Source organism: Indicator indicator, chromosome 4, assembly GCF_027791375.1.
Source record: "Indicator indicator isolate 239-I01 chromosome 4, UM_Iind_1.1, whole genome shotgun sequence".
Lineage (NCBI taxonomy): Eukaryota > Metazoa > Chordata > Aves > Piciformes > Indicatoridae > Indicator > Indicator indicator.
In genome coordinates this window covers 10904924-11045531 of record NC_072013.1, presented here as the reverse complement: position 1 = coordinate 11045531, position 140608 = coordinate 10904924, and the positions used below count along the sequence as shown (strand labels likewise).

The window sequence follows — 140608 nt, the reverse complement described above, 5'->3', positions numbered from 1 at the left end:
CTGCCTTCCCCCTCAGTTCGGCTGGGAGCCATCCTGCCCAGCACGGCACCACTCAGCCCTCTTCCCACTCAGCTGCCTTCAAAAGGGCAAGAGCTTGGCCCAGACGGGCTGGTTACAGATGGCTGAGTTGGGGCTGTGCTGAGTTATAAGCACTGCTGTCCCACTTTCTGCAGCAGATCATCTTGGGCATCAGACACCCACACTGTTCACACATCCCCCTGATCTCTGTAAACTTCTTCCATCCTTTTCTGGAGAGCATTTCCATGTGTTTCTTCACTGGCCTCCCAGCCCAGTGTCTGCAGCTCAGGTCCTGCAGACACAGCCTCTGAGCACCCAGGGCAGACACCCCAAGCTACTCTGGTCACCCCTGGCTCACCTTCAGGCATGGACACCCTCTGCTCCCAAGGCATGGGTACCATGGGGCCCTGCCCATGACTACACAGGACTGTAAGAGGGGCAAGTTCTGAGACGCAGCCCAGCTACAGCCCCAAGGGATTCCTGAATCTACTCCCAGGCTCTGCCCAGCACATCATGTGCCCCTTGCAAAGGCCTGCGGGGACCCTCAGCTGTGGCTCATCCTAAAACATTCATAAGGGAAAGGGAGTGCAATTTTCCAACTGGTTTTCCTGGCAGCCTGGTCCCTTCTTTGCCAGCCAAACAAGAGCTGTTCCTGGTAGGGTTGCCACTGCCTTCAGCTGTATTCACACAGGCCAGCTTCTCCCCCTTCCCTGTGGGGCCCTGGCTTCTCTCCTCTCAGATCCCAGCTGGTTCTCACACCATGCCAGTCTCTCTCAGGAGTGGGCTGCATGACCAGAGAAGTTTGGAGCCTGCCCACACCACTGTAGTCCCCATTTGTCTTTCCTTCCCTCCACTAGTTTCCCTGGCTTTGAATAATTTATGATCAGCTCTATAAAAATAATAAAAGAGGCCTGGTGATGCTGAAGCAGAGCCCAGATACTCACCACTGCAATGGGAGAGCATAGAGCCCTCTCCAGAGCCCGCTCAGGGTCAAGCACAGACATTGGCAACTGCCTCTCCAAACGCTGACCACACAATCCCTCCTAACTCCTGTCTCCTGATGCTGCCCTGATGGTCTCTTCTCCCAAGTGACTAGTGATAGAAGAGGAGGAAATGGCCTCAAGTTGTATCAAGGGAGGTTTAGATTGGGTACTAGGGGGAAAAAATATTTATTGAAAAAGTGTTCTAACACTGGAACAGGCTGCCCAGGGAGGTGGTGGAGTCACCATCCCTGGAGTCATTCCAAAAAAATGTGGACTTCAGGACACGGTTTAGTGGGCATGGTGGTGTTGGGTTGACAGCTGGACTCAAAGATCTTTTCCAATCAAACTGACTCTATGATTCTCTCGAGGGAGCAGGGACCCCTGGACTGTGAGCCCCTTCTCAGCCCCTCTTTCAACATTGGTACCTCCTGCTTCGGCTCAAATCGCAGCTGGCTCTTGCAGAGCTGAGCGCAAGGCTGCTGTCCTCCCTTCGGCGGCTGAGCTGCTTCCCAAGCTCCGGGCAAGGAGCCCAATGCCCGGGGAGCCCATGGCTCGGGTACCCAGTACCTCCCCGCCCCTCAGCAGGAATTTCCCTGCTGCCAGGAGAGAGGAGACTGAGCTTTTCCATCAGCCAAGGCATGGCCCCCATAGGCATGACCAGGAGGCTCTGCCGGAGGTACCTAAGAAGGGCAGAGCCGCGGGAGGCTGGCTGCAGGGCTTCCCAGCAGACGGCCTCACCGTCCCCTCGCAGAGAGGAGAAGGTGCTCCGGGATAAAAGGGGTTGCTGTGCCTTCTGTGGGTCAGAGCAGGCAGCGCCTGTCCACGCTTCCACTCTCTGCTCCCTCCCCGTGACCCCAGCACGGCCCCTTTCCCTCCGTCCGATCCCCCCGGAAAAGCTGGAGGTCGCCGAGCCCCACTCCACGGCAGCTCCGGACGGAGTATCTCCCACCACCTGAGCCGTCCCCGTACCGTTGTGGGTGTGCTTCCGTCCAGACAAGGGGGTTTGACTCACATCCCGGGCCACTATCTCGCCCCCTGCTTGCTCTCCAGGAGTCCTGACTCCCCCCCAAACTCCTCCAGGCACATTCTTGTGTCTTCACAGGCGTCCCTAGAACCCCTGCCCCACACCTGCTTCTTGCTGCAGCTTCTCTCCTGCCAGGGCCGTGTCTCCCACCCCGCCAAACCCCTTTCCCCCACCGGGAAGCCCCCAGCCTGAGTTACCGCCGCCTCCCCGGTGAGGCCAGGGGTAGGTCATGGCTCGCCTATTCCCGCGGCGGCTGGGGCTCGGAAAGCGGGGTCCGACCTTGCGTACCGCGGAGAGCCCACACTCACCTGCGGTGCGAAGCGGGGTGCGGGATGCGGTGCGGAGAGGAGTGGAGCTGCTGCCTTTGTGTGGCGGCCGCGTGCGGAGCCCCCGCGCAGCGCACAGCGGCCCCTGACGTCGGGCTCGGCTGGCAGCAAAAAAGGTGGTTTTTTAACCCAAAACTTTTCACAAGCTCCTCCTCTGCCCCTCCAAGCCCTCCCCTCCCCGTGCAGGCACAAAGGCACCTTCCTCTGGGCTCTGCCTCTCAGTGAGGCTCCTCAGGCTCCTCAGCCGGGGGGGTTCGGCTGGCCTCCCCCAAATTAATGAGCGGCTGAAAGGGTGCAAGCTGGGCAGGACTCCCCTCGGGCTTGCCCCTCTGGGACCCACTGGAGTTGAACAGAGTGAAGGGAAACACCCTGTGTCTCCAACAGCTCCGTGGATACTGCCACTGAGGGACCGACCTTTCATGGTCTCTGCCCTTCCCACCCTTCTCCATTTCTTTGTTGGGAGTACCAGGAAAGGGGGTACCTGGTCAGCACTGAAGCAGCACCACATCATTTTATGCTGGCCCAGGTGTTTCCCTAGCCCCATCCTTCATGAGGTGCCTGCCCCAGCACAGCCAAGCTGCTGCCCATCTCCTTGGATTAAGCAGTGATGTAAAATTGGATTGGGGATGAAAGGGCATTGCAGACATAACTGTTCCCTTCCCCCATCCACCTCCTTTTCTTAGGAGATGCAGGGGCCAAGCCAACTCCCTTCTGGAGTTACCAGTCAGAAAGACGATCGTCGTGCCAGAAGAATGGGGCTTATCCATTACCTTGAAGGAAGGCTGAGAGCAGGGCTGCCACAGGTGGGGCTAGAGGGGGCTGTTTTTTATGAGCTGCTTCACAACCGGGAATCGCTTTCCGAGAGATTCCTGCATTTAACTCACACCCTGCCGGCAGTTTCCTGGACATCTGCAGAGGTTTTGGGGAGGGAACATGCCATCTTCCCTCCTTCACAGTCGTAAAGAAGAGGAAGGGCTTAAGTGTGCTGCTTTTGGCTAGGGCTCAGTGGCATCAGGTTTGCAAGTCTGAATTACGGGACTGTGATGAGCTAACCAGGGCCTGATGGAGCTGTGAGAGCTAGGTATGGGGTGAGTGCTGCTGCTTTTCTTCATCTAGCTCCAGCCAGGAGCCAGAGACCTCATTGGAGTCCCCAGAGCAGAGCAGCCTAAAGTATGGTGAAGCAAATTTTCACTCCTTCCTCTGTTTCCAGTAGTTCCCACTTCCCTCCTGTGGCTTGCTTGGTCTGGGGGCTCTGTGGAAGCAGTGTTGGTGCACATCCTCTCAGCAGTGGCTGTGCTTGATCCCTTCGGGCCCTTTCTGAAGGATGCAGAGGAGGAGGGGAACAGCTCCTTCCCCAGGTCAAACAAGCAGCAGAAGGCTGTTTGCAGAAAGGGGCCTCATGCTGAGGGAAGGAGGACGGAGACGAGCGTGACCAACCCAGGTGTGTTTCTCTGCAGTGGTTTAACTCAAGCTTTTTACCTCTAAAAGCATCACAAGATAACTCACAGCATGTCGGCTCCACATTTTTCATCTCCAGTCAAAGCCTGGTCCTTGGGGCACTGTTAGTGAACGGTGGGCAATGCCAGTGCAGGGGACACAGCTCAGCACGAGGGGGATGTTTCCCTAATTCAGGGTTGCAGAGCAGAGCACGTGGCAGGTAATCATTCACAGGGCCATCTGCTGTCACCCCACCACTGTTTATTTGGGGCTGTGCTTGCATGACGTCCCCTAGCCTGCACACATGCACCCCATTTAGACACTGCCAGGGGTGTTTCTATGCCACAGGAGGCCAGACAGATCTTCAGATCTCCCAGCTGAAAAAAAAAGGGGGCATGCTGAAGCCCTTCAGAGAGAAGGGCAGGGCTCTCCCCCAAACGGTAGGCTGCCCCTTTCCTAACACCCCTCATCATAGCAATCATGTTTTGGGATCACTGCTCTTCCCCACCATAATTCGACACTGGGGCAGCTGGAAAACTCATATTGCCATGGTTACTGATGGTCCTCTTCCCCTTCAGACATGGGCCAAGTGCCAATATGCCAGGGTCTGGGCACTGGAGTAGTGTAGGCCCCCTCCTCCTAGCTGCACATACACCTGGTCCCTGGGGTGTCTCAGGGTGGCTGGGACAGTTTGGTGTGGCTTACACCTTCTACAGACCCCCACTGTTAGCTCTGGGCATGAGCCGAAAGGCTGAATGCGATGAAAAGGATGTGTGGGGGGTGGTAGGGACAATCAGCTTGGGAAGGAGGCTGCTGCTGCGGGCCGGGAGGAGGCGGCGACAGGCTGGCTGCCAAGTCGAAGGTACAGCTCCCCATCACCCACAGTGCCCATCTCTGGCTCCCTCACCAGCATGCTGCTGGCCATAGCAATGATCCTTATTTTGCAAAGGAAAGTCTACAGGAGAGGTGGCATTGGCCTCAGTCATCCTCAGCATCTATAATCCCCTGCTTTTGTAATCGGAGAGCAGTCCTCCCACAGCACTGCTCAGCCCTGGAGGCAGGACCCCAAGGCTCTCCTCGGGAACAGGGAACGAACAGGAAGAGATGCCAAAATGGCTCATCCCCAGCAGAGCAGCATGGCTGGGGACAGCTCACCAGAAAACAAGGCCAACAGAAACATTTTGTGATCTGGAGGCTGGTGTAGTATCCACCAACAGCTGCACGGAGGAACCAGAGCAGGGCAGGAACAGCAGACTGTCAGCTCCTGACTTGTACTTCCAAGTCCTTCTGGATCACTTGGAATAGCAGTGTGCTTTCTCCCTCTTACATATTATGCTGAATGTCAATGTGTGCCACAGAATGGGGGAGAGAGTTCCTTGAGACAGAGATCCTGTATCCATCAACTGTCCCAGAGGGATGCTGTGCAGGAAAGCAGGCAACAATCTGGCACAGCAGGCAAGCCCCCAAGAGTACCTCCAGTCAGGAGAGGGGCAGAGGACTTGAGATACAACCTCACATGCATCATGGGTGCCAGGCCCATCCCATCTTGCAGATGCAGCAAGAAGACAGGAGCTAAAACATCCATCTCTTTATTTCAATGGCAAGAAACAACAACATACAAACAGTCCAAGTTGAAAAGCGATGGGAATGCAGGCTTGCACCAGGCCCTGGGCCTGCTGGAGCCAGCAGCCTGACGGAATTACAAAAACACAGTCCTACGACAGCGCCGAGGAAACACAGATCCAGGTATTGCACAGAACCCCAGCCCTCCACGGGCAGGGCAACCAACACCCCCTCCGCCTCTGCCCCAATACAAGCCAGGCTTGGAATTGCACAGCAACTCAGCTCACGTGTGCACCGAGGGGCCAGGCGGGCAGGGGGACAGTGTGTCTCTCAACTACCTGTACAAAAACGATCAGGGAAGATACAAACTAGGGAGAAAGGGCGAAGCTGGGGCTGTAAACGCCTCCAGGCCAGGCAGTGGGGGCAGCTGTTTGGACCTCTGAGAAGATGATGTGCACCTTGTCTGTCAGGGGCTTGCAAGCAGTGCTGATGGGAACTCCAGGCACTGCTGGAGCATCCCAGGTTTGAATGCACTGGGATGCTATCACTATTAACTGCCAGTATTGCTGCTGGCCCCTGGCACTGCCCTGTGCCTCTGCTCCCCACCAGAGTATCCCGTGTTCTCCAGGGAATCTCCACCCACTGGCCAAAAAGCCTGAAAGGTATTCTAGTTCTCTACACTATCCTCATACCCTTTTTTGGTATTGGTAGTAGGAGGGATTCAAATGGTGCCACCCAGCACTACCCAGTGGACACTGCTGGGTGTAAATGGAGGTGGGACCACATGGACCCCACATGGCAGCAGGACGCTCTCCTGGGACCCAAGCTGCAATCTGCTTTGCAACCACAGCCCATCCAAATGCGCCAAGCAGATCTGCAAGGCCTGGAGCCATCAGCTCTCCTCTTCTGCTGGCACCTCCTGGTCCCAGACACAGTCAGTTCCGCAAAACCCTTGCTGAGGGGCTTGCTTGATGCTTCTGTGGATGCTCAACACCCACAGCATCAGCAGAAATAGTGGTTGTGGTGCCTTATGCCCCAGAGCAGGTGATGGGTGAAATGCCACCCCACTGCATGCACGACTCAGGGCTGGGAGCCCTGATGGCTCCTATGCATCAAAATCCCTCTTTCTGCCAAAACTGGAGAGGGCAAGTTGGTGGCCTGCCCAGGGCGCTTGTGTGTGGGCTGTGCAAGCTCCCAGCTTTGCCCCGCAAAGCCCTGCCCCCCGTTTGCGGGATGGCAAGAGTCGGACTCAGAGGACAGATGCTGACACGTTGTGGGGGCATGGAGGGAATCCCCTGAGGGCAGCACTGACCTCAGCAGTGCCCCTCCCACCCAGTGCAACATCTCGCCTTGGGGTAGGGAGGTGAAGCAGGGAGGGCAACCAGATACAAGTCAGTGTTTGGGAAATGGGCCTACCACAGCAGCTGCCCAGGCCAAGTACAGCTCTCCACCCTGGCTATGTGATGCAGAGGGCTCACAAAGAGATGCCCAGGAGACACTGGGCACGCAGGCTGCCCCACCTAGGCCTGCAGAGAGAAGGATGGTGGGAGGGCTCGGTAGCCTTCCTCCATGCCATCCCTGTTCTGGGCCAGACTTCTGACTAGCTGAACACTAAGGGCAGTGGCTGCCCTGCTTCCAGATGCAGCAGCTCCCCGTCTCCAAGGAAAGGCTGGATGCGCCAGGGACTTCCCTCCTGCAGAAGACCCTGGTAGGGCAACAGAGAACTGGGGCAGCCCCAAATCAACAGGAGAGGAAGAGGCAGAGGCAGTAAGTCATGGTGCTTCCTTTGGGGCAAAGTCTGAGGCTCGCAGCCTCTGCTGTCTACTCACACAGCCTGTGCCTCCTGCAGCTGTGCCAGACAGGAGAGGAGGAACAGGACATGAACCTAGCCAAACATCTAAAGAAGGGGCACTGCTCATAGGGAGGGGGCAAGCAACAATATCCCACAAGGATCATAGGTAGGAGCATCACTCCTGTGCACAAGGGTAACTGGGGACTTCAGCTTGGCCTGGCCCAACAAGGCTGCAGAATGGAGTCCATCCAGGTCAGGGAACTTGGTAGATGAGGTGCAAAGAGGGGGGACACACAAAGAGCCAGGCTTCAGGCCCCAAATACCCACTGTCCTCATAAACAGAGCCCCAACTCAGCCTGGGGCAGAACTCTGCTGTCTCCATCTGCTCTGGGAACCAGGTTGAGAAGTAGGGAGGGCTGGGCCAGATTCACAGCTCTGCCAGTTGGCCATTGTCCTCGTCCTGCCCGAGCTGGCCCCGGGCTAAGGCACGCCAAGCGCTACACAGCAGTCTCCTGGTCCTCGCGCTGGATCATCTGGTAGTGCTGTCGGGTCTCGAGGTAGGCAGCTAGGTCAGGGTCATTGGCTTTCTCAGCCCGGTGCTTGGGGGTATCTCCCTGCACAGGGGAGGCAAAAGAGGTCAGAGCTGAGCGCTGTCTAAACGCTGCCTCAGCACCCAAAGGTGCCCCCATTCCCCCACTGGAAAGGTGGCTGCAGCTGGGTCCAGCAAAGCCCACAGTCAAGCCCCAGTGCAGGCAGCAGTTGAATGTCCACATACTTGGAGCTAAAGCAGACTCCCAAAGAGTCTGACTTTGCTGCAGTGCTGGAAGCTATCCCCTGAAGAGCCATCATTCCCATGCACGGGCCAGGACAGACACCGGCCCGACCATCACCAGCTCCCCAAGAGGAGACAAAGGTTAGTGTCCACGACCTGCCCTCACCAGCCCCTCATGAGGAGACAAAGGTTGGTCCCCATGACTTGCTGTCAGAGAGCCCCCTGAGAGGAGATGAAGGTTGGTCCCCACGACTTGCCATCACCAGCCCTCCGAGAAGAGACAAAGGCTGGTTCTGATGACCTGCTCTTCCCCGCTGCTGGGGAGGCAGGCAGGAGAGGGTGAGGAATGAGGGGTATGTCTGGGGAATGCCCTGGAATACCAACCCCCTCCTTCCCTCTAACAGCCTGGCTAGTGCTCCGGCTCCCGGAGGAGGATCACATTTCACCAGCTTATTGCAGCCATCTGGACTGTGTCCACTAATGAACTCCCGCACTCCATAAAAAGCAAATCTGTTAACAGCTCCCAGCTCTGTCTCCTCTCCCCCGTCCCTCCCCCTGCTCCTCATTTCTCCTCACGGAGCGCCAAGGCTCTGCCATGCTGCTAAGAAAGGCCACGGAAACCTGGCACTCTGCCTCTGCCATTGAAAACTGGCCCTGGAAGGGACGCCCGTGCCCAGCTTGTCCCCTGGCAAATAGCGGGGCATGAGTGGCTGTGGTGGGGTGCCAGGGCCTCGAGGGCAACCCTCCAGCAGCAACAATGGTCAGACATGCTGCATCTCTGCCAGGCCTGGATGTGACTGTGGACAAAAATGCCTCCCCGTGCATGGCTATGGAGAGGTGCAATGCATCAAGAAAGGCCCTCTTTTGCATGGGCACCCCAAAACTGGGCATGTCCCACAGCCCCACACACCTCCCCCTGAAGGCACAGAAGCAGGGGGTTGGAGACCGCTCCATGTTTCTGTGCCAGCTCTCCTTGGGGGCCTCTTCCTTGCAGCCCCTGAAAGCATCATTTAACCAAGGGGGGGAAACACCGGAGGAGGAATTGAGTTTCTTTCCTGCTTCCCTGCAGCAGCCCCACTGCAGTGCTGCCTGCCCACAGCCTGAAACTGGAGCTGCCCGGGCCCCTCTGCCCAGCCAGGCTGAGACGCGCCAGTCGCTAAGGCTTGGCCTCTCTCACCGCTGCAAGATCAGCTTGCCCCAAGCTCTCCTGCAGGTCTCAGGCTGGGCTTGCCAGTGGGGTTGCCTCCTGCCTCTGCAGGCAGGCTGTGACCTGCAGACCAGGCACAGCCAGTGCAGAGGGGTCCCAGACAGCTTTGGGCCCAGGCAGGTGTTTGCACAAGCATGCACAAGCCCTGCTCCCCAGGGCACACATAAGGGTGGGCATCATGCCTGAGCAGGGCTCCTTTTTGTACTGGCAGGCTGGGGGCTGCTCCCCTCCTTCAGGCAGATGAATGAGATGGGGGCAGAGAGAGGCCGTGCCCTGAGAGATGCCCTCTCCCCCTGCCTCTGTCAGCTGAATCTCCAGCCAGGCCAGTCCCAGTGTGGAAACTGTGCATGGCCCAAGTCTTAACCAGGACCAAGGAGGAGCAATGGGGACCAGAGATTGCCTGTATGGCATTTCCCTGGCAGCTGGCAATGGGGCTGCACATTGTCTGAGGTGGCTCCCAACCTTCACTGGCCCCAGCAACTTTCTACTCCATGTCCCAGACCCACGATTGCACCTTCTTGGCTTGTTCTACATCTCTTCCACTACAGCCCATCACTTGCAAGCCTCCACCAGACAGATGTGACCACCTCCTGTACCAAAACTCAGCTTCAAGCCCTCTTGCCGTGACTCCTCTGCTGGGCCTGACAACTGCTCTGCACCAAGGCACGTCTCAGCTCAGCATTGGAGAGAAAGTGCTGCCCCTGCCTGCTCCCACTGCCTCCAGGTCAGCTTCACTCTCAGAGAGGAACTCCCAGCACACCCATCATGGCCACCTGAGGGGGAGAGCGGGGGTGGGGAGCCCTGCAGATGGGAGGGAACTCACAGCGAGGATGTCCTTGATCTGACCCCAGAGGGTGGGAAGGGGGAGATGGGGATGAGACATTCCAGCCCCTTGCTTCTAATTTAATAAAACAACAGGGAGAGAAGCACCAGGAAGAGAGCGATTTAACCCCTGTGCAGCTGGGCTCCACTAGGCAAGCATGGGTGCTTCGAGTCAGTTCCTCTGTGGCTGCCAAAGACCACAGCCAAAGTGTCCTTGCTCTGCTCTCCCGCTGGCCCCACTCTTGCCAGTCTTCATGTCCCCCTAACAGCCCCACTGCCAGCCCTTCTGCTGTCACCTGCAGGTCTGTCTTCATGAGGGATGCCCCGGCCTCCACGATGTAGTGGCAGATAGTGCGCTGGCGTAAGGCTGCAGCCTGGTGCAAGCTGGTTTCACCACTGAGGAGGAGAAAGCAAGAGATGTCAGATGTCCCCCCAGTAAATGGGGACAAGCAGCATGTGTGGGTGGTGGCAAGGGATGGCAATTCAGAGTGAGAAAGAACTGATCACAGAATCAGACAGGTTGGAAGACACCTCCAAGATCATCAACCCTATCTAATCAACTAGAGTATGGCATTTCTTATCCAGGCTTTTCTTAAACACCTCCAGGGATGTTGACCCCACCACCTCCCTGGACAGCCCATTCCAATGGCAAATCTCTCCTTCTGTGAAGGACTTCTTTCTAAGACCAAGCCTAAACTTCCCCCTGCACAGATTAAGACTGTGTCCTCTTGTTCTGTTGCTGGTTGCCTGGGAGAAGAGACCACCACCAGGCTACGACCACCCTGGTTGGTTGCATGCTTGTCCAGGCATTCCTGGCAGAGGTGAGTGTGCTACTTGGGGATGGTCAGTCCAGAGTGGACTGGGAACCATGGCTGGTAGCTAGAGCAAGGCCACCTGGTAAGTGCTCAGATGGCTGACCACCCCCCCCAAGACGTTCTGGCCAGCAAGTTAAGTCAGTCAACAACTTACTTCTCTTCCTCCGTGGCATCAAGGATTTCTGAAGGGGCTGTGGAGAGAAAGTAATGCAGGGTGAGTGAGACCTGGCTGCAGGGCAGAGACAGACCCACCTTCCACCTTCTCCTCAGCTGCTCTCTGCATCTTTCAACAGGAGCTGCTATTTCCATGCTGCCTACAAATGTGCTGGCTCTAAAAGCACTTGGGCCAGCAACAGCAGCTGAGCTCAGCTGAGCCCAGGGAAGGAGAGTTGTGGATTTATTACAGGGAAGTATCTAAACAGAAATAAAGCAGCCTGCATTTCTGTGGGGGCTGCCAAAAACAACAGGTCAGCTGCCCTGAAGGCAGAAGTAGGACACAGACAAATGTTTCCCAGAGCTGCGCTGGTGTCTGCTAGGATGCAGCGACTGCCATGGAGGCACCCCTGTACTGGCAGACAGATGCCAGGGAAAGCCCACATCCCAGAATCACAGAAACATTCAGGTTGGAAGAGACCCTCAGGACCAGCAAGGGCAACCATTAACCCAGCTCTGCAAGGGGCACCTCACAACCACATCCCCACATCCAAACCACCTTTACACACAGCCAGGGTTGGGGACTCAACCACCTTCCTGGGCAGCACATTCCAATGCCTGACCACTCTTGCTGGGAAAAAGTTTTTCCTGCTGTCCAGTCTAAACCTACCCACTCACAGCCTGAGGCCATTCCCTCTCGTTCTATCACTAATTACCTGTGAGAAGAGACCCACACCAGCCCCTCTACAATGTCCTTTCAGGTAGTTGTAGACAGTAATGAGGTCTCCCCTCAGCCTCCTCTTTTCCAAACTAACCAGCCCCAGCTCCCACAGTTGCTCTTCATCAGATTTATTCTCCAGGCCCTTCCCCAGCTTTGTTGCCTTCCTCTGCACTGGCTCCAGGTTCTCCACATCTCTCTCGCACTGAGGTGCCCAAAACTGAACACAATACTCAAGGTGTGGCCTCACCAGAGCTGAGTACAAGCAGACAATCACCTCCCTACTCCTGCTGGACACAGCATTTCTGATACAGGCCAGGATGCCATTGGCTTTCTTGGCTACCGGGGCATACTGCTGGCTCATATTCAGTTGCTTGTCCATTAGCACCCCCAGGTCCCTTTCTGCCAGACAGCTTTCCAGCCACACTTTCCCAAGCCTGTAGGGTTTCTTGGGGTTGTTGTGGATGATAAAGCAATCTCAGAGGGAGAGGATCTAAGCCCAGGAGCACCCACCCCAAGCTGAGGGCAGGGATTTTTTGGCTGCTGGGCTCCTTTGCTAAGGGTGGAGGCTGTGGCCCCAGCTTACCGTTCTCGATGATGTATTTGACGATGTCCTTGCTCCCTGCTTTGACAGCATGGTGGAGGACGGTCTGCCCCGAAGAGTCTCGCACCATCAGGTCTCTTCCAGCCCGGTGCAGCTCTTGGAACTACAGGATTGCCAAGTTGTTTGGGATGAGCTGCCTTCCCAGCTGCATGCCCCAAACTCCAATCACCAAGCCCCATCATCATGCCCCTGGAGTGCCCAGCAGGCTGTGTGGATATTTGCCTGGCAGGGAGCTTTGTCCAGCTCAGCCGTGCCACCAAGTCCCTTCTTTCCCTGTCTCGCAGGAGAGGAACAGGGCTTCTTTCCAGGAACATGCCTGGTTTCCAGCCACTACTCCTGGAGAAAGACCCTCAGCAGGAGCTGCTCCAAGGCAATCCTGGAGGGCAGCTGGCTGGGTCTCCCATAGCCCACGGAGGGGCACATGAACTGAGCAGGCTGTGGGGAGGCAGCCCAGAGACAGCATTGGCTGCTCATACACTGCACAACAGAAGCCCCTACCTTGCTGAAGTTGCCACTCTTGGCAGCTTCTATCAGAAGATCATCTGCAAAGAAGGGAGATGGGTTGGGGTCAGACAAGTCAAGCTGTAATGCTGTTTATCTAGTCCTGGAGCCAAGGGTTGGGTACCAGAGGCATGGAGCAGTCAGCTGAGGGTATAGCCTGAGCTCCCTGAGGTGCTAACCCCTTGGTCAGAACGGTTTAACATGGCTCCTCCACCTTCAGGCATGTGAGGGACAAGCCAGGGGAAGGAGTGAGACATCATGTAGCTGGGGTCACAGACAGACCTCTCAGACCCAGGGAGCTGCATGTGCAGGGGGAACAGTCTCTGCCCGTGGGCAGGATGACTCGTGATGGAAGTTGGGAGCAGATCTCCTGGGCGTCAGCCAGTGGCCGAGACGCCTCTCACCCATGACTCAGTCACACTTCCAGGCACTGGGCTCCACTCAAGCTCCAGGAAACTCTTTCCATTTGCTCAGCTTGGTGAGGCTCCTGACCTTGTGTTCTCACCTCCCCAGTTCCTGCCAGCCCTGGCAGAGACAGTCCCCTTAACCCAGCCCGCAGTGCTTGGCTCCAAAGGTGGGGGATTAATCCCTCACCACCTCATTTCCTGCACAGTGGAGCTGGGAAGGAACCTGGCCAGGCTGCTCCACAAATCACTGTCAGCCCTCTCCTGCCCACCTCTGGGGTCATTTGCCTGCAGGGCTCCATGCTCCCACCTCATGTGAAGCAGGGATCCTGCCTGCACACAGGGAAAGGACAGGCCTAAAAACTGTGGTGGAGACCCAAAGGAGTGGGACCTGAGAGGGGGTGTGACAGGGAGTGGGATGGGACTCACCCTTGTGTGGGAGGCAGCACTCAGGCTCAGTACTGAAAGAGAAGAAGAGGTGTAACTAATCCTGCCAGTCCTGGCAGCAGATCACCCCAAAAGACAAGCTGCAGGCAGAGGGATGGCTGTGGAAAAGCCTGCTTGTGGCACTCTTCCATCAGGCAGGAGGAGAAGTGGGCCAAGGGACTGCTGCTCTTTGGACATCTGCTTCCTCCCTAATCTGGGGTCTTCTCCATGCCCACTCCCATTTCTACCACTGGCCCCAGCTTTATTGCCCAATTGTAACCTCAGTTGAGCTGAAAGATACCCATGCCCCTTGCCTCACAGACCTGGCACTGGAGCTTGACCCCACAGTTGAGCCACCTGGTGATGCCCCAATGCTTCCAACAGCACTGGCAGAAGATCAGGGAGGACAAAGTGGCATCTCAACCCTTGGTCTAAGTCAGGACTGAATTCTTGCTTGCTTACAGGGAACTCCCCTGTAATCTGGCCCAGAGATCAATGTTGTGATGGCTTTCCCATCACTGCCCATCCTTCCTGAGCTCCAGCACTCCCAATTCCAGACTCACCTGGGGGCAGGAGAGGAGGAGGAAGAAGATGAGGGGAATGCAAAATGGTGCTCAGTGGGTGTGGCAGAAGAGTCAACCAGGTCAGGCATGGCAGGAGAGGTGCCCACAGTCTGGGTGATCACTAGCTCTGGGTCCAACACATAGAGCTCATCCTGAGAGATCTCTGTCACGTAGTTGAGGTGCTCCTGCAAAACACAGGTCAGGTCCCCTCAGAAGCAAGACCCACTTCTGCATAGCTCCATTCCCTCATATTCCATGCCTTGAAGCCCACTCACTTGCTCAGCAGAGTAATGGTGGCTCAAAGAGTTCTGGGACCTGTGCCTAGAAAGCCTTTGCATCTTCTTGTCCTTTTCAGGCTTGCTATCTCCTATCAACAGCAGATGACCTGCACCCCTTATCTCCATGTGTTCCTCTCCAAATCATTAGGGAAAGTATTTAATACTGAGTAAACCAACTTTAGTTGGTGGGTCCCCTGGCCAGCCTTGCTGTGTTGCTATTCCTCACCTGCTCTGCTGTCCACCCCAAGCCTCCCTTTTCTACAGGAAGCTGGAGGTGCTGGGGCTGGTCCTGTGCTAGGCTCACCATCCCTCAGAGGATGCCACATGACAGGGCAGCAGTGCAAGACCTGTGTGTCCCTGAGGCTAAGCCTGCCTGTCAGCCTGCAAGGACATGGGACATCCAGGCACTTTCCCACTAGGGTTATGGTGATGGAAAATGAGACTCCCCTCACCTGAGCACGGTCTATCCTGTAGAACCGATCAGCTGTGGTTGCTGTAAGACAGAGACAGAGCAAGACTCTTGCTGTGAGGTGAACCACACAGAATCACAGAAACGTTCAGGTTGGAAAACACCCTCAGGATCACCAAGCCCAACCGAGAACCCTACTCTACAAAGTTCTCCCCTAAAGCATATCCCCAAGCACCACACCTAAACGACCTTTAAACACATCCAGGCTTGGTGACTCAAACACCTCCCTGGGCAGCCCATCCCAATGCTTGACCACACTTGCTGTGAAAATTTTTTTCCTAATATCCAGAAACAGCCACTTTCTCCCACCAAGAGAACTGGAACTGGATTGGAAAGTGAACTATTCATCCACTTCGTGGCTTGCACAGAGGGCACAGCAAAGTGAACAGCACCCTCTGACCAAGAGCAGCCCCTTCCCTTCAGGAGGCAGACCCTTGGGCCTACAGACCATGCATGCAGCAAGTTTTCACTTGATACAGAATCATAGAATTGTCAGGGTTGGAAGGGACCTCAAGGATCATCTAGTTCCAACCCCCCTGCCATGAGCAGGGACACCTCACACTAGATCAGGTTGCTCAGAACCACATACAGCCTGTCTGTAAAACCCTCCAGGGATGAGGCTGCCACCACCTCCCTGGGCAACCTGTTCCAGTGTCTCACCACCCTCATGGGGAAGAACTTCTTCCTGACATCCAATCTCAATCTACCCATTTCTAGTTCTGCTCCATTCTCCCTAGTCCTATCACTACCTGACACCCTGAAAAGTCCTTCACCAGCTTTCTTGTAGCCCCCTTCAGATACTGGAAGGCCACAATAAGGTCTCCTTGGAACCTTCTCTTCTTCAGACTGAATAGCCCAAATTCTCAGTCTGTCTCCATATCTCCTCCCCAGTGACTCCTGGCAGGGAGATGAGAACATGCCTAGGTAATGCATAGCCTTTCTGGGGACTTTCAGATGTTCCAGTACTATCCTGAGCAGGCAAAGCTCAGAGCTGTGCATCTCAGCATCCATAGAGTCACAGATTCATAGAACGCTTTAGGTTGGAAGGGACCTCAAAGTTCCAACCCCCCCTGCACCTGGTGAGGAATTGATCCAATTTAATATGGTGCACTTTCTGCACAGCACTGAGAAATGGGAGCACCATGCAGGGCCAGGACAAGAGGGAGTTCAGCCCTCCAATGATTTGATTGAGTAAGGTGCCATAGATCATCACAAGACCACATGAGAGCTTGTGACTGCCAGGCACAGCAGAACATGCCACAATCAGCTGTAGGTCCAAGTCCCCATCTCCTAGGATGTCAGGAGACCTTCAAACAAGCCTCCAGCCTGTTGCTGGTAGCAGCCTGTCTGAATGCATTCCTTTTCTCTCCCTCTTTCTTAAGAGGAGAGATCAACACAATGGGAGAGAAGCTCCAAAATCAGTGCTGTGCTGGAGTCAGAATCTCACAGCTACCATCCCAGGGAAGGCTGGGGACTTACAGACTCACAAAAGGAGAGCAGGACAAGTAAGAACACAGTGCAGGGCAACTGGGTTTCAATGCAGGGCAGTGTTTTCCTTGTGTCCTACCATGCTGCTGGTGCCTACCAAGGTGAGGTTGCTGCGGTGGGACCCTTGGAGACTTGAGGAATTCTTTTCAGAGAGTGGGGAATGAAGCTCTGGCCTCTTTCCTGCCACATTTTCCTAAGCCCAGAACCTACTGCTGGGAGACTGGCAGGAGGAGAGAAAAGTGTCCTGGCACAGCAGCTCTGGTAGCAACACCTGGGAGCAGCAGCAGCCCTACATGCAGGGCTGCAACCCTGAAGGTAGAAGCTACATCCTCTCTGACCACCATGAGGCTTCTCAGGCTCACTCTGCAAATCATGGCCATGCTCTGCTGGGAAGTCAGGGAGGTGAAGTGTCACCAGTAGTCATTTCACTCAGCCAGCTTCCAGGTACAAAGGGAGAGCTCTGGAGCCTCTTGGACAGTGAAGGCAAAGGGAGAGGAGAAAGCTGCTTCCAGCCAGGGAAGGAGCAGCCTCTGGAGCCCGGGGCGGAGGAGGCTGCCCGCACTCCGCTTGGATGCTCACGGTGAGCTTCACTCCCAGTGTGCTGGAGCAGGGGTGCCCCCTGCTGGCAGGACACAGGAGCGCAGCCTCAGCAGTCCTGCAGTGCTGGCACAAAGGCAGCTAAGTTGCATTCAGCTCTGTAGCAAAAGACAAGCAGGTGTACTTTGCTCCACTCATGGTCAGCAGCCAGAGACGCAGCCTGGGGCAAAGCACTGCTGGAAAGCACTGAGTGCAAAGACCCCAACACCCACGAATCCCAACTTTCATGTGGCTCTGTGATTTGTCACTAAGGGTCTGTCCCCTCACCTCCCAAATTCATAGAATCACAGAATTGCTTTGGTTGGAAAAAACACTTAACTGTTAACCTGGCACTTCCAAATCCACCACTTAATTGTGTCCATAAGCACCACATCTACACATCTTTTAAACACCTCCAGGGATGGGGACTCCACCATTTCCTTGGGCAGCCTGCTCCACGGCTTAACACTTTCAGTGAAGAAACTTTTCCTAGTATCCAACCTAAACCTCCTCTGGCACAATTTGTGGTTGTTTCCTCTTGTCTAGTCACTTGTTACCTGGGAGAAGAGACCAACTCTCACCTCACTACAACCTCCTTTCAGGTAGTTGTAGAGAGCAAGGTCTCCCCTCGGCATCCTTTTCTCCAGACTGAACAACTCAGTTACTTTGGTCGCTCCCTGTAAGATTTGTGCTCTAGACCTTTTGCCATCTTTGTTGCCCTTCTCTAGACATACTCCAGAACCTGAATGTCCTTCCTGCAGTGAGGGGCCCAAAACTTAACCCAGTATTTCAGGTGTGACCTCAGCTGTGCTGAGCACAGGGGCACAATCACTTCCCTGCTCCTGCTGGCCACACTATTCCTGATACAGGCCAGGATTCTGTTGGCCTCTTTGTCCACCTGGGCACACTGCTGGCTCATCTTCAGCTGACTGCTGACCAATGCCCCCACCAAGTCCTTCTCCACCATACAGCTTTCCAGTCACTGTCCCCCAAGCCTATAGCACTACATGGGGCTGCTGTGATCCAAGCGAAAGACCTGGCACTTTGCCTTGTTGAATCTCATACAGTTGGCCTTGGCCCATCAATCCAGTCTGTAGAGATCCCTCTGTAGAGCCTTCTGTGCAGATGTATTTCAGTTGGGCTGTTGATCCCACCACCTTTTTGGGGTGAGAAGCCCTAGTTACTACATGACCACTCAGCCACTTCCATGGTTTCTAACACATCACTAACCCTTGTGTCTTTGATGCTGCTGCGTGGATCTCCATCCTCTACCTCCACCTAGATGGCAAACCAAAGGACCTTGCTAGCACACAGTCAGCAGCACTCCTACAGGAGAATGATACTCACAGTCCAGGAAGCACCACTTGGGTGACAGCTTCTGGGATGACAGTGTCTTCGGTTTGGCTCCATCTCCCTCCTGTAGTGAAAAAAAGAGAGGGTGAAATCATGTCTCTTGGCATCCCCATCCCTGTCCAGAGCATCCCTCCTGCTTTGGGAGGTCCTTGCAGACACTGAGAACCACAGGCACTTGGATGGAAAGGAGAACTTGAACACAGGCAGAGCACACACCGATGGGGACAGTGAGGGACACACTGGAGCTGAGACATGCCAGGTCACTGGAGAGAGAGGTGCTACAAGATGAGCCCACGAGACTGGCATGGTAGACATGACAGATGGGCCCAGGGGACAAATAGAGGCTGTACACACCTGAAAGAGCAGGAGCTCTAAAGCAGAGAGCTGTGGAGGGAAGTCCTGCAGAAAGGCAAGGTGTGCTGTTACAGCCGTTGTCTGGGTTTGCCACTCCCAGCCCCTCTCTCATCCCATTGCTGCTGCTTTTCACCTGGCCTTACACACTGCCTGCCCAAGGTCCCTGTCCTGCTTTGAGGCCAGAGCACAGTGGTTGTCCAAGGAGAGAGGAGAGGTAAACCATGAGGTGACTGAGGAAAACCTGCCTCAATACACAGCATTGGATGGAGGAAGTTGCAGAGACATCAGTGTGCCAGGCTGATGCCACAGGAAAGCATTACCCTCTGAGCCTGGGAACTACTAGCCATGTGTCTGCCTGTGTGCCCTCACTAGTGCCTGGGCACCAGGTGGGCAGAGGACAGGCACGTAGAGCAGGCAGGGCAAGGAGCAGATGTGCCAGCTTGGGCACACAGCTCTGCACCTCAGCACTGCAGGATGCTGCTGGATGGGATTCCCTCAGGCACAAGAGCTAACCGGGCACTGAGCCCTTTTGTATTCTAGCTGAGAATCAGACTGAGCAGTGTGGCACCAGGAGACAGGCTGCAGGCTCAGGAGGCACTTGCTCAGCAGGAGGGAGGGTTACACAGCCCCTGTGCAGGTCAGGGACATGCCTTAGCACCTTGGCAGGAGCACAGAAGTTAGCACTTGCAAATGAAAAGAGCTGGAGGGGGACAACTCTAATCCAGGCACCTGGGAGGTCAGAGCTCTGCTAGGAAACACAGAGCCTGCAGAGGGCCAAAGGAACACAGCACAGCAAACAAAGGGACAGAGGAAAGGCCTCCCCAAACACTGAGGGGGTGATAAGCCCCCACAGGATGTGTGCTGGCTTTTCCACCACCCCATAATTTTTCTCGGCCACTGGCACTCTGGGTCTGGAGAATAAGGTCAAAAGAGCAACACTGAGAAAGAAGCTGTCAGAGAACAGGCAGCAACAAGCCTCCAGCTTGGGATTCTGCCTCCATCATGTGGTGCAGGCAAGCTGTAAATTGCTACCAAAATCAGGAGCATGTGTTGGTGTATGCAGGTCACAGAGGCTTAGAAATCCCTCACAGTACCAAACTGGGAGGCTTGGCTCATAGGCCTGAGGGCTGTGTGGCCATTCAGTGAGACTTGGACAGACTGAGAGCTGGGCAGAGAGGAAACTAATGAGGTTCAACAAGGATAAGTGCAGAGTCCTGCATCTGGGAAGGAAGAATAAACTGCACCAGTACAGGTTAGGAGGTGATCTGCTAGAGAGCAGCCCCCTGGAGAAGGACCTGGGAGTCCTGGTGGATAACAAGTTCTCCATGGGACAGCAATGTGCCCTTGTGGCCAAGAGAGCCAAAGGGATCCTGGGGTGCATTAAGAGGAGTGTGTCCAGCAGATCAAGGGAGGTTCTCCTGCCCCTCTACTCTGCCCTGGTGAGGCCATACCTGGAATATTGTGCCCAGTTTTGGGCTCCCCAGGTCAAGAGGGACAGGGATCTGCTCAAGAGAGTCCAATGGAGAGCTACCAGGGTGATGAAGGGACTGGAGCACTGCCCTGAGGAGAGGCTGAGAGCCCTGGGGTTGTTCAGTCTGGAGAAGAGAAGACTGAGAGGGGATTTCATCAATGTTTATAAATATCTGAGGGCTGAGTGTCAAGAGGGAGGGGACAGGCTCTGTTCAATTGCACCCTGGGATAGAACAAGGGGTAATGGCTCTAAACTGCAGCACACAGGAGGTTCCACCACAACATGAGGAGGAACTTCTTCACTGTGAGGGTCACAGAGCACTGGAACAGGCTGCCCAGAGAGGTTGTGGAGTCTCCTTCTCTGGAGACTTTCAAGACCCATCTGGATGCATTGCTGTGCGACTTGTGCTAGATTCTGTGGTCCTGCTCTGGCAGAGGGGTTGGACTCGATGGGAGGTCCCTTCCAACCCTATGATCCTGTGATTCTTCCCAGAACCCCTCCATCCATGGCATCCATGGTGAGACTCACCTCCTGCAGCCTCTCAATTTGTGTCCGGCACAGCTCCAGGTCACTGTCTCCTGGAACCACGATGATCCCCAGCGGCACAGCTGTGTGACAGGGCACAGACACCATTCAGGGAGCAGCCCGCGCACAACCCCCACCTCACAGAGCTTAGTGAGGGCAAGGCCAGGCTCAGGGAGTGGGGCTGACTCAGCTGGTCACTCACAGGCTTCCTTGAGCTTCTCCTTGTCGTAGTGCAGTGCCTCGTAGTCCCGCATGCTGATCCGGCTCACCCGGATCCGCAGCCGCTCCGGCACCGGCTGCTGGCTGCGTGCAGCGGGGAAGGGAAAGGGAAAGGATCAGAAAGTGAGTGCTTAAGGTTTCTGTATAAACCAAACTAAGTATATTGCTGACCCTCCCGAGACACAGCAAAGTGCAAAGCTTCAGAGAAAGAGAGAAAACAAACAACTTCATGTTGGAGATTTGCAAGAAAATGACTGAAGTTGGGCACTGGGTCTAGTGAGACTTCAGGGCAACAGCAGCATCCTTGATGTCTACATATTGCAGTGACACTGAGAGTGACACTTAAGGGACTTGAACGGGATGAAGATGTCTGCCTTGCTACCTATAAAGTTTGGCAGTTGTTACAGCAGTCTGCATGGTTTCACACTGGGGGAGTAATGTTGTGGTTAGAGGAAAGTGATGTTGCTTCTGACTTTAAGAGGTGAGGCTTGAACACCAAGAGATTAGAGGAGAGCAGATTTAGATTGGATGTTAGGAACAGGTTCTTTGCTATGAGGGTGGTGGAACATTGGAAGACGTTGTCCAGGGAGGTAGTTGGGGCTCCATCCCTGGAGATACTCAAAGTGAGGCTTAAGAGGGCTGTGGGCAACCTGATCTAGTTGAGGATGCCCCTGCTGACTGCAGGGGAGGTTGGACTAGATGACCTTTGGAGGTCCCGTCCAACCCAGACCAGTCTGTGATTCTAAAGAGTACACATAAAGGTACACACAGAACTAAAAGGATTTTTGAATATTCAAGTGGGAAAATTGGAAGGGAAAATTGGTAGAAGTGGTAAAATTGGAATTATTAGGAAGAAATTCTTTCCAGTGAAGGTGGTGAGACATTGGAACAGGTTGCTCAGTAAAGCTGTGGATGTCCCCTCCCTGAAGGTATTCAAGGCCAGGTTAGATGAGGCCTTGAGCAACCTCATCTAATGGGAGGTACCCCTGCCCATGGCAGGGAAGTTGGAACTGGATGATCTTTAAGGTCCCTTCCAACCCAAACCGTTCTATGAATCTATGAGCCTGCTTTCTCCTTAACCCACTCACCCCTCCACCTCCAAACCAGGCAAGAGCACAGTCTAGGGTGGGGAGCTTGGCACCAGCAGCTTCTCCAGCATCAGTATGGCCATACTTCTGTGACCCTTCCCAGTCCTCCTTGAGGGAGGCTGAAATGCCTTTGGGAGTGATGGATCAGTCCTGTCCCTTCCCCCCCCATCTCTCCTGCCCTTGAGTGGGAAGTGTCAGACTCCTCTCAGGGACCTACTCATTAAGCAGAGGCATGGAGTTGCGCCGCTTGGTCTTCTGCACCATGTTGGCTTGGTTGCGCAGGGAGATGTGGATGCAGGAAGCTGCCAGCTTGCAGGGCTCTCCATCTACCTGCATGGGGATGGCTTTGGAGGTGGTGAGAACCACCTGTCGACACTGGCACAGCCGCTCCCCGTGGCCACCGACCTGCAAGGCAGCCTGTGAAAGGGTCCAAAGTGAGAGAAGAGCACAGACCAAGGGGTGGATGGAGGAGCACTGTCAGTCAGATGGTGCAAGTGAACCACATTCTGAGGGTCTCAGGCCTGATCTCAGTGTGAAGGGACGCACAGAGACCAGGGCATGAGAGCATCTTGCAGACACTGTCATGCCAGCACCACCATTCCTCAGGAGAGAATCTGTGGAGCCAGTGGGCTGGCTGACACCCACTCAATGGGACTGGTTGCTCTCCTGGATGATAGCTACAGTCAGCAACACCATCAACTCACCAGGGACGTCATGGTGAAGCCAATAACTTCAATGCAGCCATCGTCGTGGCGCTGTGGCTCAAAGTCGTGGTGCTCCCCAGGGTTGCCCCAGGGCATGGTGCCTGCACAGTACCTGTGAAGGGGTGGTGAGGGATGCATGGGCGGACTTGGAAGGGCTTGGAATGGGGGTGAGCAGCTCAACACATGAGGGCAAGTGCTGGGGCTCACCTGGGGATGTTGAGGAAGACCAGGCACTGAGGCTTCAGGTCCTGGATCTTGGAAGTCAGGTCTGTCCCATCGCACTGCAGACAACACAGAGGCGTTCAGGCTGCTGTAAGGGGATGCCTGGCCCACCCTGCCCACTTGGGAGGAAAAGGCCTCCTGCAGTGGCTGCCCTCCAAGCCAGGGGAAGTTATGTTCCTAGAATACATCCTCTCCCCAGCCCTGAGATACTCAGTGTGCCAAGGAAGCACCCCATGACTCCACACCTGACCCCCTCCCTGGCCCAGAGCATCCCTGCACACTCACAACCAGCCTGACGTGCTTTGCCAAGTCTTTGGAGCTGCCGGTGAGGAAGTCAGAGAAGGCTGTCTGCCAAGGTAAGAGACAGTGTTAGTGCCCAGATCTTCACCAAAACAGGTATCCAGGAACCCTGACAGCAATCTTCAGACCTCAGCTGCTGAAAGGTGCAAATGGCCTCCCTGTTCATTCACTGGCAGGATCTGCCCTCTCCTCTCCCCCTCCCAAAACAACTTGATGCATTCCTCTTGCTATTTTACCTACCAAAACCATCAAGGCCCTTCAGTGCCCTGGTATTCCCTTGCCAGCCTAGTCCTGGTAAGGTAAGAGCTGGCAAAGTGGGCCTCCTCCAGCAAAAACCTTGACACATAAGACAAATTAAGTCTCAAGCTGCCATGAAGCACCATAAACCAGAGCTGATGTGACCCCATCTAGAGATGTGACCCCATCCAGAGAGACCAGGAGAGACAATATGGCCTTTGTTACCCAGACTCTAGGGTCCCCTTTGGGTTTAACAGTATGGAGATGGATTAAGACACAAACGAGAGTGATGTGAGATGGTACAGAACAGCACTGAGCCTTTAGCACTGCTCATATACTGGTCCCTCAGTCACTTGGGTAGAGAGGTGTACTGAGGATGAGGGAATGGATGAACCATGCTGGCATATGGTGGCATAATTAGTGAGGGAATTGTAACTGGCCCAAGGTATAAAATAAAAGACCAAAGTAGTGTGGGGACTCCATAGAAAGGCTTCTTGATCCTCTGCAGGGGAGGGCAGCCTGCCTCTTTACAGCTCCAGGGAGGTCATGCCTGGGTGACCACCCGTGAGCCAGAGAACAAGAACAATAGTGGCAGGAGATCAACACTGCAACCATAGGGCAGGCCAGAGAGCAAGCTGTACCACCAGCCCCACTGCCAGCCAAAGAGGAGCTGCGACTCCCAGGGCTGCAGCCTTGCTCCAGCAGCTCTCCAGCTTTGGGGAGGCTCAACTTGGCCCACAGAACTCGGATACTAAACTCAGGGTGCAGACAGGAGGCAGGGCCATGCCTGTGCTCCAGCTGATGCTAAGGCTGCCATGAAGGCATGCTCACATATCCTGCACACACTCACCCCAGCATAGAACATTTTATTCCGAAACCGGCTGTTGAACTTCTCTGGGTTGGCCTCTAGGGAAAGGCAAAAAAAAGTCCAGGTCATTGGTCTGCACATGGAAATACTTCACTTGCTAGCTCTTCCCAGACACATCTCCCCAGCCAGCCTCAGCCAGGAGGCAGCCCCCAGCTGTCTTCCCATGCAGGCACCCCTCTTGCCCCTCTGCAGCCTCCACTTGGCTCCTCGGTTTTCACCTGGGGCATTCCTCGTTTCATTGCCTGAGGAACGTTTTACAGGCCTACATCTGGAGCACTCCATCACCACAGACCCTGCCCCAGCCCTGCCAAACCCCTGTACCTCGGGATTCATGGAACTCCAGTGTCACCCGTGCGTCAAAGCCAAGGCTGAAGTAGTTATTAAAGACATCCAAGGGGAGCTGAAACAGAAAGGAGGAATAAGGATGAGACCGCCAGCATGTGGCCACAGCAAAGATGAGGTCAGGCTATGGCTGAGCCGTGCGTGGTACTCACAAGGTTGAGAGAGCCTGCTTGCCTCCCACCCAGGAAAATATAGAGGTCACCAGCCTGAGATGATGGATTGGTCCCTGGCTACTAGAGTAAGGGATGTGGTCCAAGAGGACACACTCTGCTCTTTGAGATACTTGCCAGCACCCATATTTCTGCTAAAGAAAAGTCTCAGAAGGACTTAGACCTCTTGCAAGCTGTGGACATCTGTGGACACAACTAAAGGTGGACACTTGGTTTTGATCTCTGCATGAGCCACCATGAGCGCTGTGGGTCACAGCCATGAGGAGAGGAACTGAAAGCGGGAGAGGGAATCACCAATCCAGGTGCTGGGGCCACCTGAGCTAGTGGGAGAAAGAATGCAGACCCGCAGTGCACAGAACAAAGACAGAGAGGAGGTGTCCCACCTTGTCAGTGGCTGCCTCATCCTTTTCCTCAGGGTTCACATCAGGGTTTGGCTCCACATGGAGGTTCCAGCGATCGAGCTGCACAATATTCCCATCTTCCACGTGTGACAGGATCTTGGACAGAGGCTCATCCGTGTAACCCTGGTGAAGAGCAGGACTTGGTGAGTCTCTGAGCTGCCTACCACAGAGATGTTCCAGAGACAGTGGGCCTTGGGAAGACATCCCAGGGCAAAAGATGTGGAAAACATCAATTCTACTTGAATGCACAACAAAGTAGGACTTTAATAATAACAATACACCTTCCTTCTAAAAACCTCCCAAAGTCTGAAATAATAATGGCTTTTCAGTCTGGAGAGAAGACTGAGAGAGTCTAATAAATGTATATAAATATCTGAGGGCTGGGTGTCAAAAAGGAAGGGACAGCCTCTGCTCACTTGTACCCTGTGATAGGACAAGGAACAATGGATGGAAACTGCAGCACAGGAAGTTCCACCTCAACATGAAAAAGAACTTCTTTGCTCTAAGGGTCACAGAGCACTGGAACAGGCTTCCAAGGGAGGCTGTGGGGTCTCCTTCTCTGGAGACTTTCAAGCCCTGTTTGGATGCATTCCTGTGTGACCTGCACTAGGTTCTGTGGTCCTGCTCCGGCAGGGGGGTTGGACTCAAAGATCTCCAGCGTCCTTTCCAACCCCTAACATCCTGTGATCCTGTTAATGTCCTAGTAGATTTTAATCCAATACAGAAAAATTCAAATGTCATTAAAACAGAACATCCAAACAGCACTCATTTGTTGGTCTTTATTTAGGGAGAGTCAAAACACCCAGCCCATGCATATCCCCATCCATGGATCTGGAAATGGAGCCAAAATGCTCAGTCCCCCTCTGTCAGCAGTGGGCTCTCGTGCTCATTACTTACCCCACCCCAGTTCAGGGTCCTGGCCAAGTCGTTCCCTGTCCCCAGAGGTAGGATGGCCACAGGAGGAGGTGGGTTGAGGCGTAACTGGTCCAGGATGGAGAGTATCCAGCCCACCTGCTCGACAGGAGAGCACAAACAAAGAGGTGGTTATTTCAGGGACTATTTTCAGTGACTTGGAGCACTAGTGATGGCAGAGGAGCAGAGATGAGGTCCCCTTAGCCACCACCAAGGCTCTTTACAGTCCTTAATGCCAATTAAAGTCTTTAATCCAGGAGACAGCAGAGAGGACACTGGTCCCCAAAAAAGCTACAAATCCAGACATGCCATGGACTGATGTTTCCTGGAGCAGTGCTTGAGGGGACCCACAGCATCCAGTGCCACCAGCTGTACCACAGATGCAGTGCACACATTCTGCCCTGTTCTGGATTACAGTGAGAGGAGCTGCTGCTGGTGCTGGAAGGGCCTGGGGTGGAGGGCACTGCAGGCATGAAGGGGCTGCGGAACTCACCGTGCCATCCCCCCCGCATGCCAGGATCCGGAGGTTGTGGACCTTGCGGTACAGCTCCAGCCTGCAGGGAACAGGAATGGTGAGGAGGGGAGGGCAGAGGCACTGAAAGGGCGACGCAGCAGCTGCAGGAGGTCTCTGCCCTCACAGAGCCTCTGGCATTCATGTGTGTGTCTCCCTCCCTGTTGCCCCAGCAGTTCTCAGCAGTGGGCAAAGCCACAGGAACTTTGGCTTCAGCAGCTCTTGCAGAGGAAGAGCTGGGTGTCCACATGGATAAAATGAAATGCAGCAAGCAGGCAAGACTCACACAGTGTTAACTGAACATAATCAACTAGGTCTGGGAACCTCACCCCACAGCTGGTCTCTTCACCACCAACCTTCAGATTAGACCAGCCCTCTGGCGGGAAACACTGACTGACCACAAGGTATCCTACACAGCCTTCTCAAAGCATGAACTTGTTGGAGGTCTTTGCACAAGGGAGCTATGGAGCATTCTGGCAGATGTGTAAAGAGCTCTGGGGAGGGATGAGGGAGAGAAGGGTGCTGCTCCCCATCAGCACTCACGCCTCCTTGGGTCCACCCTGGCTGAGGTCGAAAACTTGCCGTGGGTTGAGATACCACATGAAGGATTGGATGATCTTGGCTCCCTATGGGGAGGAAAAAAGACTTCAGGTAACAGGGAGTTCCCAGTGGATGGCAGAAGGTGGCCATCTACTGGGTTCTGGGGCCAGGTCAAGACAACATTGTTCTGAGAAGACTCAGGCAAAGCCTGACCTAGGTGGGAATTGCTGGGCAATTCTCTGGAATGTGTCCAGAGAAGGGCCACAAGGATGATCAGAGGGCTGGAGCACCTCTCCTGTGAAGACAGACTGAGAGAGTTGGGGCATTTCAGTCTGGAGAAGAGAAGGCTCCAAGGAGACCTTATTGTGGCCTTCCAGTATCTTAAGGGGGCTACAAGAAAGCTGGGGAGGGACTTTTTAGGATATTAGGTAGTGATAGGACTGGGGGGAATGGAACAAAACTAGAAACAGGTAGATTGAGATTGGATGTTAGGAAGAAGTTTTTCACCATGAGAGTGGTGAGACACTGGAACAGGTTGCCCAGGAGGTGGTGGCAGCCTCATCCCTGGATGTTTTTAAGGCCAGGATAGATGTGGCTCTGAGCAGCCTGATCTAGTGTGAGGTGTCCCTGCCCATGGCAGGGGGGTTGGAACCAGATGATCCTTGAGGTCCCTTCCAACCCTGACAATTCTGTGACTCTATGAAACTGGCATTGCAGGAGTTGTCTTGCCTCTTCTGCAGCTGAGACATCACCTAAGCTCTGACAAGACCTCAGCAGCAAAATGACAATGCCCTTACAGAACTGGCTTCTCACAGGGATGTAGGACAAGGCCATACCTGATTGCCACCACTCTTGGGGTTCACAAACACCAGCAAAGGCTTCATAAGAGGAGCTGGCATAGGCTTGATGACAAAGGGTTTCCACCTCCCCTCCTGCAAGAGACACTGCACATCCTTCAACAAACCCAGGGAAACACAAGCTCCCACCTCCAGCTGAACCCTAACATCACAGAGGTCAGGAGTGGGAGGAGGGTGACACCCCAGCCACCTTATAAGCCTTATAGTTGGGCTGTGCCCTGCTCCCTACTCCTCACCCTCCTTAACCACAGCACAGACCCAGTAAAGCCCCTTTGTTTCCCAGCCCTGCTTCCTCACTGCCCACCCACCCCGACCTCCCTACCCAAGTTCATTCCCTCTTGCCTCATTCCTTACCTCGGCCCCCTTTTTGCTGGATTTCCTCTTGAACGATGTCCTCTTCTTCTTCTTACTAGATTTCAGTGGATTCTGGAAAGAAAAGAAACAAACCCAAAAACTTGGTGAGGAGCTGCTGGGCAAGCAGGAGTCATGACAGAGCCACAAGAGCTGAGGTGACTTACCTGGGGCCGCCGGACTCGTAGAATCCAAGTGGGAGGAACAACAACAGCAGCGTGAGCCCCTAGTGAGCAGGGCTCTTCGATGTGTTGCAGCATGAAACATGACACTTTGCTGTGATACTGAGGAAGGAGAAGACAGAGAGAAAACTCAGTTGCTCACTTTGCTCAGGACAGCCACCTTCTCTACCTCTCAGCTTCCCCATGCCAGTGCAGGAAGTGCTGGAGGAAACCATGCAGGAACTTTGTAATGGGAAGATGATGAGGAGAAAGCTTCCCACAGGAGCTGGCAGCTACCACAGTACAACCTCTCCCAGCAAGAGGAGCTGTTAAAGGCAGGCTACAAAGAAGCAGCCTGGGGAATACCAGGAGAAAGCAAGGGTCAACAGGTGTAGAACAGCCTGGTAAGATGTTCAGTGGGGGCTTTGCTTACTGCTTGCTTGCACCAGGAACAACTGATGGCTACAATCTCTTTACTGTGGAAGGCAAACTTTTGTTGGAAACCCTGTGGAGAGAAAGAGAAGCGGTTTAGGGAATTCCCTCACAGCTTTCTGCCATCCCACTGGACTTTCCCACCCCTAAGAAAGACATTAACAAAGACCGAGCCCTTCAGATTCCTGTCAGGTAGCTCTAACCATCACTGTGGCACCACATAGGATCACAGATCACAGGATGTTAGGGGTTGGAAGGGACCTCCAGAGATCATCAAGTCCAACCCCTCTGCCAGAGCAGGACCACAGAATCTAGCACAGGTCACACAGGAACACATCCAGATGGGTCTTGAAAGTCTCCAGAGAAGGAGACTCCACAACCTCTCTGGGAAGCCTGTTCCTGTGCTCTGTGACCCTCACAGTGAAGAAGTTCCTCCTCATGTTGAGGTAGAACCTCCTGTGTGGTAGTTTCTATCCACTACCTCTTGTCCTATCCCAGGGTGCAACTAAGCAGAGCCTGTCCCCTCCCTTGACACTCAGCCCTCAGATATTTATAAACATTTATTAAATCCCCTCTCAGTCTTCTCTTCTCCAGACTGAACAGCCCCAGGGCTCTCAGCCCCTCCTCAGGGCAGTGCTCCAGTCCCTTCATCATCCTGGTAGCTCTCCATTGGACTCTCTCAAGTAGATCCCTGTCCCTCTTGAACTGGGGAGCCCAGAACTGGATGCAATATTCCAGGTGCGGCCTCACCAGGGCAGAGCAGAACCTCCTTCAATCCAGGAGGCCACCAGACTCTGCAGGGGCATCCTATTGCTCAAGGAAAGCATCTCAGGAAGACTGTCCCCATCAGGATTGACTGGGCCAGGGGGAGGACCTGTCTGTATGGGAAGCACTTATGAAGTGCTCCACTGTGCAAAACAGGGCACACGCCTTGGTTTTCCTGTAGGATGCTGCTGCTGCTGCTGCCAGCTGGGAATGGTGGGATGTCCCTGTTCCCCAGACCTCTAGTTTGACCTTAGTTTTCCTTCAGGCTGAGAAAAAAAATAAGATGCTCTCTCACCTTGCCACACTGACGGCACTTCCCCTCCTGCCGCCTCCGGTGTACCCAGTGGTGCCGGACAATGATGGGCTGTGGGGGAGGGGGGAAAAAAGTAATGGAAAAAAGGTGAATGAAGGGCCCAGTGTGTGATGGAACACAGGAACAGGCAGCAGGAGGAATGAAGCCAGGCCAGCCAGCACCTCTGCTCTTGCAACAAGCCCACTGAATCACAGAATCAATCAGGTTGAAAGAGACCTCCAAGATCATCAAGTCCACCTGGTCACCCAACCCTAACTCATCAACTAGACCATGGCACTAAGTGCCTCATCCAGGCTTTTCTTAAACACCTCCAGGGATGTTGACCCTACCACCTCCCTGGACAGCCCATCCCAATGGGCAATCTCTCTTTCTGTGAAGAATTTCTTTCTAAGATCAAGCCTAAACTTCCTCCCTGCATAGCTTGAAACCACGTCCTCTTGTTCTGTTGCTGGTTGTCTGGGAGAAGAGACCAATCCCCACCTGGCTGCAACCTCCCTTCAGGTAGTTGTAACATCAATAAGGTCTCCCCTGAGCCTCCTCTTCTCCAGGTTACACAACCCCAGCTCCCTCATCTGCTCCTCATAGGGCTTGTTTGTTGCTCCTCATAGGGCAGCTTTGTTGCCCTTCTCTGGACACGTTTGAGCAACTCAGCATCTTTCTTTTTCTTCCACTGCTCACATGCACCAGCCCCACTCTCCGGGAGAAGGCTAATCAAGGGCAAGATGACAAATTAAGGTCTTCAGAGAAGATGGACTTAAAACCAGCAAAAATAGGGAGAAGTGGAGTGAAAGAATTGCTAAGACTAAGAAGACCAAGAATCACACAGAGGAAACACAGCAGGGAGCAGGCAAGCAGCAGCACAAAGCTCCACTTTGGCCATAAATCACAACTCCATCCCTTAACATCTCTTCCCAGACACCCCCAGCACCAGGTGAAAAACGTGCAGGTGGAAGGTGGGAAAATCCCCAGGGAGGCACAGTTTGTGCAAGAAGATGGAAGTGCTTTCAGCAGAGCAGCTCCTCAAGGACAGTGTCAGCCCCAAGCCCCCTACACCCACATCACTCCGCTCTTCATCCCAGGGCAAGCCCTGCCAGCCTGCCCTAGTTGCTGCCTGCTCTGCCCACAGGGAGAGGGAGCAAGGCTGCTCACAGCTACCTTCTCCCTCCCACAGGCTTATGGTGGGTGAGGGCTGGGGCTTGCAGAAGCATTTGAAAGGAGGTCAGAAGTTTTATAACAAAGTACCACATTTCCTAAATCCCAGCCTCCTCTTGCAGCCCTGGATTTGGAACAGCATTGCAGGTAGGACAGCTAAGAGAGAAGAAGGAGTGCAGGTTCACAGGCCAGCACAGCTGGGCCAAACACCCTGCTCTTGGCAGCTTTGGGGATCACAATAACACAGGCAGAAACTGACAGGGGCTTTGAATCTGTTTCTGTATTGCCACAAAGATCTGAAGTGATGCTGAAAGCTTCTCCTCAGCAGGTCACATTGGCATTTTCTAGCTGCCCATCCCAATGGGCAATCTCCCTTTCTGTGGAGAACTTCTTTCTAAGATCAAGCCTAAACTTCCTCCTGCACAGCTTGAGACTGTGTCCTCTTGTTCTGTTGCTGGTTGTCTGGGAGAAGAGACCAACCCCCACCTGGCTACAACCTCCCTTCAGGTAGTTGTAGAGAGCAATAAGGTCCCCCCTTGAGCCTCCTCTGCTCCAGGCTAAACAACCCCAGCTCCCTCAGCCTCTCCTCGTAGGGCTTGTGCTCCAGACCAGCTTTGTTGCCCTTCTCTGGACATGTTTGAGCAACTCAACATCTTTCTTGAGCAGACATGTTCCAGGCCACTGTTTATGCCCAGTACATTAAAACACAGGTTAAAAGGGTCCCACAGCACCACTGTGGGCATCTTCCACTGCTACCTGGAGTACAGGTGGCATGCAGGTCAGGGATGAGTGATAAAAGCAGATGTGAGCCCATACTGCTTATTCCAAACTGGGAGACTTGGGGCCTTGTTCTTTGCCACAGTCTCCTCCATGTGCTTAGAGACCAGCACAAGGAGGAAAAAACCTCTTCAGCAAACATTGTTGGCAGGATCCCCCCATGCACATGCAGAAGCTTTAGAACATGCAAACCAGCAGATGCTCTGCATTTGCTATCTGTAAGCTTCTCACTCCTCACACCCAGTCTGCACTGCTGCCTCATAAAGAAACATCCCTTTTACCATGCCACCTCCCTGAGCCAGGAGGCAGCACGATGCCTGCACTCTGATGGGCAGTTTCCTGGCAGCATCTAAGGTTTTGCCACCAAACTGGGAAGCAGGGGGCAGATGTGGGGCAGGATCCAAGGCACATCTCTCACCTCCCGTACGTTCCGGGATCCTGACTCCCTGAAGGAAGGTTTGCAGCGGAAATTTATCTGCAGATTGAACAAACAAGAGGGATCAGTATCTGAAAGAAACCTACTACAGAGCCTCTGGAGATGCTTGGTGCTTGCCACAAAACTCCTTACACATACTGAACAAAATGGGCCTGGGGTCCCAATCACATCGCTAGATGCTCCTTTTGGGACCGACCCCTCAGAAGATTCCTCTTTACAGTTCCCCAGTCCTCCTGTGTTTCACTACCCAAAAGGAAGGGCTGCCCAGCAAAAGGCTGTTACAGCTTGGTGAGGCACAGATAGGGCTTAGCAGGCTCTACTCACTTTCTCCAGCTGCTCGATGCAGGGTGTGTGCACCACGATCTTGCAGGCTGCACATTTACGCCTGGAGAGAGGTTTTTGCTGGAGAATGAGAAAAGAGGAAACATGCATGTGAAGAGCAGTATTCAGAGGCTGGCAAGCTCTGCCTCCCATCACACCTCCTTCATATACTTCAGGGTACAGAACAAGTCCTGTAGAAAAGTTAGACACAGCATAGAGTCCTTGAAGTGATCTAAGCATGTGTCCAGAGCAGATGCTCTCGAATCTGGGATGAAGCAGGGAAGTGCTCTCCCACTGTTCTGTCATGCAGTGCTTGGCCTCTTCTGACACTACCTGAGGGCACCATGGAAGCTGGTCTGGAAGGCAGATGCAGAGATCCCACGGTAAGCCCCACAGGCAGGCACAGGGTGGCATCAGTGCTACATGTCCTGCACCACAACCAGGACTGAGCATGCAAGCTGGGAGAGAGGACTTTAGCAACCCTGTAAGATCAATGCTGCCCACAAGGTCAGGAAGCACCAGGCTGGGTCTCTAGTGATCACTTTTCTCCTCTACAGAAAGATCTTGGATTCAGATTTTTCCTCTAAGGAAGTGGGATCCCAACAGCCTCTCCCTGGAATATCATTGTATCATCTCCAGGCAAGCAGCAGCCCTGAGTTAGGTTCCCATTGTAAACTCAGCACTGGCACAAGTTGAAGATACAGCCCTCCAGCACACAAAGGTAGGAGGGACACACTCCCCACTGTGGCAGCCCACTAGACTCCCACATGTCAGAAGCAGTGGAGCCTTCATGGTCTCCTGGCCAGGTGACACCACAGCCCACATCTGTGGCCCTTGCTGGGGAGGTGGTGACCCCAGGTGACTCACCAGCAATTTTGCCATACAGTTCTGCTCCCCAACGTAGCAGAAGTCCCCAGAAACATTGGTCTCAAACCAGATGTGCTCCCCATAGACTGCAGTCTCCTGAAAGGCACAAGGCAGTGTGTTTCTCTGAGAGCAAGCCCAGACAGGCATCCGAGTCCCCAAAACGCTTTGGGTGAGAGATGAGGTAACGGACAATGCTGGGCTGTAGGAGGTTGGAGCTAGGTGTAGGCCAGAAAACAAGATGCATAAAACAACCAGGGCAAACACCTGGACAGAGGAAACCTCGGGAAGTTGCTGCCATGTCCCACCTGCTGGAAACAAGAAGGCTACAGGGAACAGCTCCAAGACTTACAGCCCAGTTACAGTGTCCTGCACAAGGGTGCTGCTTTCATCACCTTCTGAGAAGAGGCATGGGGGCAAATTCAATGCAAGGGACTCTCCTGCCACAGCTTCTGTTCTATGGCCTTATGGTGCAGCTTAAAACCTGCCAGACTTTGCCTGCGAAGGAGCAGGGGCTTGCTCCTGTTGCTTAGCCCCAGCCACCTTGGCTTCCAGGAGCAGAAGAGCTGGCAGTGGAGCAACCATGTCATCCTCCCAGGAACCACCTGTGTGTGCACAGCCTCTCCTTGCAGCATCAAGGAACGCTGCCAGCAGCACAGACGCTATAACCAGCTGGTGGCAATGGCAGAGGCCATAATGTGTCAAAGCCAAAGTCACTCGGGAAGTCTCAGCCTGGGAAGAGCCTGCTGTCTCTTGGCCAGGAGCCCAATCCATGCAATGTCCAGCACAACACACTACAACTTACAGTCCAGTCCACAGTGCTGCGTATCTGCCTCTCCGAGTCACTCCTCAGGGCTAGTGCAGGGTTTGGCTGGGCTACCATGTGCTGGAGGCTGGACTTGGCAATAGCTTTCCTGGAAGACACCAGAGGACTGGCTGTTAGATCAGGGAAGGAGAAATTTGTACAAAGCACAACCTGCTTCTGGGATGGATGATGAGGCTGGAACAGAAAAGCATCCACTGGTTGGAAATGAGACAAATCTTCAGCACCACTGGCCAAGGAATGCTCACTCCAGCAAGGCAACACCACAGGAGGAGGATGTGTTGGCCACACTGCTGATGGCTCAGCTGAAGATACCCCACACCCAGCAAAAGGCACAGCCTGGGCCTGCGGGGTGAGAGCCCTCAGGGATGACATATCCATTGCAAAACAGCCTGGGATGGTACACCAAGCTGTGCTGGTAGGGCTGCCTTTGCAGGAACAACCCAGAGCCTTTGGCCCACAGAGGTTCCCCACAGCTCTCCTATGCTAAGGCATCACAGAGCCTGGGGTGTTTTCAGGAGCCAGCTTGTCTCCCCAAAATGCAACTGTTTGTTTGGGGCTACTGACTTTCTTACAGATGCACTGGGTTGGAAGAAATAAGCAGCAGAGCCAGCTAGATGGAGAAAGTGTGCATCTCCAGCCCACAACCAAGCTCGTCACCCCCTTCCAGCTCCAGGCTGGCAGCAGGGAATGCCCACAAGCCCTAGAGACTGCACCAAGAGCATCAGAGGCAGCGCTGGCCCAAGAGGGAGATGCTCAAGGGATGCACGAAGCACTGCAAGACACTGAGGGCAGCCAAAGCTCTTCCCTACTTCCCCCCAAGCCTGGGTCTGCACCCAGCCTCCCCTGCCCGAGGCATGGCCAGCTGACACGCTGCCGTTATACGTACAGCAGCCGGGGGCTCCAGCCGTCTGGGGCGGTGTGGCGAGTGGGTTCCGGTCCCAAGCACTCAGGGAGGGCAGCAGAGCGGCACTCGGCTGCAGCTGCCCCTGCACAGCGCTGGGCCCCCAGCCGCAGCTGTCCGGAAGGCAGCAGCCCGGGCCGGGGAGCATCGCTGGAGCGGCGGCGCTGGCTGAGGCGGCGGTAGCGGCCCTGTAAGCCCTGGGCGGCCCGGCTGTAAATGGACTCTGTGGGCAGGAGGCGGGAGGAGGCACGCCGCAGGCAACGGGGACCACGGGACAGCAGCCCCGTCTGGAGCGGCCGCAGCCGGGGCAGCATGGCCAGCCACCTCTCCTCGGCCCACCGCTCAGGCCCGCCCCGCTCGAAGCCACTATCCTCCGGAGAATCGGGTCTGGAGCTGTTGGTGTGGGGTGCCCTATCTGCCTGCTCGCCGGTGGGGATGAGGCTGGCCAAGAGGATGGAGGGACCCAGCAGGTGGGTGTCGATGGCTCCTGCCCGGCCACCGCGCTTGGTCTGCACGGCGAACCTGGGGCTGAGGCAGGGCGGAGCGGTGCTGGAGCGGCGGCGGCGGCGGCAGCCGGGGGGCCGGTGCTGGCCGAGGCAGGAGAGGGCTGGCGGCGGGGTGCCGGAGCCACGGCGGCGCTCGGCCAGCAAGGCGGAGGGCAGCCCGGCCTGGGAGCGTCGCCTGGCCTTGCCCGTGGGCACAGCCACCACGCTGGTGCGTCGCTGCCCCTTCCTCCCAAAATGCCTCTTAAAGGTTTCCATCACAGCTGGATGGTGGCTGTTAACACAGAGACCGGGAATTAAGTAGGCTCCCTCATGAATCCCCAAGGTCAGGTTGTGGGGCTCAGGGCAGGGGGAGGAGGGGACAGTGGGGGACAGGGTGACATGGCAAAGCCACCTGGGGTGCATAGCAGGTCTAGGACCTGCTCACTGGGTAGATGCATCGCTGGGGCTCCCACTCCCCACAGCTCCCCCACTCCCCACAGCTCCCCCACTCCTTGAATTTCACAGCTCAGCCCAGGGATGCTGCAATGGAAGGGCAGGTGTCGCTGCCTGGCCAGGACCCTCTGCAACCCCTGCTCATGGCTGTGGGACTGGCAGAGCTCCTGGCACTCTGAGGTGCCAATCAGTGCTGTTGACTATTTCGACCCTCCTCATGCTGGTCACAGAATCATAGAATTGCCTAGATTAGAAAAAAACTTTAAGATCTTTGAGTCCAAACATTAGCCTAACACTGACAAGTGCTCTACTAAACCATATCCCTCAGCACCACATTTACACAACTCTTAAATAACTCCAGGGATGGGGACTCCACCACTGCCCTGGGCAAGCCATTCCAACACCTGGTAACTCTTTTCAAGTGAAGAAACTCTTCCTACTATATGCACCATGTTAAATTGGAACAGTTCCTTGCCTGGTGCAGGGGGGTTGGAACTGGATGATCTTGGAAGTCCCTTCCAACTTAACCATTCTATGAATCTATATGAGACACTAGAACAGGTTGCCCAGGGAGGTGGTAGAAGCCCCATCCCTGGAGGTTTTTAAGGCCAGGCTGGATGTGGCTCTGAGCAACCTGATCTAGAGTGAGGTGTCCCTGCCCATGGCAGGTGGGTTGGAACTGGATGACCCTTGAGGTCCTTTCCAACCCTAACAATGCTATGATTTTAACTTGATGCCATTTCCTCTTGTTCTATCACTTGTTACTTGGTTGAACAGACCACCTGGTCCATGGGAACCACTCTGGCTAAGCATCAGCCCTAACAAGTTCATAGCAAATCGAAACTTAGCCCTGACGAGTCCTCAAGAAGAAAACCAACCAGGCAGTTTAAAGCAGGGCAGACAGATTTGGTAGAAGCTGGCTGAGAGAGCTGGAGTAGCATGGAGGAAAGCTAGGAAAATCATCCCATTTGGCCTGCACAAAACTTCCCTCTCTTTATGGAAAGAGCTTTACTGGGGAGTCTTGACCTTTCCCTGCCCAGCCCTCAAAGCTTGACAGGCTGCCCGGACATTGTGGCAGCCTGTGGAAAGCCCCAGCCACAGGTGGAAGATCTTGCAGCGCTTTCAGCACTGGTGGCTTGGCATGCAGAGGCTGGAGTGGAAAGGGCTGAATCTGCCTAGCTCCAGCATTCCCCTCCTCCAGAGCTAGTGCTTCACTTCCCACCCTCCAGCCACTACCTCTTCAGCTGCTAAATAGGATTTATTTAAGGACAACTAAAAAAACCCAAACCACCAAGACCCACAGTTTGGTAGAAGCAAACTTCTCTTCCTTCGGTTGTTCCCAAGGCAGGGAACTCCAGATCAGGGGAGCCTGCAGGCACACACAAGCCACCACTGTCACTCTCAACAATTTCTATGCTGTACAAAGCATCTCCTCTATCCACCATGAGAGTACAGACATGCTGCCCACCACTGCACTAAGACTGGCATCTGCTCCACTTGCTTCTACCTTCCTCCCTTCTCGTGCTCCTTCATGCACTTGCCTACAGGTCAGCAATACCAGAGGACCTTCAGGAGAACACCCTGACCCAAACCTCCTTTGACCCAAAGTCCACACAAACAGGGAAATGTGTCAGAAACTTCCCTTTCTGTTTGGAAATTAGATGTAAGATAGGACATGTGTCTTATTTTCTGGACCACAATCTGGAGCTTTTGCTTAGTGTTTGTGGCACAAGAAACCCACTGGGTTGCACCTATGTTTCTTTTAGATAAGCACAAAGCTGATTTTGTATTTCTGGAGAAGACCAGGCTTGGTTTGGTTTCCTTCAGGCTAGTAGCCAAGGAAGCCAGCTTTTTAGTTTCTACAGTCTCAGTGCCAGGCCTGTACTCAAATAACTTAGCACAGGGAGAAAGGACAGCAATTCCCTCCAGAGAGCACCACCAGGGCAGCTTAAGTCTGGCTGAACTGAAAGCAAAAACAAAAGTGCCATCTCCTCAGAGGGTCTCAAATCCCACCAGAGTGAGCAATGCAAGTTCTTGGTCACCAGCTGGTTAAATACTACCCCACCGAGACCCATGCAGCTTTGCAGAGGCCAAAAGCACATTTTTCTGATCACCCTGCTCCCAGCCTGTCCCCAATACTACAGTGCTCCACTCCTGCCCCTTCTCCCCATCGTCTGCAGGATGATGCACAGTAGATTGCATCATCAACAGTGGGGGTTGAAAATTGTCTGAGCAAATAAAATGGGATTAAAAACCCCAAGGAAGAACACTGCCTGGGTGTGGCATGCTGCAGCAGACCCTTTTTGGCCAGCTTTAGCTGCTGAGGGAGATGTACTGACCACTTACATTCCAAGCCAGCTGAATGCATGCTCCCTCCTGCATGAGGCTGCTCTACTGCTTGCTGAGCTGCTGCTATGGGCAGGAAGATCTCTCAACACAGCTTCCTTCCTTTTTGCACCACAGTCTCGTGAGGAAATCTGCTAGAACAACCTTGGCTTGACATTTATGTTTGGGTAATAGCTGATTACAGCCATTTTTATCTTCATTGCTCTCTGCAAGTGGCACATGGACGCATGCTCTGGCCACCAGTGGTGAAGGTTATTAGCAGGAAATCATCTGACAGCCCACAACAGCAGCACGTGGCAGCTCAGATATGATGGGTGAAGACATCCCCATCTCTTGCAACCTACTTCGAATATGAGCTCCAAATGGTGTATCACAAGTGTTGAGAGCTGCCACTGGTGGAGCAGATGGACAAACTGCTGGGGGTACCCAGGGTTGATGTGCATCAGCAGAGCTGAGTGCAGAGCAGCTGGGGAACCACAAACCAGGCAGAGAGGAGCATGAGTGGAGCTAAGACCTGGAAGCCCTTGGGCTTCTCTGGGTGATCCTATCACATCTCTGGGATCTCCACTCTTTGTTGCTGGGATGAGAAGGAGAAGAGCCAGCACCTGTAGCTGGTTGCAGACTGCCTTGCTCAGCTCAGGTAGGGAAGCTGGGTGGACGCAGCCTGGCATGTGCACAGTGGAAGGAAAGGAAGTTCTGCTGCAAGCACTAGGATATCAACTCTACACTTATGAGCAGCTGTGCACTATCTTTTCAATCTCCTATGAATGAGGAAGGAGCTCTGGTCTGCTTATGATCTGCAATCAGAGCTCTTTGGAGGTTTTTTTTCCTAACAAGATCCCTCAGAGCTCCTCAGCCTCCTGCATTCCTTGCCTGGTATTGGTGGGCAGAGATGCTCTTGATGCAGGAATGTGTCCTGGAGCACAGGCAGGCAACACTGCTGTCCTCAGGAGCTGAGGGGGGAGGAGACAACTGCAGGAAGCTCTATGGGCACTCAGAGCAAGCTTGCAATCTCTTACTCTGAAGACAGAGCTAACCTCAGTGGCAGGATCTATGTATGCCCTTGGAAAGCCAAGCAGGGATTGAAGAGGAAGAATTTGCATCTTGTAACTTCAGTGGACACAGCTGGTGGATCAGCTGATCTGGAGATCCTGCTCTCTGGGCAGGTAGCAGCCATCCCTCCTGCAGTGGTGGTAGCTCCAAAACCAAACAGGCTGACTCCTAGAGCTAAACACAGAGTGTTCCCCAGGTCATAGGCACTGCCCCCATTAGGAAGAGCTTCCTGATATTCTGCTCTATTTTTCTGCTTTGCTTTACTAGCCTCAGGTAAACTCCCAGGTACCACCACTGACCAAGCCCTCTGCACCCTTAGATACATAGAGGAATGCTGTGCCACATGTCTGCTCAGCCTTTCCTCTATGTTATTATTCCCTCTGTGCCTCCAGCAGCCTGGTCTATTTCTGCCAGTGCCCAGAAGCAAGAGAGATCTCAGGTTACCTTCATAGAGTGCCAAATCTGGCATCCTGCTCCTGGCACCAAGGGTGGCAAGAGGAACCTGCTGCAGGGCACTAATGACAGCAAAACACACAAGCCTTGAGCAGTCTGACTTAAAAAACACCATCAGTTCCTCCTGACCTTTTAGCAAACCTCCAGTTAGTTGACTGGAAAGCATTTTTTCCAACCACGGGGCTACAGCAAAGGAAAGAAGTTGAAGAGGTTTGCCCTGTTCCGTGACGAGTGCCCATCCTGATGGCAGCTAGCTGTGTCCCTGCATCCCAGCTTGCTGGTGGTGCTGGGGAGCTGCTGTGGCACTGGAGTTGGCAGCAGGCAATCAGGAGCCCATTTCAGTTTACAATCTGTCTTTCCCTGGAAAGGACACTTGCCTTATGCAGCTCAATCCCAGGGAAAGTGTAAGTGTTATTAATAGCCATCCCTGAACAACACCAAGATCTCCTGGCCTTTTGCCTCTGTCTCCACTCTGCCAGGACACTGCAGGGACCAAAGGACAAGAGCCTTGGAGCCCATCCAGGGAGCTGCTGCTCATCCTTGCTCTGCTGACATACCACTGCTTGCTTTCAGCCTCAGTTTCCATCACAAGCTCACACCAACCCCTCATTTCAGTGCTCTGATACTCAATCTTCCCACCATCCCTGCTGAGACCCTGTACCCTGCTCCCAAGCATCAGTCACTGACCCTGCCTCACCCTCAGGTTCCCCGGCCAGCCCTCTCCAACATGCCATGAATTGCAGCCTGCACAGATGAGGTCTGCTGAGGAAGGGAGAACACTGGTCATGCTCTGGTGCAGACCTCAGGCTTTGCTTTCAGCGAGGTGAGCAGTGATCAGCAAGTTCCCAAACTGCACAGTTTGCTTCTACCCCAAATCTCCCCTCCAGCTGTAATCTCTTCTACATCACACAAAGAAAAGAGTCAGGAGCTCTCCTGTGCTGGGTCCAGCACAAGCAAGGAGATGTGGCTCCCCCCACAGCACGGGGGTAGGGAGGCTCAGTCTAAACCAAGAGCCTTTCAAAGCATCATGAGGGGCGAGCTGTGGGCTGTGCTCACCTTCTATTTTAGGATGCATTCATCTGATCTACTGCAACAAGTGCCACCACCAACACTGCCTACATGGGCCACAGCACCTCACTCCCAGACTCCCAGGCTGGAAGAGTAAGGCATTCCCAAGGCAAACCACAGCCAAGGACATCCTCAGTTGTACTGTCACCTCATACTGCGGAGGAGGAGATTACTGCTGTAACCTTAAGGTTGCCCTTCCAAGCTGCAGAAAGCAGTTTCAGGTCTTTGCAGGGCACTCAGAGGGGAACAGGTTCCCACCAGTCTCCCAGCAAGACCTGGGGCTGCTCCAGAAGACTTCGCACCTTCCTCCTAGTGAGAAGGCAAAGCAAAGGCTTAGAAATTGGGTGGTGGTCACATGCATGCAGCTACAGAGGACCTTCTCCCAGCCCTGAGGTCTTTGCAGCTTGTCACAGAAAACTTCTCCAGGGGGCAAAGCCACGTTGAAGGAACTGCCCAAGACCACAGAGTGACCTGAATGCTGTCCCCAGTGTCTGGCCCTGCCTGGATCAAGGCAAGACCAAAGGGGTCTGCCACCTGACCCTCCTGCCCAGCCCTCCACAGGAAAATGCTCTCAAATTCTGTTTGCTGTGGTGAGCAGGGGCTTGGAGTAGAAGGGCCTTAGAATTTGTTTACCAGTTCTTAGCACAACCCCCACACCCTTCTGGTGGAAGCTCTATCCTGCCTTTCCCAAGCTCTGCATAATGCCCTGGTGCCACCACCCCTTCATCACCTTTCCAGGGTGAACCTGAGTTTTGCTTTAAGGCACATCTGCCAGACTTGCTCAGACCCTCCACTTATGCTTCATAAAGTCAAAGCTGTGCCAGCCCTAAGGCTCAGAGTCATGTTCCCATTACAACAATGTGATTTCCTTCCCAAAATCCATGGAAGACAGTGTTTTGTCTTAATTTAAACCAAAGCAGTCTCCTTGGAGGCTCCTGGGCTGACTCTGGGCATTCATATCCCTTGACAACTTTCCACCACCATAACATTATGAAGTTTATTTGCCACTACAGTAAATAATCTGCCTCCTGGTTATCAAGAAACCCAACAGCCCTGATTTAAACAATCTGCTGCTGTGTTTGGCAAGCCTGATGGCCTCAGGCAGTGAATTAATCCAGGATGAAACACAGGGGGTGAGCAACCACCTCCAGTGCACTGGGGGTGAGGCAGAGCAGGGTCGAGGGAGAGGCTGGCCACGCAGTTTCTATTTTGGTCCCATCAGCAGGACCAGCAACACAGGCTGGGAGGGACTTTGGGATTTTCTTCTCTCTCTCTCTCTGATCTCCCTTTGCAGAGTGACATGCATAAAGCAAAGTGGTGGGGAGCTAAGCAGGACCTCCAGGCAGTTTGGACGCCCAGTCAATGGTTTCTTTAGCAGATTCCCACCATCCTCCCCAGGGCTGGCTTCTTCCTTCAGCATGCACAGTTCTGTGCCTCCCGTAGAGGAGGGACACAAGGGACATGCTATTTAAAGGGAGGCTGGTCCCACAGCCCAGCTGTCTGATCCAAACTCCATAAGCAACCCCAGAGTTTTCCCCCAGCCAGTGGGGACAAAAATCCCAGTGTGGTGCTATCCTGAGCTGGTCAATATGCATAACCTGTTTGGGGCAGCAGCCCCAGGGAGGAGATGATGAACCTGGTGTAAAGACAAAGCTGCAGCATGACAGGTGCAGAGCACAGGCAGCGATTCCCAGGGCTGGTTAAGTCTTCGGACCTCCAAAAAGCAGGTAAAGACCTTTGCACCTCCCAAAGCAAAGCCAAGAGAGCCCCAGGCACACAACTGCAGGCACTGACAACAGAAAGATGGGAGCTGCATGCCCCCCTCCGCCCCATGGCAGGGACTGGGAAAGGCATTCCACTGGTCCCAGCAGAAGCAGGGCATCTCACTTCCACCAGCACCAGAGGAGGTGCCAGGAGCCCACAAGTCTGTACTGCTTCCCTAAACTATCCCAGGGCAAAGTGGCCAGGGCCCGGGGGACCCAGCACAGATTGGCTCCCCACACTGCTTGTCTTCTGCCACCTGCAGATGTCCCACAGCCATACCTGTGCCACACAGACTGGCAGGATGCAGCCAGTGCTGTAACAGGCAGGACACTGGGTGGCTGGAAACACAGCCCTGGCCGAAAAATCCCATGCCCTGTATCCAAAGGGGAAACGATAGCCAGATGCCACTGAGTGCCACGGCAGCTGTGTCCCGTGGAGCCGTCAGCTCAGCCAAGGGGCTCGCTTCAGCCCCAGGAGCAAACAGCTCAGCAGGAGTAAGGTTGAGTGTCTCGGAGGTGACTCTGGGGTCTGCTCCCCCCGCCCTTCCCCAGCAGGACGAGATTCAGCACCTTCCCAAGCAGCACCCACGAACCCAGGGCTGGCTTCCCCGCCCCCCTCCCATCCCCCGCCCGGCACAAACAAAAGCAGCAAAAAGAGGAGGACGAGGAGAGAAGAGGAGAGCGTGGGGAGAAGCCCCCATGACCTGCTCCGGAGCGGCAGAGGGGGTCCCTTCCAGGCGCCGAGCGGGTGGGTGGCGACCGCGCAGCAGCGGCGGGGACCAGCCCTCCCCGGCCAAGTCCTAGTTTGGAGAGCGAGTGCTGGGCTGCTCCCCGCCTCTTCCCGCGTCGCTCGAACCCCGACAGGGCTCGTTAAAGTCACCGACCGCACTTCCTCCCGCCTGCCCGTGCCCGGAGGGGCCCACAAACAGAAACGGGTGTCCTGCCCCGGCACCCGGCTGCCCTGCGACCGCCCGACTGCACCGAGGGGATGCCACCGCTCCCCTCCAGCGGCAAGAGCAAAACCGAAGAGGCCAATGAAGGAGGAACTCGCCGAGGAGGTGATTCGCTCCTACCTCGTTGGGACCTCGGTTAAGGGGTTTGCGGGGCTGACAGGAGCCGAGCCACCTGCCATGTTCATGCAGAAGGAGGTAACTTGGTCCTGAGTTATGGACAGTGTCCGGTCTGGGTGGGCTCCACAGATGTCTCAGGAGCTTTTTACCTCCCCTTGGTGCTGCAAACCCCCACATGAGACCTCTCACAGCCAGGCTGGGGACTTCCCCGTTGCGCTTCACTGTTATCCAGGTCCCCCCACAGCTGCCCCTAGAGACCTGCTGCTGGCCAAAGGCAAACCCAGCTCCCTTTTGGGACCATGAAACCCATCTTGACTTTGGCCTTTGCAGAGCAGGGGGTCGTCATGTCGAAGGCCAGCTCATTCCAGAAGCCTGCAAGGTGTGAGTCACCAGCTGCTGTTATTTCAGTCATTTACCCCTGGATGGGAGCCCGATAGCCATGCACGTGGCCGTATTGAGCACTGGTGGCCACAGCTGGGACCTCATCCTTTCACACCCTGTCTCCTCCTGCCTGCCCCTTCCCCTTGCCTGCTGTCATGGGTAAAATTAGACAGTGAGCTCTTTTTTGTTTGTAGGAGCTTGCATGGATTTGGACCACGTCCAGTGCTCCTTGGGGCCTGAAGAGAGAGTACAGTAAAGCAATCATAACAAAACATCAGGGGAGGTTGTTGCCAACGCAATGAAGGAGGACAGCTGCCTTGAAAGTGGTTCACAGGAAACCATTAACCAGAGTGGAGCCAGGCCTGAAGGCTGAGCTCCCACCACTGCCGCTGTTTGTGTCACAGCAGAAAGACCAAATGGCCTCTGCTGAGTGGTGGGGGCTCGGGGCAGGCAAGGACACGTGAGCAAACCTCTCCACACCAAAGCTGCTGTTGTGTTCAACTCTTTTCTCACAGTGCCAAAAGGGAAGGGGACATGATGCCCAGAGCAGGCAGGAGGTGTTCACCCCTTCTCAGTTCTCTCTTCCTTCAAACCTGGCAGCTGCTGAAGGATGTAGGGCTCTGCCCCATTTCCTACACAGGGTATGTGTCCTTCAGATTTCCCTTACCAGTGCCAGGAAAGAGTGAGCTGCCACTAGCAGTTGAGTAGGTCCCAGCATCCTCACAGCTCTAGGGTGACCACAGTGCCAGCTGTGGAGGAGAGGCTGCAGAAGGGTCCCTAGGAACAGTTCCCAGTTCATTGCTGTTGATACCCACTTACTGGGATAGAACATCCTGTCAGTCCCAGGAACAGTTCCCAGTCCATTGCTGTTGATACCCACTTACTGGGACTGGCAGGGTGTTCTATCCCAGGAACAGTTCCCAATCCATTGCTGTTGATACCCACTTACTGGGACTGGGAGGATGTTCTATCAGAGGAAATTAAAATCATGGTATTAACAGCCACCTGTTCAGAGAAAAAAAAAACTTCTAAGAGATGAGATAATCCAAGGGCTGGAGCACCTCTGCTATGAGGATAGGTTGAGGGAGCTGGGGTTGTTCAGCCTAGAGAAGAAGTCTCCAGAGTCTTCCAATGCCTTCCAATACCTGAAGGGATCCTACAGGAAGGCTGCAGAGGGACTTTTCATAAGGGTGTCTAGTGATAGGGCAAGAGGGAATGGTTTGAAGCTGAGGAAGAGTAGGTTATACTGGATCTTACAAAGAAGTTCTTCAGTATGAGGGTGGTGGCACTCTGGAATAGGTTGCCCAGGGAGGTTGTGGATGTCTCCTCCATGGGGGTATTCAAGGCCGGGTTGGATGAGGCCTTGAGCAGCCAAGTCTAGTTGAGAGGCATCCCTGCCCACGGCCGGCAGGTTGGAGTAGATGATCTCTAGGATCCCTTCCAACCTAGGCCATTCCATGAATCTATGATATGTGTGGCTTGTCTCCAGTCAAGGAAGCTTCTCTCCAGCCATCTCATGCCTGCCCTACTCACCCTGTCCTCCACAGCCTACATGCACATCAGAACCACCCCCCACTGACACTGCCTGCTGGTCCTCGCCCCCTGCCACAGTCCCACCTCCCTCCTGGAGGTCCTAGCCGGCAGGACCCAAACTTGCAAATGGTAACAGCCCAAAAGGATGCCCAGGGTAGACTGTACCTGGCCCCAAAATCCCTCCCAAGTCAAGCAGACCAGTGAGCAAGAAAGTGTTTTTTCTTTGGTTTTGGTTTGGTTTGGCTTGGTTTTTTTGTTGTTGTTGGTTGGTTGGTTTGTTTTGGGTTTTTTGTTGGTTGTTTGGTTTTGTTTGTTTTAAGAATCAACCAGGTTGGAAAAGACCTCAGAGATCATCAAGTCCAACCTATTACCTAATACCTAACACCTCCTGACAACCAAACCATGGCTCCAAGTGCCACATCCAATCTTTTTTTGAACACCTGCAGGGATGGTGTCTCTACCACCTCCCTGGGCAGTACATTCCACTGGTCAATTACTCTTTCTGTGAAGAACTTTCTCCTCACCTCCAGCCTCAACTTCCCCTCGCACAGCTTGAGATTGTGTCCTCTTGTTCTGGTGCTGGTTGCCTGAGAGAGGAGACCAACCCCACCTGTCTACAACCTCCCTTCAGGTAGTTGTAGAGAGCAATAAGGTCTCCCCTGACCCTCCTCTTCTCTAGGCTAAACACCCCCAAGCTCCCTCAACCTCACCTCACAGACCTCTCACCAGCCTCGTTGCTCTTCTCTGGACACATTCAAGTATCTCAATGTCCTTCTTAAATTGAGGAGTGCAGAACTGGACACAGCTTCTCCCAACCATTTTCCATGGAGGCAGCGAGAGTGGGAAGGCCAAGAGCCAGCCAGGCAACCCTTCCTGCTGTCGTTCTCCTCCTTCCTCCAGTGACTTACTAAGATCTCCTCCTGTAGGGTCCCATAAACCTGAAACCTGCAGGTGGCAATCCCTGCAGGTGTCTGAAAGGAGGTGGGGGAACTGCCCAGCACCCTTGAGAAACCCAGTCCCCAGTAATCTTCACTCCCCCACAAGTCTGAGGCTAAGACAGGAAAGACCCCTCCTATTTCTGCACCCCAAGCCTTCATTGTGACCCTGTGACTAAGCCAGGCACATGCTGACTTACCACCCAAAACACAGATGTTGGTTTGACTGTGACTCTGCTACTGATACCAAGCCTAATCTTTGGTTTCACTTTCTCACCTCGTGGCAGTGAGCTACTGAATCTTTTTCTCCCCTGCCTCATGTCAAAATTAAAGTAATTCCTTTTATCAGTGTTAAATCTGTGACTTCTTGGGTTTGCTAAATACCAGCTTGACCCTCTGCTACAAATGGGAGGGCAGGAAAAGTTGATTCTTTTGCTCCTCCAACCTTTTTGTTCTAACTGCCCTCAGCATATCTGCTCTTCCATGCTTCCTTTTCTCCTCTCATCCTAACATCCCCACATCTGCCAGCTTCTGCAGCCTCACCAACAGGCTCTTCTCTCCAGCCATCCCAGAGAGGGGGAGAGGAGATCCCTGGGCAAGAGGTGCTGCCAGTGCAGGGAGGAAACCACTTCCCCCCTTCTTGGCATGGGCTAGTGCTTCATTGCAGTGTAGTTGCACAAGGGATGCCTCACTCTGCTCCTTGAGTTTCTCTGCTCCCACTCCCATGGAGTGACCCCACATGCTTTGAAGAAGACCACTGGAGCAGGGGGAGCAACCCAGGCTCCAGGTGCCATTGTGCCATTGTGTGTCTCCACACAAGTGCTACCAGGACATGCAAGCCTCTGCAGCAGGCTGTTTCTTCTGAGCATCAGCCAGCCCACAGCAGTGTCTGACAAGCTTAAGGCAGCGAGCTCACCAGCCACTGCACTCCTGGCAGCACACACACAAAAAGCTCCACACGGATGCTTTGCAAAGCCCTCCTTTGCAGAAGGACAAGAAGACAAGGCCAGCAGCCTTTCAGAGGGGACATGCCACAACACCCAGCTGAAGCAAACCCCAAGGAAAGTGCTGGAGCTGCACAGCTGAAGAGCTCCGAGGAGCAACTGTGCCCTCTGGTGTTCACACCATGGCTCTGGGCTTCTCCAAAGCCCATCCACTGCCTCTCCTCTGCAGAGCACTAACCACAGCCATACTGCCTCTCACTTCCAACACCTCCAAACACTGGACTCCCAAGCAGCACTGGGACACAAGGCTTTTATGTCTACAAGGTCAGGCAAGTTGGAGACCAATCAGGGAAGTCAGGAAGGCCCAGGATGCCATGCAGATGGAATGATACCCAGAGAAACTGCTGAGCAGAAGCCAGGAAGCAGCAGTCCTCGGAGGGGGTGTTCCACTTCAGCACTTCTGCCTGCCATTCACAGCAGCACAGCCAAATCCTGGCCAGACAGCTGTGCTGCTCCACAATGACCATGGCATAGGGAGCCTGGGAAGGAGGCCTGGGACTTATCCCAACTTCCACATCTTCTTGGAAGCACTTCTGAGCCCCCAACACCATGGCTAGCTTAGGCACTGACTTCCACACAGTGAGAGTGTCCCATTAGTCATAACTGCCTCCCAGGCCCTGTTTTCCCACCAAGTCTGGCAGCTCCAGCCCTATTGACCTTCAGGCTGCTTCATCCATTTGCCAAAGTCACCCCCTCAGTGTTGTCATCTTAGGTCTTCAAAGCACTCAGCATGCACAGGGTCTAGCTGCTACGGCCCTAACACCCATAATGGCTAGCACACAGAGAAGGAACACCCCAGCTGACCAAACACCACCAAAACAAGGCCTACCACGTTAGACAATGCAAGTCTGGCAGCGAGTTGCCCTCTAGAAGAAGGTTAGAGCCAGGGGCAGCAGGAAAGCAGCCTGGCTTCCAGTGGCCTTGGTTAGTGCGACACGAGAGGGTGAGGTGGGGTGAGACGTGGGCGAGAGGGAGGAGAGATCCGGAGCAGAAAGGTTGCAGCAGCTGCTGGGACTGCACAGCCTGTGCAAGGCAATAAAAACGCCACATACTTATACACCGCCGGCCGGTGCCTTATCCTCCTGGGTCCCCATCGGCCGGGCTGCCTGCCCTGCAGGCAAGAGAAGACACCTTTGTGGGGCAGGTGGAGTCTAGGGACACAAAGAGAGTGGTCAGCAAGCTCTCCCCACAAATATGCCTCGCTGCCCATGGCCCCATCCTCCCCCTCCATGGCTTTGCCACCCCTGGTGCCACCCCTCCAACCCACAAGGTCTCGCCACAGGGATTTGCAGACCCCTGGGGCCCCAGTGGCACCCACACTACTGACCCTGGTGGTCAATGCAGGCAACATGTCCATAGAGCTGGGGCCAGCAAGGCTGTGCCTCCCTTCAGAGTCAGTCACTAAACATCAAGTACCACATTCCAGCTTCTGGGATGACAACATAGCCCAGTCCAGAGTCACCCCCAGCCTGATGCAGCTGGCTGCAATAATGAAGCCCAGAGCCTGCATAACTGAGGAACCATGCCTGGTTGGCACAGAGAAGGGAATCCTGCTTCTCTTCCTCCTCCTCTGCGCCAGCCTGGCTCCTGGCAGCCCTAACCTCCACTGCTAAGTCCAGGCATGGATTTGAATTTCAAATAAATCATGAAGGCACTTGCCAAGCCTTGCATGGAGAAGCATTGTTTGGGCTGGGCTGGGCTGGGCAGGGCAGGCCACCTGCTCCCAACCCTCCAGCCCCTGTGCATGGGCACCAAACTCTGGCACCCCTGATCCATCATCAGCCAGCTCTTGGTGACACAGTACAGAGTTGGAGCACCTTTATTGGGATCCCTCTAAAACCTGTCCCTACCACATCTGCCTACTCCACCGTGCAGGCAAGGAAACCTGTGGGTGGGTAACGTTGTTGTTTGAGTCCGGGCGGGGAGTCCTTGCCAGCAGCCTGTCAGAGCATCTCCTGGCCCCAGGCCAACCCTCAGCCCAGCCAGACACTGGGCTGGAGAGTGAGGTGCCTCCAACCATGCATCCCAGCAGCTCTCACAGAGTAGAAGCTCTACCACCTCTTAATCCCACCATCTGCCAGCCTCTGACGGGTGTAAAATCCACAGAGAAATCATCCCCCAACTCCCTGCCACAGTTCAGCAGTGGCAGCTGCCAAGCACCTGCTGCCAGAGTGCCCTACGCCACGTCCGCTTGCGTGGTAACCTCAGGCTTGGGTGGTAAGAGGCTTAGTGCTGAATCTGAGTGGCTCCTGGCCAGGGCCAGGGCAGCAAGGCAGGATGAGATATGGATAATCTGCTTGAGAGGGAACTTTCACATGAAGGAGATGGCATGTGGCTGTCTACACAGAGCCCTGCTCCCTCTCTGGGCTGGCTAACAGGCTGTGCCTGGAGGTCAGGAGCTTGGAAGGAGGCTCCAAGCTGCCTTAGGTACTTCTGCCCCACGATTCTCCATCCTCATCATAGTGGTGAGCCCTGACCCAGAGAGGAGGTAGGACCCCCAGGCAGGGGGAAGTAGGTAGGAAGGACTCCCACCACCCTCTGGCTCTGGCCCAACACCTGGGCTGCCAACAGTAAGCAAGGGACAGGCCGTTCCAGCACCCACGTTTCCTGTGGGAGCCAAAGTGCACCGAAAGGAGGGGAAAACCCTCTGCAACAAGGCTCTTTGCTAGCTGCCCTGACTTCCTGGGACAGCCAGCCAGTGGGGACACGTGACCTTCTGCAAAGCCACAGCAGGTTTCCACGCTGCTCCAGTCCCACTGCGAGCAGAGCTGCAGCTGGCAGGGAGATGGGGGAAAGGGCAAAGAGCCAGCTCTTCCCTGCTGGTGCTGGGTAGGTTTTCACACCTCTCTGGCTGGAAGCCCCGCCTTGCAGCTGGGACCAGTCTGCTGTGCCATGAACTGGCATCCTGTGGTCTGCAAGGTGCACTGAAAGGCATCTCCCCACTGACACCAGGCATATGGACATCAGGGCAGCAAACAAAGGGTGAGATTACCTCTAGCCAGACCTCTGTCTGCCCCTAGAGAGGTTTCCCATACCGGTGCCACATACCTACCAACCAGCACCTGCATTTTGGGCAACATCCCCAAGTCATTCAGGGACAGGTTCCCAGCTCCCACTGGTCCCTGCCAGCTGGACAGGGCTTCTCCAAGACAGGGATGCTCAGCTTATTTCCCCAGGATCAGGAAAGACTGACAGCTGTGAGATGGGGCAAAGCTCAGGCAGGCTGTTCCCAGGCACAGAAGCAACGGCCACAGGTAGAAACTGGAACTGGCAGCCCAGACAGCACAACTTGCCTGGCAGGCAGGGCTGAGGCAGGAGGCCCATTAACTCCTACTGTCTAGAATGGCAGGAACTGGGAAGAGGTCCTCTCAGTTTCTCCCTCGTGCAAGGACAAAGAGTTTCCCCTGGGGGCAAAGCTCATGGTTAACTACAAAGTTAATGCCCTCAAGCATCAACCCCTAAACTGCAGGCAGGAGAAGAGCCAATGCTGGGTCTAACACAGGTTAGACAGCATGGACTGGAGGATTCTGTCCCTCCTGGGCACCAGTCTGGCCAGCAGAGCCTCATCACCTGCCTTGGCAGAACTTTCCCCTCTGCCTGATGTCCTGACAGGGAGAAGAAAGCCTCCCAGCTCCCCAGAGAGAGACTGCAGCTGCTGCTGGGCCTGCGAGTTGCATCAGAAACACAGAGTATTACTTTTGTAATACTGGACCAAGGGTCTGGACTTGGGATCACAGAGACAGAGCCACTTATTCCCTGGTGCCAGCTCAAGAACCAGCAGGACAAGTTTCCCCTATTTCCACGCCTTGTCCATGTCCCTGAGTCAGTCCTGCGTCAGAGTCCCTCTTTCCAAAACTCTCCAGCAGAAGTCATTCACCTCCTGCCAGTGCCCATCTTTTCCAAAAAGGATGGTTTGTGGGCTCAAGATTCAAGGAGCCCAAGCATCAGCCTGAAGCCCTAGCTCTGCTCCTGAGCTCAGCATCTCAGTCATCACCCATCTACAAGAGCTAGCGAGCAAGTGAACACATGGCTCAGAGCTAACTCAGGAGCTTCAGTTCACGGAGTCACCTGGGAGAAAGAAACCAGAGCTCCACTGAGAGCAGAGGTGGAAGTTATATTTAGAGGCTTTGCCAGGTCTCTGGGGAAATTATCTGCTCCCCAGGCACAGCACCACGATGAGTGAAGGAAATCCTACACTGCATCCCCCACCATCTGCTGGAGCTCAGGTTGCCTTTCACAAGAGCATCCCCCCCATGTTGTAGGCCTTGCTGTCCGAGCATCTGCTCCTAGTCTTCAAGAGGATCCATGCAATCAAACAGCCCCCAAACTCTCCCTCCTTGCACCACTCATGGCTCTGCCCCTCCCTTCTCAACACTGCCTCCTTGCAAAGACCTGTGCCTGCTCCCAGCGTCCCCCTACCCTTCCACTGCCCTTCTCTCTTCCCACTGTTTTTCTTCAAAGGATGGAGGAGGTATGTCATCCTCCCTCCTCTCAGCCCCTTGAGGAGATTACAGGGTTTCCTGGAAGGGATGCTCCAACTCCTAAGCAGATTAGAAGTCCTGTCACCTCCTCCAGCACAGGCACACAGAACTGTGGCTGCCCTGCGGTGATCTTAGGAGAGCAGCAGAGCTGCAGAGGGTGCCCAGGGCTGGAGAGACAAGGCAGGTGGCAGGCAAGAACCACAGCGTGGAGGACCCCAGCCTATGGAAGCAGCCAGGCCCTATCCCAAAAGTCCTCCAACAACCTGGAAGCTGCCCCAGCCCTACTCTGCTGAGAGGTCGTATTGGCTGCCAACAGATGTGGCTGCTCAGCATGCCCGGTGCTTTCCTTTTCTCCTTGGTGAGAACAACAGTCCCTGAGTCACTCCATGTGAGGTCAGACCTGGAGCAGAGAGCACAGAGCAAACATGGCAGCGAGAACAACTCTCCTGGCACATCTGACCTGCCCTGCAAAGAAGCCGTGGGGAACAGCTGGGGACTCCCACGAGTGTCACTGGCCCAGGCCCAGCTAACACCACCCCATCACCTGTGAGAGGGACAGGGAAGGGAGGCTGGAGGGTTTCAGAGTGAGAGGTGTGCAAAATCCGCATGCAGGGCGGCAGATTGCTCAACATCTCGCTGGCAGCAAAGTGTGTTGTGAAAAAGCCTGTCCTGAGGTAAGCGGTCTCTCCGCCTGCCAGCATGCGGATCACAAGGCTCCTCACTACTGCCTGGTCTTCCCCCAGGGCATCTGGGGTTCCCCTCACCCAACAGCCCCTCTTCCACACCCACACTAGGGCAAAGCGGAACACGAATCCCTGCACCCTGGCTGGCCTTGCTTGCCAGGCAGGGGCCGTGCAGGTTTGAGAGGCAGCCCTGACCCAGCAGGGATGGGGAAGGCTGGGCTGCCATCCTAGCAGCACATCTCCCCCAGTTTTTGCATGAGTGAGTGTCAAGCTGCAAGAAAGAGGGTGACAAGCGACGTCCCAGAGCCGTGGGCGGGTGCTTAGCTCAGTTTCTCAAGTGCCGTTTACCCACATGCCATGCCACCCACAGACCTTCCCTGGGGCAATGGCAGGTGCCTCCAGGCTTGTGTGCAGGCTCCAGCACCACGCCTGGCCTGATGAAAGGATCACAGACAAAAAATTCGTCCCATGCTCTCTGCAGGGCAGCTGCCCACTGGCTGCCCAGAGGTGGCTACCCTCATGCTGTTGCACAGGACTGAGCCATCAGGCTATCACACATACCTCCCCTGAAGGGGGATATGCTAAAGACCCTAAAGCCCGCAGGGAGGACCCATCCTGGCCCCTCTGGCTCCGGGGACAGCAAGAAAGGGACTTCATCCTCAGCACTTGCACTCCTTCCCCCAGGTCCCTCCTGGAAAGTGCAAACCATGCTGTTCAGCCACAGCACAAGAAACGGGGCACCTAGGAAGGAAATTTAATCCTAACCACCTATTATCTGATCAGCCCAAATCCCTTTATCAGCCCAATTAAAAGAATTACCCATCCGTGGCCCAGATGCACGTATTGTGCACTTGTCTCCGTCAGCTCTGGAGCCAATTACTCCACCCTCCTGTAAGGCAATTACAAGGTACAGAAATAAGCCCACTTGCAAAACACCAGGGACTAACATACCAAGAGGGGCCAGAGCTTGGGGGATCACCCCTCTTCTGATCAAGTTCTCTTGTCCTCGGGACAAGACAGCCCCTCTTGCTGTTTTGTGGACCTGTCCCTTGCCTGGCTGTACCTCTTGGTGTTGCTGCAGGCAGAGCCCAGCAGTGTGCACCCACCTTGAGAGACCTCTCCCTGTGAGAGATGCTGCTAGGGGGCAAGCTCCTGCCTCTTACCTAAGTTTCCTCTAGACCTACTTCCCAGCCACATATGGTCTGGCTAAAGCTTAGAAATGAAGGGGGTGCAAAATTCCTCACTGGTGGAAGCATCTGGCTGTACTTCTCACTAAGAGTGCAACGAAACCTTCCCCTGCAGTTCTCTTGGAGGAGGTGAAACTTCACGCCCTTCTCTGCTCCAGCACTTAGGTGGGCATGAATTTGGTGACGTGCAGTCAGTTATCCCACATGGCTTCCAACCAAGCTCACCTCCCACAGGCACATGTGGGAGCCTCTCCCTTCTTGAAGGCCCATGGAAATCTCTCCCTGCAGCTCTGGGTGCTGCATTTATCACTCTCAGCTGGAAGGAGCTTTCCATCAGCAGAAGAAGGGCAAGAGAAGCATCCATGCATCAAACCACCTGGCAGGCAATTCCTGCTGTCCTGGTGGGTTTGCTGACCCCCTCCAGCTCAGCACCTTCTGTATGCCCCATTTTGCTTCACCCCAAATGTCCATGCTGCAGAAGGTTGCTCATAGATGGAGAGCTTCCCGTCGGTTCTGCTACACGTGCCAGTAATGGCAGCCAGAACTTCTGGGAGCCAGAGAGAGATGCCATTCGGTACTGGAGGCAGGCCAGAGACTGCCAGGAGGTCCAGACATCCACTCTGCCACCAGCTCTGAAACTAGAGCAGAGGACAGCACCACTCCATGGTGGAGTGACCTTGCAAACTCTCCATTTCCAGCTCCAGCTTGGCTGTCGAGGTTCAGCTTGGGGCCTTTCCCCTCCATCTAGCACCTGTGACACCACCTGGGAGCACTGCATTCTGCTTTGGGCTTCCCTCTGTGCCAAAAATGCTAACAAGCTGTAGCAAGTTCAGCACAGGGCCATCAAGATGACTGTGGACAGAAGCTATCAGACACAAGGAGAAGCCAATAGGGGTGGTTTGGCCTCCAGAACAAAAGGTTAAGGAGGAATATTATTACTATCTTCAGCTACATGGTGGAAAGGTATAGACACAATCAAGCCAGATGCTGCCCAGAGGGCAGAGTGACAACCTAAACAGACAAGGGGCAAAGGTTGCAACTAGGGAAACTGAACAGATACTGGGAGTAAAAAATGCTCACGGAGCTAAAGCACAGGAGCAGGCACCCAAGCAACCAGTGCTGTCTCCAGCCTGGTGGCACTCAAAACTCAACATCAGCAGCCTGATCAAATTTGGTCCTGCTTCGAGGAGACCTCCAAAGGTCCCTTTGGATGTCAATTATCCCATGAATTTTTTTCACACCTCTGGAGGGAAGGGACATCCCTCTGCTCACATGGGAGGAGAAGCCCCCAGATGCCACCAAGGCCACGGGAAGTGCAGGGATCCTGGCTACCTCTGGGGAAGAAGTTGAGTAAAGGAGCGGCTGGGAGCTGGGATGCCATCAGGCAGCACAGGAGTGGCACAGCCATCAGTCCGGGGGTCTCACGGCTGACGGACAAGGACGGGTGAGTGGGGATGGAGACAGGTGGTTCCGAGCGGGTGGAAATGAACCCTCCAGAGAGAATAAGGCTCTGACCTCTCCGGGGAGCAGCACGGGGGATACTTCTCAACTTCCCGTTGCTCGTGTCAAGCGCTCCAAAGGCGCAAAACACAAATCCATCTCCCTCCAGCCCCACGCACCATGCCCTGCATCCCTCGGCGGCCGCGTTCGGCCGGTTGCCGACTCGATAACCGGCACCGACCGTCTCCGACAGGCCTGGCACGATGGGGTTGGGACGCAGCTGCTAAACGGCAGCTGCTAACCGGCAGTTGCCCGCCTGCGGAAGGCTCCCCTCGGGCGGAGGCGAGCCAGCGGCTCTGCAGCCTCCGACTGGGATGCTCCAGCCGCCCGTAGCCAGCCCCTGCTCCGGCAAACCGGCCTCCTTCCACCCCCTCTTCCACCCCCAGCGCCCCGACCCCCATCACCCCAGTTCCCGGGGGAGCCGCTGCCCGGAGCCCGTGGGCACAGCGCCCGCCCGGTGCTCACCTGCGCCCGAAGAGCTTGAGGCCGGTGAAGCGCTTGTTGCTGTGCCGGCGGCCCAGCGGAGGTGGCGGCGGCGGCGGACCCCGCTCGGGGTCGGCGCCGCCCGACGCCCCGGAGGAGGCGGCAGCGGAGAAGGAGCAGGAGGCAGAGGGCGAGCCGCCGGGCGGCGGGCTCCGCGCCGCCTCCATAGCCAGGCTCGGAGTTCGGCACCGCCGCTACCGCCGCCCCGCGCCAGGGGAGGGGAGAGGAGGGGAGCGGGCGGGCCGGGACGGCCGGAGGCGGCTCCCGCCCGGCAGGGCCGGCAGGAAGTGCGGGCAGGCACCGGCGCCCCGGAGGCCGCACCGTGCAGCGCCCCCTGCTGCCGCCCGTGCGGGAAGCGGGACTGGCGGCGGCAGCGGCTGCGGGCCCGGCCCCGTGGCTCGGCGCCTGTCGCTGTCGGCTCAGGAAGCCGAGTGTCAGCCCCGCCGCCGACACCCAGCGCTCGGGAAGAGGCTCGGCGGCAACAGCGGAGCCTCCCCCCGCCTCCTCCTCCTCCTTCTCCGCCTCCCATTGTTCACTGCCGGACGAGAGGGGATGGAGCCAACAGTCCCGCTGCCGCCACCGCCCTCTCCGGGGACCAGGAGCTACCAGCGAGGGGGACACTGCGACTCCCTGCCTGAGTTTTACCCGGCCCGGCGAACGGCCCGCCCCGCTTCTCCGTCTCCCGGGCGGGCTCGGAGGGTAGGGGCTTGGCTACTCTGCCTGGCCGGTGGTGCCGGGGCTGCCCTGCGGGGACGGAGCACTCTCCTCGCCGGGCAGGGGCCGCGGACAGTTCTCATTTGCGTGGAAAACAAGCCGGTCGTGGCGACTGCTACCCGCGTTGCCGAACCGGGGCTGGGGAGGCTGTCCGGGCAGGGTCCCAGCTGCCAACCCAGTGCAGCCGCTCTGCACTGATCCCCGCAGGGCAGGTCCTGCTCGCCACCTCCAGGACCAGCCGTGCCCAGGAGGGCTGGCAGTGATGGGACACAGGGACACACCTCCCAGCGCCCACCAAGTGCAGGAGGAGCCCGGTAGCCCAGGCAAACCCCGCCGACCCCTTGGACTCGCAGGCCGGGCCCTGTGACGTGCCCGCCGGGGGGGCTCTGCTGCGTAAGCTCGGCGCTAGCACCGGCAGAAAAGGAAGGGGTTGCCGGCGGGGCACCGGGAAGCCTTTCTCCCAAGTTCCTGTGAAGCACGGGCTGCCAGCGCCAGCCGCAGCGCCTCGGGCCCCCCCGCCCCCCAGGAGCAAGGGGAAGGTGGCAGAGCCCGGCTCGGCGGGTACCTCGTATCTCCGTCCCCCGGAGGGCTCTGGGGCACGTCCCAGGAGCGATGCCGCCACATCTGCCGCAGCGGGGCCGATGCGCTCAGCCGGCCCGGGGCTCACTCTCGCTCTTCCTGCCCCGGCCGCCGCTTTCCGGAGTCATCCCGAGGGCAGGTCCCTGCCAGTGCTCCGCCGCCCGGCCGCCCACCCGGGGCCCCGCTTTGTTTGCACCCTCCACCTGGTTCCTCTCTCTGCAACTTCCTGGAAGCTTGAGGGCGGCTGTCATCGCCCCGGCTGCGCGCCACTCTGCCCCGGCAGCCCACGGCGCCGGGCCACCGCTGCTGACCGCCGCGCTCCGAAGAAGCAGCAACACGCTTTGGCACGCCAGGCTGCACGCCCAGGAGCTGCATCTCCCTTCTTGGGTGGCTCTTTGAAAGTACCTGGGCTCGAAACAGCCCCTTCTCCGTGCTCGCCGCCGTGCAACCCGGGCGATGGCACAGGGGTCGCCCTGTCACTCACGCCATGCTATGCGCATCCTCACCTCACATGGCACCACAGTACCACAGCCCCCCGGCTGTGCAGGTGCTCTCTGTGTGGCAGGTCTCCAAAAATACCCTCCAAACACGAGTGTCTGCTTGCTCTGCACTAGAGTTCATTGAAAAACCACTGGGGTACAGGCACTGTGAGAAGCACAAGCATCTAAGGAGGCTCTGGTCCAGCCTCCAAAGAGTGGACAGACAGTCTGACATTCATCATCCATCACCTGGTCTAGATCTGCAGGGCACAGTGTCCACCTGCATGCTCAGCCTGTCCCAACTCCAAAACCCTCAGCTCTTTGCAGCCAGACACTGCTCAGTCTGCTCTGGCTCCAGGAGAGCTTCAGGTCAGCATGGGAGTCTGTGGGTGGCTTCTGTGGAGCCAGAGAAAAGCCAGCAAGCAAAGATGGTTCCTGCAGCCCACAAAGATGGCATTTTGAAAGGGGCACATATATTTGCTTTAGACTAAGTCATCAAAATGAAAAAAAAAAGTTAATTGATAGACCTTGATCTCATCAGGCGAGCTCTGAAACCCAACACAACCCACTGACTAATTACCATGCCAAAGGAGGAAAAGGCAAGTCCTAGACGCCAAAATCCAGCTCAGAGATCAGGGAGGGGAGAGGTTTTGTTACCACCAAAAGGGTTCATTGTCCCTTCTGCTTTGCATGTCATGATGGGTTGGTCCATTTGCTCCCTGCCTGCAGACATTTCCCTTTTACATTTTGTGCTCTGCCCCATGGCCTGGATGTTCAGGATTTGGTGAGGCTGTCAGAGTAACATGCCCTGCCCCGAGAGTTGTCATTCTCTGTGTGCTGTGTCTGTGTGTCCTTCTGCAGTCCTGTCCCTTGGGCTTGGTGAAAAGCCACAGAGGATCCCATAGGAAGTACAGTTTTCCTTGTTCTTGGTCAGGAGACCAGAGGGGACAGACCCTGCTGGCACTGGCTTCTCTGCAGGCGGCAAGGAAGAGGGACGAGGGTCACTGTGTTGGAGATTTTGTAGTCTGGCACCACTGTCTCTGTGCTGGTGTGTGCAGTCAGCTGGTAAGGAAAGGGTTACACTGCCTGCATCACCCAAACCTGGCAGGATAGCTGCCTGTGGTATCTGACCGTGTGCTGAGATCAGATAAGGGGGGAGAGGGGGTAGTCAGGGAAGAGCATGGACACTAAGGACAATTTCCAAGTTCAGTTCAGGGGTTCCAGCTCTCCCCACCCAGGAGCTCCCCATTGTCCCTAACACAACCTCCCCACTGGCCTGCTCTCAGGGACTCCCACTACATGGTCCCCTCACACATCCCCATCTTGTGCACAGCTGCAGCCATGGGGACAACCAGGGGAGGCTAATTGGGTGTCTTCTGCTGAGCAGGAGGGAGGACAGGAGCATTGCATCATCTTGGACCACTTAAACCAGGAAGTCTGGTTCACTGCTACCTTTCACACAGAAGGATCCAGGATGAGAGCCATAGAGTGAAGGCACTGCACTACAAGTACTGCAGGATGCTGACTCCAAACCAGTCCCACTCCTGAGTTCTCCACAGCCTGTGCCTGACAGTGGAGCCAATGGGCAGCAGTGGGATGGCCACGGCCCCTGTGAGCTCTCACAAACACCATGCCTGGCAAGCAGAGCCTGTCTCTGGCTCAGGAGGTGTTCAGGACAGGAGACAGCAAGAAACCTGTTGGTCATTCCCAAACCGAAGAACATGAGGAGCCATCCACTCATTAGGCCTTCCCAGTGCTGTAAGCTTCCCTCCAGCCATGCCAGTGTGTGCCAGCCACCTCTTTTCCCCACACAGGGATGCAGAGACAGATGTCTCTGTCAGAGAGGAGCAGGCTCAGCTTGCTGGGGATGAATGGGAATTCGATTATACTGCTCTGCACAGCTAGGCTAACATGATTAAAGGCTAGCAGGCAGGACTCACAGGAAGGAGGCCCCTTCCATGCCCCTCTCTCCTTACAGCTGCTGGAGGCTCTCCTTTCCTTCATCCCCAGCTCCTGCCCTGCCGGCTTGGAGGGAGTACCCACCCTCTCTGCCTTGGGGCTTCACAAATACCTAGAGCCCAGCAGATCTGAGGGATGAAGACATCTGAGATCTGAAGGATAAAGACAGCAGAGAACTCCAACCAGCTCCCCCAGGTCTCACAGGGCTCCCACCTCCCTCTCCCCAGCAGGCCCTGACAGCTCTCCCCTCTGCCCTGCCTGTGCCTTCACCCAAGCTCCTTTACTATTTACATTACAAAGCAGCCCCCTCTGCTCTGCTCCACTCTCTGTGTTATATTTAGCTCCCTGGCACAGAACACCCTGCGAGATGCATTAGCTGTGTCCTATCTGCCAGCCGGGACCACACCGAGCAGCTGAGGTGCTCTGCATCCTGCTAGCAGGGACAGCAGCTGCCAAGCACATGCCCTGCTTTGCTGGGGGGGAGAGGGGGGAGTTAATGCCAGCTAGGGGGCACAGGGGGTCACAGAATCACAGAATTTCAGGGGCTGGAAGGGACCTCGAAAGATCATCTAGTCCAGCCTCCTTGCCAGAGCAGGATCACCTACACCAGATCACACAGGAATGCGTCCAGGTGAGTTTTGAATATCTCCAGAGAGGGAGAGACTCCCCAACCTCCCTGGGCAGCCTGTTCCAGTGCTCCGTCACCCTCCCAGTGAAAACATTTTTCCTCATATTTACATGAAACTTCTTATGCCTCAACTTCCACCCATTGCCCCTTGTCCTGTCATTGGGCACCACTGAGAAGAGCCTGGCTCCATCCTCTTGGCACTCACCCTTTACATATTTATAAACATTGATGATGTCACCTCTCAATCTCCTCTAAGCTAAAGAGCCCCAGCTCCCACAGTCTCTCCTTGTACAGAAGGAGCCCCTCACAAGGACCCCTGTTCCTGCTGCTGCAATATGCCTGTGAGGAGCCCTGTGGTGCATGGGCTATGCTGGGGGCTGCCTCCAGAGGTGGCAGAAGGGGACTGCTCTGACAGCTGTGTGTCACTCACCCCAAAGATGCAGGCTGTGGGGAGCCCATGCAGTGAGCTTTTGTGTGCTTGTGGTTTCCTTTCTGGGTAAACAAACCTGTGGGCTGTGTTGCTGGGAACAGTAAGAGTGACAAAGGCCACCACTACAAGTGCCACACCGAAAGCAAGAGCAAAACTGTGAAAGATGAGATCCTGGAACTGTACAGGTCCCCCAGCGGTACTGCAGAAGCTGCAGAGTGCTGCTGTGGCCAGCTGGCTCCTGCCCCAGGCCTCTCCAGCTTCAGGTCACAGGGTTCTTCCTAGAGCAAAATTCCCCCAGACTCTTATCTCCCCTTGTTACCACTGGAGTTGCCCCACTTGGGGAGCTAGAGGTGCTCCTGTCCTGCCACAAAACCTTGGTGGAGACACCTGAAGCTAGTAGGAGCTGTCTTTGGACTCCCCTTTTCTGAAGCGACTCTCCAGGAGCAAGGCACAAAGGCCTGGCACTTGCTCAGGGTTTGCTGCGGTGACAGAGAGCACGGGGTCCTTCTGGCATTACAGATGCACCTCCCTACTGGGAAAATTGTCCCAGAATGTGCAAATCTGGTGCACAAGCCAGTATCATTAATAAGCTTGGCACAAAACTGCTACTCACAGCCCTAAATATAACCTGAGCACTGAGCTCTCTTCCACTTGCCCAAGGCACCCCCATACACCGTGGCAGTTATTTATGGAAGGAACTTTATTTTCATCAGCTTAATATCATTTCTGCTCATTTCAAAACCTTTATATGGCAGCTCATGCTGCCTGCCCTTGTGATGACTAATGGGGTCCCAGCAGGAACAGGCAGATTGGCAGCAGGGCAACAGGGGCCTCCAACCTTTGCTTGACATTGAGGACACCTGTGATGATGACAGCCCATGGAGGAGGTCCTCCAAACTCCATACCACGGTTCAGAAAGTGCCTCTAGAGCCAGGTAAGGGGATTTCTGTCAGCCACCCCAGGGTTTCTCACAGTGCAGAAGGGCACCTGGTGAAAGGTTAGCCCAGCTCTGTGCAATGGCTCCATCACCACCTGACCTGCCCTAGGGAGCTGCCAGACCCGACCCTACAGTGGCGTCACAGGATGGCACAAGCAGATTTCCACCTCCAGGAACTTCCTCTCGCGTTTCCCCTTCCCTTTGTTCTGCTGCCCGAAACGGAGGGTGGAGGAAGCAGCTCATCCCAAACACCAGCTCCTCCCTCACTGCTGGCCTGCAGGTAGCTGTGGCACCCATTCTGGCCCTGCCAGACTCCTCTCTTCTGCAAAGCCCAAGCTGGATGGAGTGAAGCCTCTTGCAAAGAGACCTTTTGTCAGGGTGGAGGAGGACAGAAGCACTTTGCAGAAGGGCAGCACGGGCTGGAGCGTGTCAGCAGAGCTGCCTGCCTGGGGTGGCCTGGCAGGATGAGCAGGATGTAAACAATCCCCAGCAACCTCGGACAATTTTGGAGCAAATTCAGCAGCCTGATTAAATTAGGTTGCAATATGGTCCCTTCCTCCCCACGGGAGGCTGGATAATTGCAGCTGGCTGATCTGTTTGCAAAATGCGCTGTGCACATCTGGAGGAAGAGAGCTCAAAGGGGAAAATCCTGCTCTACCCCTCTGCAATCCCTCCTCCTTCCAGTTCTGCCCAGCACCTCACAGAGCAGCCCAGGGTACCCACCGAGGGCAGGCAGGCTGTGCGTTGCCCTGGCTCCTGGCGAGGCTCAGGGGAGGACTCTGCCACCCCAGCTCCTGCTCGCCACCCACTGCAGGAATATCAAGTGCCGGGGATGAGTCAGCCCCGGGGCCCCTCCTGCTCTGCAGGTACTAAGAGTTTCCCATTAGTTCCCTTTACTGCGGTATTGGAGAGCAATTTGCTCACAGTTTGCACCGCAGCCCTTGCAAGTGGGGAGAAGGGCTGCTGTACATGAGGGAACACAGCTTGGGGGTGACTGATAGCCCCTGCCTGAAATCCACCCCCACAGCAGACCCCTCTGCATCCCATCTTCCAGGCTGGCAGCAGGAGAGCACATCCTGTTTCTGTCTGCTGTGGCAGCAGGCATGGCACCAAGATCCTCCATACTGGTTTTCCACCTGTCTGTAAACTATCTGCTGCTTGCTGAGCATGGCATGACATGGTGACACCGAGTCCAGGAGGATACAGATACATCTCTGGGCCAAGCCAGCTCAAGAGAAGGGTAAAGAGGCAACTCCTGCCTTCTCCACTCTGGCTGCAGGCCATCGCTGCAGCCCAGGCTCGGTCCTATGAGCACTCACTTCCACTCTGGGCAGGCACAGGGCTGAAGGATTTGTCCTTACTTATACCTGAGAGCCATTCTCCAAAGTTTGGGGTTAATAAATGATAGAAGGGATAAAATGATGAAAGAAAGGGGAGGGTGAGACATCAGACCTTACTTGCTGTTAGAGAAAGAATAGAGCTGAGCTCCTGGAGGTGATGACTGAAGCAGAATTTCAGACAGCTTAGTCAGGAACAGGATTTCACCTGAGCATCACCTGGCAGTGGCTCATGGGAGCTATGAAAACCAGTTTTTGCCTTCTCTGGCTTTTCTTGGCTGGCTCCACTCTTTTTCTTACTCTCCAAGGTGGGTAAGCAGAGAAGTCCTGGCAGAAGAGTTACAACAAAAGCCAGGACAGATACTCCTCTTTCTGCAAGGTGACTCAAAGGGCACTTTTCCAGCCTAAACCCCAATCTCAGCCCCTTTGTTTTTGCATCACTGTTTAATCTCCCCAGGTGGGATCAAGGTTTCTGGACCTGGGAATCAAGCAAAGGGACATTTGTTTGATGGAGCTTGAGGAGCAGAGGAGGAAGAGAAGAATGTTATCAGAAGTCCCTTGTGTCCAGTGAACAGCCATGAGACAGCACTGCAGAGAAAGAGGGAAACAGCTACCCTATGGCCTGTGCCAGAGCTTGGGGGAGGCTGTTAGGCACAGACATCCTGGAGAGGGTCCTGGGAAGCATGACAGCCCAGGACTGGAAAGGGGAGTTGGATAGAAGGAAAAGTAATGGAGGCTGCGAGGGTGACAATGGGACTGCCACAGTGGAGGGTATTGCTGCTTGGGTGGGGAGGGAAGGGGCTAAGTGGTTGCCTTGTCCCTATGCTGAGATGGTTTCTGCTAGGAAGGCACTGGTGGGTGGTAGGAAGAGCCAGCCCTGACTCCATAGGAGGGATATGCCCTCAGGACAGGGCTCTCCTCTGCCCCAGCCCAGCTCCAGTGCTTGGGGACCCAGGGACTCCTACCTGTAGGAGACTTGCTTCCTGATGGCCAAGTGCAGGAACTGCTCCTCCACCTCTGCCACTGCTCCTGTCATCTCCTCCCAAGCCGGATCCGTGCTGCGGAGGCCTGAGCATTGCTCTCGCCTGGTGCTCTCTGCATCTGCTGCTCCCCATAGGCTTGCTGTGTCCCCCTTGGCTGCTTTGCTGTCACTCTTGCCTGCTGACAAGTCTTTCCAGCTCCTGAGACCTTCAGCCATGCTGGAATGAGGTGTCTCTCCAGGCTCCCAAAACCTCTTGGGCAGCTCAGTCCCACAGTGCTGCTCCACTTCACCTCTCCAAGGCTGTGAGACGATCCCGGTGAGGCTCAACTCCCCGGAGGAGCACAAACACGGAGACAAAGCAGGGTCCAACTTTCTCCGGTGGTATTTATTGGCCTCTGGATAATGGTTTGAGCAGCTCAGCTGCAGCTCAGCCTCTGTCTGTCTCTGTCTCTGCAAAGGGCTGGAAGAGATGACAGAAACCCGGAGATGCTGGTGCTGCTCCTCAGAGATTCCAGCACTGCGAGGGCAGTGGGGAGGGAACAGGAGACACAGCGCTTGCCAGTGAAGGGGGTTCAGGACAGAGCACTTCCAGGGATGGTGAATGCTCCCAGCGAGCAAAGGAGAGCTCCAAGTGCCTTCTGTGAAATACCCCCAGGGCCAAGCACGTCCCTCAGTCCCTGACAGCAGCAGCTGAGCAGGAGAGGCAGGCAGAGGTAGGCAGCGAGGAAGGTGCCTATGTGCTGATCCTGCTGCAGCTCTCTAAAGACAAAGCAGAATGAGAATGAGTGACTGAGTGTGTGGGGAGGGAGAGCTGCATGGATCGAGGCAGCCTGGAGTCACCTTAGAGATTTTCAGAAACTGGCACTTAACCCTTCAGAGGCTGGGAAAGCAGAAGGAGGTGACAGCTCAGCTGCCCCTCGCTGCTCACGGCCCAGCTGCTGCCTGCTTGCCTGCAAGGTCTGCTCAGGCAGCTGGGTCTCAGACTCTCACCTTAACCAGATGTGCAGTCAGGTAAAGTCAGGCAGCCTGGAAACCGTGTGACAGCAGCTCCAGCAGAGCCAAATACCTGCTGCTCCTGCTGAGCACCCAACAAAGATGAGGTCTGTGTAGGGATGGGGGCCCCAGCTTTAGGCAGTGGTACCCAAGGACAGGTACAGCTGTAAAGTGGCTTCCCTCCTTCCAGCAGGTTCACTCAGCTCCTTGCCATTTGAGAAGCCACATTATCCCTGCTTTTTTAACTAATTCATGACATTTTTCTCTCCAGATCTGGCATCCAGAGGGTAGAAAGGTTCTTTTGTCCTCTGCCCACATCTGTCAGGAAAGTTGCATCACCTGTCTGTCCTGGGCTGGATCTGGACTTTTGTGACCCCAGTGCTGCTTTGGCCTACTTTAGCCTTGCCCACCCTGGTGCTGTGGGTGCCAGTTGGGGTGAGAGATCCCCACAAAGCTCCCATATGAGGTTGGATGCTTGTTTTGGATTTGTTCTGCCCCCATATTCACACACTGAGGCTTTTTACGCTGGGCACTAGGAAATTTGAGCTTCAGGTCTCTATGAGCCAGCCCCTGAACCAGTTGCCCATGGTAAGGCCCTACAGACGTGAACACTGAGAACATGTTGCCATCACCCCTGATCCTAGTGCCTTCCCATAAAGGGCTGGTACAACAGGAGCTGGAACATGTCCTCTACCTGCTCTGGCTGTTTTACCACCTCAGGTGTCATTGCTGCCCATCAGCTCCATGCAATCCTGTGGCACCTCTGCTGCAGGGTCCCAGGGCAGGGACTGTGCCCATGCCACTCCTGACCCCAACCTGGAAAGCAGCAAGAGCCAGAGAATGGCTGTGCCTCTGCCTGGGAACCACAGCCCACCAGTGCTTCCAGCTCAAGTTACCGAGCCTTTGTCTGGCCCCAGGTGTCACAGTGACATCTCTGCCTGCGACTGCAGGAGGATTTGTGCCTCCCGGGGCAGGCAGCCCCCGAGCCTGCTCCTCCACACAGTCGTGACTTGCAGGGAGCCCCACACCCTCCTCCCGTGTGACTCAGCCCCTCCAGCCCCCACAGGGGCTTTGTTCCCCTTGAAAGCCGGAGTGCTCCTGGATGTGCAGAGCTGGCCCTGGAGAGGCAACTCCACTCCCTCTTGCTGGGATGGAGACCTGTCCGGGAGCTTGCCGGCACTGCTTGCACCCATGCACAGCTTTGCTCTCTGTCCTCCTGCTGCCCACAGGCACTGTGGACACTGGGTGTGGGCTGTGGGAAGGAGAAGCAGAGGGTCTCTGGCTGATCCAGAGGGACCTGAGGCACCTTGCTGCTTCTCACGACTCACTGGGTGATGCCTTTCTGCCTGCATTCTGGGGCTCACCTGGGCCTGGGGGTGCCCCCATTGGCCATGCACTATGAGAGCCATTTTCACCCACACTGCCAGGGATGCCAGGGCAGGGCAGAGCTGAGCTGCATAGAGGAGCTATGGGGGGATTCAGGATGCAGGTCCACTCACACTCCCAGGAGATTTTGGCAAACATCTGCCTTATCTCTCACAGCTGAAGGAGTCAGTGGCTGCCATGCTGAGGAAGGTGATGGCCAAGCTGGGGTGGATGTGAGTTGGAGGAGGGAGGAGCCGCAGGGTCTGGGTGCAGGAAGGAGGGAAGAGCCTCCTGGTGGGGGAGGGAGGGGGGTGTGCGCTTCTTACTGATGTCTGCATCCCTGCCATAGGAAGGGAGGTCCGTGGAAGAAACCAAAGACCCTTATTGCAGGGAACCTCCCAAAACCCAGGCACAGCAGAGCCCTGGGGTCACAGTGGCTCCGTTTGAGGTGGAGAGAGGGGCAGAACAGTGGCTGCTTCCTGCCTGCCCGGAGGGGCTTATCTTGTGCTACAGAAAGGCTCTCTGAGGGTGGAGCAGCTAGCAGAAGACTTTGCCCCTTTCTACCTGTGTGCCAAATTGTACAGCTGTCACTCAGGCAATGTGTCCAGTTTTTGTGTGTCTAGAGAAGAAGAGGCGTCATGAGATGTGCCTGCAGGAGGAGAGGTAAAGGATTTCTGCATCTCTCTGCCCACCTCTCTCTGCAGGACATCTCATGTGTTCGTCACTAATGGGGTCACCTTCCCTTGGAGGATGCCAACAGAGCTTCCTGAGGACATGGGAAGAGCAGGCAGGCATTGGCTGGGGACAGTGGGGTTGGGTCAGTCCTGTCCTCCTGGCACCTAAGGCACTCTTCAGCTGAGCCAGGTCACCCACTTGCCTGGGGCTCACTTGCTTACTTGGGGCACAGGCAGGGGAGGGCCTCTCCTGTGCCCTAGGTAGGGACTTCCCTAGGGGACTGTGCAAGGGCAGCTCAGTGTTACCACACAGACCCTGTCCCTGCTTTTGCAGGCACAGGCAGGGCACAAGCTGCCTAGGAAGCAGCATTTCCAGTGAGTAAAGTTATTGGAGGGTCCAGTCTCCTTCCTGGGCACAAAAAGAGGAACCTCCACCCTGCTCACCTGTAAGCCCCATTTCAGACACCACATTACAAAACCAAGATGGTTTTTGTCAAGGCTGAGGTGGGCTGGGTCAGCATCCAGCCAGACACCATCACTGTTTAGGAGCCCTCAGGAATGTCAGGAGGCACTACTACCCCCTTGTCCCTAGAAGGTGTCCAAAAGCCAGTCAGGACCAAAGGGATCAGTACTGGGTCCAGTCCCGTTCAACATCTTCATCAATGACATTGATGAAGGCACAGAGTGTCTGCTCAACAAGTTTGCTGACAATACCAAACTGGGAGGGTTCGCTGATACACCTGAAGGCTGTGTGGCCATTCAGCAAGACCTGGACAGACTGGGAGCTGGGCAGAGAGGAACCTAATGAGGTTCAACAAGGGTAAGTGCAGAGTCCTGCATCTGGGAAGGAAGAATAAACTGCAGCAGTACAGGTTAGGAGGTGATCTGCTAGAGAACAGCCCTGTGGAGAAGGACCTGGGAGTCCACCAGGACTCTTTGCAGCAGATCCCTGTCCCTCTTGACCTGGGGAGCCCAAAACTGGACACAATATTCCAGGTGTGGCCTCACCAGGGCAGAGTAGAGGAGGAGGAGAACCTCCCTCAACCTGCTGGACACCATCCTCTTAATGCATCCCAGGATCCCATTGGCCTTCTTGGCCACAAGAGTCCCATGGAGAGCTACCAGGATGATTAAGCACTGCCCTATGAGGAGAGGCTGAGAGCCCTGGGGCTTCTTAGCCTGGAGAAGACTGAGAAGGGATTTAATAAGTATTTATAAATATCTGAGGGCTGGGTGTCAAGAGGGAGGGGACAGGCTCTGCTCAGTTGCACCCTGGGATAGGACAAAGGGCAATGGATAGAAACTGCAGCACAGGAGGTTCCACCTCAACATGAGGAGGAACTTCTTCATTGTGAGGGTCACAGAGCACTGGAACAGGCTGCCCAGAGAGGTTGTGGAGTCTCCTTCTCGAGACTTTCAAGACCTATCTGGATGAATTGCTGTGTGACCTGTGCTAGATTCTGGCAGGGGTCTTGGACTTGATCTTCGGAGGTCCCTTCCAACCCCTAACATCCCATGATCTGTGATCCTGTGCCTGAAGCCTGCCAATCCCTTGATAGCTCTGTGTGAGAACTGATAGCATGGCTCCAGACAGTGACAGCAAGAGGGGCCAGGGGGTGGGAATGCTCTCCTGAGTGCACTATGTCCTTCTATAACAAATTCAGCCTACCTGGCAGCTTGCTGCCATGCACCACCAGCGGTCTGCTCGGTGGTGGCCAGCCACAAAAGCCAATTCTGTTCTCTTATTATTTATATATATATATATATATATATATACACACATATATGTATCACAGTATCACAGTATATCAGAGGTTGGAAGGGACTTCAAGAGATCGTCAGGTCCAGCCCCGCTTCCAGACCAGGATCACTTAGGATAGTCCACACAGGAACGGATCCAGGTGGGTTTTGAAACTCTCCAGAGAAAGAGACTCTACAACCTCCCTGGGCAGCCTGTTCCAGTGCTCTGTCACCCTCAGTGTAAAGAAGTTTCCTCTCGTGTTGAGGTGAAATCTTCTCTGTTCTAGTTTGAACCCATTGTTCCTTGTCCTATCACTGTGAACCACCGAAAAGAGCCTGGCCCCCTCCACTTGACACCCACCCCTCAGCTATTGATAGACATTGATCAGATCCCCTCTCAGTCTTCTCTTCTCAAGACTAAACAGCCGCAGGCATCTCAGTCTCTCTTATATGTGTTTGTTTATTTTCCCTCAAGTTGACCTGGTAGCAGAGAACAGTTGGGAATGATTTGTCTCTGGAAAATGAAGCCCGTGTTCTGTTCGTGTTCTTTTGTTCAGGGCTTGTACCTATTGACAGTGCAGTGGCTTGTTAGAAATGTGACCCTACCTGGGCAAAAGCCCAGCTTGGCATGGTGGAGCTTGGCTGGGGGCATTTGGAGCAGACCCAGCGTAACTGAGTGAGGCTGAAGGTGACTTGTGAAGAAGGTGTCCTCTGGCTTTGCTAATTCTCTTGTTCTGCTCTAATTAATCACTGTAGCCACACTGGTAGGTGTGATTGGTTGGCTGTGCTGCAGAAGGCATAGCGGGGATCAAGAGATCCTGATGTGCCTGTTTTGAGCAGCTCAGAATTATTCAGCAGACTGCAGAATTAGAAGGATTTGTCAAGATGAAGGGAAACTTGCTTTTGATGCACAAGCATTCTGCTTGCTCCAGCTGCATTAGTGTTAAAGGAGCCGCAGCCTGAAAGCTTGTTCTTTTAAGAGCTCCCCCACTTTCCCCATTTCCCTTGACATATGAAGCTTGCATCAAGGGTGTAGGCCTGACTGTCCCTGGAAGGGGATGCCCAGAGAGCTGGGTAATGTTTCACAGGGCTAAGCAAAACAGGAGCTCCTCCCTTGAATGAAAACTGGTGGGTGTGGGGAGAAGCTTGGTCGCAGTGTGATGGGAAGGTACATCACACTGGTTCAGGGGTAGGAGGCTGCTTTTGAACAAGGTGCCACAGGGAAAATATCAGACCCTCAACTTAAAACTAGTTCTGTCCCAGCACAAACTGCTGGGCAAGGCCAAGCATTTTCCTGCATCCATGGGTGTGCACAGAGAAGGGAGCTCTGCAGGGGTCTGTAAAACCCATGTCAGACTAACTCACCACAGATCCCACGTCGAACCCACTCTCCGCAGTAGAGACCCAGACAAGAGAGCTCCCCTCTTTTCCAGACACTGTTCCATGGCCAGTCCTGTCACAACAAGGTGGCAACAACTCCTCTCCACAAAGAAATTGTAATCCACAGAGAGAGATCTTTGCATGCCCTGGGCCTCATGTCCTCCTTCTGTAGAAAAAGACAAAGCCCTGCTGTACCAGCCCCCTGGTACCAGGGCTGGGAGACAGAGCCACCTTCCAGCATCCCTGAGAGTTGCTCTTGCTTGGGCTGCCTTCCAGACACAGAGGAGGGCCTGATTGCAAGGAATGGCTTCAATGGCCAAATTCTAATGAAGCCATTTGGAGCTTTCTAGAAAATGCAGATTCATTTTGTAGCCCCCCTGTTGCCTTGCATTTCACACAAACCCCATCAGTTTTCGCAGATGCAAAGGCACTGCTGGAAGCCAGGGACCTGACAGCCAGGTCCTTACCCATCTGAGGGCAGCTGTACTGCTTTTACAGTTAATGGAAGCATTTTAGCATTTTTGCCAGATGGGATGGGACCAGAGTCATGGTGCTATCAGCAGTATCTTTGTGGTACAGACCTCTGCACAGCTCCCTCAGCAGAGGAGCTCATTGCACCTCAGAAACTTTCTTCCATGACCTTCCTCCTTCTAAGAGGATGATGTTAGTGGCATTTCAGAGGTGGAGAAGAAACTGAAGCAGTTCTGACTTGTTCAGAACACCTCACTGTGCTGCTGGAAATGAAAATAGACAAGTTTGCTTCTAACCCTGACACCAAGCATGAGGTCCCAGCACTGAGCCACTTTTGCACTCAGCCAGGGAATGGGGACAGCCCAGAAGATGAGGAGCTGTGCACAGGGGCTGGTGTGACAACCATGCCTGAATTAAAGGACCCCTCCAGGCAGGGCTGATGCTGCATCTTTTTATTTTATTTTTATTTTGCTTCACTAAGCAAATGCAGAGCGAGTGATAGAAGGAAAGAAAAAGGCTGCTTGGAAAAAACAAAACAAAACAAAATTAAAATCAAACAGGAGGAAAGAGGGAGCTGCTGGAGTACAAGGGGAAAGTGAGCTGCTAACAAGAAAGAAGTTCATAGAGGCCAAGCCCGCACTAACTCTTCATAAAATACAATACTGAAAATAGGATCTGAGAGTCTCCAAAATACAATATCTTAAGGGGTCAGCAATAATACAAAACAAGGTTCATTATGTACAAACGAGTTCTGCTCTTGGTCTCTGTACAACGCTGGCAGTGGGAGGCACGGGGACATGCTCAGTGGAAGTGTTGGGGTGGAGGAGGGTGTGCTTGGACCCAACAGTGGTTCTTTGTGCAGGGGTGGAGGCAGAGGATGGGCAATGCAGTGGTATCTGGTGACCAGCAGGTCCTGTCTGAACCTCGAGAAGAGTGGAGTTATGTTGAAGGCTTTCTTCTTCCTCACCCCACTGGCCACGCATACGTGGTTGCAGCTAGCTGTGTCCAAATCTGTCATAAGTGGCTTCAGGGGAGCAAAAGCAGTTTTCAAGAGGGAGAAAAGAGGGATGTGAGGGCCCTTCCCTCACTTCTCCCAGTCCTTGAACAAGAGCCATCCTTCCTCTCCAGGGAGCCCCCTCCACTCCCAGTTTAGGAGGAGAGGAGAGGCTGGAGCAGTGCAGAGTGAGTTCAGGGTGCTTGAAGAGAAACAAGCCAAGGAGGAGCCTGCTGTGAGGCCTGGCAGAGCGCACAGGGACTCCCATGTACAAACATGGGGCGACCTGCCACAGCCCACATCTTCAGCACTCATGTCCCACACTGTCCTTCCATCAGATGGCAGCTGAGGGAATGGAGTGAGGACACATTTCAGCCTTTCCGCAGGGCTTTTGCTGGAGAGGAAGAAGGGTCAGAAATGGGTGTCTGGGTGCTAAAGAGGATGGCATAGGCTAGAGAGGAGGTCATTTCAGCATCAGACTGGACAAGTCTGGCCTGAAGGGTGGTATGGTAGGAGTTTACTAACTTTGGTGTCAGCAGTTGGAAGGAAGAGGTCTAAAACTCTTTGGTGACCTTGGCCAATTCCAGCATGCCATCTCTTTCCTGACAGATGTGTCTGTCACAAGACATGTCCGTGTGTCCTCAGGGGCTTTCACAACACTCCTGTGCACACAGAGGACCTGAGGGGAACGATGGCTGTCCAACAGCCCTCCAGTGGGCTGCAGAGCTCTCCTTGGTGATTCCTAGAAAAGACCCCATTTGGCAGGAAGCAGCACTGGGGATGGAAAGCTAGGATGGGGATTGGGTTAGGAGAAAGGGTTTATCTCACCCACTCTCAGAGGGGGAGGCCTGCAGAATGGAAAGTGAGAAAGGCCTCTGTTCTGGTTAACACTGCACTGTGGGGCCCAAGCTGGGAACAGAAAGGGAAATACCACCCCTGCCAAAGCAAGGGTGCCAAGGGTGGACAGAAGTGGCGTGTGGGGGAAAATTCTTTTAGGTTTCAGAGCTCTGGTTGCCCAGAAGCTGCTGGCTAATTTTTATGGCGGTTTATCTGTCTGGGATCTGTCTCCCCCACTCCATTTGTGTGCAGATCTTTGCAGATAGTTGGTGTGGAAGTTATGTAGGCATGTCCCTCAAGAGAAAACTAGAGCAAGGAAGAACTAGGTTTTCTCTCAACGGAAGCAGAAGTGTGCTAACAGATGGAGGGGAAGAAATGAGCTCAAACTCTCCAGAGCCATCTCTCCAGCAGCACCAGCATCACCCACTCCTAAGCCAGTAAATCCAGCACTCTCTCTTCTCTCCTTCAGGTGCATCTGATGTAGCCAAAGGGTACACGGCTAGGGACAGCCCCCTTGGTCTGGAGGCTTTGGGGGAGTGAGCTGAATAGTTTGGAGGCTTCCCCTGATCTCCCTCTGCTCCAAAGTGAGCCCACATCCATAGGGTAGTGCTCATTTAAGCAGAAGGTAAGGCCAGGAGAAGAGGGCATCTCAGGACTTTGCCAGACATTTATTGCTGGTTCTGGCAGTCCTGTGACTCCCTTCAGAGAGATCAGTACTAATGGGAGGACACGGGGAAGGGGAGGAGCTGAACCCAAAGCCAGTTTAGGAGTGTCTGAATGCAGCGTCCTCTCCTGCCAAGTCCCCTCAGTTGCTTGGTGAGGAAGGAATCCTGCAATCAGACAGATGAGGCCTTGAGGTCCAGCAGCTGCTACAAGTATTCAGCTGTCTCACTGGAGCTTGTCTCGCTGAGGAAAAAAAAAGACAAGGCATCAGTCAGGGTTCATTGCAGCCTCCTATGCAAATTCACCTTTCTGTGTGCCCAGCTGGTTTGCTCTGACTAGGATGGAGCCCTTCCCCAGGGCTGGAACCCTTCCCCAGGGCTGGAACCACCTGAATCACCCAGTTCTACTCAGCTCTGTGCCAGCAGGACACTGCTTTATGGAGTCCCAAACTTCTACTCTAGAAAATAAACTTGGTCTTACGCTCCTTGCCAGCACTGGCCTCTTCCAGCCACTGCTCTTTAGCTAATTGCCTGCCCTTAGCTTGCAGCAGAAGGGACATGCCTTTGCTCACTCCCAAACACCATGCTGTGTTTTGGGGCTCACAGGATGCCCCCCACGTGCTTACCTCTCATGGAATTGCTCTTTGAGGTGGGTGAGAGTTGGGTCAGTTCGGTTCCGGTCAGAACCCTCCAGCTGGGATTTGCTCAGATATTTTGCTGTCTCATGTGTCCTGGGCAGATGAGGTCTTCCTTCTTCAGTCTGCCCTTTCTCAGCCTCCCACCCCTCGGGATGGTCCCTGGTTAAGAAGGAGCTATAGCTCTCTTCTAAGGAGCCAGCACCCTCATCATAGAAAAGGAGACTCCGTGACTGAACTGGAAAACAGGAGAGCATGATGGGTTAACAGTGAGGACAAGGTGTCTTCCAGGGGCCACATCCTATGGCCTTGTCCATGTGCAACTGTGCAGGAGACCTGCTCTGCAGGATACCCACCCCCCCCCCCCAGCTTCAGGAGGCAGATGTGAACACACAGCCTCTTCAGAAGACAATGTGCCCAGGGACTTTTCCCTCATGGTCCTTCCTTTGCAACTTGTTGTGCTTTGGACAGTGGTTAACAGAGAAGGACAAAAGGCCCAGAGAAGGTGCTCTTACCAGAGCTTGTGCCACTGCCATGCTGGGAATCTCCCCTCACCAGAGCCCCAGCATACAGGGTAGGCATTGAGGGGAGGACACTACCCCTGAACCAGGAGTGTTGAGAGAGGAGATGCAAAGGGCTTGACAGGAGGAACCACGTGAGACTCACTCTTACTAGTTGTGTAAATGTCTGCCGCTGGTGCTGCTTTCACTGTCTGTGATGCTGAAGAGAACTGGGGGAGGCAGGGCATTAGGGATCCCAGGATCAGCACAAAGCAGAGTGCCAGTACCTAGAGAGGAGATCAGCACAGTTAGTGAGGAAACACTCCCCCTGCTGCCGCCCACGAACACGAGGCTGTGTGAGAACCTATGGTCAGGCTGGCAACTGGGTCACTGTGGTCCCCGGGGAGGGAAAGGGCTCACTCTGCTAATCTCTGCTGCAAATCTAAGAAGGGAAGTCAGAAGCTCTGTTGTGCTGCTTTATTTGAAGCATTTCAGCTTCAGTGGTGAGAACTTTCCTGTCCAGTTGATAAGAAATGGTGAGAGGCATAGCTGGGGAACAATTTGAGAGAGGGAGACTCAACAGAAGTGATCAATCCTGCCTTGACCAAAGGGAACCCAACCACTGTCTCAGTAGGAGCCAGAGGGGGCTGCAAGAAAACAACCTCATTGAGAGAAACTTGTCAGGTACCACAGCACATAGCAAAGTGCAGCTACTGTCCAGGCAAGGACAGAAATGACAGCAGATTTACCCTGGGCTGCATCAAGAGAAGTGTAGCCAGCAGGTCGAGGGAGGTGATTATCCCTCTCCACTCCACTCTGGTGAGACCCCACCTGGAGTACTGAATTCAGTTCTGGAGTCCCTATTGCAAGAAAGATCTGGACATGATCAGAGGGCTGGAGGTCCTCTCCTATGAAGACAGACTGAGAAAGCTGGGGTTTTTCAGTCTGGAGAAGAGAAGGCTCTGAGGAGACCTTATTGTGGCTTTCCAGTATCTGAAGGGGGCCTACAGGAAAGCTGGTGAAGGACTTTTTAGGATGTGAGGTAGTGGTAGGACTAGGGGGAATGGAACAAAACTAGAAATGGGTAGATTCAGATTGGATGTTGGAAGAAGTTCTTCACCACGAGGGTGGTGAGACACTGAAACAGGTTGCCCAGGGAGGTGGTGGCAGCCTCATCCCTGGAAGTCTTTAAGGCCAGGCTGGATGGGACTCTGAGCAACCTGATCTAGCATGAGGTGTCCCTGCCCACGGCAGGGGGGTTGGAACCAGAAGATCTTTGTGGTCCCTTCCAACTCTGACAATGCTATGATCTATGATTCTTTAAAGAACTGCAGCTGCCTTGTATCTCTTAGCAAGGATGGAGAGTCCAAGGAAAGGGTTACATTTATGCTTGACACACAAGTATGCAGGACCATGTGCTTGTGCCTTCTGCTGCCAGGCAGACTAGTCAGAGCTACTGGGCAGTGATAAAAGGAGAGAGGCAGATGAAAGCTCCCTGGAAATCTCCCTCTGGTATTTCTGCACCTGCCTGTAAATTCTGCCATAACAGTAAAGCTGCAGGGCGAGATGTCAGCGCTGCTCGTAAGGGACACTGCAGAGTTTGGAGAGCGACCCGTAGAGAGCAAGAGGGAACACCTGCGAAATGACACAGAGGCAAATGTTTATTACCTCAATCCCCACGGATGCCGTGGGTGGTGCACAGCTAGCAGCCGCCAGCTCAGCGCTCAGACTGAGCATGTGGAAGAGCAACGCCTCTGCTGGTGATTTCTGCCGCCCGAGTATCAAGTGGCTAAGTTTGACCTATGGGGACACCTGTTGGGACAGCCAGCAATTGCTTGACTGCTTTTCAGAACCCCTGTTTCGGAATAGCCGTGCCCAAGTACCACACAGAAACTGGGCCATCAAGGTAATTTTGACCACTAGTGGAATCTAGGAGACGTGGAGGACCAAAAAAAAACACCAGCACGGAGATACTACACCACGTAAAGAGAGATTCTAATTGTCCAGACTCTTTATGGCTGGTTTTAAGGTAAGGAAATTAAATGTAGACAGTATAGATGCTGTCAAAGCACATCCTATCAGGCCCCTGAGGCATTTAGACCCCCTGTTACACAAAAACAGGGGGAAAAAAAATCTGGATAGATGTTGATTGGAATTATCATAGTCAAACACACAACTTCCAGAAAGAGGAGCGAGCACTGTGAAGCCTGCTCTTCTCTTCTGAACCAAAACAGGCTTTCTGGGCTGGGAAAGAGCAGTATAGGTGACATCTTGCTTTAACATGGCTTTCAACCAGGCTTGTTGGTTTTACTTTTGTTTCAGGGAAGTGCAAAGTCCTGCATCTGGGTCAGGGCAATCCCAAGCACTGATACAGCCTGGGCAGTGACTGCCTTGAGAACAGCCCTAAGAACAGGACTTGGGGGTGCTGGTAGATGAGAAGCTCACAGTGTACACTTGCAGCCCAGAAAGCCAACCAGAGCCTGAGATGCATCAAGAGAAGTGTGGCCACCAGTTTGAGGGAGGTGATTCTCCCCCTCTACTCCACTCTGGTGAGACTCCACCTGGAGTACTGCATCCAGTTCTGGAGCCCTTATTACAAGAAGGATCTGGACGTGATGGAATGTGTCCAGAGAAGGGCCACAAGGATGATCAGAGAGATGGAGCTCCTCCTCTGTGAAGATAGGCTGAGAGAGTTGGGGTTGCTCAGTCTGGAGAGGAGAAGAATCCAAGGAGACCTTATTGTGGCCTTCCAGTATCTGAAGGGGGCCTACAGGAAAGCTGGTGAAGGACTTTTTAGGGTGTCAGGGAGTGATAGGACTGGGGGGAATGGAACAAAACTAGAAATGGGTAGATTCAGATTGGATGTTAGGAAGAATTCTTCGCCATGAGGGTGGTGAGACACTGGAACAGGTTGCCCAGGGAGGTGGTAGAAGCCTCATCCCTGGAGGTTTTTAAGGCCAGGCTGGATGTGGCTCTGGGCAACCTGATCTAGTGTGAGGTGTCCCTACCCATGGCAGGGGGCTTGGAACCAGATAATCCTTGAGGTCCCTTCCTGACAATGCTATGATTCTATGATATTTGAACTCTGACTGATGCTCTAGTTTGGATCCAGTTCAAACTTTGTTAACACTTAATAACTTCTGGGCTGACTCTGAGTAACATTAATCTCATTGCTTTTGACCAACTCACTGTTTTGACTCCTTAATAAACGAGGGAAATGAAGCTAGAGGAAACTACTGCAAAAACAGTTGGAAAGGTGAAGGCAAAATTAATCAGAAGAAGACATCCTGAGAGCCTGGTTATCAAACAGTTCAAACTGTCACACTGGGAGGAAGTAGCAGATGGAGTAGCAGAGAGATCCATTACAGCTCTGGCATGACCCAACATTTTAAAGCTTGATTTGGATGATGGACTGTATCAAATCTGCAGATGGGAGAGACTACAATCAGAATGGCTTTTGGTCAGGATTCCAATTCAGAACAATCTTGACCGTGGGGAGAAGTGGTCCAAGAGAACAGCAGACAGACAAACGCTGAGCTCTGCTGAGCCCTGCTGAGCCCTGTGAAGTGGCAGGAATGATTAACAGAGGAAACACATCACATGGCCAGGCAGCTGTTGTACAGAAGAGGACCTGTGAGTTCAAATGGAGGGTGAGGTGAACACAAGCTGGTGTCACTTTGCAAAGGCCAAATCTCAGCCCAGGCAGCACCAACAGGCTTTCTGGCTGGCTCTGTACCAGCCTTCAGGTGGCACATTGTGCCCAGTACATCCAAAAAGATGCAAGGCAGTCAAAGAAAGTCTGGAAGACAGCTTTGGGAACAAGCAGTGACTCAGTAACTCAGCCTGCAAGGGAAGACTGAAGAAATCATGGTGATTTAGCAGAGTGGGCTGAAGGGAGCTGCTCGAAAACAATAGTTTTCAAATATGCACAATGCAGCTGCACAAAGGGAGGGTAGACTGAGCTTGCTTACAGTGAGCAGAAGATTTAATAGGCTTAAGCTATTTTAAGAATGATCGAGACGAGAGAGCAAGAAAGCTTCATCTGGGAAACGTAACAAAGCACTGGAACAATCTTCCTGAGGAGGCTGAGGGCTCCTCATCACTGGAACTTCAAGAACTGGCTGGATAAATACCCAGCAGGAATGACACAGAGCTAAAAAGGAAGGGTACTCTGCTTCACTCCCATGCTGCAAGGCATGATGATGACTCTATATATCTGTTGTGATAAGGGGTGCTGTATTTGAAAATGGAAAATGGGGACCTATGAGGCCTAGGAGAGGAACTGGCCCAAGATAGAAAAGCAAACTGCAAATTCTTGAAATGCTTCAAAGCTAGGAAGCCTGAGAGAGTTGGTGTGTGGGCTGGGATGCCATAGAATGAAAAGAGCAGCAAGGAGAGATAAGACACTGTTGGGAAGCTAAATTAGGTGCTTTATCAGCTTATATCACAGAGGATGCCTGGAAGGCACCTCTTCTGGACTTCCACATTCCAGGTAGTAGGGATAAAGAATTGCTGGAGCCAGGGGTGCTCTGATGAGCTGCTACATTAAGGAGCAATGAGTCACTGGGCCCAGCTGGGTCACACCCAAATATGTGGAAAGAATTTGGGAAAGAAGACACACAGCAGCCAACAGAAAAGACAGTCACTCATTAAAGTGTGGTCTGAGATGGGGGCAGCAAAGAGCAGCAAAAGTCAGAGCAGATTTTGAAAGGAGAAAGTGCTGGAAATTACACAGCAGGGGCTCTGGAACCAAGGACACTGATTGAAGCGAGAGCGAAAAACAACCCCTCAGGACACTGAGGGTGCTGAGAAAGTGGGGCAAGCACCTCCCCATCTGTTTGTGTTTCATGCCTGTTAACAGCACAGAAGTGATAAGGGGATAGAGATAACCAACTTTGACTTGTTTGTCATAAGCAGCCGTAAAGCCAGTCCCGCAAAGACATCACAGGGATGAAGATTATCTTTACACCATGGATCAGAAACTTCCCCCCTGGCAAAAAATGAGACAAAAATTAAGCAACTGCCTCTGTTTATGGCCATGCACTGGCATGCCCCACAACTCCACAGTGAAGCCAGTTTTGCTCAACCATGATCCTCCACTTTGAGAGAGGCAAGCAGGACTACCAAGACCAGCAGACAAGCCCAAATCATTTTGTTTAGTCCAAAGGGCGAACGAAGAGTGTTCCATCTGGATTTGACAAAGCCTGATGTGCAGGCATAGCAAGCACAGATGCCATTCCTTGCTGGTAAACACAAGGCAATGCCCACTGGGAGGAATACTTGGAAGTGTTTGTCTGCCCAGCTGAGTTACACATTAAGTGAAAGTGAACTCGACCCATTCCAATGGAAGCTCATTGAAGATTTTTGTTGAATGGCCAATAGCTAATGCAAAGCAAACAAAGTGCTGCCCTGCCCAGAGAGCAGAGCAGCAAAACTGCAAGGATTATTCTGCTGATGTTGCATAAGCAACTGATGCTACCAGTGTCTGTGTGACACAGGGCCCAGTCCTGCTGACTCTCAATGCAAAAGGGGAGAGCAGATGTAGCTGGCAAGAGAGGCAGGTGGCAGAGAAGAGGGACAGAGACAGGCAGTTGGCAAAGCTGTCAGGGGAAGCATGGCCAAGAAGGAAGATGGAAATGAAGTTTATACCATTAGGCAGGTCCCGGTCTGCGTGGAAGCCATTTTGTAAGGTCTGCAGACTTTCCCAGCTACCAGAGCCTGCAGCTTCTGTAATTGCTGGAGCAGAGTCCTAGGATAGGAAACAACCCAAACCAAAACTTGATAAGGAGGTAGCAGCCAGTATGTGATGCAAGAATACCACTACCCCCTTCACATTTTACCTTGAACTTCCTTTTTTGTGAAAATAAGCATCTCTCCCTTGCTATATCTCGCCCAAGTTCTCTGACCAAACAGGCTTGGGAAGCAAGAAACATAAAAGGGTGAGTTTGAGATATAAAGTGTACAGGAACTGTGTGAGGAATGCCCCAAGGGTCTGTCACATGGAGGTAAAATCCTTTGCCTCTTCACCAGCAGATCCATTCACCCAACTTTCACTGCAACTCCCCACCATTATGAATGTGCCATTCATTGAAGACTCCTGGGTGCCTCAAAGCCCAGGCAGTCATCTCCCAGGGTGATGGAGAGGCAGGCTACCATGAAAAGCAAGCTCTGAGATGGAGGCTGAACTTTGCAGTCAGTGCAGACCTTGAGAACAGGCCTGCCTGCTCCCACTTCACTCAGAGACACACATCCTGCAACTCGACTGGTGCCCTGGACCATATGGTGGAGAGAGAACTAAAAGCTAGTTTTAATCCCTTTCAGCATCTCCAGTCTTGGCAAGCTCTGCAGAGGGATGTGGGCAAAGCCAAATCTCGAGTTCAGCAATTGATGCATTCTCTGGCTGCCCCAGCTGGAACATGTGCTGAGGTCTTTCTGCCTCATTTAACTGAACACAGGCATTGGTGCACATGAAAACAAAACTGGTAGGTGTGTTACCATGAGCTACCAAACACTTCACCAGGCTGGTGAAGAAATCTGGGATGAAAGAAGCTGCAGAGCCCACCGTTCCCAAGGGCTGCAAGTTACTGAAGTGCAGACTACTGCATGTTCCCCCCTGGGAGCACTGACTGCTCTACACAAATATGTTTGAGCTTTTATAAAATGCCAAGTCCTAAGAGCCAGGAGATTGCAGGAGAATCTCAGATTTATGTCTTTCCAAATCATCTTCTGCTCCTTGTACATGTGGAGAGAAGCAGAGAGCGTCTCACTGGCAGTGCTCAAAGACCAAGCCCAACTATAAAGAGTACAATGTGTATTTTGAAAATAAAATAATAACTTCTTGGCTTTTTGACCAATCTCATTTTTCTGGGCAGGGCTCATGATTTTTCAGCAGCAGGGCTGCCTGTGCTCCTGCAGAGGCTGGGCAGCAGGCTGTGCCTCATGGATAAGAGCAGTTGGGTGGCTGTGTCTGTGGCAGGTGGGGAGGCTCTGGCTACTTGCACACCTCCACCAGACCATGCCTGACAACCCCTGGTCCCAGCACCAGCAGCTGGCCTGGAAGATGAGGCCACAGCACTCATGTCAGAGATGGAAGGAAGGTGTGCAGCCTCAGGGAGTACTCCATGAGCTGTAGTGGCAGCAGAGATGGCAGGGGAAGAAAATGGCTCTCTGGCTGCAATTCTCTCCTTCACATGGGGCTGGAGGTGATAGAAATGGGACTATAGAAATGAGTGTCCCCCTCACCAGCCTGGCAGCTGACCCTGCCCTTGCTCACACCTGCTATACCTAGTGAGAGGGAGCAGAGCTGGGCCCTCCTCCAGCTCCTGTTCCCCATCCCCACTGCAGAGATGGAGATCTTCATTACTTGCTTCCAAGGAAGCAAATTCCCCTGGTGATCAGCTGGCCAGCTCTGCCTGTTAGGAGCATAAATGCTCACCAGATTCCTGAGCAAGAGAGCCAGGGGCCTGCTTTGGGGCTGTGGGAGCAGACTGCTCCTTTCAGGTCAGCAGCAGCAGATGGGAGGGAGATTCTCTGCACTTGCTTTTCAAGGGGTAGAGGTAGGGCAAGGGCCAGGGTACCACATGCACAGAGAGGTGCCCTGGATTTAGTGGAAGCTGGGATCTCTGCCTTTATCAGAGAAATGGGCTGTTCCTGTATCCACCAAGTTCAGCTCTTTCTCAAGAGAAATCTGAAACAGCCACATTACACTTGGGGCCTTGTTTTCCTCCAAAGAGCCCAAGAGCAGAAAGAGTGGGGTTGAGAGGCTGGTGTGAGAAGCCTCCTTCGATGCTGCTGCCCTGGAGACAGCCAGAGGCCTGGAGGGCAATGGGGAAGGCAGCACCAGCCCAGTGGGCTGCAGGGAGGAGGAAGACATGGGAGAAACACGCCTTCCCTCCCTCCCCTCAGTGCTGCAGCTTGGCCTGTCTGTCCCAATACAAACATTCCAGGCTCACTAACCAAACCCAGCTGCCTTGCTGCTGCCTTGCTGCTGCCATGGGCTGCAAACCAGGGCCTTGCCAAACAGTGCCTGTCCCACCAGAATCTGAGAGAGCCTGCCTTGCTCTTTTTGCTCCTCTGCTCACCACTCCCCTGGCTTCCCTTCATGCCCACCCTGCCCTGCCCACTGAGGGTCAAGCCCCTCTTACCTGTTTGCATTTTCTAAGGTCTCCACTTTTTTCCAGAGCTCATTGTTTTCTGTTGTGTATGTCTCAACCCTGCAGGAACAAACCCCATAGCCAGTTAGGTACAAAGGCTGGAGAGAGACAGAAAATGTGTTCCTCGTACTGTGGAGGCTCAATAGCCTCCTTCATCACCTGCAGATGTTCCTGACCCATCGGGGCTGCAGCCAGCCCCGATGGACCAGGGTTGAGGCTGCAGGTGGACACTTAATGATGTGGCAGCTCCCAGGTCAGGCTGGGAGAACCAGCAGCACCCGGTAACAGGCTGATCAAGTCAGGACAGACCCAAAGTTATGCAGATATTTCCATCTATTCCAAACCTCTCTAAGGAGCATGGAAAGGGAACAGGGGGATACAAATTCAAACCTCTGCCACTCAGACAGAACCTGTCCTGGCCGTGTGCCTTGCGTTTGAAGAGCAGGCAGCTCTGCGCAAGTGCTGGGCCAGCTCCGGCTGCAGGCGCTTGAGGGCAGCAGAGAACCTGCAGGCTCCTTCCCACTGCTTCGGAAGGGAAAGTGGTTAGGCTACAGCTGGGACGAGGGAAGGGGCAAGTCTCCAGGTCTGCAGGAAGGCAGGCCAGGGACACAGCCTGATCCTGCTGGAGGTTTTTCCAGCACAATCTCCGAATCAGGTGTTCCGTGTTAAAACTGGGCTAGCAGCAAAGGTATCAAACCGAACGGTGAAGGGCTGAGTATAGCCTCTGACAAACCAGCTCCAGCAGAAAGCCAAGCTGACCAAAGACTTGTTCCATTTAAAAAAATCACTGAATGCTGCTTTTGGTTCACATTAAACCTGGCATTGTTTGAAAGCCATCTGTCACAGTACTGTAGCAGTGTAACCAGCCACCGAGTCACAGGACGTTAGGGGTTGGAGGGGACCTCCAGAGATCATCAAGTCCAAGCCTCCTGCCAGAGCAGGACCATATAACCATGCACCCATTTACTTCACTGGGCAGAGATTCACACTGTACGTGTGAATACTTCACACCACTGCAAGTAATTTTTTTTTTTTTTGGTGAACACTTCACACCATGGCAAATGTTATTTCTTTTGTGAGTATTTCACAGTATTATTTATTTCACAAGTGTTCATCAGGATGGTCGAAGTGTGACAGTGAGACAAGATCTCTTTCCACCCTGACTATTCCCACCAGTAGGTTTGTGTTCCCTCCTGTCTTCCCCTTTGTGTGGGCTACGTGAGATACACCACAGCCATGTCTGGACCAGCATGGAGAGCCCTGGACCTGCCACCTAAGCAAAGCCAGCCAGCTTCCCAGGTCCAGCTTGAAGGCTCTGGCTCTCAGCGTGGGACATGAGCTGGAGGTGAAGTGCTCTGATGCCTGGACACATACACAAATGCCAAGGTGCTGCCTGTGAAGGGGCATGAGAACTTGAAGGTGCCTTGAGTCATCTGTTTTTATTCAGCATTTCTGTGCGCTTAGAGAAGACAAACAAATAGCATCAGGGAGAAGAAGTAATTAAAACTGGGTTTGGGCATTGAGGTTTTCCCATTTTTCTGGTAACAGGTGGTGTTAATAACAGGGAAGAAGATGGTGTTTAAACAGAAATGTGAATTTGCAGCTTGATGCTGTCATTCTTTGCCTGGCAATACCCATCAGGGGCTGCTAGTACAGAGAGAACCCTAGGATCAGGCCCTCAGGAGTTCTTTTCTATCCTGTAAATGCCATGTGATGTCACCTTAGGCTTACACCTGCCATGCATGCAGGACCTCAGGATTGCAAGGAAAAAGAAAAACAAAACTCATGCAGAAAATGGTGGAAAGGAAGTGAGTGTGAGGAATAACTGTAGAGAAAAGTTGGGGGTAAAAAGCTGTGATCAACACAAAAGCCCTCACTTCTAGTAGGGAAACATGACTCTTACCCCAGATCCCACCTTGCTGGTAGCCAAAATGGCCTATGTTCTGCAGGGGACCAGCCAAACTAAACAGCTGGAAACACAAGGTTTCTAGAGGAATCTTTATCCTGTAAGATGATTTCTAGGAAGGAGGGGAGTAGGGGCAGGATCCCAAAGCAAACTTCCGTGCAGCCAGCCTTGCAAGGAATTGTACTTTTTGAGCAATTCAGAGACAAAAACACTAGCAAGCAGGGCTGTGCATGGATAGGGCTGTGCATGGATAGGGCTCCTTTTCCAAATGCAAGATGGAGAACAAGAAACTTACTTTTTCTCTAGACATTCCACATATTCTTTCTTCTTTCTGCGACTCTCCTGAGCAGAGATCTGTGAGGGGGCAGCCATTAGATGGGAGTCAGTATCATAAGCCTCTAGATACTTCTTTGTATCTCTTACCTTGTCTGTTCCCTGCACACGAAGCACTCTAAAGATAAATAGGAAAGTTCCCTTCTAGTCTGCCATTCCTATTGGTCTCCAGGCCAAATCTGGGAAGGATGGATGCTGTAGGTATGCAGCCTTCTTTAGCCTGTAGGCCACAACCATTTGTTGCAGTATGCTTGACCCCCTTGCTGCTGAGAGCATCTTTAGGGTTGCTTTGAACTCCTCTGACTCACATGGGTATGTGCTGGGCCATTTGGGCAGATACTGCTCCAGACCATTTCTGAGTCACTAGGTGACTAATTCAGGGTCTTAGCATTTCTGAGGGCTTGCTAATCACAACCTAAAGCTGCACAGCCTCTGCCTGGCTAATGAGTCCTGTGCATCAGCCATCCTGCACCACACAATGTCTTTAGTTTCCCTGCCCCACAGCTAAGCCTGACCAGGTCCATTTGTCTGATCCAAGGTGCCCTAGCTTGTTGGCCCTATCCCAGGGGACACACACCCAGGTGCTGGGCTGGCAGCCACACTCATCAGATACAGCTCCATGCACAGCACACACGCAGAGATGCCCCAAGGCACCATTTCTGAGTGCTGGGAGGCTCATGCCAGTTAATCAAAAGTAGGACCCCAACTTTTCTGAGCAGCTGAGGTGAGGGTAACTATAGTGCTGGCCAGCTGAGGATGCTCTGGAATCATGGAAACTGCATTGTTACATTTTTTCGCAGTCACCTTGTTCTTGATTTTCCTCCTGACCCTCTTCAGTGCTTTCTCCTCTGCTTTGGTGAGAGGCAGCTTGGTAGGAATGGGGTAGCCCTCAGCAATCAAGGTGCGTTTCTCCTCTTCAGTCAAGAGCAGTGGGCCAGAGGTCCCTTGTAACTTCTGAAAACACAGAGCAGCCATCAGCAAGCAGTTCTATGCCAGTGACCCTCCTTAAAGCAGCTAGGAGCTCAGTACAATCAGATGCCGGACAATGCTATTTCCTGCTTTCAATCAGCTCCTGGGATCACAACTCAGCAGTTGCCTTCCCCTTTTACTTTAGATGGCATCTGCTCCTTCATGACAAGGCTTGCTACACACTTGTACTGCAGGATCCTGCCACAGAACATTTGGGCAATGGTTAAAACACAGTCTTGTGTTTTAACAATTATGTGAACTCTCAGTTATTTCTTTCTCTTCCACTAATCTCCTCAGAAAGTCCTCTAGTGCATAGGCCACTTCCAAAAGTACTGAGTGAAAGACAGCACTTCCTAAAACAAGATAGCTAATGATAGGCATTGTGCAAGACAAGGCAGCTGCTAGCAGCCATCACACCTCTCCTCACTCCTGTGAACACCATTCTGTCCCCACATCCCTATGCTACGACATCACATTGCCTTGCCAGAGCACTTCAGCTTGGAGACCTTAACGAGGGCAGGATCCCTCACTGAGGGCAGGATCTCTGATGTAAGCCTCAAAGAACCTCCAGTTCCCTCTGAGCACCAAGAGCTCTGTGTTCCAGTGATGTCCTGCTGCCTCCTTACGTGTGGTGCTGTGAGGAGAGGTGAGGAGGAGATGGCTGTAGAAGAGCGAGCAGCAGGCCGAGCTGGGCTGGAGGGAGGCAGGGACCGGGGGCTCTGAGACCCATCGCTGTCACTGCCGTGGCTGCTAGGTGGAGTTGGAGGCATCTGCACCAGGTCATCTGCTGAGAAATAAGGAAATCAGGTCAATAGTTCTCAGCTCAGCCTGTTGGTACAGATATATAGCCCTGAGCAGCAACAGGAAAAGGCACTGACATAACATAGGACTGTAAGGAGAGGGTGATGAGTTTCACAAGATGGGGTGGGTCTGAGAAAAAGGCTGGACTGAGCACTACCCAAGAGAGAGGCGAGGCTGACTTCAAATGTGCTAAACTAGGAACTGGCAGTGTCTTTGCCAAGACACTGAAGGTATTTGCAGAGCAATAAGGTACTCTGGTGTCAACCAAAAAGGGGTACAAGGCCTGTGATGGTTTTCTCCAAAGCCTGTTCACAAGAAGAGGAAGCTCTGTAAGAGAAGGGCTCTTTCTAAAGCACCGCAGGGCTCACACACTTGCCAACACACTTGATCCAAAGGGGCTCTGGTCACTCAGCTGGTTTCCAAGCACTTGAAAACTGTCCCCACTTTGTACTGGAGAGCCCTAGGGGCCTTAATGGAGGTGGGAATATGCCTAAGGAATGTCTCTCTGCGGCAGTGGGAGTTCCTATAGTGCTTTCATTTGTGCATCGGCAGATTTTCAGATGCTTGGGTTTCTTTCAAATTAAACTGGATCCTGAATTTCCTGACTTTCAGATGGTTGTTTTTGGATAAGACTGCAGTCTCTCTGAGGATTTTATAGGCACTCTTGCATATTTCCAACTCTGAAGTAGCCTGTTTTGCCTGGGAGTCCCAGTCTGGACAATTCTGTGTGTGGCTTCTGATTCAGACACAGAACTGGAACAGGGCAGTGCTCACTCCTCTACCGATCTGTGCCCTAAGTGCTACCTTGTAGCCATGGCTCTGATCTCAGGTATTGCCTATCCTCCCTGTATAACGATGATCTAGAATATGAGTGGTATAAAGGGATAGAAGTCAACCAGCATATTCTATCTTCTTACCTGCAGGCACATTTAGAAATTGGTTCACCTCTTTGGGTTCAGCTTTGATCACAGGTGCTGGAGTCATTTCTATGGGAGTCTGTGGAAGTGAAACAGAAAGAGCTCTTGGGCACTGCGCCCTCCACTGTCCTGAGGGCTCCCACTAGTTGCTGCTACCCTGCTCTCCCACCTCCCCTGCCCATTTCACAGCTCTGCCCCACAGCTCTTGCCACACATAACAGAAACCAAGAGACCAAATATAAGCCCCTGAAGTCTGTGTCTCTGGGCACAGAGAGCAAACACATTTGCAGAAGAAGCAGCAGTGGCAGATGGAGATGCTGCCAAGCCGCACAGAGTGCCTCCAAAAGGGAGGTGACTTTTATCCTTGCCATTTCTTCCCTTGCTAGACCCAGACAGTGCCATTTAAACCAACCTATGCATCGACATGGGAAATCCCTCTTTGATCTGCCTTCATTAGAAATGGGAGAAGAGAGACTGTACAGAAACAGAAAGAGAACAAAGCCCCTGTCCTGCTCACATGATTTTCACCAGGGCTGCTGGGCAGCTGTTTCCAATCAGAGGCGACTGAGAGTTAAATAAAGAGTAGATTTATTCCCATCTGGGCTATGCTGCCCCTCAGCTCCCTGGCTCACTAGCCCCCAGCCCACCACAGGCTGGGAGGGATTTTACACTAAACAGACACATTGCAAACTCCTCCAGACTGTAAACACAGCTGAGAGAGCACCATGGTATGGTTGCTGAGCACACACAGCAGAGCTTCGAGGGCACACCAAGTTCAAGCTGCGTAAATAACAGAGGAAGTTTGTGCACAGTCTTGGCTGGAAGTGCTCATTTGTTTTGGATGGTTGTTTAAATGGGAAAATGCTCAGCATGAGTGAAAAAAGGAAGTGAACCCCAGAGATGCTCTACTATTATCTACTGAGCTGCTACAACACAGCCAAGGTCTGTGTGAGACTGGTCAGGCTCTTCCCATCCAACACGTCTGGACTCAAGGCCAGCTGTACTGAGCCCCTGGCTTATATTTAGGTACCAGTGACATAAGTGAGCCTCCTTCAGACAAACAGACTTCTTAAGGACTTAGATATGACCAAAAGACTTGGCCACTTGTTTCTTAGAAATAATTCCTGTTGCTTCATGAGAAAAATCAAGCAGGATCTGGAGTGGGATCTCCATTTCCAGTAAGCAGCTGAGAAAAGTGAGAGGCTATATGATAAGCCCAAGGCCAGTGGCAGGGCTGGGGTCTATACTCAGGAATAGTGAGGTCACTGGCATCGCAATAATGAAATGAAAATAAACCAAGAGTGGCTATAGAAATACTGGCAGATTGGAGGGGACCTCCAGCAAGTGCAGGCTTAAAAGTCTTTAACCTTTATGCCAAGGAAAAGGTGCTTGTATCTAAGAAAGACTGTAAAGCCTCCTGTGCAGGAAAAAAAACTCCTTCCACCTTTTCCTCTGTAAGCACAAGCTGTCTAGTAGCTTCACTGTAGGAATCAAGGACACAGTTCACACCATCATCAGGAGTGCTGCTCCTCTGACTGCCATTTGAAGAAGAGAATGTCAAATAATGCCGTATCTGGGCTTTGTATCACCTTCTCCTGACTCTTCAGCAGCTATCAGGACCGTGCAGTCACATGGCTGCAGGTGCTGCTGTGTGAGAGCCCAGGTTCCCGATGGATCTTGAATGGGCTCACCTCCTCGGGGACTGGCAGTCTCTGCAGAGGGTTGAGGTTCAGCACTGGTATAGAGCTGGCAGCTAGCTGGGACTCAGGCAGATCTAGAGCCAGGTTCTGTTCCTGTTTCACCATGATGGAGCAGAGCTTGGGGCCCAGCGACCACACTCCATTCTCCAGCTCTGAAACATGCACAATGTGAGAATCAAACTCCAGCAAGAACAGGACAAAGAATGCAAGGAAAAAAAAAAAAAAAAAGCCATGCAGACAGCTTCCCCCCATCTGGGGAGGCTGCCTTTCCAAGTTTAGCACTGTCACCACACAAACATGTGCAGGCCCACAACACAAAGTACAAAAGAGAATGAACCCCCAGTGTGCAGGGAGCAGACAGGACAGAGCTGGAGGTATTGTGTCTCTGCTTGTCTCTGTGCAGCCCAGGCACTGAAGGACAGCTGTGGGGTTTCTTCCCACAGTGATGTCTCGGTCTCATCCTCCAGAGCTTATTTATATTTAGAGCTCAGTGAGAGGAGGATGCTGGGCTGTTGCTCCTTAGGCAGTGTGGCCAGCATCACAGAGGTGCCAGGTGTGTTCCCAAGAATAGCACCCTCTCTGTGCTAGAGGGTTAGTGAGAGGGCAAGCACAGCGACAGTGAAAGGCTGGCAGTGCTGCTTTGGCCTCCTGCCAACATTGTGCCAAGTCTTAGAGCTTTGTTGTATGACAGGAGAGGAGGAAGATCCATTCTGTGGAAGGAAGTCAAATATGGCACCTGCTTTTGAGGCTGTTCCCATAGCTGCTCCTCTAAGTCTCACCTCTGAGGCTCCCTGCGCTGTTCAGGGGGACTGCTGCCCACAGTGGTGCCCTGCTGCCATTGTTGGCAGGGACAAGGCTGGCTGGAGGGACAGGAAGTATCAGAAGAGGACTGGATGGAGCTGTGTGGGCACACTCCCTTCACCCCCTGCCTGCTCTGTCCTGGTCACGTCTGCAGTGTGTGCCTGGCTTGCCACTGGAAGCAGAGATTCCAGAAGCTGGGATTCAGGCAGTAGTGGATAAGCTGCAGCTCAGATGGAAAATCCTGCTGGGCAGGATTGCTGCCTGGGCTCTGCTCTGAAGTTTTGGTCCCTTCATTGCTCTTCAAACACTTTGGCCTGCCAAAAAACCTACTCCTAGCTGGCCTGGAGCCTGCATCCTCCTCCCTAGCCCTCATCCCTTCCCTTCCCCTTTTCATTTGACAACCAGAAATGCATTTGGCTTGACACAGGACAGACAATTGCTAAGTATGTCACCAGGTAATGGCCCAGTTGGCTCATGATGAAGCCACAGTCAGGCTCATTCCCTGACCATTCTGCACATCTCTCTCTGAATACAGCACTCACAGACCCAGGGACGTTGCCCAGCTCGTCCTTGCAGTGCAGGTCTCAGTCTAGAAGATGTGCTGACAAGAGGAGAAAGGAAGGAAGGTCCTTCTTAGCTCCAGCAAAGCCTGCACAAAGCAAGCTGCTTATGTGGGAGCTGCCATCTGAGCTTACCATCACCTCTACCTAACTCAGGCCTCTGGCTTTTGCTTGGACACTGTTGTTAAAGCATGGGCACAAATTTTATCAGCTAACAGTGCTGCCCTTGCCAGCAGCTTATGTTGTCTTCTTGTCTTTGGTCTAGCACCTCTTATTTTGCTGCCTAGGTCGGACTCTCTAGCAGAGGCTTCTTCCTTCCCACTCCCTGTGTGACTGAACACCCTGTGGCTGCTGTTGTGTGTACCAGCTGTGTGCCCTGCTCAGTGCTGCTGGATCACTTCGAGAGCTTCCCACACTGCAGCTGCTGTCAGGCAGCCTCTCTGGCGGGAGTGTACTCGCACAGCCCTCACACACAGCACACACAGACTGACCTTCCTTTCCTCTCACTACCACCAAACCCAGGTAGTAGTAAGGTCCCAGTCAGCCCTGCCATACAGACAAGCTCTTTTTGATGGAAGGAGGCAAGGTGTTACCCAGCTGCCAGTGTCTGAGGCCAGAAAATCTGAACTGACTTCTGCCTGATCACAGCCTGCCACACAGATGAGAGACCTTTAGAGGTCTTCCAATCTATCCCACTGCTCAAGGCAAGTTCAACTAAACCTCTACCAGTCCTGACAGTTGCCTGACTTGATCTTAGCCCTCTGAAAAGTGATGAACAGTCCACAGCTTCCCCCACTAAATCTCTTCTATGGTTTCCCTATGCCCACTGTGGGAAGGTTTTGCTTACTGGCTAATCTGAAGTTCCCATACTGTGATTTTAAGCCTCATCTTCCTCACCCTCTCTTTCTGTTGCAAAGCTATGCATTTCTCTTTTTCTCAAAGGTGGGGGCATCCTCTGTCTGGGAGGGCTGCTGCTGAAGCAAGTTACCAGACACAGAAGAGCAGATCACCAAGGGCTCTCCCTGTTCAGACTTAGTGAGAGCTGCCCCCACTGCTGTCAGTCCAGACAGTCTAGGAGCAGACACCCAAATGAGTATGTGCTGTCCTCCCATTTCCTGTCCACATCCTGACCCTGCTCTCTTTCCCACCCTTGCAGATTTATCTGGGGAGCGATTGGGTTGCAGAATCAGAAACACATAAGCCATCAGAGGGTCAATGAGGGACTGAGGAGGGGGCATTTTGTGTGGAAACATCTATGTTCTGCTGCCTGAGAGGATGTTTCAGAGGCATAGCCAGATTGTAGACACTGCAGAATTCACTGTGTGTTGGTGGGTGAGGCATGCCAGGAAGCTCTTCTGCTCTGGATACTCTATACATAATGGGAAGAATGATGGCTGAGAGCTATCCATAGCTGCCCTGCGTTGAGGAGGTGAGGCAAAGAGCAGTGAGGAAGCAGGACCAGTAGAGGGGTGTGGACACTAGCCTGAGGCTGTTCCAGTACCCACTGTTCTGCACAACTCTGCCTTCCCCTGCTCTGGCATCAAATCATGCCCTACAGAACTGAGGGCTGGTCCTGAGAACTGAAGCAGCCAGTCTGTATATGCAAACCATCTGAAAAGCAGACTCCACTGATGAACAGGGTCACAATGCACCCAATGGCTTGCTCTAGCTGACCCATGTCAGTGGGAACCATGTGGGAAGGGGCAGGATTTGGAAGTGTTTTGGAGAACTGCAGAAAAGCTGGGAGAAAGCTGATAAACAGCAAGTCTCAGCCAGCTCCAAGCCCAGACAGAGCCTGGGCATTCCTGAGGAGCTCTGCAGACCAAGCAGAGCTTGCTTAATGTTAAAGAAAAGTCATTCCTGGGTAATTAATTTGAAATGAATGTCTAAAAGGACTGAGACTGGATGGAGCTGTGCCAAAAGGACTGCAAAATGTTACAAATACTGGACTTGACTCAGGGCTACACTAGAATATGACTCACATTCAATTATGAGCCAAGATAGCCCTAGAAAGATGGGTTGAGTTATTCTGCTGCAGGACTGAGTGCACAGATATACCTCTATAACTGCCACATAAATACAGATAGCCTTACTCCCTGTACAGAGATGATCCATACTCTCAGAGAGCAAGTGCCAGGCCCACCTCAAGCTCTCCTGGGTTATCTGCCCAAGGATCAGTGTTACACTCCATTCAGGAAAGTCACAGTCTTGCCTTGGAGACAATGCAGCTGAAGCAGGGACATGGCCAGACACAGAGGAGAAGAGCAGAAGTGGTGACAAGTGCCTCAGAGAGGAGTCCCTGAGGTAGCTTCATGCAGGCAGACTTCATTTCACTGCTTTCTACAAACCCATGCTTTGTGCTTCTCTCATTCCCAAGCCTCATCTCCTCCTATTCACTCGCAGTGGCAAAACAAAGACGTGTTTATGCGCTCGTCCTGGGTTGGGATTTGTTAGCCACCCAGTTGCCTGTCTGGGCCACTGCCCTCCAAGACTGAACTGGGATTAAAGCTAGAAAAACAGAAATGGAAAGGGAAGGCTTTTTTTGATAATAAAGTAGAGCTTGCTTGGCTGCTGTGAGCCTCTCTCCCAGCATCTCTCTGAACAGTCCTTAAGGAATGTGGCACTAATGAAGGGACCAGAGGGGCAGCAGAGCCAGCTCCTCTCCTTCTGCCTTGATGTTTGTACCAGAGAGCTGGGATCGTTCCCGGCCATGAGAGGGAAGCCTCTGTCCCTGGTCTCACTCTGACTCAAGGGAATGGCTTTCCTCTGTGTATACTGAGCCTGTGCCACTGCTTTTTCAGGCAGCCTGGTGTCCATCAGCTGTTGGGACACCCACACAGTCCCACAAATTACAGGACTCTCTGCAAGGATGGCTCTAAAAATATCCAGTCACCATAAATTACCCTGAAATGAATTGTTTTAAAAATAGGGTTTGAAATGACTGTTCCTCTCTGTCTCCTGCTAAAAGATCTGCTGGTAAAGAAGCCACTTAGCTTTCCACATGTACCAGCACTGGTTGCAGCCAGAGACTCATGCTTCCTATATGCGAGCCAAAATCCTGCTGCCTGATGCCAAAACAGACCTGGATCTGGGGCATTCACACCCACGTTTGCAGGGTCCTAAAGAGACATAGCCTATTGCCTGCCAGGCACTGGCAACACGCTGAACCACAACCAATTATCATCCTCGCAAATAGCAGTGAGCCCAGCAAGGGAGCAACGCGGCTGTCAGAGCACGAACTGAAGGGAGGAAAAAAACAAAAACAAACCAAAACCAAAAACAAAACAAAACAAAAACCCCAAACCAAAAACGTGTGCTGCATCTGACAGCGGCCGATCAAACCCTGCCCTGGCTCAGCCCCGCGCAAGCCCAGGGAATCGCCAGTTTGTCCTCAGGCAGGGAAGGCAGCCAGAGCCGCTGCTCACAGCTGTGCCCAGCGCCGCGCAGAGCGCACGCCGAGCGCTCACCGTGTGCCTGATCTTCAGTCTTGACAGGCACGAGAGGGCTCTGGGGAGCAGAGTCTCCACTCAGGGAGTAGCTGTGCTCTGCCTGAATGCCTGGGGTGGGTGGATCCAGGTCCATGTCCAGCAGCGGGTTCTTCTCAGCCAGTACTGGGTCGTCAAAGAAGCTGCTGAAGAGGTCGTTGGAGAAATCCTCCATGTTGTCGGAGAAGTGATCCAGGTTTTCTGAGAAATGCTAAGGAAAGACAAAAGGAGAGAGAGCTGGTGTCAACTCCAAGTGTTATCCGAGAGCCTTTCTCTGCACGGAGGGCCAAACCTCAGCACCATCCCTTTTGGGATGGGAAAAAGCAGTTCCTATCCCTTGCCTGCATCAATTTGATAGAAACACCTTGGATTAAGGTAGAAAGGGGGGTGGTGCCTTACATCTTCTCCACCTGATTATCTGTGCCCCAAACACTCATGAAACTCTTCTGTATTCTCTCACTTCCCCTGTCCTCTGTGAGTACCTACCTTCATCTTTCTAGAGTCATCTCAGTGTGACAAGCTGAGCAGGAGTACAAGGCAAGAAATCCCTGCGATGACAAAATGCGAGTGCGGCAGAAAGCAGCCGTCTCCAGCACCTGTCCTTGGTGACAGACACTTTCTCATGTTCTCTGCCAGCAGCAATAGGCACTCTGATGCCCCAGAGAACATCAACCCAGCTGTTGATTTCTAGCAGAGAAGAAAAGATCAGTTGGATCAGCATAACAGGAAGGCCCCCTGTTGTACGTAATTTCCTCTGGGATTTCACAAACCCTCTGTAGACCATATGAGGCTGTCCCTCAGCCAGATAATGTCTGTGAAATTCAGCTCCCCGATGAAGTTTAAACACTACAGATGGGCTGTTAACAACAAACAATCATGCCACTAATCATTCCAGTAACAGCCAGTAAATCTGGCCAGTGCTGCTGCAGAGCTGGGCTCCTGATGCTACAGGGAACCTGTTTCCTTTGAGGCATACCCTCCTATTCAGAAGTCAAAGCACTAACTTTTCCATTTGCTACAACAAAGCATTGGCTAGGCAGGGAGAAAAATGATGGTTGCCAAACACCAGCTGAAAAATTATCCCATTTGTTGGCAGATTGAGGCTTCTGGCTCAGGGAGAGGAAAGAAAAGACAGATACATTCAAGTGACTATATTACACAGACGGAACTGTGTAACTTAAATGGACTGGAGAGAGCTCAGCAGGCAGACTGGGTTCCCTCCCCTGCCTGGAAAAGCATCTGGGTGGGCAGAAAGGCATTGAAATAAGCAAACTGAAATACCAGGAGCAACAGGGTATGGATGAGAGTGAGATTGAGCATGCAGGTCCTAGAGTGGAGACATGAATGCCAATGAACTCCTGAGTGAGAGCTGAGCTCAGGGAAGAGCCTGGCTCCCAGAGCAGCCTGGGGTTCATGCAGCCCTTTCTTTCCCCAGCACTAGGAGTGAGGGAGGAGCTGCCAGAGGACCCCGGATGCTGGAGCTTGCAGGTTCCTGCTCCTACAGGAAGGTATATTTGTTTTACCTGAGCACAGTATCACTCTGTCAACATTGTGCTGGCTGACACAGCATTGGGGTGAGGCTGAGGAGTGAAGTAGGCTCCAGATGAACAGAATGAGGCCTCCCACTAAGTGAGGGAGTGAGACAGTGAGCTGCAGCAATCTTCAACACACCAGTGCCCTTCATGTTGAACATCATCCATCAGCCACTCATTAAAAAAACTTAAGATCTCCACAGAGCATTCTAGAAGTGGTGGGAAGTCCCTAGCACCTGCATTCTGTCTCCTCCTTCCCACTTGTCCTGTCCTCCCACTGCCTGGAGTGACAGCCTGACACAGCTTGCCTGGGAGGGCAGACACTCACTGCATATGCAGGTAAGGTGGAGAAGGCACACTCATGCTAAATCCCAGTGTCGAGGCCCTCCCTGGGATGTCTGGGATGAATTTTTCTCCACTTGTTCCCATACCGGAAGCGGAGTTGGCAGGGGAGCTTGGTAAAATCTACACAGCCATTTCCAAGCTGCCTAGAAGCACTTCTGCACTTGAATTGAGCAACAGAAAACACCTCCCATCTGTGCTGAGCATAGCCATTCTTCAGAGGGAGCTGAGTCAGCAGATGGAAGTAGGTTAGGTATTTATCTGAACAGCACTGGAAAACCAGGCTTTGTCCTGTCCTGCAGTATGGAGGGCTAAAGAGCTTGGAGTCCTGAGCGTTAGCCCCAGAGTGGCTGTTCCTATAACAGCTGCTCTTTGTCTTGCTTTCTCTAAACAACCCAAGCAAACACAGGATATGAACACGATAGCCTTTGGTAAGGGTGAGAATGTAACCACAGAAAAGTGAAGGGATTCAGAGTTTTGGCTGCCCATGCACCACTACAGCACAGCAGAGCCAGGACCTAAGAAGAGGCACTGGAATCATAGATATTGTTGTAACTATCAAAACTAGAACCACAGAGTAGCCCTGGAAGAGAAGCAGAGCTGGATGGACAGCTGCAGGGAGAGCTGCCTGCGACTGTCACATGCTTCACATTTCTTTCACAACTCTGCATTAACAAAGGCAGAGATGGGAGAGAAAAGAGCCAAGAAGATTAATTTATGCAGTAGTTCCACACACTATCTTTTAGCAGCATCACACCCACACTTAGAACAAGGACCTCTTGGTTAGCCAACAGTCTTCTCATTGTAGGACACACCTAACAGAGGGAAAAGGCAGAGATGTGCCTCTGGTTTTATTCTGAAACAAATAAACAAAAAGTCTCTCCAGCAGTGGTAAAGAGTGGGAGACAAGTAATGAGCACAAGGGGCTGAGTATCAGAGCCTTAACATGGGCACCAACATTGGCAGGGGTAAATTGCAGATTTCTGGCTCTTTTAGGCACCACACAGCAGGCTTGCTGGGGGACCTCGCTACTTGGAACTGAGGATGAAGGCAACACTGTACTCCCAGAGCTCCAGGAGTTCAGTTCCCCAAGAGACCATTCTCTGCCGAGAGACAGAGACCTACTGCATGAGTGATAAGCAGAGGGTGACACTCACCCTCCCTGGGAATCCAGAGGTGTTGGGGCACATACTGGGGGTTTATACTCCAGCACAACTAAACACTGGCAAACCTTCTCATCACAGCAGCCCTCTTTCAGCTCTCAGTCATCATACAGAGCCAGTCCAACACCTCCAAACACAGATGCTGGAGAGGAGAGAGTTAGCATGTGAGACTGGGAATAACTCTGGCTATTATGAAAGGGGGCAGCACTCTCAAAGACCCTAGAGAGAACCTAGATCTGTCACTGAGCTGGAAATTTGCTGTTTTATTCAAAGAAGGTGGCAAGAGGCAGAGGAAAGCAGAAGAAGGAAAGGTAAAACAAAGAAAGATAATGACATGGCTTTGCAGTTGATCAAAGCCACAATGGAAACTACAGGACAAGCAGGAAGTTAAACCACCATGTCCCAGGAAGACTGTTGTGTGCCTCCAGTTGGCTGTTCTCTCCTGATGCCAACAGGTATTGTTAACTTTAGATTTTGGATTAGTAAAGATGTGTACGATCATGTGGTAACAGGGAACAGGTCCTCTTGTCTAGAGCCAACAGTGATAGGCTTAGTGAGGAACAACCCAGGGCTTATTTTGGATACACACCATTAAAATGGCTAATTAGTTTAGATCAAGCCTGCTAATTCCATCTCACCCAGCCTTATTGGGGAAGCTGCATCTATCTGGCAAAATTCAGAGAAGGCTTCAGATACACTTTTCCTTAATGTGTGCGAGAGAGAAGGCTCGAGGGAACTGCAGGTCCCAGGGCATGGTGTCACAAGGCTGTGTGGATCGTGGCAGAGTACAACAGGGTCACTGCTCTGAGTGTCTGAGCAACAAGTAGAAGCAGGTTTATCATCAGACCAAATGGATTATAACTTTTTCCTGGCTGGATGGTCACACACCAAGAAGGTGCTGGGCAGCCACTAGCCCCTGTGTCTCACCCAGCCTGGGGCCAGCACAGCTAACGGCCTTCATGTACTGCCACTAGAAGCAATGATGGTGCTGAGCTTTGGGGAGATTTTTGCCGATGCCATGGCAATAAAGATCTCAGCAGACCAGAGACGTGTTGGTAGAAGGGCTGAGGATGAGTCCACAGGACTTGGGCACGAATGAAGGTGGGATGGACAGAGATGTGCTAGCAGAGCAGGCTCATCCTCTCACAGCCTCTTCTAGGCCTAGGCTCTCTCCCTGAGAGCACCTTCCAGCCAGGCTGAGATCAGCCAGCTCCTGCTCCTCAGGGAACTGGCTATGAATTTATTCTTGTGACAATGAAGGACTTTGCAACTCTCCTGAGATTATCCTTCTGAGATATCTCAAGTGGCTCTCAAGCAGATGGGCCTGGCTTGAGTAAGGACAACCATTCAATTGATCCTTACCATCCTGGCCCAGAGGGAGCGGGTGTGAAGCACACTGGGGGAAAACAGCTTCCAGATGGGATACAAAGCTCATAGCAGTCTCATTTTGTTCTTGCTATCTCCCCCTCCCTTTCACACCCTCCTTCCTTCTCCTTCTAACTATGCTCCAAAGCCAAGAAATAGCACGAGATGTATTTCCAAAGCTGTATTACCAGTGAGCAGTCAGGGAGGGGGCAGCCAAGGGACAGAAACACAGTGGTGAGGATGCACTGCATTTCCTGATCCAAGCCCAAGTTCTGGCTGCCCATTTCCCCACCACCATTCTGGGAAGATGGAAAGACAGTGTCTGAAAGGGAAGGGGTTGAGCCAGTGTACACAGGTATAGGGGAAGCAATGACTACCACATCTTCAGCCCCAACAGAGAGCCTTAAGCTGCTCTGGTGCCACCAGAGAATCTGCTCGGGCTGAGGCCACCTCAGCCACGAGGAGAGAGTGCGAATCTGTCAGCTGCTAGCTCCTGCTCCCTCCCACTCCTGGTGACTGACACAGGCACTGACTCTTCCAAACATATTTCCACCACATGTTTTCATCCTGACCTCATGCTTAGGGTTGTCTAAATAGCACACTGTATGTGCGTGCGTGCAATTCTCATTTGAACACCCTTTCCTGTTGTACAACAGTTATCTTGGGAGCTAATGCAAGGCATCCAGACATCCAAATGTAAGCTCTCTGTTTCCCCCCACCTAGAGCTGGTGTTAGACCTCTGGGGGCCCCAAGCAGAGACCGAGGCATTTTTGCCTGTCCAGTTGTGCATGGCATGCCCTAGGGTGCCATTCCTGTCACCCAGTAGCTGAGGAGGGGATGGTTTCCTCTCTCTGAATCCACTTCTCTGTGGTCACCCTGGCTGCATTGTTCCTTCTTTTCCCTTTCACGCCTCCATCCCTTGACTGTGACTTTCCCATTCCCACCTCCAGCTGAGTTGTTTGGAGACAATCTCCCTTCAAGATCAGCCTGGTTCTCACAGCCTTTCTGCTCCCACCACAATGGTCTTGCTCCAAAGAGAAAGTGGTGAGGGGCTAGTCCAGCTGGGCGGCAGCCCAGGCCCAAGAGACGAAGGGCTTTTGCAGGTTGGAGGTTCTGCTCACACTGGCAAGCAGTGCAGATGGGGAGGGGATTCTTCTAAGTTTTCTCTTTTCTTTTTGAAAGTATTTTTCCTGTTTGCTTGCCAAGATAAATCTCCTGTCCCAGCTGTGACATCTGCATTTCCCTTCTCTGCTTTCACTAAGGAATGAAGCCCCCTGCACTCCAGCTGCACAGTTGAGGTTTCCTTTACATTCCAGGAAAGAAGAGTCCATACACTCCAGACAGTCCTTCTGCTCTCTTTAAAATGCAGTGAATTTTAGACCTTATGAAGGCCTTGACAGCGTTAACAAGATCCAGGCAGGATGGACAGATGCTGTGCACACTTCTCATGGTCTAGCTGGTGCATGTGCACCCCACGGAGCACCAGCAACTACCCAACCTCCTTTTGGCTCTCTTGAATCTCTCTAGTGCCCTTCTGTCCTGACCCATGTTTCTCTTGGTCTCTCCCTTCATGTACCAGAGCTCCCCACTGCTCCATGCCTGGTCAGCCTGGATAGCTTGTGGCCGACCTGCCACCCCTTTGCTGTTCCTGCTTCTCTGCATGGCATGGCTGAAGCACATCAGGACCAAGCACCTGCAAACCCCACAGCTATTTCCCTCCAGCAGCAGGACAGTATGTTGACCAGCAGCACCCTTCAGTCTTTCTCACTGACCGCTGGCAATGATTATTTTCAGCAATACCACCTTGGACTCTACGGTGAACCAAAAGCTTCCCTGATAACCCCGCTTCCAAACAGTGGAGGGCTTGACTGAACCTGATCTGGAACCAGGCCTGGAATTTATTGCTGTCTGTAGAATAATTCAGAATGACCAAAAGCGACACAGATGAGCTGCTTCCCCACAGGCCAGCTGTGCTATCAGCTCGGTCCCACAGGAACGGCAGCCACCCAGGTCAAAGGTGCTGCAAGCCCTTACTCCTGGGTGGCAGCAGCTGCTGCCATGTCCTCGGTGCCCTGCGAAATCCCAGCAAAGACTCAGGCATGGCTCGCTGTGGAAACCTCCTTTCACCACGCATCCGTGCCAAGGACCTGGATTTATAATTTCCAGCACTAGGCGCCACAAGGCCTTGGAGGGACGGCAGAGACTCGAGACACAATCGGGGGAAGGCGACTGAGGGAGCGCGGCCAAAGCGAGACGCTACCCTGAAGCGAGTGAGCAGCCGCCTGCCAAGGTGTCCCCGCCCGGACCCGGGGTACCGGCAGTCGCTTCACCCCTACACCTCGCCAGGCGGAATGGCCCCAGGCTCCGGGGCGAGCACTTCGCCCAGCGCGTCCCCACCACCCCAGTCCCGAAGGGCAGCCGGCGGGCGCGCGGACACACCGACACGGCCCAGCTCCGCCTGCCCGTCCCGCGCCGCTTAACGGCCGCCGCGGCACGCTGCCAACGCCCGCCGGCGGCGGCCGCCCATTGGCCGAGGGCTCCGAGCGGCGGCCAATGAGAGAGAGGCGGCTGCCAGCGGAGCGGCGCGAGGCGGTCGGGAGGAGTGCAGGGTTAGGACGGAGCGGCGCGCGGCCCAAGGTGCCTCGCGGGTTTCCCTGTGTCGCCCTGCCCCGGCTATCCCCGCTGTGCCCTACTGCCGGGCGGCTGAGCTGGTCGTTGTGCCACCCCACTCTCGTCTTCCCCACGGCTCTGCCCTGTAAGGAGGCCTCGCCTCTGCCCCTTCATGCCCTTCTGGGATATCATAGAATCATTAATACTGGAAAAGACCTCTAAGGTCATTGTCCAGTTGTTAACCCAGCACCACCATGCCCATTAAACCATATCCCAAGTGCCACGGCTATATGGTTTTTGAACACCTCCAGGGATGGTGACTGCACTACCTTCATGGGCAACCTGTTCCAATGCTTAACCATTCTCAGTACAGACGTTTTTCCTAATACCCAATCTAAGTGGGAGACCATTTCCACTTGTTCTGTCGCTAGTTGGGAGAAGAGGCCAACACCCACCACACTCCAACCTCCATTCAGGTAGCTGTAGAGAGCAGTCTCCTCCAGACTAAATCCCAGTTCCCTCAGCCACGCCTTGTAAGACCTGTTGTCTAGACTGCTCACCAGCTTTGCTGCCCTTCTCCGGTCATGCTCCAGAAACTCAATGTCCTTGCAGTGAGAGCTCCAACACTGAACACAGTATTTGAGGGCTGGCCTCATCAGTGCTAAGCACAAGGGAAAATCACTTTCCTGGTCCTGCAGGCCATGCCTTGGGAGACATCGCCCCAGACTCTCTGGCAGCTTACCCCTTCTGATGCATATTGCTCCCATACTTTGCAGTAACTTCCATGGCAGGCATAAATGTTTTGTGGGTTTTTTTTCCACCCTGTTCTCTCCTTCACCCTCAGCAGGGGGGGAAATATCAGCTGTTAAAATGCTGTTGAACCATACACACAATACAGACCACATAAGAATTATGTGGCTGTGAGTCTAACACCCGGCTTAAAGTTTGCAAGCCTGCTGTTCACTGGGGAGGAATCTTGGGAGTCACCCAGGCGTGGGAGGTGTAGGTGAGTTGCCTAACTTAAATCTTTTTGCTCCTGAAAATAAAAAAAAAAACAAATTAAAGAGACAAAGGTATATGGAAAGCTGGAATCTGCCAGCCTGTGACTGGGCTTCCCAGTAGCCCTGAAGGAAGCACTTGCTGCAGTGGCAGAAGAATTGTGAACACTCATGTACCCACACCTAGGTTTGGTGTGCTCAGCACAAACACCATGAGCAGGTGGCATGGGCAGTGGTTATGTGGAGAGACTGGAAGCACTATGTGAGGGGAACGAGTGAAGCAGGGTAGAGCTCACAGTGAGGAGAATCAAAAGACAAGTGGCACTGGGGCCACAGTGGCATCTGCATGTCCTCAAACCACCTGCCAATGCCAAGATGTGGAACAGGCATGTGTGGTGTTAGGGAGTAGGGGGAACATGTCATCCCCTCTTAGGGCACAGCAGGCTCCACTGGCCTGGGGTGGAAAGCAGCCACGGTAGGTCCCTTCCCACTGCTAACATTCTATGATTCCATGCTACACAGTTTGCCCATCACAGGAGACACGCTGTATCTGCAGGGATGGCAGCACCTCTCCTCCCAGCAGCAATGCCCTGAAGGATAACCAGGAACACCTCTGCTTTCCAGCAAACTTTTGCAGCCTGTATGCTACATGTGTAACAAACAGCCCAAATTTCCTTTGGCTTGCAACTCCCTTGCAGCCGACTCTAATAAAAACCAAACCAAACCAAACCAAACCAAAAAAAAAAAAAAAAAAAAAAAAAAAAAAAAAAAAAAAAAAAAAAAGAAAAAAGAAAAAAAGAAAAGAAAAGAAAAAAAAAAGAGCAGGATTTAAACCATACACAGAAGTAGACATAGCCCTCTCAGGATGAAACATTTAAATCAGCTGCTCTTAACCCTCCTTTGGCAGAGGATTTGGAGGCTGTTTCTAGGAATCTGTGAAAGGTAAATAAAAAGTTTGTCTTTCAAGGCCTTTCTTGAGCTTGGAGAACTGAAGACACCTGCTTGCTACAAAACAAAGCTGTCTTTATGTCTGATCCCTCATGGTGGCAGCTGGGCTGTGTTTGAACAGAGATGCGTGGGAGGTGTTCTCTGTGGGAGTGCAGGTACCCCTGGGCAAGCTGGCAGGGGTCTCTTCCTCTTTCCTCTTCCCAGGTCAAGGTCAGTACAGTCTCCAGGACAGAGACTTCATGCAAGCACTGTCTCTGAGAGAAAGAAGCTGCATCATCATCACTGTCCCCAGGTCTCTGTCCTCTTGTCCAACCCAGTTAACCTCTTTGTCAGCTGAGTTTGCAGCAGGCTCCCAGTGACACCCTAACTCTACTCCATGATGGAGGAACAGCTGCTGTAGCATCAGGAGAAGGGGGTTCATGTGAACTTTACCTTCCTCATCATCAGGAAGGCCCTACCTGCCATGCTATGCTATGAAAACAGACTGAGAGAGTTGGGATTGTTCAGCCTGGAGAAAAGAAGGCTCCTAGGGGACCTTATAGCAGCCTTCCAGCACCTGAAGGGGGCCTACAGGGTATCTGGAGAGGGACTTTTTACAGAGGTGTGTAGTGACAAGATGAGGGTAATGGCTTCAAACTGTAAGAAGCCAGATTTAGATGAGGAAGAAATTCTTCCCCATGAGGGTGGTGAGGCACTGGAACGGGCTGTCCAGAGAAGTTGTGGAGGCTCCAAATCTAGAAGTGTTCAAAGGCAGGTTGGATGGGGTCTAGAGCAACCTTATCTAGTAGGAGGTATCCCTGCCTGCCCATATCAGAAGGGTTGAAGCTAGATGATCTTCAAGGTCCCTTCCAACCCAAACCAGTCTATGGTGCTGTGTTATCCCAATCCACCTCCACTCAAGCATACCTTCTGTAGAGCCCAAACATATCCATCCCTTCTCAGTCCCCACTGAGGCACAGCAGCCAGAACACAACTGGGTTTCCACAGCCACGCGTGGTGGCATGCAGCACCTCTGCACAACCCAGGGATGCAGCTGTGGCCCAGCCCTGCAAATCCAGAGGCAAACCTACTCTGAAAAGGCCTACATGGATTGAATTGTGTGTGGAATGTCTGCCTGGACAGTTTAGGGCAAAATTCTGCTTGATGAGGAGGGATGCATGGTAGGCAGCAAGCAGAGCAAACTGGTTTACTCTGCATGGCTTTCTGTGAACTCTACTGCCATGCTGCAGTGAAGCTGGGCCATAGTATTGCCAAAAGACATTAAATACACCCTTGAACATTCAGGACAATTAAAAATGAATTAGAGAGGTGCAACTGCTCAAGCCAGTCACCAGTCAGTGGGATGGTTAAGTTTATTCAACAGCCAACATAAACTGGAATAAATGCCACTTCACCATTTCTTCCATCTTTCTTGGAAGCCTCTAGCCCTGCTCAATGTGGAGTTGGAGCCACTAGAGTTGGCAGATCTCTGCTTAGACACAGCTTGTCCCCCCTATGCCATTATGAGCCTTTTTTCCCTGCATTTTGCAAGAAATACAAAGTAAGCAATGAGAAAGGTGCCCTGGGAGACAGAGGAAATCTGCTTTGGGAGATAACCAAAGAAGGAGAAAAGGTCTATATTATCTTTACAATCAGCTTCATTTGTCTCATTGAAACTGTTTCTCTTTAGTGCTTAGAACACAAATTGGAGATAATTCACATTTTGTCCCTTGGCAGGTCCCTGGAGACCCACAAAGAAAAGCATGCCTTGAAAGAGGAAGATAGCTGTATTCCGTTCAAGTCCAAAAGCTGAGGCATGCAGCTAATACCAAACATTACTGGTGGCTTTCATTCCTTGGGACTTTGAAAAGGGCAATTACAGAGCAACTAAGTCTGGATCAGCCAATTTGTGACTCAAGGATGTGAGAGATTTTTACCCCAAATCTTGAGACCAAAAGCTGGGACACTCCTCAGTGACCAGGCTGGGCAAGAGCTGGGTTTTGCAACCAGCAGACTGAGTGGGGTCCTGCTCTAGGACTGTTTTCAAAGCAATTCAGCTTGGAATGCAGATTTCTGACCCGCTGCCAATATCCCAGTGGAAAATCTGTGCCCCGAGCAGCAGATAGGAAATTAAACTTCAGCTCCAACACTGAGGGTATCATTTTCACCTTAGCAGTGGAGCTGCAGAAACCAGAGTCTCAGGAGAATGGGGAAATCCTTCCTATCCTGTGAAGGGCAGTAGCACCTCTCAGATTAACATCACCCTGGGGGAGAATGAAGGTGTGATGTTGGTGAGCAAGGGATCAAAGCCTTGTGTTTCCAAAGGCCAGGATGGAGGTCTAACTGGTCAGAAATAGTGCAGTCACTTCAACCACGGGATGAAAATAAGGCTGAAGGAGAAAGGCAGACAGTGAAAACCCTTCCTGAACAACTGGCTCTCCAGCTATCCCCTCTCCAAGTTGGACTTCTTCATGATGAGGCCCAGCAGCTGAGTACCCTGTAGCTAGTGAAAAGAAACATGAAGATGCCTGGGATTGCGTGCTCAAGTCTGGGAAGAAAAGATCCCTTGCTCCTTGAAAGTCCTGAAAACCTGCCCTGAGAGCTGCTGTGCCTGAGATCTGCACCTCAGCATTGGAGGGGTGTCTGCAGAAACCAGTGGATTTCAGAATCCATTCTCTGGACATCCTTGGAGAGACACAAGGAGGCAATGTTTGGTTGGCTTCATGAATTTTAGGGCCTGGAGGAACCAATACAACAATCAAATATGTTCATATGTTCCCTTACATAGCTGAGTGCAGGAGCTATATTCATGCCTCGTGCTTCTAACTCATCCACTGCAACTGAGCTTCAAGGAAGAAAGATCTTCATCTCAGTTTAAAGGCTTCATATAAATCCACAGCTTTCTAAAAAATAGCTATACTCACCCAACATAAATGACTGCAAAGAGAGAGTCTCTAGCTTAAGCCTCCGACGTGTTTTCTCAGGCTCTTTGCTCTTAAATAAGAAAAAAAGTCCTTACTACCACAGGACTTCCTGAGAACAAAACCAAGTCACCTTTTAATCTGTGGAGTGTGGTATGGTGTGGCCACCCTACCAGATTATTCTGCAGACAGCAGAAACAGCACCACTTTCATTGCAGGCAGGGAAAACTTGAACACTTATTTAATGACGGCAAGTTCTACTCACATAGCTCCTCGTTAGCAGCAGATTCAAAGATTAAATTATCTTTCTGTATAATTAATTGCTAGATTTTAACACAATCAAATCACAGGTGTGAGTGATTCCTGTGGCACAAGAAGTTACAACCCTGCTATTGTGGCCAGTGCTGCAAAGCAGTAATGATGGCTGTGTGAGCCCTAGAAAATGAAGATAAAATCTCCAGTGGTTTGGCTTCTGGGCATCCTTTCAGAGATAGCCTTATTATGCAGATGTGTAATCCAGGACTAGAAGCAACAAGAACCTCTTAGGTTTGTGTGCATCATGGCTTTATGTGCAGTGAGATCTTTCTGTCCCTTAATCCTGATGCCAAGTTCCTAAGTATGGAGTCCTCTATATACATGATACCCTTCTCAAGTGCCCAGGGTGTGTCCCAGCACAGATGTACCCAGTCCCTGTTCCTACCTAGATGCTCACAGCACCAGAGCTTCTCATGACACCCTCTTCCCTCATGCCTCTGCAGTCTGATTCTCCCTTGCTTCACTCTTCCATCGCCTTCCTCCCCAAAGGGTGCACACATCTGGCTTGCCTTTATTGTGTGATAAATCTCACCCTGCATCTTGGGTTCATTTTCTGAAAGTTTTGAATGGTGTCTTGGAAATGCTGTTGGACAATAGGAGCTCTTTGAACCCAGGCCAGCTGGACAGAACTCCTTGCATTGCAGCTGACATGCAGGCTTTGGCGGTCTTTCTCAACTCCTTCCTCTCTTCTTTTTTCTTTTCTTTTTTTTTTTCTTTTTTTATAGCATTTGAATTGTCCTCAAACTTTATTTTTGGAGTGGGCAACGCGTTTCTGAATCTTTTCATCATTATATTATTATTAATTCTGGTCATGACTGTTTCTTCTTTCTTCTGGCACTCCTGGGTGGATCTCTCTCACTTAATGTCTTGGGTAAGACTACCTTGGCCACAACTCGCTTAAGCAGTGACTCAGAATCCCTGGCCTGCTCCCAGGAGAGATGCAAGAGTTTTGCCAGTTGCTTTATAAAGAGGCCATCGTTTTCCTCAGCTACTCTCTCACTTCTCAGAGCTGAGTTGAGTGGAAAAGCTCAAGCTCTGTGGTTCCAGTGAGTCCACCCCTGGTGCACAGGCTGTGCCTGCTCTCTCAAGGGTGCAACCAGAACAACTTCTGAACCAGTAGGATGCTCTGCTGAACAAAATTTTGCTCCTTGGGGATCACTGCATTCAACTTCCCCATTTCCAAGCTCTTGGAAGAAATAAATCTAAGGAAGCCATGGGAGCAGGACAAGGCATTGGGAGGAAAGGATTACTGTGTGCTCACATCAAACTGTTGCCTAATGGCTCATCACACAATTACCCACATCTCTTGTGTGAGAGTGGAGAACAGCATACTCTGAAGCAGACCCCTTGTGTTGCTGGGTTTGAGGTTTGCTTGCAGCAGTGTTATGGTGTAGAAAAATCCCATCTTCATCCTCCCATGCTGGGAATTACTGTTTCTGAAGGCAGGACGGGACCTATGGCTCTACTGTTTTCCCTTCCACACCTTGAATTTACGTAGTGAAGAAGACCACTTTGCTCCTGTGTGGCTTCTGTAATTTAAAGATATTTAAATAGTGTACTTTTATAGAGACAGATGTGCAAACACTCTTCATTTCATGTGCTGCGAAGGACTCAAGAAGAAAAGAGGTGGCTGGTCTTGGTGAGGCATGGCTGTCTCCCACAGACCACTGAGGGAATGCAAGTCTGGATCCTTCCCCATCAGACCATACTGACTCCTGGAAATGGTACAGAGTGATGGAGGGAAGAAGATCATAGGCCTTCCATTAGCAAGGGTGGGCACTTAGCAGCATTGGATCATGTCCTCCCCAGCTCCCCTTCCCATGTGCTGGGAAGCCTACCTGCTTCACAGGGCAGTCTATGAGCCCTGGCGCTCCCCTGTGCTGGCATTAGTGAGGGAAAGGAACTGAGATCATCATTTGCTTTTTACTCACATCTACCAAAGGGAGGAATAGGTCTTGGGCCAAACAAAATTCTCCTTTCTCTTGTGCTGCAAGACCCAGCAGGGCAGTCCTGCCAGCCCTGTCTGTGCTGGTGTTGAAGGCTGAGCTGACTCCTGAGCACCAGGCAGAGAAGTGCTGTGGCATGGTGTGAACCACAGCTGGTTCCCCACGCGGGGCTGCTGCTCCCCAGCCAGCAGGCTGGCAGTGGCTGGCCTCTGCTCCATGCCAGTGAGGTGGCATTGCTTCTTCAGCTGGAGGAATGCAAACCGTCCGAGCTGCTCTTGAGGACCAGCCAGGAAAAGTCCACAAATAGCAACAGGAAATCAAAATGCCCGCTCCAGACATGCACCAGATACAAGGCCATCCAGTGCAAGGAGAAAAATCAAACGCTGGATGATAGAGATTACATCATGCTGTGGATAAACCTGTGAGCCTGTCCAGCTGGGGCCATGCCAACAGGTCCAGATGGCTCAGGAATGCTAACTGCATAGCTACCTTTCTCTTGTCTTTGCTTCTTCTTCCCTCTTTCTTTCTCTACTCTCCATCCTTCCTGGCCTCCTTCCCTTTTCCCTTTCCCAGAATAAATAAATAAATCCTCTGGCAACTCTACATAATCCATTTCATTGAACATCAGAAAGGCATCTGAGAGCAGTGGACAGGGCACTGCTCTGGATTTACCTGTAGATATCAAGGTTGCTGGGTGACCTCACCACACTGTGGAGCTGCTGGGGTTGACATAGTAATGTGGACCTTCATCTCACCTGAGACTTCAGCCCCCGGATACAAAGAAGGAAGTTGCCAGGGCTGTTGCCCTGGAGCCTGAAGCACACAGGAAAATTAAGGAATGAGCATTGCTTCTGCTCTGCTGCAGCTCATCCCAGCTGCTTACAGCTGCTACTGACTGCTCACCATGGCTGCAGTTACACAGGGAGGGAGAAGAGGTTTGCTCTCACAGCTAGCAAGCTCTAGTTACCACCTTGGTACTAATTAGTGACAAAGAAAAGAATGCAGCACCCTCTGTTCTGTTCCCAGCAATGACCAGAGCAGCATCTGGTACTCAGCTCTCTCCCAGTGCAGTAAACACAGGGTCCAAAGATGTGTAAGAAAAAAATGAAAGGTGTGTGCTTTGACATGTCTGAAAAAGAGCTGCAGGCTATTTGCTCATTATTTAATGTTAATCCAGCTGCTGGACTTCTGCCAACAGTATTTGACAAATCCTGAAAAGCAGGAGAAGCACCACTGAATAGGAAAGCAACCTTTGAATCACGCTTCTCAGTGGCCGATGGTGACCCTAAATTTACAAGAGGTCAGGCAGACTTACCATGGGCAAAAGGCACCTCCAAAGAGAAAGGGAAAATGCACAACCATGCCCTGAGCAGAAGGAGGGACTGGCATGGCTCTGGAATGCCCTACTAGGGGACTGAGAAAGCCATGGCACTCTGGTACTTTCAGCTTGTTACCTCCTTCTGAGATACAAATCAGATGAGATGTAATTTGGGAGCTTGGGAAGCTGGCACAGCCTTGGTTACGCAGCAGTTTCGGGCAGAAATGTAAGGGGGTGCTCTCTGCAAGTTGCACCAAACCCAGGGAGAACTTGGGTTTTGCAACAGAGCCAGGATTTGGTTGTGCAGTGGAGGGTGAGGTATGAGTACAGCCCATTCACTGGATTTATAAAGCACAAATTGTTTGCTTTTCAGTAAGGTCCAAAGAGGTCAGGCCAGCAACAGCATGGGCCAAGTACTTTAGTATAAATCCTGATGCTAACCAACACAGTCATTCAGACTCACACAGAAATATTACTCTGGATTGGCTTGAAGTATCTGAGGTCAGAATCAGACACATGCAGTCCCCAGGGGTAAGGAAGAAGAGAAGGGTGAAGGATAGCTGGCACATTGGTGGAGGATGGACCTGCCAGACTGAAAACGCTGGAAATACCCTGCATAGCTGCAAAGTCATTCAGAGAAACTCTAACTGGCTGAGCAAACTAATAGTTCCTATGGACCTTTCCTGGCAGATACTACTAGCAGAACCCCACCCCAGTCTAACTTTTCATTGATCTGCTTCACCCATGGATGGCACGGCCCCACGTCAGTAAGAATAAGGACATGCATTTCATAGCGAGCAAAAGCTGCATCGCTGCAGGTGACATCCTGAGGACCACAGGCTAACTAACTGGCAGAGCTGGGACTAAACCACAGTTCTCCCATTCTTGACAACCTCACTGCACCACTGTCCATAAGGAGAGAAAAAAAAAACAAACCCAGCATCATTCAACTGGCAATTCAATATTTGAGGCTCAACAGCACCTCATCAACTCTCAGATTCTGCCACATTTGCTTGGAAAGAAGAGCCACATTTCCATCACTCCCTGGGCAAAGAGCTCTCAGATCATGAAACTGAAAAGGCTTTGAAAGAAACCTTCCATCAACAGTCTTCACAAAAGTCAGAGCTGGTTTCCTTCTCCCTGAGCTGTCTGGCTTGCAGTCCCTCCCCTGAGGCGGCAGTGAGCTCAGTCAAAAGCACCTGCACAGCTCTTTCCTTCAACTGTCACAAATTTATGGGACTCATTTAACATCAAGCTGCTCTGACATGCTACAATTAATTATCAGAGCTCTGGACGTGGGGTGCTTTTCTTCATCCTGGTCTCCCTCTACCTCAGCAATGCCTTCTGGAGTGAAAAGCTATCCTTCCAGGAGAGGGAGGGTTGCAAGTACTGCTGAGCCAGGAGCAAGTTCAGAAGCAGGCCCCCCTGGGCCTCAACCAGCAAAGATGTGGTATTCTTGAGCTGCACAGTTGGACATGCCATGGTGTTTGGAGGAGAAAAGCCAGTGTCCCCAAGACACTGTGGTGGGGAGCTCAGGATGAGAGAAGTTCTTTGAACATCAGCCTAAGGAAGTTCACCTGCAGGAAGGATGGTGACAATCCAAAATGAATGTCCCAAACCAAAGCCATATCCAGCGCTCTCCTTTGTAACATGCTTGGTGTCAGGTCCAAGCTGATTTCTCCTTCAGGCTCAGCTGCCAGGTTCCTCCCAGGGGAGCCCTGACATTCCTGTTGTAGGGGAACTCCTGAGAGAGCACTGAGCTGAACGTGTTACGTTGCATCTATTCTAGGAAAACCATTCCCTGCCTTTTGAGGAAGCTTTGCTAATTGGGTCAGCCAGACTGACCTAAAGGAGCATTTTTCCTAATCAAGACAAAGTCACAGTGTAAAGAAGCCAAAAGCAACTTTGCTGAGGTAGTCAAGGGCGAGTTCCCTCTGGAACAAGCTGGACAGTGATTGTAATGAATGACCTCACATAAGGCATCACCTTTGAGCTCTAAAGATGGTACTAATTACCCCAGTGCTGGTTTAAATTACATGCTAGTTTCAGGGAGAATAGCCATGCACATTGCTTCCATCCTGTACAAGGAAAGTGAGAAGATAAGATAGGAAGAGAAAGGAATGAAAGAGTTTGTGGGTTTCTGTGGTTCCAACCTTCATGAGACCTTGTTCTGTCTGAATGTCAAGTTCAGTGTCAAGCATCTATCACTTGGACACTGGCCAGAGCAGTGTAGCTCCACGTGATTTCAAAGGCAGACAGCCTCAGAGAGATTCAAGAAAACAGGAGTAAAAGGTAAGATGCAAAGAAAGAGAAGAGAAAGTGGCAAAGAAATCAGATGGGGTGGGTGAGAGGGGAAAGCTCAGGAGACTACAGGAAAGGAAAACCTTAAATAATGTGACCTCATAGGAAAACAGATGGAAACAATTATTTCCTTATGCATCTGGGAAAAACTTAGATGCAAATGCTGCACAGCAGACCTGGGAAGCACTAGGTTGAAGGACACAACCTGTCTTTCAGCATGCTACCTGCTGTCCTCTGCCACTCTGGCCATGCTCTTGGCTCTTCACAACCTTTCAGCTCTTTCTGTTCTGAGGGACAATGCAAGACATGCAGGCATCAACTCAAGAAAACACCTAACTCCTCACAACGCAAGTTGAGCTCCAGAGATAGGAAACAGTAAGAAAAGAGCTCCATACAAGTACCCATCCTGTCCTGTTGCCATCCTGAGAACAGGGTGGATGATTTCATCCAGAGGATATCAAACTACATTAAAGCTGCACACACAGAAGCCACCTGCTGCAGTGGGATAGCCATGGTGCTAGCATGGTAGCTGATCAATAAGCACAGCTTTTCTTCCACCCCAGCTCTCACTTCTCATCTCCATTGTGGAAGACGTGAGGTCCCAGCAGGTCAGAGGGGTAGAGGAGGATAAATACAGTCCACAGCAGAAAGCTGGAATCAGTGTAATAGTTCCAGGATTGAGATTAGCCTGTAAGTGAGGACTAACACATTTGGCTCCTCCAACACACACCTCTCCTGAAGAGCAATGCTGGCCACAACATTGCCTGTGAAGCACAGACCTGGAATTTCCCTAGGAAATCTCCTAGCCAAATCAGGCCAAGAGGCAGTTCTTGGCCATTTCTTAGTTAAGCAGTAATGGTTTGCTTCATCCCTGGTGCCCTGCCTGCTCCCTTGTAACTCTGCAACAAGGAGATTCACCAACAGGCTTTTGTGAACCATCTGGTTTCCTGCAGGAGACTGTTTACAACAGGATAAGGACACGGAGGCTTTAGCGGGTTGACTCATCCCTTCTTGGAATGCACTGGTACAAGTCAGTCTTGAGAATCAAATCTTCATATCAAACACAATCCTACCTGTGGCTATGGGAAGAGAACCTGCCATATGGCCATCACAAAGACAGCTCCAGAGAGTTAGGTGTCTTCATTTATTTCCTCTAACACTGAGAATTCTTTGAATAATAGATGAGTAATATACTAAATACTTCAGTCTTAGAACCTACAGAGAAGTGCTGAGGGGAAAAAAAGGGACAAGTGCAGGAGAAGACCTCTCTCAGAGGAAACACAAGAGTACACCATGGAAGTGTCAGCCTGGCCATATTTTGAATAGTGGGGCTGCAACTGTGGCTGTGAAATCCCAGCTTCTAAATTTGCCTTTATGTGGCTGTTTCAGAAAACATCTTTCCAAATCCCCCTCTCTGACAGAGACAGCTCCATTCTAGGCTTTGGCAAGACCAGCACAGCACTAGATGTGGCCAGCACAGTGATAGATAAGTCTGGTGCAGCATGAGATGGGACCAGTGCACCACAAGATGAGATCCTGGGCAGCAGAAGACATTTTGCATCAGTGAAACCAACACTTGTCATGGGATCCAGAAGCCACCAAACATCGTGCTTGGGCACTCACACTGGTACCAGGAGGAGGTCCAATGGGCCAGCCTCAGAGGCTCTTTACAGTGCCATCTGTACAAATGAGACCTCAGGTTTCCTCCTTTCTGAAAGTGGTGGTGGCACTGAATGACTGCCTTACGCCAGAGGGGATAGGCATCACCTGGCAGACAGGGCTGGAGCTGTTCCTGACTCCAGCATCTCCCAGCTGGTGCTGCTGACGCCCCCTTCAGTGGGAGTGGACTGTATGCACAGATGTGATTCCACCTCCTGCCAAACCCTCCCTTTGTTTACTCTGTAAGCATTTCACCAAAGTCCTTCCTGCTTCCCCCCACCAAGATGATGGCCTTGTCTCCACTGTTTAACCCTTTTTTGGATACATGCCTTCCTGTACTCCTGCTCTGAGCTGCAACCTCTCTCCTAGCTCTGGCCTACCAGCATAGTTAAAGGGTTCTCCCACTTCAGCTGAGGTGAACATTTAGGCCAGGGGATCCTCAGCCCATGGAGGCAGTTGTCCAATAGATGAACATTTCTAGTTAGGAAGAACATTCCAAATGTTCACCAGTTTCTTGGCAGCAAGAAGGATACACAAATGATCCTTGGTCTGTCTGGAGAAAGTATTGATCTAGAGTCTTCCATAGGAAGTTCAAGTCTCTCCCCTTCTTCATGACCAAAATGCAAATATGTTGCCAGGTGATGACCCTGTGGTGAATGATGCTGTAGGGTCAGAGACTCATGAACTTTTGTGTTCAGCTCTGGTTTCATCCTGCTGCCAGCACTTACACAGGTCCTGCTATGAGACAGCAAGGAGCAGCATGCACACGAAGTGGAGGAACCATGAGATGGGCCAAAAGAAACCAATGAAACAGGAAAATCTGGGAACGATTATATTAGGATTCATTTGCACCAGGCCAGGTCTCTCTGTATCTGTGCTCCAGATCCCACAGGAATTTCTGACTGGCAAGTTTCAAGCAAAATGTAAAGAAAAAAAAGTCTTGCCCTACCCAGCACTTGGCTAACTAACCAGGGGTGTGTCACTGACCAAATTTTACCAGGCATGGGAATAGAGAGCCAAAATGCTCCTGCATTTGTCCCCATGAGGGACTGCCATCAGTCCCAGAGAGCCAGCCTCCCGTCACAGCAGAGGTCCCCTGTGCAGCAATGGGAAGGGATGAGAATTGGGTGACCAAATCTGCCTGAACTCTTCATCCTCACTGTCTGCAGAGATGGTGACAGGGAGCTTCCACAGCATGAAACTCATTCAGAACCAGAGGTCATTCCAGGACCTAAGCACCACTTAAGTGCTATTTATATCTCTGCAGTAGGCATAAGAGGAAGAGAAGTGTGTACAGGCTTCTTCCAAGAGCAATGGTCAGCCATGGAGGATAGCCTCTCTCTATCTTCCCACTATGAGTTTCACCAGCACTGCTCTCTCTGTGCAGCCTTGCTACTCTTCTCCTTCCTGCAAGGTGGGACAACAGTAAAGGAAAGAGCACATGGAAGGCATAAAATCCAGTTTGCACTCAAGAAGCAACTCACAGAGACAAGCAGATCTTCTCCCATTCTGCTGTCCCCCAAGAAGCTCCAAAAGATGTCAGGACAAACAGGATGACACACTGAAAGAGCACATTACTGTGTGTTCCCCAGAGGAGCTGGGATAGGACTTATGGAGAAAACCTGAATTGCCCAGTTTGCAACTTCTAACTTAGCATGTAGTCTGTTTGGTTTCTTCTTTGACTTCTCTTTTAGGAGGCATGGAGCATGCTTTGGAAAGCATAGAGTCAGAAGAGAGCTGTGCTTACATAAACATCCAAAGTCATCTCTGAAGGTATTCTTCATATTATAACACAAAGAAAAGTAGGGGCTAAACAAGCCCACTGTGGTACTGGGTTAGAAAGAAACCCATGAAACTCATGAGTCTTGTTTACCTGGTTAATTCTGGCTTCATTCTGGCACCAGAGTGTCACAGACCGAGAGAAGCACAGTGGTGACTCTGACTCAAAAGATAAGGCTTTTGAAGAGTTTCACAGCACTGACAGGAGCTGAGAGAAAAAGAGCCCTCTGAGTGCAGCTGTAACAGACTGCAAGTGAATAGATGGGTGCTGGCAGATATGTCCAGAGATGCTGGACTGGGCAGGAGACAGATGAAATTGATAAGTAGGCACTACATGAAGAATTAGCTTCATTTACAGTAGGTCCTTCTGGCAGAAAAAGATGAGCAAACCTGCCTAAATTCAAGAGCAGTAGATGATCTCCTGATCAAAAGAAGACTGAAAATGCTGTTAGCAGTCATCTTATATGGGTCTGGTCAGCAGGAGCTAAGGGAAGTAAAAGAAGCACTTTGTATCCCTTGGAGATCTTCCCTCCAAGTACCAAGCAGACACCAATCTCCCAAAACAAGCAAACAAACAAACGAACAAACCAAGTCCTACCAAACTCCATCATGTAACCATAGACTCATGCAGGTTGGCTGAGAGGTTGGGTGGTCTTTAATCTGACCTCCTGCTCAAAGCAGGACCAACACTAAATACATGTTGCACGGGGTTTTGTCCAGATACAGTTTGGAAACCTCCAAGGAAGGAGCCTTCACTGTCTCTCTGGGGAGCCTCATCCTCTCCCAGTTCTCCTCACACTGAGAAAATGTTTCCTTATGCCCAATCTAAAATCTTCCCCATTCCAATTTATGGCTATGCACTTATGGAAAGTGTCTGGCTCCACCTTCTCACTGACTTCCTCACCATTGCAGGCAGGCTGCTGCTAGGACCTCCTGGAGACACCTCTCCTCCAGTTGAGCAGTTCTAGTTCCCTCAGCCTCTCTTCATGGGAGAAAATCTTGAGCCCCCAGCTGTCTTGGTGACCACCCCCTCCATGCACTCAGGTTCATAATCTTTGTGGTATGAGGCTGTTCAAAACTGGACACTGTATTTCAGACACTGTTTGATGATTGTCAGGATTGTGAGTGAAGATCAGGTTTGTGACCATTTGAAGAACCTGAAAGTGTTGAAGTCCATGGGACCTGATGGGATACACCCATGGGTACTGAGGGAACTGGCAGATGAGGTCACTAAACCACTCTCTATTATATCCCAAAAGTCGTGGCAGTCTGGGGAAGTCCCCACTGACTAGAAAAGGGGAAACGTAACCCCCATTTTCAACAAGAGGAAGAAGGATGACCCAGGGCTGGAGCACCTCTCCTGTGAAGACAGATTGAAAGACTTGGGGCTACTCAGTCTGGAGAAGAGAAGGCTCTGAGGAGACCTTATTGTGGCCTTCCAGTATCTGAAGGGGGCTACAAGAAAGCTGGTGAAGGACTTTTTAGAGTGACAGGTAGTGATAGGACTAGAGGGAATGGAGCAAAACTAGAAACAAGTAGATTCAGATTGGATGTTAAGAAGAAGTTCTTCACCATGAGGCTGGTGAGACACTGGAAAAGGTTGCCCAAGGGAGGTGGTGGCAGCCTCATCCCTGGAGGTTTTTAAGGCCAGGCTGGATGTGGCTCTGGGCAACCTGATCTAGTGTGAGGTGCCCCTGCCCATGGCAGGGGGGTTGGAACTAGATGATCCTTGAGGTCCCTTCCAACCCTGACAATTCTGTGATTCTAAAAGGGGGATAATCACTTCCTTCTGCGTGTCTACTGCTGCCCTCCTGTTGCTAGCTGTCTTTGCTACCACAACACAGCACTGCCCCATGGTCAATCCACCCATCCCAGGGGCAGGAGTCAGCATTTGTCCCTGCTGAACTTCATGAGCTTTCTGAAGACTCACTCCTCCAAGCTGGCTCAGCCCCTGTGAATGGCAGCCCCCATGCTTACTCGAATTAATACTTTTTTTCCTGCATCAAGTACTCAGATCTTCATGAGGATGAATCTACAAACATGCCTTCATTACTTCTTTGTTACAACTTTAGGGAAACAATACAGAGAGCCATTGAAGACCAAGATGACTCCTTAGTAAGGAGTGCCAAGGTTCAGGAAAGGAGAGTAGTTTAGGGCATCTAGTTCTTGCCCCAAAGGAGCCAGTTTCTGCAGCAAGGTTCATCCATCTTTCTGCTTCCTTTCCAAAGAGAAGAAACCACCCTCAGAAAAAGTTGTATACTGGCATTTTATGGCCAAAATTCCTGGTCCATTCTAAGAAAAATGCTTGCTGAACAATATCTGGAAAAGTCTGCCCATCTTTGAAGAAAAGGCACTGGCAACTTTGTGAGCTATTGTGCACGGTGATGCATTGCACAGTTCTCTGTAAAAAGAACTTCTCAACACATCTTAAGATCTCAGGAGATTTGCTGGATTTAGTAAGAAAATGTGTGTTCCTTCCCCCCATGTTGTCATGCAGAGTGAGAACAAAGAGGGTGGTGGACTATGTTCTGGCTCTTGTCTCGTCAACAGATTTGGTAGGTGAGAAGAGGCTACAGAATCTGTTATCATCTGCAGGAAGAGAAGGTATTGGCTTGACTCACACTTCAGCAGAAGTTTGTGGTGCTGGTGGTTGGGAAAATGTCCACACAAAAAAAGAAATCCTTTCTACTTGTAAGCTGAGCGCAATGATGCCTGAGTCACTGCACCCTGATTAACATGAAGCCAAGGGTAGGCTACTTCAAGAAGCAAACTCCAAGCAGAAAGGCCATTTAAATGTGGCAGGACAGAGCCAGCCTGCTCATGGCCACTACACACTTTAAACACACTGTCCTGGTAGGTGGCACCAGATGGCACTCTCACACAAAAGCTTCTTTTCCACAGGGTCTGCGTGCAGACAGAAGTTTTATTTAAGCTAAAAAGAGGCACCACCTGTATTCGTTAGGGGTTCCCTGACTTCTGACAGCACCTGGGGAAAAGGGCTCGTGCCAATACCTGCTATTTTCACTTCTGTAAGGGAATAAAAGGTCCTTGCACAAAGCACTTCCTATCAGCATAGTCTCATCCACACTAGATGTACATGGAATTGGGGAAAGCACAACAGGTCTTTCAGGTATGAGCAGGTGAGGCCTCGCAGTGCCAGCAAGCACTCAGTCTTGGTGACATGCCATTGGAGGGGCTGCTGAGCACAGCAGGGCTCTGCTGCCTCCCATAGAGCCTTGAGACAGGACCATGTGGTGGTATCCTGGAAATCAGGAGCTGGAGCCATTTCTGAGAGATGGGGCTGCCTGTATAATCTGTTTCCCAGAGCTGGTGTGTCTCCCTATACCAACTGTGGGGCACTTCACATTTATAGAAGTTCTCCCTCTCTACCTTCTCCTCCACAAAGGAGGCAGTATACATGGCTTTAGATACCTTTAAGGTACCAAAGCAGAAGAGGATTCATCAGGTGTTTAATGGCTCCAGACCTCCCCTCCCTGCCTCTTGCTTTCTGTGTGTGGTAGTGCTGGCATCTCCCCTGCTCCAGTTGCAACGGCAGCCCTCAGAGATGCTCACAGTGCTACACGGGGAACACAAGACGTGCCGATATTGTGACAGGGAGGAACTAGCCATGGCTCAAATCTATCTATCCCGGGCAGGCACTGTCCCATAACTGCAGCTACTGAGAAGCTGGTGGAGCCCCAAGTGCAGGCAGTGCCCTGCTGCCTGGCCTCGGATAATGCTCTGACCCTCAAAGCATCTCTGAGCTGGGACTCTGCCCCTTCTTGCCCCAGGGCTGAGTGCTCCCTGACAGAGGGGCTGCAGGATTTGCAGCAGAGCTCCCACAGAACACTCGGGCAAGGAGCCTGTGCTCAGGGAGAGCTGCTGGCCTGGGACTCGCGTGGCTCCTGGGAGAGGCTGGGCAGTTTCCCGAGAGGTGAACAATGCGCCTTTGGTTTCTTGGGACTGGCAACACATTTTCCTCCCAAGTCACTCTTCCCCTTCACCCTCCTCTCCAAAGTAAATCAGCCCAGCCTTAACGCCTAGGGGGAGATGCTCCATCTCCCCAGTGCCACTGCGAGGAAAACTTGCAAGCAGAGGAGAGCGGAGGCACTGAGCCCCAAGGGCTCCTGGTGGCACCCGGCTGTGCCTGCGGCGCTGCCAGGACTGAGCCACGACCAGTTAGTTGTGCGCTCCACGGCCGCCGGTGCGCTCCCCGCCGGGGACCGCACACTTGTTCCCCGCCAGCAGCCTCGGGCAGGCGCGGTGTGAGAACCTCCGCCGCTTCCCCGGAAGGCTCTCCCGGGGTCTCCGGGCGGCGGGGCCACTACCGGGGGGCGCTTGGCAGTGGGCGGCGAGGAGCACCCGCATACCCGCACCGCCAGGACACCCCGCACTCGGGGACAAGACACGAGCACACGCAGCCCCGGGACAGGCTGCACGTCCCGTCCCCACCCGCCGGGAAGCTTAGGGCTTTCGGGAGGGTTGGCGGGGGGGCTCGCTGACAGCGGTCCCTTACCACATTGCTGAGGAAATCCGCCTCGCTGAAGTCGCCGAGGTCGAGGAAGCCGGTGCCGGCGGCGGGGAAAAGCCGCTCGGCGGGGAAGGGCTCCAGGATACTGTCCATGGTGCCCGCGGCGCGGGGGCTCGGTTGCCCCCCGCTCTCCGCTGCCCGCTCTCACAGCGGCGGCACGCTCCCGCCCGCCCCCCGGCGGCGGCGGCCCATGGGGCGGCGGGGGCGGCGGCGGGGAGCCGGGAGCGCCGCGCCGGGTGCCCGCTCGGGGCAGCTGTCAGTGCCCCGCTGCCGAGGGGCCGGGCGGGCGGAGGCGGCGGCACAGCCCCGCCCGCGCACCGGGAGCTGGCGGGGCGGGGCGGCACTTCCCTCGCCGACACCCCCTTAAGGCAGCGCGGCGGTGGCGTGCAGCCCCCCGGCACTGCTGGGAAGGACCAGCCCGGCGGCTGCCCGAGACGCCTTGTGCTCCTCCCGGAGCTGCGGACCCCCGACATAGCGAACGACCCCTTTGGCAGCTTGCCGAGACTCCCGTGCTCCTCCCGGGGCTGTGGACCCCCGACACAGCGAACGACCTCTTTGGCAGCTGCCCCTGCCGGCAGAAAGCCGGCGGCAGGCCCCGGGGAGTGGAGCCGGATGGGGTCTTCCAAGGGGTCAGTGTCCGAGATGGAGCCGCAAGCCGGCCAGGAGATCTCACTGCCCTTCTCTCCGGCCGGCTTCAAAGTAGGCCTGGCTGCAGCAGCCTATGTGACTGCTCTGTAATTAGAGAACTGGGCACCATTAAAGAGCTTCGGGAAGATTATATGGCTTCAGATAAATGGGATTATGTATCCCTCTTCTCTCTGATTCTTACTCCAACCAACACTCAGGAAAACCACTTATAATAATCCTGTTGAAGAAGCCCTGATGTTTTATCAATCTGTCCCTGCTTTCATGGTGTCACAGAGAATGGACTGGAGTCCCTGCTCCCAGCAGGGCCTTTCTTGGTCACAGATGTAAAGAAACAAACCAAAGACAGCAGTGCATCCCTCCTGGAAGAAATCTGCCTGAATATGCCTGGGGATGTGGTTAGGGGGTAAACTTTGTAGAGTAGGGTTATCAGCTGGACTTGGTGATCCTGAGGGTCTTTTCCAACCTGAATGTTTCTGTGGTTTCTGTGGAAGTTGCCCAACAGGGAATGTCTTGGTGGGTAAGTGCTGATATGAGGCTGGCCGGAGCCTGCACTTGAACCAGACCATTGGGTTTCCATCCAGGCTCTTGCTGCATGTTTCCCACCAGTCTAGGACTATCAGCACAACCCAAGGTGCTCCTTGGCTACTCCTTGGACATGCCACTTCCTGCACACAAAAGCCTTTAGACTTGCACACATAATAGGCTCTTTGAATTACATTTACCTTTACCTTATGTTTCAGTCAAGTGTAAAAAGCCTTTGGGTAAAAGGTCAGAGACATAAATTCAGCCAGGATGGAGCTCTGCTGAGAAAATAATTATGTTCCTCCTTTCTTAATGATAAAGAAATTTCTCTGTCAATGTGAGTGCCAGTGGGTTTAAAGGGGGCAACACAGAAACCTTTGCCACTGGAAGATGGGGAGAAGAAATATGTCCAGACACTTCAGCAAGTAAAACTCTACCTCCAAGCAAGAGGAAAGCTCTCTTTAACATCCTGGTCAGCAGGGTTCTCAGCTGCAAGAGGTAGGAGGACAGAGCCCCCTGATAGCCATGGGGTGACAGCCCAGGGTCACAGAGCACAGGCAGAGCTACAGCAGGGGCAGCTTCAGCTCCAGTCGCTAACCAAACACGGATATTGCTTCCCTAACTGCAAAGAAAGTGGTAAACACTGGCAAAAGCAAGAGTTGCTGGTTCAGTGCCTCACCCAAGTTAACACAGGGAAGCCTCTTCTCAGGACACATGTTGTATTTATCCTCAGTGCCAGGCCGAGGAAGCCGAGGTGGTGTCAGCTCCTGTCACTGTTTGCACAGCATGGGTGGCAATGTCATCAGAAAAGGTCAAGCAAAGTAAACCTCACTTGCTTGTCTGCACACTGAAGGAAAAATGCTTTGGCACATTCAGATAGGGATTGTGAAGTCCATTCTCAAGATCAAAATATCTCAGAGAAAGTGAAGTTGCCTGCTTTGAGACCCTGCTTCTATTTAGTACTTTTAGTACTGTCTAGAGGCAGTTTCCCTGTCCATCAGTGCTGCACCTCTGCAAGCAGGGAAGGATTAGAACAACCCCCCCTTTCTGGCATCGCACTGCAAAGCTGCTGTCCCTTCTCTTGGAGAGTTCTGTTAGGGATCTCCACCCCTAAGACTTTTGTAGATCTTTGAAGCAGACGTTTTTCCCCATGTCAGACATGTGCAGTCCATTAAAGGCTACCTCTGTTTTGCTGCTGACTCTTTGGAGCAAAAAAGGAGAGATGTTTCTGCAGGTGAGCAGTTCTGTGCTCCAGAAAAGACCTGTGGACAGAGAAAGTGTTGATGGGGTGAGGGGAGGTGATAACAATTCAGAAAGACTCACATGTGCTGCTGCAGCTGGCAGGGAGCACCCAGAGCAAGAGGGGAAGGGGCAGGCTGGGTGGCACTGCTGCAGCAGAGGCCTGGCAGCTACAGCATTTACAACACTTGAACAGTGTTAACAGCATCAGATGGCTGTAAAAATGGCAAATGCCACACTGGGGTATGTAGGAATGTATGTATATAGGAATGAATCCTCCCTTCTATTCTGCAGAACCAGTGTGTTAGACAAAACACCATGGCTGTCTGAGGTGCCAGGATGGGCTGGGTCCTGGGGAGAGCAGTGGGAGAAAAAAATGGGCAAAAAGTGAACCCTAAAAAAGGACTGAGGGGATTAATCTTTTTTGGTCTAAAGAGATGACTCTCATGCCAACAGTCTTCAGGCACTCAAAGAGTTGGAGGGAATAGGAAGGCAAGATTTGCCCACCATTGCTACACTGGAGGGGACAAGCAGGAACAGAAGATGAGTGCCTGGGAAGTGGCCATGTGTGGTGGGTTGAAATTACCCCCCCAGAATAAAATAGCCAGACTAGCTCAGATGGAAGCAAATGGAGCTCTATTTACAAGCAGACTAAAGTCTAGAAATATGAAATGCAATGAATATGCACAAAATATGCAATATTTACACATATTTGCAATTTATAAACAACACAAGAACCCCCCTGGACAAAACCAGGGGGCTACTAATAGCTTCCCCCTCCCTGCTCCCTTCCCCCACCCTATACAAGGTAAAAGAGAGAGAGAAGAGCAGAGAGTAGCTTGTTAGTACTTAGGCACAACAAGAACACAGCCAAGGTCAGCAGCAGCCAAGCAAAAGCCACCAGCTAGTATCAGCTAGAGTGAAGAAGGTGAAAAGAGAAACAATTAGTTTATACAACTAACTTCATGTTAGTTATCAGACCAATGGGATTATTTAGACCCTATCATTATTTTCCTTTTCCATCCAATGGTAATTTATTTACATTCTACCACTTTTCTACTCAATCTGTGGAAAATTTTCCTGGGCATCAGCCTAAAACTGCCACACCATGTCTCCCTCACCAGAGCATCTTTAAAAACAGCTTCTGCAGCCATCTCTTGGAACATTCATAGAGCAGCAGATCAGGAGGCAACCGTGGGGCAGGGGCTGAATCACATGATCACTCAGAATCCTTTTCAGCCCTGTTTTCTCTGATTTGATATTTACATTTATTTGCAATCTGATCACAGCAGGAAACTGAAACAGCAGCCCAGTATGTTTAGATTGCACAAGCCTCAAACTGATGGGATAAGCCTTCCTGGCCTCATTTGATACTGCAGACGTGCATGTATGACCAAGCTCTTTTTATCAGTGCTGAGAAGTGAATCATCCACCCAGTTCTCATAAGAAAAGGATTTTGCTCTCCTGCACTCCGTCCTGCCTTGTCTTGAAGCCGCTGCCTGCCTTTATATCCATAAAGAAAGAGCTGCAAGTCTCTCGTGGTACCACCTTGCATTGGCTTTGCCTTCAGTCCGTGCTGTTGTGAGCAAGACGTGCAAGACAAGGGAAGCAGCCCCCAGGTTTGAACACATGCACAGCCACCCAAGACATTTTGCAGCCTGCAGAGCCGAAGCTTTTGGTTCCCCCTGCCCTGCCTGACCAAGCAAGAAGGTTTCACAAATTCATTGAGGATGAGTGTTTCTTGAGGAATGTAGGGCAAATTGCCCTTGTTGGTGATTTTTGGTTTGCTGCATGCAGGCTCTGTTGTTACAGGAGGGGTGGTCTGCCTGGGGCTTGCCCTCCTTTGCAGCCTGGAGAGCTGGTGTGGGAATGACTCACGCTGCTGGAGCTGCTTGCTTTGGGAGTCAGGCTAGCTCGTTAGGACTGCCACCACAGCAGAGCTTTTACTTCAAGTCTGGCAAAAGATAACATTTGTCCTGTTTGTTTTTCCAGCTTTGGTGTTCCTAAGGATGGAATAGCTGGTTGCTGCTGCAAGCCATCTTCCTAGCCACAAAAGCTTTTCTGAAGCCATTCAGGCTCTGTACTTTGACCCTTCAGTAGCTCTTCACAGCAGTGCTGCCTTTATTTCTCTTTGGCTTTTCTATGGATTTGGTTACCTCTCACTAGTGCCTGGGGTTGTTTCGCTTGCTGCTTTGTGCAACATGGACAGAGGGAGCAACTGCTGCATCGTAGATCCCCTCTGCTCCTGAAGTCCCACCAAGAACAAGGTGAGGATGGAAATGGGACTTTCAGCCTCGTTCAGAGAAGAGGCACTGCAGTCCCCAGTCAGCCCCTTCACAGTTAGGCCACGTGTGATGGCATGAGTAGTTACATGCCCAACACTTGGGCTGTAATTTCCTCATTTAGGTTTTATTGAAACAATTCAGAACCCATAAAAAAGTCAAGATAGGAGGGGAGGAATGCAGTAAAATGTCCCCTAGCAAAAGGTAGTTTTGAGGAAGGACTTGCATATGCTGGAGCCTTTTTCTGTCCTCTGCTCCACATCCCTGCCTCATCCAGGAAATCTGGCTCCCTTTTGATTTCCTTCCAGTGGCTGGTTAAAACTCTCTCTCACACATTTCTCCCTCCAGCCAGTTTCCAAATTCCTCCTTTCTCCTGGGTGCTCTCTCTCAGCCAGGTACCCAGCACACCTGCTGCCAACCACCCCTGAGCCACAGTGGGACAAAGGGGGAGCCATCAAGGAGATCACACAAGTTGCTCCCTGATAAAACCAGACAAGGAGGGGACACCTGTGGACCAGAGTGTTCCTAAATCTGCGGCCACAGCTGAAAGAGAGGATGAGTTGTGCTCTGAGTATTGCTTTGCGTGCAGATACACAGAACTGGTGCTGCATCACATTAGATGTCTGCCTGCAAGCAGAATTGCTTCATTGGTAACCACACCAAGTCCAGATAGGTGGAAGCCATGCTGGAGCCCTCAAGAGAGAAGCAGTCACGCATGTGTGCGTGTGTTAAGGGACTGTACACCATGGGCTTGGGCTTTTTTTCCTCCCTCTTGCTTGAGAAGTAGAGAGGAAAGTGAAGAGTGTATTAATTGCATGTTTGCATATGGCAAGGATCCATGAATGCTGCGGTTCGAAGTGAGCACTTCATGTGGGGAATGGGAGGGAAGCCACAGAGCTCAGGGCTGCAATTACTATTCTTTCTGGGGTGAACTTAGGGCCCTCGGATAGATCTAAATCAGCCTTGTGAACAAGGAGTGAGTGACAGGCAGGGAAGAAGGGAATGCAAGGCCTAGGGAAAGGAAAGCCTTGAATGCAAAGTCACCTGTCCCTCGTCAGGTTCCCAGGTTCCCTTCATAGAACTCCTTCAGCTTTCTGGGAATGTGGCTGAGCTGCTTGCAGCAGGATTAGGTATGTCAGAAAGCAAAGCCCTTAACTAGTAGACGGGTACTATAACGAAAGATGAGAACAAAAACCTCACCACTTTGAAGGTAACTGCTAAAGGAGGGGGGAATCTCTTTGTACTTCCTTCACTTCCTTTTGGGGAGCTAAGAATGTTTCTCTGCCTTGTCACACACACACTCCCTGCTCTATACCTCAGAAAGACCAGAGACTGTCTTCCTTTTTTCTTTTTTTTTTTTCTTAAAATATTTTTTTCTTAATTTTTTTTTTAAATGTTTATAAATTTTTTATTATTTTTCTGACAATCTCCCTAGAGAACCTGACAACTTTCAGGGTGACTGAAGGAATGAAGAGTAACTTCAGTATGAGGGCATCACCTTCCAGCAGTTTGTCAGCATTCAAAGACATTGTAAATAGCTCCTCTTCAGGAAACTCAGGTGAGTGGGAAGCTGCAGGACAGCAGAGAAAGGTGGCTGCCTCAGCTTCCCATGAGCTGATTCTTGTTTACTCTGCTAGGCTTCCAGTCTGTGTGTTTACAGGGCTAGCTTGCACAAGGGACCAGGCAGCCTTCAGTGGGCTGCAGACAACCTGAAGAGTCATTCTGAGGGGGCTGTATTGCTTTATTTCTCTTAATTGCTTCCTACATCTCAAACCTTTTCTAGGAAGAATGAGGGGTATAGCACATACAGCATTTGACTGAATTTTACCCCAAGAAGTTACCTTGCATCAAGGAGCAGGAAGCAGATGGCTTTGGTGCAGGAGGGAGCCGAACAGCTGCTGGAGCAGCACTAGGCAGCTCAGGACAAGGAGGCTGCAACAGCTCTGCTTTGGCACGCTGCATGTGCCAAAAGGGGTCAACTCCAAACATCCAGTTACTCACGTGACAACTAGGGGACAGTCCACACAAAAGTGCCACCTGACCCCCTGAGCATGGTGCTGACGTCAGATACCTCACACCTTGGCTACATCCAACAAGATCTGCCTCAACTGGAGCCAAGCAGATCCAGCACACACAGGCTGGTTAGGGGAGCGGAGGGACAGCATTCCCTGTCCTGCCAAGGGTTAAAAGCAAGGTCCTGATTGACAAGCAGTCCTTCCAGGAGAAAAGCAGAACCCAGCAATTCAGGCACGTTTCACCCCCCTTCAAATGACATTATTTCAGTGCTGTCTGCCTCGCCCCTCGGTGGTAATTACAGACTTTCACTACAGGGGAAAGAGACACGGTGCAGGAAACCTTCATTACAGACTTATCTCCTAGAGCAAAAGCAACCCTAGTGTAATGTCTGAGGCATGTTGCCAGGATCAACCACCAAAGCAAAACGCTTACATTTAGGACAAAAATAAAAGGGGGAGAAGTGTTAAGTGATTTGGGAAGATTAGAAGCCCACCAGGTTGGCTGCTGTACAGCACTGGGTGTGGGGAGCACTTAGGAGGAACTGGGAAGCCGCCTTGGTTTTAAGCAGTGCGGTTTGCATCTTACATTCATCCTTCCTCCTTCTCTGTATGCTTCTGTCCCCTGATGTCTGCATGTGTCCCTTTGTCACCTCTGGCAAACACTAGTGGGTCAGGAAGAGATGGTTTCCCTATGCTTCCCAGCTTGACACTCCTCAAAGGGGCAGATCAAGCTGTAGGTGTCCTTGGCTGACCCCTCTTCCCTTGGCACACTTAATGTAGGATATATACACTCTTCAGGTTGTCTGCAGCCCACTGAAGGCTGCCTGGTCCCTTGTGCAAAATACACAGGTATTTTTTGGTGTCCTTCTCACCTTAGAATCATAGAATTATTAAGGTTGGAAAAGACCTCTACGATCATCAAGTCTTTTGTATATCACAGGGGCCCAAAGCTTGAGCTCTGTTAGAAAGGATGAAGGAAGGCTTTTCTTCCCAGCAGGATGAACCTCTGTTATAGCCCAGGATTGTTTCCCATCACTGTGGTGCATCTCTCAGGGTTGGCATCTCAGCACACAGGTGGCTGAGACCTCTGGCAAACATAGCCTCATTTCCACTGCTTTCTTCCTCATCTCAGCTTTCTGTTGGCAAGTGACACAGTTCCAAGCTAAGCTGCTCTTCTTGCTGCTGGGCACTACCACATGTGGAGCTGGGAACTACTCACATAGCATGGCTGGCTTAGTGTTTGTGGGAGAGTTTGTTTCAGTGACCTTTCCCCTGCAGAGCACATTTTTGCTGCAGGTAGTACTACCTTGTTCTTACAGAGTCTGGGGTCTAATGCTGCATTAGAAAGACCCTTCAAACCAGTGGGACATCTCCACAGGCAGCTGACAGCAGGGATGGGAGAGGACCAGGAGGAGATAAGCATTCAATCAGACTGCTATTAAGAAGTGTCAAGGGAACTGGCTGAATTTTAATTGTTCTTTCCTACTCAGTAAGCGAGCACAGGAAAAGATTTACCTTCTGGCCTTTCCATTTGGGCATGTTGACATTTCCAGGCGGCACTTTCCTCTGATGGAGAGGTTTGACGTCAGGTGGGCTGATTAAAGCCTGCAGTGCTTCTGACTCATTTGGCTACGGCCTGCACAAGGGGATTTGTAACCTGTCTCTTCTCTTTCTATCCCTCATTACGGTCGGTTTTAAATAAACAAAACTAAGCTCAATTCACAACTTCAGGGCTCAGGCTCAAATGTGCATCGCCATGGCAACTGATGCTGTCAGGTGCACACAGATGGGTCACTCACAGCAAACTCACTAAGCTCTGCACGGGGCTGGGGCTGGCTACAGGAAGGCAGGGTAAGCTGGCACTTCCCACACCCCCTGGGCGTGCAGCTGCTCTTGGGAGCAGCCTGGCACTGGCTTTTCTGCTCTCTCAGCCTCCCAGCCTCAGGAGAGCTCACCTCAGCCAGCCAGTCACCCTCTTATCAAGCAAGAACCACTCTGGGGGAAGCCTTGGTAAGTGGGGTTTGCTGAGTTCCTGGCTTGACTGGCATTTCCAGGGGAAGAAGCCCCAGTACAGCTTTTTCAACCTGCAAAAAGGAAGAGAGGGACTTCTTGGCTCAACAAGTCTCATACAGCTGAAGCCAAGCATGTAATCCAACCCTCTTCACGAACTGATTGAGCTTTTACCCAAGAAATAAAAATTATCAGCTGTTTTCCAGAAGCTCCACTGAGCAAACCCCTCACACTTGCCAGATAGATGCCCATGAAGGAAGCAGAGATGTGGTTTCTCCAGCTGACTGGGGGGTAGATAGGTTGGGCAAGGCAAGGCAGTAGAGTTCTTGGCTGTCCCACAGTACCTGCCCCCTTGGCATGCTGAGCATAGTCCCTTTGCTGCTGCTGTGTCCTATATGGCTCTTGATTCATTGAGAGCTTGAGCATGGCAACAGCCAAAAATATGAAACACGCCCAAAGGCAGCAGCACTAAGGAAGAGGCTCTTGGAGGTGCTCAAAAACTCACAGCCTGCAGGACTATGCCTGTGCATCTCTTGTGTCCATTGGCATACAAGTGAAGTGAGAGGTTCTGGTTTGTGCTACAAACAGGTCTAACTGTGTTGCCAGATCCTTCTTTCCCCAGCCATCTCAGGACATTTAGTGGTTCTTTTTTTTTTTAAAGCCTGAGCACCTGCAGTCCTGGGAATGTGAAAAGCTTCTCATCTGCCCTCCTCTTTTCGAAGGTGACTTCTCATGGTTGCAGGGAACCAGCTGAAAATGCTCACCCTTGTCTATGACACAGGCAGGCAAACCTAAGGAACCATCATTTACTGCTTTCAACCCTATTATTTTTAGACCATTCCCACCGCCTGAGCTCTGAATCGTGGTTTTCATTTTGGATAGTGGGTGAGCACACACAAGTGGGGAGGTACCTGGGTGTTATGCTGCTGACTTGAGCTGCACCAAGTGGACACTTTGGAAGGGCCAGAAACCAGCTTGAGCCAAGAATCCAGTCTTCTCACATAGGTCATTAGGACTGGGGAATAGTTTTTAGGTTAATCCTCATTGTGTAGGTTTAATGCTTCCCCAGTTGGGGTGCTAAATAATTCTGCTACCACAGCTGATTTGAAATTAACATTACCTCCTGCAGTCACTGTCCCTGTCACACTGGGGCAGTTAATAACATGAGATGAGTTTGAACATGTGAAACATTTTTATGACTGCACAGATTGAGCCACATTTCCATGACAGATCACTGAAACTGGAGAAATCTACTTTGAAACACAAATTCCTTTCTTTTGTGTGTCCTTCCCAGATCAAATTCAAGTCACAAACTCTCTGGGTTCTGCAGTAACTCTAATCTAGCAAATCTGTGGGTGTAAGATGAAAAACAATTGCATGAGGTCTCCAGGGCTGGTCCACAATGACTGCAAACCCTAAATTGCTCATCCCTTGAGTATGGTTTACAACTGCAATGGATCCTGGTGGAGCTATGTAACCAGTACTTAAATAAAGGGGAGGCAGCAAGTCCTCCTGAATCAGTGGCATTTGTTCTGGGAAGGGCTGACCCAAAGACAGCCACAGCAAGAAGGTACTGAAACCCACTGTCTCCTCTTAGCAGCAGAATTGAAGGTCACAAAGTAAAGACCCCAGCAACCAGCACTAGCCTCTGATTAAAAATAAATCCCTTTCATGCACTGTGGTTTGAGAAGGGGAAATACTGAACTGTGGTGAAAACCTGCAGAGCTGATGGCCTGGCATCTCAGAATGGAAACACAAATGGGATCAATGCAGGTACAGCTCAGCAACAGTAACTCAGTCTAAGGAATGACAGAGATGAAAGGCTCCTTGGTGTCCTAGCTGTGCTACCTCCTGAGCCAAGAAAATCACAGTCCTCTGTGGACAGTTGGTGCTTTGCCCCAGTGCAAGAACTAGCATCATTATTTCCAAGTGATGAGGGCTGCCACTGTCTCCTATCAGAATGATAAACAAAACCAGCACTGTGGTGTGGTCATCCTGCCCCCTGCACTGTATCCTCAGGGCTAGCTGACAACAGAGATATTTGGGCTTGGGAGGCTCACTTCTGCATTTAAAATGCACTAGAGGAAACACTGGTAAAATGCATTCCGTGGATGGGCCACGGAACTTATTGCTGTCAGTCATAACTGAGGAGTAACCATGAGGAGAAGATCTGACAGTTACAGGGCTGAAGGCATCCTCTGTGGTACGCTGCAAGGGAAGAGCATGGCTTGCAGTCCCACGAACCCTCTGAAGAAGACAGGTTTTCACAAAGTATCTGAAGCAGGAGATTGGAAATGGAGAGCTGTTAAAAAACTGCAGCATTCTAAACTCCAGGCCAAGCCAGAGATGTCCCTCATGAGCAGGTTAATATATAAATATACCTCACATCACACCTGTATTTCTGCAGAAGACCATTAAATTCCTGGGAAGCACCCAGTGCTGACCAAGGGAGGCTGTGATCCTGAACAGAACCTCTTTACAATCCCATCAGAGACAGAAAATCTCGCAGTATTCCACACAGCTATTAGTCCTGGTGCCAGGAAGCAGTTTTGCCTGGTCTTTTGCTGTCTGATCAGTCCCATGGAAGTCAGTCTTCCCTCACTGTAGGCTGCCATCCTCTCCTTCTTGACCAGATACCCAGTAGATTATTTTTGTCTTGGATCACATAATCCCAATGTTACAATTACACACTGACCTCAAAGGCTTGCTTTTAAAATTACCCTTCTTTAGCAAACCCTCTGTCTAGTGGGTTGGGTGGTTTTCTTATTTTTTATTTTTATATCTAAATGGTTAAATAGTGGGTGTGGTTGAGGGGAGAGGAAAAGAAGAAAGAGAAAGAAGCAGACAGAGCAAGCAGTAGGGGGGAAGAGTTGTGAAGGTCATGACTCAGGACAGGGAAGTCCATGTGCTCTGGCAAGGAGACACTTGGCTTCCTCTCTTTCCTCAGCACCATCTTCTTCTGGAGGGTTGGTTCTCCTTACTGACAAATGTGATTTCACCACAGACACACTGGCAGTCCCTCTGGCACACCTAGGACTTACTCTGGCAGCCACTATCTAAACCCAGTCTCATAGTGTCATAGAATATTAGCGGTTGGAAGGAACCCTTGGAGATTATTGGGTCCAACCCCTCTGCCAAAGCAGAATCACTTAGGGTAGTCCACACAGGAATGCATCCAGGCAGGTTTTGAAAGTCTCCAGAGGAGAGGACTCCACAACCTCTCTGGGCTGCCTGTTCCAGTGCTCTGTCACCCTCACTGTAAAGAAGTGTCTCTTCATGCTGAGGCGAAACCTTCTATGTTCAAACTTGTACCTGTTGTTATTACTGTGCACCACCAAAAAGAAATTTGCCCATCCACTTGACACCCACCCCTCAGATATTTATACACATTGCTCAGATTCCCTCTCAGTCTTCTCAAGGCTAAACAGCCCCAGGTCTCCCAATCTCTCTTCGTAAGGGAGATGCTCAGTCCTCTAATCATATAGGTGTCCTACACCTACACCTAAACCCTATACCCAACAAAGCAGTGTCCTTCAAACATGGCATGAAAATTGGGACTTTCCTGCAAACACTCAGTGATGTTAAACATTTTCTAAATAAGAAAGACAGAAAACTAACTCAGCAGTTCTCTGAAGGGCCTAAAGGTGAACAGGCCTTGGACAGGGATAGGTAGCCATGGCTGTAGAGATGTGTTCACAGTGAAACCCATGCAGGATAGGTGTCACCTGAGCAGCATCATGCACAGGTGACAGTTCCATCAAATCCCTGCAAACCTTCACAGAATGTACACAAAAGTCTTCAGGAGAGATGAGCATCATCTTCAAGAATGGAGAATGTGAAAGAACAGACCCCCAGGAGCTCTGTAGCCCAGCTGAAATGGTCTTAAAGCTGATTGAATTGGCTCCAGGTGATACAACGAGCTTTAGCTGGGCCACTTGTGAAAGCTGGCCTTTTAACAGCCTCCTGGCCAGGGGCTGCTGTTCCAGCCACCTTGGGTTCACAATGGCTTCCTTCATTTCTGGCATGCATCTTCCACACCTCTTCTCTTCTGCACACCTTATCTTCCTGTAGCCTTTTCTGCACACTGGCTGCCTCAGTCCTGAGAGGGTGAGCTTCCATTGTGTCAAACCTCACCAACACAGAATCATACAATTGTCAGGGTTGGAAGGGACCTCAGGGATCATCTAGTTCCAACCCCCCCTGTCCTGCAGGGACACCTCACACTAGATCAGGCTGCTCAGAGCCACATCCAGCCAGCCCTTAAAAACCTCCAGGGATGGGGCCTCCACCACCTGACTGGGCAGCTTGTTCCAGCATCTCACCACCCTCATGGGGAAGAACTTCTTCCTAATATCCAATCAGAATCTATCCTCTACCCATTTCTAGTTTTGTTCCATTTCCCCTAGTCCTATCACTACCCAATACCCTAAAAACTCCCTCCCAGCTTTCTTGTAGGCCCCCTTCAGATACTGGAAGGCCACAAGAAGGTCTCCTCAGAACCTTCTCTTCTCCAGACTGAACAGCCCCAACTCTCTCAGTCTGTCCTCATAGGAGAGGAACTCCAGCCCTCTCATCATCCTCATGGCCCTTCTCTGGAGATGTTCCAGCACATCCAGATCCTTCTTGTAATAGGGGCTCCAAAACTGGATGCAGTACTCCAGGTGGGGTCCCACCAGAGCTGAGTAGAGGGGGAGAATCACCTCCCTTGACCTGCTGGCTATGCTTCTCTTGATGCAGCCCAGGATGTGACTGGCTAATAAGCTAAGAGTAGTACTCACAGAGGACAGCTGCAAATAGTGCCCCAAGTGCAGGTATTTGAGAGGACTCATAGCATTGTTTCTGTAGGAAAAGACCTTTTAAATCATCAAGTCCAACCACTACCTAATTCTACTAAGTCTGTTGCTAAACTGTGTTCCTTAGCACCACATCTGAGCATCTTTTAAACACTTCCAGAGATGGGGGTTCAACCACCTCACTGAGGAGCCTGCTCCAGTGTTTGAGAACTCTTCCAGTGAAGAAGTTTCTTTTAATACCCAATCTGAACCTCCCCTGGTACAACTTGAGGCCATTTCCTCTTGTCCTATCTCTTGTTCCTAGGGAGAAGAGACAGACACACACCCCACGACAACCTCCTTTCTGGTGGTTGTAGAGAGTGAGAAGGTCTCCTCTGAGCCTCTTTTTCCTCAAGCTAAACAACCCCAGTTCTCTCAGCTGCTCCTCAGAAGACCTGTTCTCCAGATCCTTCACCAGCTTCACTGCCCTTCTCTAGACATGCTCCAGCACCTCAATGCCCTTGTAGTAAGGAGTCCAAAGATGAACACAGTACTCAATGCGTGGTCTCACCAGTGCTGAGCACAGTGGGAAAATCACTTCCCTGGACCTGCACATTGCACCTTTTCTGACTACAGGTCAGGATGCTGTTGGCCTCTTTGCCCACCTGGGCACAAGCTGTCTCACAATTCAGCTGGCTGTCAACCAACACCCTCCAGGTCTTTTTCTATTGGGCAGCTTTCCAGCCACTCTGCCCCAAACCTGCAGCTTTGCATAGGGTTGTTGTGACTCACATGCAGGACACAGCACTTGGCCATACTGACCCTCATACAACTGGCCTTGGCCCATCGATCCAGCCTGTCCACACATGCCTGCAGTGGCTACATCTTAGTGGTGAGTGAACTGATTTTTGTTTTGATGATTTTTTGGGGATTTGGGTGTTTTTTTATTGTTGGTTTTGTAAAATGCTTTTGAAGCCTGTGAAATTGAAATGGATTTGATACCCAATGGAAGAGCCTAGGCTGGGTCAGAAAGTTGTATCAGGGCTAAGAGATAACTGTAAATGCTGGCAAGGGACATGATGATGATGAACAGGCATCTTGAGGACTCAACAGTTTTCTCACGTGGATTTAAAAGGCCAAATCTACCTACCAACATTTGCTGAATAGCACTTGTTTCACTGGTATCAGTCAGCAAGGATCAGCCAAAGGTATTCCTCTCTCAAACACAAAAATTCAAATTCCAAACTCATCTTGCTTAATGAGCTCCAGTAAATTTGCTCCCTTCGCAGTCCTGGGGTCAATCAATTAGCGACTGCCCACGGAGAAGCTTAATTAAGCTCAGATAACACAACAGAGATTTCACCCCCTTGCCTTCCCTCTATACACATTCTCCTTTACACATCTGGATTAAAGCTTCTCTGCAAAGCCTACAAAGAGCAATTGCTTCAAGCAGAGAGTCCCCGAGAGTGCTTCTGAGCTCCCAAAAAGCATTGCAAACTCTTGCATCATGCAGAGGCAGGAGAAGCCAGAGCAGCTAGGAAGTGAGAAGATCCACTCTGGCAGCTGCTGCCACGGGGATAGGGTGTCACTGGGAACAACAAAAGGTGTTTTTACTGAGGAAACGTGGTGCCACGAGTTATTAATCGTCTAGAGGCAGGAATCCTAAAGGCTGCTCTGATGGTGCTGCTCTTGCAGCAGGAGCCAGCCAGCCATTCAGGACTGGTCTGACAAATCTGGCTCCAGCTGCTCGGCTTTATTAACGACAGAAGCCCTGGAGGGGTGGGATCCAGAGGCATCACAGAGATTTTTTTTTTTTCCCCTTTCCTAAGCACAAAAGACAGAAGTGGAATGTAGCTGAGGAATGCTTTGCCCTTGGAAGGGATGTAATAAATCTCCTTGGATGTGATATTTAGTTTATTTTGCGGGAGTCATTCAAAAGGAAAATGCAGATTGTGGGGCTTAGGGCTCAGCCTATGCTGGCAAAGGATCCCCGACAAAGAATGTCCATTGGCAGGGAATTTCCTGACTTTGCAAGTGAGCAAACGCCTCTTTTCTCGGGGACTCTAAAAGCCATCTTGCTATTATATAAAAAGTTGCTGTAAGGCAAGACTGTGATCAATTCTTCTCCAGATCCACTAGAAGAAGGATAAGTATTAATCAGCCTGATTTGCACAAGGAAAAGTTTGGGCTGTGTTCGGGAAAGTGCTTTTTGACCCAGGAAGGTCTCCTGGGCCGCAGGGGGCTGCTGGAGAGGCTGCCGCATCCCGACCGCTAGCAGCATTACATGCGCACGTCAGGCACCGCTCCTGGGTGACTCCACCTCGGAGCGGGCGGGGGGATGGCTGCAGGCACTTCCTGAAGTCCCTGCCAGCCCTCTGGTAATTATTACTGTATGATTATTATTTAATAGTGGGCGTTCTGCCTTTGGGATAGGGGCTTAAGGAGGATTCTTCCTGTGCTGAAGGTCCCTGCACCTAGGGGTAGGTTAGCAGGCAGAGGTCAGGGAAGAAGGAAACAGGAGGGAACTGATGTGCAGATGGAGTCGATTTACCACTGCAGCACAGCAATGAAAAAGCCCAAGGGTGACTGGGGCTACCACAGAGCAAGGTCAGGCTCACTGGCAGAGGTGGGCAGGGCAGAGGGAAGAGATTATTTCTGAGGTCTCCAGTCTATCAGTGAACTCTTTGGGGAGGTCATGATGGAGGTCATTTGGATAGCAGTAAGCCTTCTGGGAACCCAAAACCAAGCTTAAAGGGGACCTAGTGGAAGAGTAGCAGACTGCATGAAGACAACCACAACTGTCAGCAGTGGTTCCACCCTTAAGGGAAAGTGGAACCCAGAGGAAACCCAGTGGAAAACGGAGGGAGCTGTCAGCTGTTGGTGGTGTAGAAGTAATTTTTAAATGGCAGAGGCTCAGCTATTGCCAGTGGCGGTGAAACCCCAACTATAAAAAGCCTGAAGTGCTTCCAGTTCGGACAGGAGTGGGGCTGCCTGAGCAGGGAGAGCTGCATTAATGCTGCAGCACACCTGGGGAGAGGTGGAAACATGGTCCCTATATACACTCTGTGAAGCCCAGAAACTGCCCAGACTATGCCCTACTAGCAGCAGCTGAGTGGTGGCATCGCTGGCAGAGGCCACAGTTTGAGGGGTGATCCACACAAGCCTTTGTCTCATCGTTCTCTTCATCCTCCAGAAATACACCATCATTCATTCCCTCAGGCTACTGGAAATTCCCCTTTCTTGTGTGCTTGTGAGAAGAGATGAAGCAAAGGATACCATTAACCAGCAGATGTTTGTTCAGACTTTAATTCCCTAGAAGAGGAAAGCAGTTTTGCAGCACTCAGTAGAGGTGCTAGGGCCCCCACAATAGATTTTAAGAAAGTCCTTCAGATCCTTGCCTGCTGGAAAATGCATGTCAGCTGCTGGAAATCACAGGTTTGCAATGTTTCCTTTCTTGTCAGGGAACACAGGTAGCTTCTGTTCTGTACCCTGTGTTTTCACATGGAGAGGAGGTGCCCATGTAAAGCAAGTGACCTTATCAAGAAGTTAGCAGTCTTGGATCATTACCAGAGCTGGACTAAGCACTTTGCTGCTGTTATCATTGCTATTGATTTTACATTTATAGGGAGCTGCAAATTTACACAGTGCTTAATAAACATAATGTTTCCTGGACTGAAGCTAGTGACAGGAGAATTGAGAGGCCTTTTTTTTTTGGGGGGGGGGGGGGGGGGGGGAAGGGAACCCAAACAAAATAATCAAAACCAAAACACCATCCAATTAAAAAAATAATAATTACAAAACCATATTCCTGTTAATTTTTCCACCAGAGTAATAGGGTGACAATTAGAGGAGTTGCTGACACACTCCTGTAAGGCCACACACATCAGGACACTGCAAGATCTGAGGGATCTAACAGACCTAATGTACTCCCAGACTGAACAGCCATTTCATGCCACTTATCTCACTAATGTCATAACCCAAGTCCAAAATGTGCTGGGTTAACAGTGAATCAGAAGAAGGCCTTGGGTTCTACTCCTGCTGTGCCACTTAAAATTTCACCCAAGTCTTCCAATGATGCAGCATTTTCCTCCTGCAAGAGTAGGGCTGTGAGTCTTGGGCTGGAATACAACATGGGATATCACTGGACAGAGGTATCTGCAATGTAAGATAGGCAGATTCGTTCCCTCATTGCACAGCACCATTATCAGAAGAAACATTTTGGCTCCCCAGGGAGGTTCTGGAGTCTCCTTTTCTGGAGACTTTCAAGACCCATCTGGATGTGTTCCTGTGCAACCTGCTCTAGATTCTATGGTCCTGCTCTGGTAAGGGAGTTGGACTCGATGATCTCCAGGGGTCCCTTCCAACCCCTAACATCCTGTGATCCTGTGACTCTGGACAAATTACTTGTTCATCACCTTCAAAATTAAAACCTTCTGTGTGTGTTTCAAAACAGTTTATTACAAAGGGACCTCTGAGAGCAGGATTAATGTCCCCTGTCCCCTCTGCTGTACACCACAAAGCGTTGCTTTGTACAACACTGTGGCAGAGAGACTCACAAGAAGGAACAGCAAACAACTATGGGGACAAGGAGGATGGAGGATGTAAAGAGTGGAAGCCATGTGGCCTTGAAGAAAGGGAAAGGAGCACATGCTAAATCCACAGCATTTCTGACAAATTAAAGAGGCAGGTTGAACGGTTCCTGGATGAAAGCACTGGGTGAGGCCTCAGGAGATCTGAGTCATCACATACTGGTGCTCAAAGGAGACCAGAGCGAGCAGTGAGGTTAAGCCCAGTGTTTGGGAAGCACTCATGTAAATTAAAACAAATACCTAAAGGCAATTTTTGGAAACCCAAAAATACAAGAAAAAAAAAAAAAAGGCTTTAAATTAAGAGATGACATGAATGAAGGCTATGTGACAGTAGGAAACCCCATGAGATACATGCTCCCTGGAGATGGGAATATCCTCCAGAAGTCTGGATCTTCCACTGTGAATGTGGTCTTCAGCTCCTCACAAGGAGTTAAAAGTTCTGCCACTCTTCACTCACTGCTTTTGCTCTAGAGATCTGATGGGAGACATACTGCTCAGGCAGTTTACCTTGGCAGGCTGTGAACATCCTACCACTGGCTGCAGGGTGTGGCCAAGAGTGCCCAGGCCCTTTCTGCACAGCTTCTCCATATTCTCTGGAGGCTGGCATGGATGAATGGACCAGCCTTGGAAAATATTATCATCTCCCAGAAAACACTGGTTTTGAGCCATACCCAAAGGAAGCTGGGCTGCACTCAGGGAAAACTTAATGATCAGCTGGGTAAAACTCCCTGGGCTCTGCACATGGAGAGAAGCAGAGACCTTGGCTTCTGAGTTCACCTGAGCATATTCCCTCACACCTTAGCCCTGACACCACTTTCAGCCTGCTACTTGCTGATGTGCCATAAAAAGTGCCCCAATTTGTTATTCTGGAGTGCTGGGTACACATGGATGTAGCATGTTTACTTGTCTACCTCTTCCACCAGACCTGGCAAGGAACTACTTGCTTGATAATCCAAGGTCCCACAGCCCTATTTACTTACCAAGTATTGCTTCTAGTGAGAAGGACCCTGAAAGCAGGTTTGAAACCCTTACTTCAGGCACACCCAAGCACAGCTGTGTAAGGCCCATGTGTCCAGGTATCTTCTTTAACCTCTCAAGCAGAGGCCAAAGGCATTCTGTCCAGTTCTATGTCATGATCACACAGGGAGTTACATATTGCTCTAAATATGAATTTTTCCTCTCTCAGCTGCTGCTGATCTGTGCAAAACAGTCATGAGGGCTAAGCCGCGGTGGTTCTGCTGTGCACGATGTTATTGCAGAGTCCTTGCCAGCACTCTCCTCAGAGCATTTCAGCTTCGCTTTAACCCACCATTGCTCCATCTGTACATCTCAATGCATCTGCCAGGCACATATAATGGGATTCAATTTGATCTCAGGATTTTTCTACATGGGCCAGTAGATACCAGAGTCTGAGTAGACGAGTTATTTTCAGCTTGTCTGTGACATCCAATTCCACCCACCAGGCTTGCAGGGATATATAAATCATGGAGGTGTCTAAAATAACAGGCCCCAAGGAAACATCTGTCACCTCCAGAAGCTTGTGAGGTAGAAGGATGAAGCATTCAGCTCAGCAACTTACTGAAATCTTTTAGCTCCCAGAAAGCAGAGAGCAGCAAGTCTTTCTGACACAGCTCAGATGCCTTGGCAGCTAGATTTTCACATTGCCTTCACACTGCGTTTGACCTGTGAATGTAACGCAGGCAATAGAGAGATGCTCAGCAATTTGGATGACATTTGTGCCACCTCACCCTTGTCTTCAAAAGGAATGGATTGCTTTTTGCTCTTTGTTTCTGGATTTTTTTTTCCCCCCAAAATTGACTGGCTGGTTGGCTCTTTGCACCCAGTCTCTTAATCAAAGGGACACAGAACTTTGCAGTGCTGGAACCTACGAATGGCTTCTCTAGTTCTGAAATCTGCCACCTCCTGCACTGGTGAAGCACAACAGGCCAGAGCTTTGCACAGCCTACAGCTATTAACCTTTTATATGAAAAACTGTGCAGAGAGCTGAGAAGTTTTATTGTCACTCTCTCCCTCCTCCCTTTTAAGGTGATCCAATTCTTTCTCTTGGACCCCAGCTGCAGTCATTCCTTGCTGTTTTCCACAGTGGAGAAAGTGGCAACGGAGCAGTGGAAGATGAAGGAGAAAAAAGCAAATGACGCGGTATGGAGTGCTGCTTATAGGGTGAACGCTGGCGATTGCGAAGCATCCGGGCTTTGGAAAAGTAAGAGCAGCAGACAGATGGTGCTGTTCTTCTTGTGCTGGCAGAGGCAATCACTGGAGAGCACACAGCTCACAGGCCTGGCCGTACGGGTGGGGGACGCAGGCTGCCCCTTGGCTTGCTGCACTCACCTGGCTGGGCAGCGGGCACCTGTGCTCCCCGCGCCAGCGCTGCCAACCGGGGACAGGCATACCCCGGCCCCCGCACATCGGCTTTCACATATTTAGGTCACGGGGGGGGACAGCGCACGACGCCACGGCCCAGGGACCTGACCCCAGCCAAGAGGCCGCTTCGCCACCGGCGCTCCCCTGTTCCGCCTCCTCCTCATCCCTCTGGCCCTGGCTCCGGCTCTCCTCACGGGGTCTGACTGCGGCGATCCACCCTCCCCTCGGCCGTCAGCCCCGGAACCAGCGGGGCCCCCTCAGCCCCCGGGGCCGCCATGAGGCCCCGCCCCGCCACCGGTGACGTTCACGCGGCGCCGCGCTCCCCGCGCCC

The 140608-nt window shown here is 52.2% G+C and overlaps 2 protein-coding genes across 2 annotated transcripts; both read right to left on the bottom strand.

Moving 5' to 3' along the window:
- Window positions 1–7640: 7640 nt before the first annotated feature.
- On the bottom strand, window positions 7641–56357 carry DGKZ (diacylglycerol kinase zeta). The gene is made up of 31 exons (XM_054400076.1): window positions 56173–56357; window positions 34391–34499; window positions 33589–33684; window positions 32725–32802; window positions 32383–32439; window positions 30018–30086; window positions 28959–29030; window positions 28532–28648; window positions 28368–28439; window positions 27993–28088; window positions 27160–27242; window positions 26599–26659; window positions 26091–26204; window positions 25176–25316; window positions 24602–24680; window positions 24263–24318; window positions 23161–23223; window positions 22861–22934; window positions 22654–22765; window positions 22167–22366; window positions 20845–20945; window positions 20646–20725; window positions 18287–18356; window positions 14859–14899; window positions 14129–14313; window positions 13569–13600; window positions 12733–12776; window positions 12217–12337; window positions 10914–10950; window positions 10241–10340; window positions 7641–7757 (listed from the first exon to the last, which is right to left on the bottom strand). The coding sequence occupies exons 1-31, from the start codon at window positions 56355–56357 to the stop codon at window positions 7641–7643; spliced, it is 2862 nt and encodes a 953-aa protein (XP_054256051.1).
- Window positions 56358–73558: 17201 nt separating this feature from the next.
- On the bottom strand, window positions 73559–119911 carry CREB3L1 (cAMP responsive element binding protein 3 like 1). Its single transcript, XM_054400545.1, has 12 exons — window positions 119804–119911; window positions 94094–94322; window positions 89257–89417; window positions 87566–87644; window positions 86474–86634; window positions 85683–85832; window positions 84841–84899; window positions 82631–82699; window positions 80136–80235; window positions 74653–74773; window positions 73978–74224; window positions 73559–73595 (listed from the first exon to the last, which is right to left on the bottom strand). The coding sequence occupies exons 1-12, from the start codon at window positions 119909–119911 to the stop codon at window positions 73559–73561; spliced, it is 1521 nt and encodes a 506-aa protein (XP_054256520.1).
- Between the last annotated feature and the right edge of the window lie 20697 nt (window positions 119912–140608).

Bases quoted from the DNA above. Each gene is read 5' to 3' on its own strand.
- CREB3L1 (XM_054400545.1), bottom strand. From the start codon at position 119,911: ATGGACAGTATCCTGGAGCCCTTCCCCGCCGAGCGGCTTTTCCCCGCC. The intron at 89,418-94,093 runs GTGAGCGCTCGG...TGCATGTTTCAG, and splicing joins GACTGAAGATCAGGCACACG to AGCTGGAGAATGGAGTGTGG. The intron at 86,635-87,565 runs GTAAGAAGATAG...CTTATTTCTCAG, and splicing joins ATTTCTAAATGTGCCTGCAG to CAGATGACCTGGTGCAGATG.
- DGKZ (XM_054400076.1), bottom strand. From the start codon at position 56,357: ATGGAGGCGGCGCGGAGCCCGCCGCCCGGCGGCTCGCCCTCTGCCTCC. The intron at 34,500-56,172 runs GTGAGCACCGGG...GGTGTCTTCCAG, and splicing joins CTCAAGCTCTTCGGGCGCAG to GAAAGCTATTGCCAAGTCCA. The intron at 26,205-26,598 runs GTGAGTTCCGCA...CCTGTCGAGCAG, and splicing joins CATGCGGGGGGGATGGCACG to GTGGGCTGGATACTCTCCAT.